The sequence below is a fragment of the Colius striatus genome, chromosome 4 (assembly GCF_028858725.1).
Source record: "Colius striatus isolate bColStr4 chromosome 4, bColStr4.1.hap1, whole genome shotgun sequence".
NCBI classification, from domain to species: domain Eukaryota; kingdom Metazoa; phylum Chordata; class Aves; order Coliiformes; family Coliidae; genus Colius; species Colius striatus.
In genome coordinates, this window is record NC_084762.1 from 46,016,300 (window position 1) to 46,157,274 (window position 140,975).

Consider the following 140,975-nt stretch of genomic DNA (forward strand, 5'->3'; position numbering starts at 1 on the left):
CAGCCTAGAACATTAGATATGAATTCTAAAAAAAATTACATCTTTAAAAGGCCACTCCAGACAATCAGGCACATAAGCAATTAGGACAGGAAAAGTATGGTTCATGCTGTTAAAGAGTTTAAAGCTTAAAGTTCAGTATGGATTGAAACCTGGAAGTTTTCAGTTCCATCACAAAACCTGTGTATCTGTGTTTACAGGACATTGGTAGATGGTAAAGCCATTTGTTACCTTAGTTATCTCATGTTCTCAAAAACAGAAGTTCCTTTCAAGCTTTCCTTTAGGATGGAAACAGATCTTTACTTGTTAAAAGTGAGTTGCAAGCAGGGAGACAGAATTTTCCTGTCAAACTTGTATAAGTACTGGATTTAATTGTATGGATGTAGACTAGGATTTGGCCAATACCACTCGTCCTGGTCCCAGGTGTTTTAAATGGCAATAACATGCTACACTCTGGATAGCCATTAGTGCAAGGATTGGAGGTGTCTTGGCAGTAAGGGCAATACAATGCAGTTGGACTCAGTTCCTAGCCTTATAAAACCAGTCTTGCTGAGGCTTAAGCACTGCTTTCACCTATGTGATTCATGCTTTCGTAGCCACCTGCAGCTATAATTACCCGGGTTGTGTGAGGCTCTCTGGGAACCTCTCTGATGGCTCTTAGCAGCTCACTAATTTGTGCTGCTCTAGGAATTGATTCAGACCTCATTTCCTTTTCGTGAAAGGTCTTAGCCTGCTGACATATTTAACTCGGTCACCTCCAGCTATGCGCATGCATTGGTTCTGTCCGTTCAAGCATGGTGCCAAAATAAGACTCCCACATAGGATGGATTTCATTTGCAAAACATAATAAAAGCTGTATGAGATAAAATGAACTCATTCAAGCCACAGTTTCAGACATACAAGTTCTCTGAGAGGGCATTAGAGCTGCAGATACACCAGGATGCAGACCTGTAGGCCAATAGAGCACACCTGATGTTAAACGGCTAGATCACTCACTCATCTGAGCCTGAAAGGGTCAGCAGAAACTTCAGCACTTTCACAAGGGAAAAAAATCCTTCTGGTGCTTTATGAGAGGCTTTCCCCTTTTGTCTTCATCACCCACCAATGTGGAAGCCTTCCTGCTGCTAAAGCAGGTAGCTACTGAAGCTGGAAGCTAGCATTCTCACCTGCCTGCTTGGAGGGCTGTGGCTCAGCTATAGCCAGAAGCACGCAGACCATATGGTGTCTAGATGACATATAATAGCATTTATTTAGTGGCCTGGAGAGCTGATGTTCCACTGGCTGGCAAAAGGAACAACTTCCTTCTAAACAACAGTTATCAACAGGTGCCAAGGCTTGCATTTGCTCTTTTGTGATTCCATGCCCACTTAAGGCAGCCAAGAGCTGCATAAAGTTGCTCCACAGACATTGTCACAGAATGATTAGCATCTTGATGACAACATAAGCCAAAATGCAAGATAAAGCACAGCATGTAGTTAGCAAACAAGGTACAATTGGCTCCTTTTGTCATTAGGCTGTGGGAGAAGAATGAATGAGGCAGCCTTGAAATATTTTGTTTGCCAGTTGTTATCTAGAACACCCGAGTATGGTGTAGCAAGCTACTAAATCAGCCTAGCCAAAGGTGGAAATGATGTTCTGACGAACCCAGAGGCTTTTCAAACACAGCTTTTGTCACCTCTACTGAAAAAGTGGCTTTTTACTTTTTTTTTTTTTTTTTAAATGCCTCAAGACACTATATTTTCATGCCATGCAGCCTCCCCTCTGTTTTGCTAGACGCTGAACAAACACAGAGAGAGACCTACTCACCTGTCTGGAGCCCTGAGAGCATTGTGAGCATTGGCACAGAAGTTGCTCTTCAGACAGCTTTTTTTTTTTTTTTTTTTTTTTTTTTAGCATAGTAAGAGGAAATATGCTCAGCCTAACAGCAAAATATCTACCAAAGGAGTCTGTCTGTCTCTCTCCCAATAAATACGTATCTTATTTCAGGAGTGCAAACCACTTCTGTTTATGGATTACAGCGCAGACTGGCTTTGCCCAAAGTTTCTGTCTTAACTCTGCTCTTATTTATTACTTGGTTACAGTAATAGCATATTGTATAACTTTATATAAAACAAGAGTGTACTGCGCAAAGGGCCCAAATCAATATGTCTCATGGTGTTCAGATGATTACATACAAAATGCCAGGGGCAAAGAAGCAATAAAAGCAACAAGACACTAGAAGTATTGTTCAGATAGCTGTGTCACAATCTTAAGCAATTTTTCTGTGTTGAAAGTTACTTACTTAAGGAAAGACCAATTTAATGTCTTGAGTCGACTAAGTGGTTAAGATTCATTAAAAGAAACCCATATTACAAATGCCTTTATGCCACACTGCTTTTATTTCCAGGGATAAAACTTCTCCCTCCCTACTCCAGACCAACTTTTGTTCTAAATAGGTTTTGTACAGTCCTTTTCTCCATAGCTTCTGGGAACAAAAGCTTGAAACAAACTTTTGTGGACTGTGTAAGAACATGCCCAGATATCACAGGTGTCTGACGTCAGCTGCATATAGCAGACAAATGCAAGGAGATTCACCAAATGAAAATTTCCCCTGCCATGGAGATAAAATGGGGCAAAATGTGTCGGAAAGTCATTCATGCAATATTGATTGTAGACTGAAACTGAAGCAAAATGTACCTTTTAAAATAAAAGTGAAAAAAAACCCATCTCAAACTAAGAACAGCAGAGTCAGGAAGTGAGCCAGAATTACGTATTGGTATGTAAGGGTAAATACTGGAAACTCACATAATGTTGCTGAAATGGCCTTTTTAGTTGAGCCTCAGTGAATTCAGTACAATTTCCATGTAGAAGGAAAGCTCATGAATAGGCTTAAGAGAGGCTTGGAGGGATTGGAAGGAAAGGAAATAACAAAAATGAACACACCCTAACCTGTTTGTAATAACAGCATCACCCAAAATGCTTTCCTTGCTTTTATAGTAACTTTAAAAACCACCAGTAGGTAACAAAAACATTCCTGCAAAAGGTGTGTGTAAGTACTAAATCTGTCATAGGTAAGAATAATCCAGAATCAGTTACATAGGTGTGAAGTATCCTGGGAAGTGTTTTGAAAGTGACTTGAAAGTGGAGTCTGCAAAGTGATTGTGAAAATAAGCAGCCAGCACCCATTTGTTTGATATTTTCCCTTTCATAGTAATAATTGAGATTAGTGGTGGAAGAGAAATAATTACCAGCCATGAAAATGTGGTATAGGGTAAGATCTTCAAGGCATCACTAGTGAGAACATCAGTCTCCTGTTTTCCTAGCATACTTACCTACTGCCCTCAGATGACAGATTTGTGCTGTGTTGCCCCAGTGCTGTGCATCTGGAGGTGTGCAAAAGAATCTGATTTGCTTTCAGGCATGAGCCTGAAATGTCTGAGGTACTGACATCCGAGTTAGATACTGACAGATTTTTAAAGCTGCCACTGAATTACTCTCTAATCCTGGAGGTCCCTGCATTTTTACTCCCCAAAATTTGCAAAGCCTGCATTGCAGTTTACCACTGATTTGAATCTTATCTGAAGGTGAGGCCCAAGGTGTGTTACACAAAGTAGGGAAGATAATGCCTTTCTTGTTTGAGGGCCTCAACTCTTAGGCATGTGTAAAGCTTATAATAGAAGGGGTAGATGTAGGCCCCTGACATGTGGAAGGCATTTAAGTGCTTGCACAAAGGACAGGAAAGGATGGGGGCGGGGCGGGAAGAGAGAGAGTGTGAAACATCAAATAGGAAACAGAACACTGGAAGAGTTGCTGTGGAATACAAGCAAAGAGCTGCCAAAGTAAGGAGCTACCTCAAGAGCTATGCATTGGTGCCCAGCTGCTGTAGAAGGGTGACCACTGGGATCTCAACTAGAGAGACATCTCTCTGATCGAGTGCATCAGGGAATAAACTTGAGTGCTTCAGTCCCTGTCTTTGATATTTTAGTTTTCATTACTTTAGATAACTACTCACTAAATCAAATCCTAGGTCCACAACTTGGAGGCAGAAAATTTCAGGAGCACCAGACTGCTTGCATTGCAACAGGAAAAGACTAAAGATCAAGTATATACAGCAAGCCTCATCACTCAATCTTCTGATTATTGTCCATTCTACATTACATGTTGCCTCCCAGTTCACCTGTAGCTGCTACCAGGTGGGGTTTCTGCTAATCCTGCAGTTATAATTGCATTTTATGGCAACAGTTTATCCTCCTCTTTGGGGGTTCAGGTAGCCCATAGTCAAGTTCTGGTAAAGTGAGTCAGAGTTCTGCATTTTTGCAGTGTATTCCTTACTCATCCTTTTGCACAAGTTTGATGACTCTATCCACTTAAGTCCCCATGTGGTAGGACATCATCAAATACAGTTGTAACAGTGCTGCTGTTCCCTGCGTCACCTAGGAAAAGAGGCCATGGAACAGATGGATGTGCTAATAAGCACCAAAAACAGACACCAGCAAGACAGGTGCAGTTTGCATACCTACAGTCATTACAGCAGAGAAACTAGTTATTGTTAGTTAAATTCTAAGATAGTGTTCATTTAAAAAAAAAAATCTAAAATAAATACTGGCTGCTGACCATTGAACGTTGCATTGATACTTTTTAGGTTTTTTTTTTTAATTAGCAGAAGAGGGCAGGCGAAGTAGAAGGGTTGAGATTCATGGCCAAGTTCCCCTGTTTGCCAACAGGATAGCAATAACTGTCTTTATAACTTGTGCTTTGCCCACTGTATATCTCAGGTTCTAATAAATATACCTTATCCCCCGAATCAGTAAAAGTAACAGGCATGCACTAGCTACAAGTAATTTTTTCCCATCTAGTTCTCTTCCAAAAATGTATCACAAAGTTCATGTGCTTATCTTGCTAACATGAATCTTGTCAACTCTTCTTTTAACTGACTCCAGCCCTACAGCTTTGAAGCTTTCTAGGGCTGTGGGGCATAGAGCTGAGCAGATTTCTCAGGAAATCTTGTGAATGTGTGTGGGGGCAGCGCACAAGGACTGAGGTTTCACTGTAGCTTTTTGCAACCATTTTCAATGTCACAGTGACCTGCAGTTATTTGAAAAGGAACTTTCCAGATGCATGTATCTTTAGTTTGCAGCACTGAAAGAAGCCTTCTGGGACTGGTATTCATCCCTATTAAAGTTGTGTGAATGCTTTTTTATATTTTTAAATATATATGTACACTTGTATTTTTAAACACTTCTGATCTCATGGTGATTACAGAACTCTAGTTCAGTTTGCCTTTCACAGCTAATGAGTGCTACTAAAACAATTTTTATGCTTAAGCAAAAGGATAGGTAGTGTGGAAACAGAGATGAGTCAGCAGTTGGCTAAGGTTATTTGAATAGCAATATGAACCGTGCCTGCTGCTAGGGAACAGTCCACAAAGGTCATACCAAGTGCCTAGTTTTTAGGCAATACCACCCTGGTGACATGAATTCTTTTAAGACTCCCACATTTTTTAGACCAAGCTTCGTTCTATGTGACATTTAGATGTTACCCACTGCTCGGTATCTGGATGACAGGGGAGAATGTTTGACATCATTGGTACTATTCACAGTGAGGCATGCCTGACAGATTGACAGATGCTGCTCTCTCTCTCCCCATCTAAGGGAGTTCAACACTAAAATTAGTAACTATTAAGACAGGTGTACTGAGTAAGGATCTACTGAATTGCTGCTGAATCTCATCAAGAAGAAATACTGCAGAGAAGGTAAGGAGTCACCACTCCTCTTTCTACAGGAGTAAGGGCTGTAACTCACTAGTAGGGACAGCACAGCTTTCAAAGTGCCTGCCCATGGTACAGAGATCGTTGAGTTGCTGTAGGACTGTCGGGTGCTAAGCCACAGCTGCTTACAGCCACATGACATTCAAGCAGAGTAAGGGCAGTCACAACCTTTGCAAGTCTTTACCTACACTGACAGGGAGCGGGGGGGAGTTAGGCCAGGTACAGCATGTGTGAGACTGCCCTGGTAAGACACTGTTCCTCACAAACAGTCCTGGAGAGGAAAATGTTTACAAACAGAGAGGAAACGGTTTATGAGATAAAACTCATTTAGGGTTCAGCTCTTTTGCCTCTGCAACCACAGGAAATGAGCACACCAACCCCACTTGTGCATCATAGCTTTTGAGAACTTCACCTTGAAGAGCAGGAAAGAGTCTTTCTTCAGGTAGAATTGATCTCTTTTAATCCCTTCTGCTGGGATCATTGCCTAGCTCCTTCATGTGCCAAAAAACAAAACAAAACAAATCATCACAATAAGAAACACAGCTGCTTGTGATGGTTCCACCCTGCCTTATTCCATTGTTCGGTGGTTTAACAGCCTGAATGTTGCAGACCTACTTTTAATTCTCTCTTCTGGCTGAAAGGATTCAAGGCTGCATTGTTCCAGCTCCCCACTCAAGTGACCTAACTACAAAACATCTGAATTAATAATAAAATTTTAAAAAAGGAGAAAGACAGGCCACTATAAATGCCTTCATGTTCTGCTAACCCATGTCAGTGAGAACGCTTGGAGATTCTGCATGGTTCTTGCCAAGCCTGATTTTGCCAGAACTGAGAACTGCAATTAGTCTATAAAACCAGTGTTACTGGTTGCAAACAGATACAGACTTTAGGGCACCTTCTGCATCAGAGGTGAGCATAGGGGTTTAAAATTTCTTTGCAAGAGAAATCCCAGACCTCTGAATTACCCACCAACAGTCCATTTTATCAGTCGCTGACATGGTTTTATGAGAGCATTACATGCCATTAAACTTGAGAGAGTAAAACAAAGATTCTCCCAAGGGCACGGCTAAGAACAATAGCATTCGTGGATTACAGTGCGTCATCACAAGACTGAATGGCACACAGGCGTTGCTGTACAGCAACCCAGCCCTGGCCTGTCAGTGAGAACTGGGGCTAACAACCAGCATTTATTGCTACAGATAAATACCAGCTGCCTCACTCCAGGCCTCGGCAGTTTAGTTTATGTCACAGGTTTTAGTCTTTCATATGTGAACAAAGTTACACAAACATCTAAATGTGAATTTGGGGTAGTTTTAAAAAACTAATATTACAAACCAATGAGAGCACTTGCTGAGAAACAGGATGCGTGAGCAGTGTATCTGCTTTGAGTTACAGGGAAGGCTTTAAGTCCTTTAGAAACCCAATCCTTTTCAAACACACAGCACATCTGTGTTATTATGTACATGACTGTAACAACGGCGTTTGCAGACGCCTCGTTTTGCTCTCTTCTGTAACGAATTCATTTGATTAAAGAGACAAAATTCAGTGCATGCAAGACCTGCAGTTTGAAAACTCGCGGCAGCGTTGGTCCCGGCTGTGGTAGGCAGGCGCAGGGCTGCTCCGGGCGCTGCACCGCAGGGGCTGGGCTCCTCGGGACTCAGCGGTCGTCCGGAGCTCTGTGCCCCGCGCGGCCGCGCTCGGAGCTGCACCGCCACCTACCGATGGCTCGGAGCGCGACCCCAGCTCCCTGCCCGCGATCCGCGTCTGCAGGGAGGCAGGCCGCCGGCGGCTCCGGGGGGCCTGGCCGGCCTCGCCTCCTTCGGGCACAGCAACATTGGTTTCACTGACCGTTTACAAAAGAGTCTTTTGGAGTTTGTTATCTCTGCCCCCTCTAAAAGTAAATGTTTGCAGAAAATAAAAAGAAGCAACTGAGAAAAAAAATGGTTTTGAAGCATCTGGATTTCTTCTGTTCTCTCTGAAAGTGTTTTGAAACCTTCCTCCCTTCAGCATCTTCTCCACTCCCACTGTTAGCATCCTGCGGTCCTTTAAGTGTCCAGACTGCCCCTGTTCTTTTGCAAAGCTAATGGAGACTGAAGCACAGCAGAAGCTTCAGAGCTTTTTCTTACAGGTACCAGTGAACGATTTTTATGGCATTGTCCTTCTCAAAACATGGCAGTTATGCCTGGTAGTTTATTTATGAAAGAACAGTGTATTTCTAAAACAAATAATCACTGTCCTCTAACTAAATTTATTAAAAGTTTGGTTGGCAGCAGCATCCTACCAAGAAACAGCAAAATGTTTTCAGCTAAATGACATTTCTTAATTTTGTAACATAAATTCTTAAGGGATAACAATATAATTCCTAGAAGTGACAGAAGCAGCTCTGATCATCCTTCCTTTCAAGACAAAAACCCCCAGAACCACAAGTATTCAGATTATGTCAAAGTTGCTTCAGAGAACTGTAACAAATCTGCTATGCAATCCACACCACAAGAACTAGAGGATATGAGAAATGGAACAAAAACAAATCCTTCCTTCTCACACACTCGAAACACCACTCTCAGTGGAATCTCTTAAAAATATATTGTGTATTGTTTCATTTGGAAAGCAAAAATAATGTTTTCAGATAAAAAACAAAAAGGTCAGAGAAAGAAAACCTCCCTTCTTCATCCAACCCCATTCTCACCATGCTTTGAAAAAATAAAGATGGGAAGAGGAAAAAAAAAGGGAAAAAAATGGTGGCAAGGAAATGTAAATTCTATGTTGTCAGTCTTGTGGATCTGGGTAAGAAGCATTGCTCAAGCATTCTACTCACACACAGCATCATTCTGTAACAAAACCCTAGGATTTACCATGTAAGTTTTAAAAAAGCAGTATTGATATTGTACTCACTATCAAGAACTGGAGACGCTAAGGTGATAAAATACCCCCTCAATTACTTCTGTAAGAGCCACAATGTTTAATGTGCAAGTCTTGGACAGAAATCATTAATTTACAATGTACTAAATTCAGAGGATGGCAATTTCTTCATTGGATAGGCTTACAATAGTAAGTGAAGTGCTCAGTTGCAGAAGTACAAACCTCAGGATGCTAAAGTGACTTATCCTTCATTTTTAAGGCAAAAACAGGTAACACCACCACTGCATACAGTTACAAAAATATTTACAGTTATGATTAGATAAACAGTGCACTCCTAGCATGAAAATTTTAATGATGTACCTAATTTAGCAGTGTTTTATTTGAAAAGTTACCATCAAAAACGGAAAATTTATCTAGCTAGGATGTGTAGCACTGACATTTTTGCCTGGACCTCCACACTCCCTGATCTTTATCCCTAAATGTCTCTCCCTGTAAGCTGTCCTCTCCCCCTGCCCATTTCCAATCTTTCTACAAAGGTGCAGGTGTGCCTAAGCAGCCCCAGAGTCCACAGACGATAAAAGCTGGAATGCTAGAAATGTATGCAAGAGGTCCCAACAAGAAAAAAGAATAGATCAGGAGAAACAAAACTGGGGGGAGGGTGGCAATGAGGGGAAGTTATCTGCAGGTGTCCGTGGATACGCTCAGTCATCCTTGTCTTTGGCTCCGTGTTTCAGGATGCGCGTGAACTCGATGTAGTTGAAATTGCCCTTTTTGTCGATGGGCGCCTCTCTGTACAGCTCATCCACCTCTTCATCTGTGAATCTGTCACCCATGGTGGTCAGCAGCTCCCGCAGGTAGTCCTCCTGAATGAACCCTGGCACCAGAGGAGTAGAGAGAAACGCAAAAGGGAAGGCATGCACTAGCTGAGTTGTCAAAAGCAGTAAGGCAGACGTACCAAAATGTGCAATTAGCTAATTCAGTGTATAATAAGTGTGTTTGCACGAAGTGCCCAAAATGCTTCCTTAAATGAATTAGAAAGAATGTAAAGGGGAAAGAGAGGGAAGTTTGATGCATTTTATACAGATTTTTGAAAAGAAGGCCTGATTTGCTGTAATCTAGTAACACCTATTTCCATCTACTGATCCTCAATAGCTCAAAGTGAAAAAACAAGTTCTTGCCACTGATAGTCTTCATTGCGCAAGCTGTTCTCTTAATCTAATTACACTTTTCTTGACTTAATTTGATATATTTACATGTCCTCTATAAACCAGTTTCCTCTGGGAACTAAGTAACCACTGGTTGGCTCCTCACTGCTGCACAATACTATTGCTGGAGGTGGTTTACAGGTAGGGTGAGCTGCTGGCTAACATCCAAGGAAGGAATTTGTAACAGAAAAGACTTCTAGACAGGACTGAGCAGGTTAAGGCAGGAGGGAGGAAAAATAGTTACACTGGAGAAGTAGAGGTTGAGAAGATAGTAAAAAAAAGGTAGGATATATTAAATTACTTGGTTCATGCTAAAATATTAGTAGAATGTTTTGGAGGAAGTTAACAAAGATATAAAAATGAGCCATCGCTAAATGTGTTCTGAGTTCAGTTTCAATTGATGGGCAGAGCCACCAGTTGCCATTATAGATGAAAAAAGGAATGTGCATAACAAATGGTAGAGAGAATAATGCAGAAACTGCTTAATGTTGAAATAAGGCATACCTGTGCCTTTAAATGCACAATAGTTGCTTCACTCAAGAAAGTGATTATTGAACTTTATTTGCAGAAGTATCAATAACATAATAGAGGAGGTAGAAGTATGTCCCAAAAAAAAAAGATGTGTAAATGTGCTGAACAGCTGGAAATCACATGTAGACACCCACATCTACTGATGTAGAATCAATTAGAATGTGGTTAAAAAAAAGTTCTGCCTTGGAAGGAGAGTGGAATAACTTCAGGAACAGAGCTCATGAAAGACACAAAACCAAACAGGGAACTGGGGGACCAAAAGGAAGTCAATGAGCATGACAAATTATCATGGAGTTGGTTTATGCTGCAGGGAAGGGAAAAAGTCCTTTTTTCAACAGAAGCTAATTAAACCAGCATCATGTCCCAGTGTAGACAAGCCCTTGCGTACTGGCTCCAAATGAAGAAGGCTAACAGCGATGTTTTTATTCAAAACCGATGGGAATATTCAGTTAGCCAGGCCTGTCTTAAACAGGTCAAATTTTTTAGTTGTCTCTTTGCAGATTTGAAGGAGAAAAACAGCTAACAAGATTAGGCTATTTCTGCAGTCCTACCGTCACAAAGCAGTGATGAGAGATGACAGAAGGATTAGTATTCAAAGAATGCAAGGGCTTTGGTGCTGCAAGTTTAGCCTCAAGGACTTAATTGCTCTGTCTGAACAGCTAGGTGTTTAAACACTGAACTAAGTTGCCAGACTAGGAATACACTAAAACTTTTAGCAGCACTTAATTGTAAGGCAAACAGTGCTTCCACTCTCCCTCATACACAGCTTCAGTGTAAATGGGGAGTAACAAATTCATGAAGCACAGTTTAAAGTTTATCCTGTGGCAGAGTTCACAAACCATATGACAATGCAGGATCAAAGAGCAGACAAAAGATATACCAAGCACAGACAGAAAAAACTTTTGTACTAATTTCATAGTACTACATACAATAGAAATGCCAACTAGATAACCAACTAGATTGGCAATATAGGAAATATAAGTAAAAACCAAGTACAACTACCCTTATTCTCACCAAGAGGATCTAATTTGTAGTAGTCTCTCTTATAAGAACTACACTGATGTACAGTTTGAATGTCAGGCCCATAACACACATGCATGTGGAGATGATGAAGTGAAAAAAAAAACGGTTGATAGAGCTGGAAATGGTTTTGGATTTTTTTTTGGATTGGCTTGGTTTTGGTTGGCTTTTTTTTTAAGTTTTATAAGGAACAAAGCCATCAGAGGCCATCTCTGAGAACAGAATTAATACAGGGCAAACACAGCATGGGTTCTACAAGTATATCACACGTTATTTTGAAGATCAATAAACCAGCATAACTATCTGTTTCCTGGTTAAAATTTAAGGATGGTATAAGACACATATGAGACTAAGGAACAATTATCCTCAAATCATCCTAGGACTAGATTAAAACATTTACCACACAGAGCTGAAAGACAACAAAATCAATCTTATCAGTACATGGGGGCCTGAACTAGTAACTTATTGTTTACGTAGACATAGAAGATAACTGTTCAAAAGAACTGCTAAGACAATCATTTTCTTTATATCCTAATTCGAAGGCTCTTGTTTTGGTGCACACAAGAGGCAAAAAAAAAACCAAACCCACAACTGTAGCACAGTGAGTCAGACTACCTGTGGAGAGAAAATAATTAACCTACTAACAAAACATCCTTTTCTAGGAGATGGTAAAGAGATTTCCCTTGAGAGGGAGGAAGTCAATTAACATTTGAAAAGGCCTTATCAACAGAAAGCCTGTTTACCTACACCTCAGCAGGAAGAGGATGCTCTTTGAAAAGGAAAAGGTGCTAAAAATACACAGACTGAAAATAGCTGTTTGAAACGGAATAATATCCTTTGAAAAGTTGGGAGCACATATCTACCCGTTAGATGAAGTAACTGTGGTGGACAGTATTTGCGAGGAAAGTTATAGGTGCAGTGACAGCGCTAGTACAGAGGCTACATAGCAGGCTGAAAAGCAGGCGCTAGTAAGACTTGTTCATAACATGTCAAGGAACTGATATTCTGTAATTCCACAGAACTGCTCTGAGGATTCATCCCTGGTTGCTACACACTTCTCCAGATTCTTAGCCTACTTGAATAAATAATTAAAAGCATAAACTCAAGATTACAGGAGCAACCCTGAAAGTCTGACACAGTAAAACTGAGTCCTGCATTTTCCTTTGTCCCCATCTTGCTATGCAAGTCAGTCCAGTCTGTCATTTCTGCCTCCTAGACCTCACCCAGATCTTATCTTTAGATCATTAAGGCTACAACTTTTCCTGCAACCAGAAAACAAACTGAGCTGTGGGTGAGGGCATGACACATGGTATTTGTCATCAGAGCCATAACATACAGCTAGCTAAGAAGGTGAAAAAGAGTTTATCTAGTCTGCCTCTATATATTACAAACATCAAAGAATTCAGAAGCAGCCCAGACCTCCTGCAGGAGGAGGACAAACATATTTCACATCCATTACCTTTTCAATGCCATAGAAAGTCACATATTACCAATCTTCTAACAGCAAATGCATGTTATTTTGCATTTGAGGCTGGGTATATGTTTTTTTCAAAGCCTCACAGAAGAACATTACTACCAGTCTTCAGTACTCATAGAGAACAGCTCACTTCTATTCTTAGTAACAAATGAGATTCTCATCACTAGGTGATAATGACAATTGCTGAGATAATATGACAATTACTGTGTCATATTTCATTTATAAAGCTGCAAAAAAAATCAGCATCCTACTTAGAAACCCAAATAAACAACACAGAAGTACTTCCCTCTGCCAAGCGGCTGACTTTTACCCACATACCTGTGGCTTCCTCATCAAAGCAAGCAAAAGCGTTCCTGATGACATCTTCCGGATCGGTGCCGTTTAACTTCTCACCAAACATGGTCAGGAACATTGTGAAGTTTATGGGGCCTGGAGCTTCATTCATCATGGCATCCAGGTATTCATCTGTGGGATTCTTTCCTGCAAATAAAGGGACTCATTTGGTTTAGCATTCAAACGAAACCAAAAAAGTAGTCTGATCAGAGTCACGCAAACTGAGGCACCCCTCAGAAGCTGTCGCAAACTGAGCATCGTCATTTTAACAGCAGATTTGCTTGCCAACTCTCAACAGAAGAGTGACCTTACCAAGGGAGGCGAGCATGTCATGCAAGTCCTCCTTGTCAATGAAGCCGTCCCTGTTCTGGTCGATCATGTTGAAGGCCTCCTTGAATTCTTGAATCTGCGACTGATCAAACATTGCAAAGACATTGGAAGTGGCACGCTGAGGGCGCTTCTTGGTGGTCTTCGTCTTTGCCTTTTTGCTGGACATGTTGATTTTTGGACTCTAGGGAGAGAAATAAATATGGAAAAATACAAGAAAATCAGAGCTAGGACTAGAAAAAATTGTACTAAGGTTTAACGTTAAAGTTCATGGATAGAAAACATCTCTAACACACTTCCATGTTCTCCCATCAGAAAATACTTCCCTAATGAAGACGAGAAAAACAAGCTGAAAATATGAGCAAATGAAAGACCAAAACAACTCACTAAAGGAAATTTTAAGTTAAACTTGAATTTCAGTCTTCAAAGTCTTCAGTCTTCCAGCTTTTTTCTGGAATCCCTTCTTGATATACCCAATTGCAAGAAGCGAACTTGCCCCAGTCTCCAAGAGCAAAGCAAGGTTTTGAGAGCTGTCATTAAGCCTGTGAAAGAACTCTGCATGGATATGGATATATGGTAATTGTGTGCAACATTAGATGGTAGGGGAAGGAGAAACACGACCTAGTTGATCTGAACAAACTCTGAAGTGTCTGTGGTTGTCAGCTGACAGTTAAGTAGTTATTATTTTGTATAATGATGGGTCTCTAGCCTTGCCTTGCCTTCCGTTATTTAAAACACACTAAAACTAGGAGAAAACCGTACAAGTTACGATTCTTCTCATACTAATACGTCCTGCCTGACCTCTATTGACTTTTACGCGTTTGATTTCGCCGGAAATACACGACAGGTCCGCCACGCCTGAAAGCAGATTTCTGCCACAAAGCAAACGCGACAGCAGCCACCCCGCTCTGCTTTGGTGCGGGCCGTTTCCATTGGGCTCTGAAACAAGTGTTTCTTTAACGAAGTGAACTGGTGAGGGGCAAGAACCAATCTCAGCTCGATCTCGCCGACGGTTAAGGCTGAGGCTCCGAGCCTCAGCCTCCAGCGTCGGCTAGTGCGGCGGGGCCGGCGCCATCGCTACCCTTCAGCAGCAGCCGCGCCAACGGTCGCTGGTTCGAACGCGTTTCTCCCAGCGTATTCCCGCCCTCAAACACCTCCCCGTCGGCAGCACCCAGACCCCCCCCTTCCCCCACCCCGCCGCCTCACCCCAACGGTTGCTGCGAGGACCAGGTACAAGACAGACGCGGAAAGCAGGAAGCGGCGGCCCTAAGTCCCGGTGCTTCCCGGAGAAACCATCGCAGGGGTGGAAGAGAGAGGCGGGGCCGACACCGGGTAACGGAGCGAAAAGCGGCGAAAGGCATCGAAACGGCAGCGGGGCTTTTTCTCTAACGATGGGAAACACTTCTTTTGCTCAGGACAACTGGATCAGGAGGTCCCGGCTACCGCTTTCCTCCCCGCGCCCCCCCCCCAGTCCAGCAGCGTTGGCGCAGCCCGGGGGAAGTCACCGCCGCTGCCGGGCCCTGGGCGCCGCCTGCAGGTGCTGGGCAGCGGGGAAGCGGCGGAAGGAGCCCCACAGGGCTGCGGCGGGAGCCCAGGAAGCCACTGGGGGAAAATAAATCTGAGCTTCCTTAAAAACGTGTCTATGAGATACACATCGAAGATGGAGCTTCGGCCCGTGCTTCTGAAGCCTCAGCCGACGGCCGCGGCGGTAACAGGTTGGTGGTGCTGTAGTAGTTAGGTGACTGGAGCCTGGGCGTTTGGTAGCAAACTACCCAAGTGTCAGGTGTTATCCTGGCATTCGCTTTTCCTCATGTTTCGCTGGAGGGATTGGGAAAACAAACCACAGTTTTTGTCTTTGAGTCTGCTAAATTAGTACTCCCGTGTGAGAAGGACTTAATACTTCCCACAAGTAAGATCCTAGGGAGGATTTATTCTTGCTTGTATTTTCTTCATTAAAGCAGTGCAAAGGATAGCACTATTTTTATCGTTCTTCCTCCTCTCCTCTCCTCTCCTCTCCTCTCCTCTCCTCTCCTCTCCTCTCCTCTCCTCTCCTCTCCTCTCCTCTCCTCTCCTTCTGTAATGTGGGACTTTTAAGAAGCTGAGGTACGAAATCTTTTTGGTTCTTCCCTGAGCATGGGTTACGAAATGGCTTGAGATACAATTTGCTTTTTAGCCCGTGCGTGACCCCGGCGCATTTGCATTTTTGAAGGTGTTCTGAACGGAATGCTTATTTAGATTTTGCATCTTGAAGTCCCCATACGAATCATCTGGGCTTTAAGAAGCTGTTGTGTAGTACACAAAAAGATTCCAAAATGTTGTCAGATGGGAAAGCTACACTGTCAGTTCACCACTCTTTTAACAACTTTCCTACCTGTTATCAGTTTCGTTGTTATACAGTGGTACCTTGTTAAGTAATAACTCTAAATGAGAAAAGGGGAAAAAAGAGATGAACGGGCTTTTGCTGAAATAACCAATTATACTTACAAATGTAAATTAATTATGTTTAGGCGTTGAAGTTAATGTATACACTAGAAGTTGCAGTCTCAAATTTGGAGGAAGACATTTTAATTGCTGAAAGGCATAACTTTCTTTCCCCACCCTCTCCTCAAACCAGAGGAGTTATTTTATGAGGTCCGAGAATTTGGCCTAATTAGCTTAGCAGAATACTTCCCCAGTATATTCTAATATTGCTTTTCTAAAACTTCCCTAAAATGCAGTAGAAAAAAATACTGACTTCTGATGAATCCAGCGCATGCTCATGGAAGAGATACTGAGGAAGAATCCTCTGTACTTACTAGACATGGCTCATAGTTTTAAGATAATTATGTGCAAAATGTGAGTGGGCAGAAAAGCAGTAGAAACACCAAGATAGTAATAGAGTTATTAAGACACTCAGTGATAGTCTTCAACAACTGAATTGTATGTTGAAATTTAATTATGAACATGGTTATTTGATATGTTAATTTAAAATATTTTCATCAGTTACTTTAAATTGAACCACTCCTGCAAACATGCTATTCTATATTGTATTGCTTTTAATTCCATTAAAAAGGTGTTATATGAAACTTGTCACTGGGTATGTTGCTCCCAGTGTTTAACTTTCAAAGATGGGAGAGTAGGTACAGTAATATTACTCACTCAGTATGAGATCATTTCTTAATAAAAAAATTGTCTGTCTGTCTTAAAGCTTTTGTCTCCAAATTCTCACATCATAATGGAATGAGAAGCAGTTGTTAAATGTCAGTCATTTTCTGTGCAATGCAAATCTATATCATACTTTTACAAATGGTTCAATTACTTGATTCCAGCATTCATGACACCATTAAAGAAATATAAGTAGGAAAAGAGGGATTTCATTTGCCTATTAAAATATTTGGAGAATATTCTTTTACTCTTTGACAGAAATAATAAAAATAAAAGAAAAAAATAAATGTCTTTTTTGGTGAATGTATTGGCTTGTGCTTCAGCTCTTAATTAAGAAGATGTTATGATGATCTCTCAGATGAACAGGACTTTGTTTCTGCTGTTTAAACCTCCCTCTGGACAGGATTCTGCTTGAAGATGGTACCTGTGAGCTGCCCACAGCCTTGACCAGTGCTTAGTTCCCTGGGACTCTGCATCCCTGGCTGATTCTGGAGAAGCGCATGGCTATAATCCCATTTTCTGGGGCCTTGCAGACAGTTTCTGAGAGTGCAGTGATGCCATAGGCTGTTTCTAGAGTATGGAAGCTCCTCTGTGCTTTGATGGCTTCACAGAGAGCTGTGCTTGCTGATCACAATCTGATGGGACAGCAGGCCTGGTCTTGAAGATAGGCTGGGGGCTTTTCTAAATAAACACAAAACACCTCACTCCAGACACACCCTGGGGAGACCATGTTCTAGGAAGCCGGAGGCTGAAATGGGTAGCTCTGCTGCTGAGCCTTTTATCCAGCCTTTTTCTACCACACAGTGGAAAGCAGAACTGTTTTAGTCTGGACACACAGCTGCTCTGCAGAGAGAGCGTGAACACACAGCAGCTTTGCAGAGGGCTTGTGGCCTGCCAGCTGTCCCTTCAATGTGCAGGCCGGGCACTGCAGTGCCCGTGGCCAGGGGACCATGGGACTGTGGGTGTGGGATGGGTGCTGGGGGAGCAGGTGGCACTGTGCCACTGTATGCATGCTGCGTAGCCAGGACCTTCAGCTCTATGCAGCGTTTGTGTTGTGGGCTGGGGAAAATACTTGCTTGCACTGCCATGTCCAAGTATGTATGCCAAAAATTCATTTCTTTCTCAGTACTGTGTAATTGGCTGCACAAGCCATACACAATAAGAATTAATTAATCCATTATGAGAAAGGATTTTGTTTGGTTGGGTTTTTTTTAGAGTTGAGCTCTTAACTCCTTCAGTTTTCTTTGTACTACTTTTCCTTTCATTACTTTCACCTTATTTCTCATTTATATCAGCCTTATTTAAACAAAAAGCATGCTAAGAAAAGCCTATAAAATTTTTATATCTTTTCCATCTAGAACACTCAAATACTTTGGTGCAGTTAACATGTTTTCCTAGGCTTGTTTACTTTGGATTCTCTAAAGGCATTAATATTGATCCGATTCATACTTAAATTCTAAGGCTGCTACAGACAGCAAGCTATTTGCAGTAAACCTTTTCCCTCCTTTCATTTCGTTCTCTCTGTTCCCACACCTCAGCTGAGTAATAATGACTGTAAATATCTGTGATTAAATTGCTTGACGAGACAGCATCAGTCTATGTCATACATTTCTTTCTGTATCAAGTCTTAAAGGAGCAGCTGCAGTGCCTCACAGTAAAAGCGTTCCTCGTACAATGTGCTTCTGGACATGAAAAACAGGGAGCAAAGTCCTCGCTATACTTTGGTGAGCTGCCTTTCCCACTGACTGTGTCTGCACTGGCTGCTCAACAAAGCCAACTGCACTTCTTCCCAGCGGTTTTCTTTTTTGTTAAGAAGCCACCCCTGTAGCACCCTGCTACTAAAACCTGGCCACGCAAACCCACTACAATCCTCTTCCTGCTGCTTGCGTTTCTAGGCGGAGCACCACCGGGATGTCTTCAAAACATCATAGATCCTGGGAGGTCTCCTCTAGCAGGTCCATGGAGGGTTTTGCTGTTTAGTAGGGGCATTTTTTGGTGTTGAGACGGGGCACTTTTTTCTTTTTTTTTTTTTGAAACTTGGAATAATCTGGTATTTTTTGTGAAAAAAACCTTTTTCTCTCTACTTCCTTTGTTTTTTGGAGGAGTGAGCACACTGAGTGCATTGAGTATATTGTTAAGGAGAGAGCAGCAGCAGGGGCCGTACGTGGGTGCTGAGAGAAGAGCAAGAGTCAGGGCAGCCTGCGATATCCTCCCAGAATCCTCTCCCAGCCTCGACTATGTTCAGGTCATGGAGATCAGATGTAAGCCACCCTTAGCCACTCGTCATATTTAGTAACCCGTGATGAGCTTCTTTCACGAGCTTGCCAAATAGGTAAACCTTGAATTGATATAAATAGAGCATCCGCGATATTCTTTGCAGGTCTTTTGGGATTCCCTTGCAAAGTTTCCGTTTGTTACGTGGAGAACTTCACCTTACTTTTTTTGAACCTGCCTTTTCGTGTTTTTATTCAATGCTCTGGACTTCATGTTGGAAGAAACGCTAAGGCTGAATAGTGTGTCTACCTTTCCGTGTAACTTCTTCTTTTGTCACTTTTGCTCTTAACTGGCAAATCGGCTGCATCAGAGAGTCCTGCCTAGGTAATTTTGCTCGTACAAAAGCTATTCCACACCCTTGGTCACCATACAAGTGAGAGTCAGGGTATGTATCAACAAACAAAAAAGGAGACGAGATGAAAAAACGTGTCTGTGATTTTCACCTTGAATTAAGAATTAAAAACGTGCAAAAGTTGGACAGTTTTGCCAGCTGAGAGATTCTCCTGAGCGTATTATCACTGTTCAACAAAAGTAGCAAATGGTATTGCAGAGATTTAAGTATTGACAGGACAATCCGATATTTCCAAATTTTGATCTAACTCATCTCTAGGTCAAAACAGACATTTGACAAAAGCATTTTGACTGCCAGTTGCCGTTGCCTCACCTAGTACTTTGGCTCATTCCTCTGCCTTTCCATCCTTTCTTCCCTGATCCCAGCTGACATCTTTTGTCTCTGTCACTCTCCCGAGTGCAGCGTCCTGTCAGAGCTGCCATTCCCACAGACTGTGTCTGCACTGGCTGCTTCACAAGGCAACTGCACTGAGCGGGTGGAATCACAGGACCGATCTACTGGTTCATGGTCATTGTGTCCTGAGCCTCCTCCTCTTCTGCCCCTGCCATCCCATAGCAGTGGAGCCAAGACCCGTCTGGGGGTGATAGCTCCTGTGGAAGGAGCCACGTTCATCACCGGCACACCTCGGAAGCAGCAAAAGAAATCTTCCCACACAGCTTGCAACACAGCTAGCTGTTGGCATGCCCCCGTCACTCTGGGGAAGCAAATGCTTTCTATTGCTTTGGAGCTTTATGGCATTTGAGTACACTGTGCACCGGTGTCCACAGAGCCCCGTACTCCCGTGGCTCTAAAGCGCCAGGCCATCGTATCCACGCAGTCCAAGAAACCCAGCTGTCCCTCTCTCCCACCTCACTGGAGGCAGGGCCCTCTGGTGCTGGTTATTACCTTTCCTTCACACCTGACAGATGTCACCTGCAACGGCTGAGGACTTGTGTCCTTTTTCCAGTTGCCTTGTCAACGCCCCATTCCCTAGAAAGGGATTCCAGCTGCTTGGCTTCCCTACCCTCTCATTCCAGGCTACTGGCCCCATTATCCCAGCAGCCAGGTGACAATGTGCTCTCGTGCATGAGAGCCAAAAGCCTTTTGCATATCTCACCTCTTACTCGGGGATAGTGGCAACCATCTCATTCATGAATTCTGCCTCTTCCTCCTCCTCTTCTCCTGATGGTCCTACTTCTTCAGCTGCTTCTTCCACATCTTCCTCCTTGCCGTTCTTAGTAGGAGTTTCTTCCCTCCCTAAATGAGCTGACTTTCATGTCCAATGTTGCTTCTTGGGTATGGGGAGACTAATCCTGGCACAGGTTGGTCCTCAGGTTCAGCTGCAGTGCCTGTTGCTGGATTCTGAGCGGCCACAGTGCCTGTGGCAGGGGTGGGAGTGTCTGCAGCGCCCGTCAGTCTGTTTCCTTCCCCTGCCCTCTGAAGGTGTTGCCTAGTGTTGAGCAGCGTTCGATAGGTACTGGCAAAGACCCAGCAGAGTGTGGCAAGTTGTGTGTCTTTGGAATAGCCACAGCATTTTCCTTTGCAATACTCTGTCACTCTCTCAAGGTCCCGCAGTTGGTCAGGAGTGAAGTTCCAAAGCACTGGAGGTGAGGTGAGAAGTTCCCTAGACATCTGCCCATTTTCTCCCACGTGCCATTCCACCCATAACTATCCAGCCTTGGGGTGGATCTTTGAGTGACACACACAACAAATTGTATCACCCTAAGCAAGACATGGAACACCTTCAGGAGACACAGCAGCAGAAGCAGGAGGACTGGAACATCCCGTGGTTATACAAAATCCTCAAAGGCTGCTGTAGTTAGCCAGAAGGAGAAAGGGGAGGTGAAAGAGTGGGAGAAAGTTTGGCTCTCTGCCTTCACCATGGATTGGGTGAGATTACTGATGAATTCTGAGAGAAAAAGCCCGAGGTACAGGAGTGACAATAATGTCACACACCAATAGCAGCTGAACCCCGTGACCAATGATATAATCACATCGCAGATTGACCGTACCCAGGAAAACACAATACTGATTGTCATCGCTCTCCCGTAGGTGGTAAACAGCACCACAGGGAACACGGAGCGTGTAAGAGTTTGCATAAGACCACCACGTAAAGAAACGAGCCAGCACTGTAACCAGCCTGCCTCGTTGAACTAATAGAATAAGTCTGTACAAACCATTGGCTTTAGTGCACTCTGTTCAGATTTGTCCTTACTGCAATCCTTCAAGCTCGCACTGCTCTAGAATGTCAGGGGCAAAAGAGGAATCTCTGTCAAACCCAGGAAACTGCAGAGAAACCCCGGTTTTTACCAAGGGAAGAACTCTTTTGCCTTCACAGCTGGTGAGGACTGGAGAGGAGGGGAAAATGAAGCACAACTCTCTTGCACACAATGATGCCCAGAATTTTTAATGGGAAAATCAAAGAGTAGCAAGAGCATGAGCAATGCAATTGGGACGCTGAGTGCAGCTGAGAGAAGTGCCTGCTCTCACAAAAGCCTCCAGTCCAGCCATGCTTCTTTTGCAACCGCCCTCCAAGGCTCTGGCAATCCTGCATCAGCAGGAGCCGATGCGGCAGAAGGGAGCGGCAGGTCTTTGTCGGGGAGCAGCAGGTAAGGGTGGGAGCAGAGCAAGAGGGGCACGGACAGAGGTTTCCTCGGGAGGAGGCGGAAGGGCAGCGCGGGCCCCTTCCCGCAGGCGGGGTGGGGGCAGCTGGGCTGCGCTGCAGACCATGGCCACGCTCTCAGGGCTGGCTCCAGGCCGCTGGGCCACGGGCAGCCCGTCGGCGGGCTTCAGTACCAGAGATTGCCCCGTCCCAGAGGCCCGCAGAAGCCCCGGCCCAGCCCGGCCCAGCCAAAGCCCCCGTGCCCCAGGGAGCCTCCGGAAGCGATGGGCACGCTGGCAGCGTTGAGAGAGCTGCCCACGGCAGCCGAGGCGCTGGACCCCACGTTGGTGCTCTGAGGGAAGGAGCTGAGGATTGGGCCCGGCAGCGTCACCAGCACTGGCGAGGGCTGGATGGTAACGCTGGAGTCGGCACAGCGCAGGACGCACGGCTCGTTGCAGCTGTTGGCAAGCGGGGCTGGGCCGCAGGCAGCCGGCGCGCACGGGCTGTAGCACGACATGTCTGGCGGAGGGAGGCGGCCCTGCAGCAACGGGAGGGAGCAGAGGGCATCAGCTGTGGGGACCCGTCAGACCCCCAGCTTGGCTCCACTCAGAGCAGGCACAACTGCCTGGAAAGTTCCCTGCCGTGCCAAGAGAGACCAAGGCCGGCTGCTGCACTAATCAGCGGGGAGGAAGCACCCAGCAAGTGCTTAGACGAGACGGGTCGTCCAGCCTCAGCCCTCAGCAGAGACCTTGCTACAAAAGAGCCCCACCTGCCTCCCTCTCGGAAGGGAACAAAGCCTTCCATCTTCACTCACCAGCTCACCTCCCAAAGAGGGAAGCAGAATGTATTTTCAGGCTGGACAGTCTATCAGAAGGACCCCATGCAGAAGGGAAGCAGAAATTTCCCTGACAGAAATCCTCCCAGCAGCGAGAGGAGGAGGGAGCTCAAGCTTACCGAGTTCACTGTGGAGAGCAAGGGAAGAGACGTGGATGGAAGGGGATGGAGTGGCACAGGCTTTTTATATGGTGAGCCAGCGCCTCAGGAGGCCTGGAACACACCTTCTTTGTGAAGCATGTTGACAAACAGCAATTTGAGGCTTGCAGGGCATGGCCAAGAGATGAAGCACTTGTCTCTTTCATCTGGAAGCTCTGGCTTGCGTTTCCCTGTTGGGTGGGAGCACCGTGATGCATCGGATGTCGGCTCCTCGAAGCAACGGCCATTTGCGGTCCCACGGCACTTCACCCAAAAGGGTTCCAGGAGCTGCAGGCCCTGTGTGTGGGCTGTGCACATGTGTGCTGGGGAACGTGACTGGCCCTCTCAGTCGGGCCTGCAGCTGGGGAGCACTCAGCAAGAACAGGACTCCGACCGCCAGAGATGTTCTGGCGGAGGGCCAAAAAGGGACTCTCAGTGACATTAGGAGAAGCATCACTGTGAGAAAGGGTGGAGGCACTGTTCCTAAAGGTGGCCAGATAGCTCTGTATTGGGTTCAAGATCAAGGAAGAGCAGGAAAGGGAAGACAGAGAAAGGTCTTGTTCCACGGAAATGTATTGATTCTACTTTTCAGAATTCTCCTTCTCAAAGTGAACAGTCTGCCCCAAGAGTGCGAGCTCACAGGGACAGCAGAGAGGAAGGAGCAGCAGGGCTGTACTCAACTCCTCTCCCTCCCCACTGCGGCCTTTGGCCTTTGCTGGTGCAACTGTGCTCAAGTTGCTCTGTGCTCCAGGAGCATCCAGGAGTGGGAAGGTCCGGGCACGTCCATGCTGTGCTCCTTTGGCTGCTGTTCCACCCAGGAGCATGACAGGATTGCAAGGAGTCAGCAAGTGGTTGGGCAAGACGCAAACCACCGTGACAGCAGCGCACAAAAAGCTGCATTTCTGCAGGAATGCGGACACGAGGTTGTGCCAAGGATCCTCTGCACGGCTGAATCCATTTCCCACAGAGCCCCCGTGCCAGGCCGTGGATGGTTCTCACTGAGCTGCAGCTGAGGCCTGTCCTTGTGCTTCAGCACTTTTTGGTGATTCACAGGTGACTCCACGGTGGTCTGCCGGTGCCACCTGGCAGTCAAAGGGCCCCGAGTGTGCCAATCCATCCCTGAGCCAGGGAAAACAAGCCAGACCCTCTGGGTCAGTGGCCTGAACAAGCCACCCAGTAATGATGCAAGGGTGTGCGTTGGTTGGGAAGGCTGCACCAAAGCAAACAGATCCACTGGGTGATGGCTGACTTTCAGCTGTGAGTCAGCAGGCTCCTTTGTTCCTCTCCAGGCCCCTCTCCAGAGCCCTTGCTTCTCCTCAGGAGAGTCGTGAGTAAAATACTGGCAGGTCAGACAAGGACAGTGCTGTTACTGAAGAAAACGCTCTGGGCTTCCCTGACTGCCGACAACAGATCGACTCGGGTGTGCTCCATGGGCAAAATCCCATGGAACTGGTGGCCACCTTCCCCGGGAAGGGCAGGTTATGCACAACATGGCCTCATGGCCTGAATCTGCTGCAAGGCTTAAGCAGCAACTGGAATGAGGCCTCAGACGAGCGCTGGTCTGTGTGAGAAACGTAATTGCTATCAACAGAATCATCGCAGTGCTACCCAGGATGAAAAGGGAGCCAAGCATTTCAGGCAAAACAGGCATGTCTTTCATCTACCTGCAGAGCTTGGAGAAGCCAAAATTGCTGTTTCTCAACACGCTTCATGTTTGTGTCATTTTTCAGCTCCCCTGGGGCTCTGGGCCGCAGTATAAAAGGGAGTCCAACTCCCAGCTCCTCTATCGTCTCCTCAGCCTTCCTCTGCTCTGTCATCTCGGTAAGTCTCAGTTCATTTCACCTCTTTTCTGCTCGCTTGGCAGGACGGTTGTCGTGGAAAGGGCTGTGGGCATTTGCATCCATTTTCCTCGGGAATGGTCCAAGATATGAAATAGGGCATTGTTTGGCTCTTTTGCCAGCCACAGATCTTTGCAAGGCTCAGGACATACGGCCAACACTCTCTAACCAATGTCTGGGCCGTTCCTCCACCATTCCCTGTTCCTCCGGGATGCTCCTTTGGCTTTATTGGCGTGAGAAGGAGCTTCCTCAGAAGAGCCAGTCCCCCCATAGAGGTCTTCCTTCGTGGTGGGAAGGAAGGAGGCTCACTGAGGAGAGTTTCTGCAGAAGGTGTGTGGGGGGCCTCCTGAGGCCACAGCTGATGCCCTCTGCTCCCTCTCGTTGCTGCAGGGCCGCCTCCCTCCGCCAGACATGTCGTGCTACAGCCCGTGCGCGCCGGCTGCCTGCGGCCCAGCCCCGCTTGCCAACAGCTGCAACGAGCCGTGCGTCCTGCGCTGTGCCGACTCCAGCGTTACCATCCAGCCCTCGCCAGTGCTGGTGACGCTGCCGGGCCCGATCCTCAGCTCCTTCCCTCAGAGCACCAACGTGGGGTCCAGCGCCTCGGCTGCCGTGGGCAGCTCTCTCAACGCTGCCAGCGTGCCCATCGCTTCCGGAGGCTCCCTGGGGCACGGGGGCTTTGGCTGGGCCGGGCTGGGCCGGGGCTTCTGCGGGCCTCTGGGACGGGGCAATCGCTGGTACTGAAGCCCGCCGACGGGCTGCCCGTGGCCCAACGGCCTGGAGCATGGCTGGACTGGAGGCTTTCCTCACCACTTCTCTCAACTTCACTCAGCCTTCCAGCTGCGTTGCTCATGCTCTCGTTACTCTTTGATTTTCCCATTAAACATTTTGGGCATCATGTGTGCAAGAGGGTTGTGTTTCATTTTTCCTTCCAGCCCTCGGCAGCTGTGAAGGCAAAAAGGTTCTTCCCTTGGTAAATCCAGGAGTTTCCCTGCCGTTCCTGGGTTTGGCAGAGCTTCCTCTTAGTTTTTTCTGACATCTCATAGCAGTGGGGACGAGACCCATCTCGGGTGACAGCTCTTGCGCAACGAGCCCCATTCATCAGTGGCGCACCTTGGAAATCACCAAACAAAGTAGTCGGATGGGTAGTTTGTGTTTTCTGTTCAAGTCCCCGTGCTGTACTGATTACAGGCAGGGACTGAAGAGGCTGCTGTGTGGGTACGTGTTGTAGTTGAGAAAGGATACGCTTTGGAGCAGCTAGATATTCCCTTAGTTTGAATAAAGATGGCAGGGACAAGTTGGTGCAGCTGGCAAGCTGCTTCCAGTTATTAGGAACAAGTGCTGCGTGCTAATCAGCTGAGCCCTGTGTGATCACATGGGCGGAAGCAGCATATCTAAGGAAGTAGGCAGCAAAAGAAGGTTGGCTTTGAGTCAACCCTGTTGGTTGCGCTACATTGCCCCTGTGCATTCTTGCACCAACTTCTCTACGTCCTTGTAGGAGCATCACTCGCTTCCTCACAACCCTGCTGGGTCAATAACAGACCCGGACGGGCCTGGCTGCTTTTTGTGCCACTGCCGTGGTGGCCGTCCTGAATCTGCCAGTCCTCTCCCCATTCACACGTCTCTGCTATTTCATGGGTCACTCTCTTCCTTCCCAGCTGTTTGCTGTACTGGGAGAGATGCAGCCTGTGCTGAGATCCTGGGTGACTGCCCAGAGATCAGCTCCATGATGCCATGGCCAGACTAGCGGCACATGCTCGGTCCTGGTGAAAATCCACCAGTCAGGTGTGGGTCACTCCTGTCCACGTGAGCTGGTGGTATCACTCCAGAATGGACGGGGAACGTGGATGGCGACAGGTTAATCTCAGCATAAGACTTTTTGGTCTGTAATAGAATAAGTGGACATGAAACCACCGAGAGCAAATACAATTCCTGAAGGAAACGTTTTAGCTGTGCTAATTTTACTTTAACTGGAGGCGCCTGCAGAACCGATCTCTGCATCACCCTGCCCTCTGGGTTACTGCCTGTGCACGTGTGTGAATTGGTTTAGTCCCTCTTGTAGTTTTACACGTGTGAGGAAACCCGTGTCCAGGTTCAGGGAAATGTGGGTTGGTGTGTGTCCTTATTTTCTAATATTTGTTCAAGATACAGTGCATCTCAGGTCTCTGTTATCCTGTCTTCTGCTGCCGCCACTTAGCAACTGGGCAGGAACTTCTTCTCAAATACGTTAGTCACGGAGGCATTGCTTCCATCACTAATTGGCTTGGCCTTGGCCAGTGGCAGGTCCATCTTAAGAGCTGTCTGGCACTGGCCCTGTCAGATACAGTGGAAGCTTCTAGCAGCCGTTTTCTTTTTTGTTAAGAAGCCACCCCTGTAGCACCCTGCTACTAAAACCTGGCCACGCAAACCCACTACAGTCCTCTTCCTGCTGCTTGCGTTTCTAGGCGGAGCACCACCGGGATGTCTTCAAAACATCATAGATCCTGGGAGGTCTCCTCTAGCAGGTCCATGGAGGGTTTTGCTGTTTAGTAGGGGCATTTTTTGGTGTTGAGACGGGGCACTTTTTTCTTTTTTTTTTTTTGAAACTTGGAATAATCTGGTATTTTTTGTGAAAAAAACCTTTTTCTCTCTACTTCCTTTGTTTTTTGGAGGAGTGAGCACACTGAGTGCATTGAGTATATTGTTAAGGAGAGAGCAGCAGCAGGAGCCGTACGTGGGTGCTGAGAGAAGAGCAAGAGTCAGGGCAGCCTGCGATATCCTCCCAGAATCCTCTCCCAGCCTCGACTATGTTCAGGTCATGGAGATCAGATGTAAGCCACCCTTAGCCACTCGTCATATTTAGTAACCCGTGATGAGCTTCTTTCACGAGCTTGCCAAATAGGTAAACCTTGAATTGATATAAATAGAGCATCCGCGATATTCTTGGCGGGTCTTTTGGGATTCCCTTGCAAAGTTTCCGTTTGTTACGTGGAGAACTTCACCTTACTTTTTTTGAACCTGCCTTTTCGTGTTTTTATTCAATGCTCTGGACTTCATGTTGGAAGAAACGCTAAGGCTGAATAGTGTGTCTACCTTTCCGTGTAACTTCTTCTTTTGTCACTTTTGCTCTTAACTGGCAAATCGGCTGCATCAGAGAGTCCTGCCTAGGTAATTTTGCTCGTACAGAGGCTATTCCACACCCTTGGTCACCATACAAGTGAGAGTCAGGGTATGTATCAACAAACAAAAAAGGAGACGAGATGAAAAAACGTGTCTGTGATTTTCACCTTGAATTAAGAATTAAAAACGTGCAAAAGTTGGACAGTTTTGCCAGCTGAGAGATTCTCCTGAGCGTATTATCACTGTTCAACAAAAGTAGCAAATGGTATTGCAGAGATTTAAGTATTGACAGGACAATCCGATATTTCCAAATTTTGATCTAACTCATCTCTAGGTCAAAACAGACATTTGACAAAAGCATTTTGACTGCCAGTTGCCGTTGCCTCACCTAGTACTTTGGCTCATTCCTCTGCCTTTCCATCCTTTCTTCCCTGATCCCAGCTGACATCTTTTGTCTCTGTCACTCTCCCGAGTGCAGCGTCCTGTCAGAGCTGCCATTCCCACAGACTGTGTCTGCACTGGCTGCTTCACAAGGCAACTGCACTGAGCGGGTGGAATCACAGGACCGATCTACTGGTTCATGGTCATTGTGTCCTGAGCCTCCTCCTCTTCTGCCCCTGCCATCCCATAGCAGTGGAGCCAAGACCTGTCTGGGGGTGATAGCTCCTGTGGAAGGAGCCACGTTCATCACCGGCACACCTCGGAAGCAGCAAAAGAAATCTTCCCACACAGCTTGCAACACAGCTAGCTGTTGGCATGCCCCCGTCACTCTGGGGAAGCAAATGCTTTCTATTGCTTTGGAGCTTTATGGCATTTGAGTACACTGTGCACCGGTGTCCACAGAGCCCCGTACTCCCGTGGCTCTAAAGCGCCAGGCCATCGTATCCACGCAGTCCAAGAAACCCAGCTGTCCCTCTCTCCCACCTCACTGGAGGCAGGGCCCTCTGGTGCTGGTTATTACCTTTCCTTCACACCTGACAGATGTCACCTGCAACGGCTGAGGACTTGTGTCCTTTTTCCAGTTGCCTTGTCAACGCCCCATTCCCTAGAAAGGGATTCCAGCTGCTTGGCTTCCCTACCCTCTCATTCCAGGCTACTGGCCCCATTATCCCAGCAGCCAGGTGACAATGTGCTCTCGTGCATGAGAGCCAAAAGCCTTTTGCATATCTCACCTCTTACTCGGGGATAGTGGCAACCATCTCATTCATGAATTCTGCCTCTTCCTCCTCCTCTTCTCCTGATGGTCCTACTTCTTCAGCTGCTTCTTCCACATCTTCCTCCTTGCCGTTCTTAGTAGGAGTTTCTTCCCTCCCTAAATGAGCTGACTTTCATGTCCAATGTTGCTTCTTGGGTATGGGGAGACTAATCCTGGCACAGGTTGGTCCTCAGGTTCAGCTGCAGTGCCTGTTGCTGGATTCTGAGCGGCCACAGTGCCTGTGGCAGGGGTGGGAGTGTCTGCAGCGCCCGTCAGTCTGTTTCCTTCCCCTGCCCTCTGAAGGTGTTGCCTAGTGTTGAGCAGCGTTCGATAGGTACTGGCAAAGACCCAGCAGAGTGTGGCAAGTTGTGTGTCTTTGGAATAGCCACAGCATTTTCCTTTGCAATACTCTGTCACTCTCTCAAGGTCCCGCAGTTGGTCAGGAGTGAAGTTCCAAAGCACTGGAGGTGAGGTGAGAAGTTCCCTAGACATCTGCCCATTTTCTCCCACGTGCCATTCCACCCATAACTATCCAGCCTTGGGGTGGATCTTTGAGTGACACACACAACAAATTGTATCACCCTAAGCAAGACATGGAACACCTTCAGGAGACACAGCAGCAGAAGCAGGAGGACTGGAACATCCCGTGGTTATACAAAATCCTCAAAGGCTGCTGTAGTTAGCCAGAAGGAGAAAGGGGAGGTGAAAGAGTGGGAGAAAGTTTGGCTCTCTGCCTTCACCATGGATTGGGTGAGATTACTGATGAATTCTGAGAGAAAAAGCCCGAGGTACAGGAGTGACAATAATGTCACACACCAATAGCAGCTGAACCCCGTGACCAATGATATAATCACATCGCAGATTGACCGTACCCAGGAAAACACAATACTGATTGTCATCGCTCTCCCGTAGGTGGTAAACAGCACCACAGGGAACACGGAGCGTGTAAGAGTTTGCATAAGACCACCACGTAAAGAAACGAGCCAGCACTGTAACCAGCCTGCCTCGTTGAACTAATAGAATAAGTCTGTACAAACCATTGGCTTTAGTGCACTCTGTTCAGATTTGTCCTTACTGCAATCCTTCAAGCTCGCACTGCTCTAGAATGTCAGGGGCAAAAGAGGAGTCTCTGTCAAACCCAGGAAACTGCAGAGAAACCCCGGTTTTTACCAAGGGAAGAACTCTTTTGCCTTCACAGCTGGTGAGGACTGGAGAGGAGGGGAAAATGAAGCACAACTCTCTTGCACACAATGATGCCCAGAATTTTTAATGGGAAAATCAAAGAGTAGCAAGAGCATGAGCAATGCAATTGGGACGCTGAGTGCAGCTGAGAGAAGTGCCTGCTCTCACAAAAGCCTCCAGTCCAGCCATGCTTCTTTTGCAACCGCCCTCCAAGGCTCTGGCAATCCTGCATCAGCAGGAGCCGATGCGGCAGAAGGGAGCGGCAGGTCTTTGTCGGGGAGCAGCAGGTAAGGGTGGGAGCAGAGCAAGAGGGGCACGGACAGAGGTTTCCTCGGGAGGAGGCGGAAGGGCAGCGCGGGCCCCTTCCCGCAGGCGGGGCGGGGGCAGCTGGGCTGCGCTGCAGACCATGGCCACGCTCTCAGGGCTGGCTCCAGGCCGCTGGGCCACGGGCAGCCCGTCGGCGGGCTTCAGTACCAGAGATTGCCCCGTCCCAGAGGCCCGCAGAAGCCCCGGCCCAGCCCGGCCCAGCCAAAGCCCCCGTGCCCCAAGGAGCCTCCGGAAGCGATGGGCACGCTGGCAGCGTTGAGAGAGCTGCCCACGGCAGCCGAGGCGCTGGACCCCACGTTGGTGCTCTGAGGGAAGGAGCTGAGGATCGGGCCCGGCAGCGTCACCAGCACTGGCGAGGGCTGGATGGTAACGCTGGAGTCGGCACAGCGCAGGACGCACGGCTCGTTGCAGCTGTTGGCAAGCGGGGCTGGGCCGCAGGCAGCCGGCGCGCACGGGCTGTAGCACGACATGTCTGGCGGAGGGAGGCGGCCCTGCAGCAACGGGAGGGAGCAGAGGGCATCAGCTGTGGGGACCCGTCAGACCCCCAGCTTGGCTCCACTCAGAGCAGGCACAACTGCCTGGAAAGTTCCCTGCCGTGCCAAGAGAGACCAAGGCCGGCTGCTGCACTAATCAGCGGGGAGGAAGCACCCAGCAAGTGCTTAGACGAGACGGGTCGTCCAGCCTCAGCCCTCAGCAGAGACCTTGCTACAAAAGAGCCCCACCTGCCTCCCTCTCGGAAGGGAACAAAGCCTTCCATCTTCACTCACCAGCTCACCTCCCAAAGAGGGAAGCAGAATGTATTTTCAGGCTGGACAGTCTATCAGAAGGACCCCATGCAGAAGGGAAGCAGAAATTTCCCTGACAGAAATCCTCCCAGCAGCGAGAGGAGGAGGGAGCTCAAGCTTACCGAGTTCACTGTGGAGAGCAAGGGAAGAGACGTGGATGGAAGGGGATGGAGTGGCACAGGCTTTTTATATGGTGAGCCAGCGCCTCAGGAGGCCTGGAACACACCTTCTTTGTGAAGCATGTTGACAAACAGCAATTTGAGGCTTGCAGGGCATGGCCAAGAGATGAAGCACTTGTCTCTTTCATCTGGAAGCTCTGGCTTGCGTTTCCCTGTTGGGTGGGAGCACCGTGATGCATCGGATGTCGGCTCCTCGAAGCAACGGCCATTTGCGGTCCCACGGCACTTCACCCAAAAGGGTTCCAGGAGCTGCAGGCCCTGTGTGTGGGCTGTGCACATGTGTGCTGGGGAACGTGACTGGCCCTCTCAGTCGGGCCTGCAGCTGGGGAGCACTCAGCAAGAACAGGACTCCGACCGCCAGAGATGTTCTGGCGGAGGGCCAAAAAGGGACTCTCAGTGACATTAGGAGAAGCATCACTGTGAGAAAGGGTGGAGGCACTGTTCCTAAAGGTGGCCAGATAGCTCTGTATTGGGTTCAAGATCAAGGAAGAGCAGGAAAGGGAAGACAGAGAAAGGTCTTGTTCCACGGAAATGTATTGATTCTACTTTTCAGAATTCTCCTTCTCAAAGTGAACAGTCTGCCCCAAGAGTGCGAGCTCACAGGGACAGCAGAGAGGAAGGAGCAGCAGGGCTGTACTCAACTCCTCTCCCTCCCCACTGCGGCCTTTGGCCTTTGCTGGTGCAACTGTGCTCAAGTTGCTCTGTGCTCCAGGAGCATCCAGGAGTGGGAAGGTCCGGGCACGTCCATGCTGTGCTCCTTTGGCTGCTGTTCCACCCAGGAGCATGACAGGATTGCAAGGAGTCAGCAAGTGGTTGGGCAAGACGCAAACCACCGTGACAGCAGCGCACAAAAAGCTGCATTTCTGCAGGAATGCGGACACGAGGTTGTGCCAAGGATCCTCTGCACGGCTGAATCCATTTCCCACAGAGCCCCCGTGCCAGGCCGTGGATGGTTCTCACTGAGCTGCAGCTGAGGCCTGTCCTTGTGCTTCAGCACTTTTTGGTGATTCACAGGTGACTCCACGGTGGTCTGCCGGTGCCACCTGGCAGTCAAAGGGCCCCGAGTGTGCCAATCCATCCCTGAGCCAGGGAAAACAAGCCAGACCCTCTGGGTCAGTGGCCTGAACAAGCCACCCAGTAATGATGCAAGGGTGTGCGTTGGTTGGGAAGGCTGCACCAAAGCAAACAGATCCACTGGGTGATGGCTGACTTTCAGCTGTGAGTCAGCAGGCTCCTTTGTTCCTCTCCAGGCCCCTCTCCAGAGCCCTTGCTTCTCCTCAGGAGAGTCGTGAGTAAAATACTGGCAGGTCAGACAAGGACAGTGCTGTTACTGAAGAAAACGCTCTGGGCTTCCCTGACTGCCAACAACAGATCGACTCGGGTGTGCTCCATGGGCAAAATCCCATGGAACTGGTGGCCACCTTCCCCGGGAAGGGCAGGTTATGCACAACATGGCCTCATGGCCTGAATCTGCTGCAAGGCTTAAGCAGCAACTGGAATGAGGCCTCAGACGAGCGCTGGTCTGTGTGAGAAACGTAATTGCTATCAACAGAATCATCGCAGTGCTACCCAGGATGAAAAGGGAGCCAAGCATTTCAGGCAAAACAGGCATGTCTTTCATCTACCTGCAGAGCTTGGAGAAGCCAAAATTGCTGTTTCTCAACACGCTTCATGTTTGTGTCATTTTTCAGCTCCCCTGGGGCTCTGGGCCGCAGTATAAAAGGGAGTCCAACTCCCAGCTCCTCTATCGTCTCCTCAGCCTTCCTCTGCTCTGTCATCTCGGTAAGTCTCAGTTCATTTCACCTCTTTTCTGCTCGCTTGGCAGGACGGTTGTCGTGGAAAGGGCTGTGGGCATTTGCATCCATTTTCCTTGGGAATGGTCCAAGATATGAAATAGGGCATTGTTTGGCTCTTTTACCAGCCACAGATCTTTGCAAGGCTCAGGACATACGGCCAACACTCTCTAACCAATGTCTGGGCCGTTCCTCCACCATTCCCTGTTCCTCCGGGATGCTCCTTTGGCTTTATTGGCGTGAGAAGGAGCTTCCTCAGAAGAGCCAGTCCCCCCATAGAGGTCTTCCTTCGTGGTGGGAAGGAAGGAGGCTCACTGAGGAGAGTTTCTGCAGAAGGTGTGTGGGGGGCCTCCTGAGGCCACAGCTGATGCCCTCTGCTCCCTCTCGTTGCTGCAGGGCCGCCTCCCTCCGCCAGACATGTCGTGCTACAGCCCGTGCGCGCCGGCTGCCTGCAGCCCAGCCCCGCTTGCCAACAGCTGCAACGAGCCGTGCGTCCTGCGCTGTGCCGACTCCAGCGTTACCATCCAGCCCTCGCCAGTGCTGGTGACGCTGCCGGGCCCGATCCTCAGCTCCTTCCCTCAGAGCACCAACGTGGGGTCCAGCGCCTCGGCTGCCGTGGGCAGCTCTCTCAACGCTGCCAGCGTGCCCATCGCTTCCGGAGGCTCCCTGGGGCACGGGGGCTTTGGCTGGGCCGGGCTGGGCCGGGGCTTCTGCGGGCCTCTGGGACGGGGCAATCTCTGGTACTGAAGCCCGCCGACGGGCTGCCCGTGGCCCAGCGGCCTGGAGCCAGCCCTGAGAGCGTGGCCATGGTCTGCAGCGCAGCCCAGCTGCCCCCGCCCCGCCTGCGGGAAGGGGCCCGCGCTGCCCTTCCGCCTCCTCCCGAGGAAACCTCTGTCCGTGCCCCTCTTGCTCTGCTCCCACCCTTACCTGCTGCTCCCCGACAAAGACCTGCCGCTCCCTTCTGCCGCATCGGCTCCTGCTGATGCAGGATTGCCAGAGCCTTGGAGGGCGGTTGCAAAAGAAGCATGGCTGGACTGGAGGCTTTTGTGAGAGCAGGCACTTCTCTCAGCTGCACTCAGCGTCCCAATTGCATTGCTCATGCTCTTGCTACTCTTTGATTTTCCCATTAAAAATTCTGGGCATCATTGTGTGCAAGAGAGTTGTGCTTCATTTTCCCCTCCTCTCCAGTCCTCACCAGCTGTGAAGGCAAAAGAGTTCTTCCCTTGGTAAAAACCGGGGTTTCTCTGCAGTTTCCTGGGTTTGACAGAGACTCCTCTTTTGCCCCTGACATTCTAGAGCAGTGCGAGCTTGAAGGATTGCAGTAAGGACAAATCTGAACAGAGTGCACTAAAGCCAATGGTTTGTACAGACTTATTCTATTAGTTCAACGAGGCAGGCTGGTTACAGTGCTGGCTCGTTTCTTTACGTGGTGGTCTTATGCAAACTCTTACACGCTCCGTGTTCCCTGTGGTGCTGTTTACCACCTACGGGAGAGCGATGACAATCAGTATTGTGTTTTCCTGGGTACGGTCAATCTGCGATGTGATTATATCATTGGTCACGGGGTTCAGCTGCTATTGGTGTGTGACATTATTGTCACTCCTGTACCTCGGGCTTTTTCTCTCAGAATTCATCAGTAATCTCACCCAATCCATGGTGAAGGCAGAGAGCCAAACTTTCTCCCACTCTTTCACCTCCCCTTTCTCCTTCTGGCTAACTACAGCAGCCTTTGAGGATTTTGTATAACCACGGGATGTTCCAGTCCTCCTGCTTCTGCTGCTGTGTCTCCTGAAGGTGTTCCATGTCTTGCTTAGGGTGATACAATTTGTTGTGTGTGTCACTCAAAGATCCACCCCAAGGCTGGATAGTTATGGGTGGAATGGCACGTGGGAGAAAATGGGCAGATGTCTAGGGAACTTCTCACCTCACCTCCAGTGCTTTGGAACTTCACTCCTGACCAACTGCGGGACCTTGAGAGAGTGACAGAGTATTGCAAAGGAAAATGCTGTGGCTATTCCAAAGACACACAACTTGCCACACTCTGCTGGGTCTTTGCCAGTACCTATCGAACGCTGCTCAACACTAGGCAACACCTTCAGAGGGCAGGGGAAGGAAACAGACTGACGGGCGCTGCAGACACTCCCACCCCTGCCACAGGCACTGTGGCCGCTCAGAATCCAGCAACAGGCACTGCAGCTGAACCTGAGGACCAACCTGTGCCAGGATTAGTCTCCCCATACCCAAGAAGCAACATTGGACATGAAAGTCAGCTCATTTAGGGAGGGAAGAAACTCCTACTAAGAACGGCAAGGAGGAAGATGTGGAAGAAGCAGCTGAAGAAGTAGGACCATCAGGAGAAGAGGAGGAGGAAGAGGCAGAATTCATGAATGAGATGGTTGCCACTATCCCCGAGTAAGCTGTGAGATATGCAAAAGGCTTTTGGCTCTCATGCACGAGAGCACATTGTCACCTGGCTGCCGGGATAATGGGGCCAGTAGCCTGGAATGAGAGGGTAGGGAAGCCAAGCAGCTGGAATCCCTTTCTAGGGAATGGGGCGTTGACAAGGCAACTGGAAAAAGGACACAAGTCCTCAGCCGTTGCAGGTGACATCTGTCAGGTGTGAAGGAAAGGTAATAACCAGCACCAGAGGGCCCTGCCTCCAGTGAGGTGGGAGAGAGGGACAGCTGGGTTTCTTGGACTGCGTGGATACGATGGCCTGGCGCTTTAGAGCCACGGGAGTACGGGGCTCTGTGGACACCGGTGCACAGTGTACTCAAATGCCATAAAGCTCCAAAGCAATAGAAAGCATTTGCTTCCCCAGAGTGACGGGGGCATGCCAACAGCTAGCTGTGTTGCAAGCTGTGTGGGAAGATTTCTTTTGCTGCTTCCGAGGTGTGCCGGTGATGAACGTGGCTCCTTCCACAGGAGCTATCACCCCCAGACGGGTCTTGGCTCCACTGCTATGGGATGGCAGGGGCAGAAGAGGAGGAGGCTCAGGACACAATGACCATGAACCAGTAGATCGGTCCTGTGATTCCACCCGCTCAGTGCAGTTGCCTTGTGAAGCAGCCAGTGCAGACACAGTCTGTGGGAATGGCAGCTCTGACAGGACGCTGCACTCGGGAGAGTGACAGAGACAAAAGATGTCAGCTGGGATCAGGGAAGAAAGGATGGAAAGGCAGAGGAATGAGCCAAAGTACTAGGTGAGGCAACGGCAACTGGCAGTCAAAATGCTTTTGTCAAATGTCTGTTTTGACCTAGAGATGAGTTAGATCAAAATTTGGAAATATCGGATTGTCCTGTCAATACTTAAATCTCTGCAATACCATTTGCTACTTTTGTTGAACAGTGATAATACGCTCAGGAGAATCTCTCAGCTGGCAAAACTGTCCAACTTTTGCACGTTTTTAATTCTTAATTCAAGGTGAAAATCACAGACACGTTTTTTCATCTCGTCTCCTTTTTTGTTTGTTGATACATACCCTGACTCTCACTTGTATGGTGACCAAGGGTGTGGAATAGCCTCTGTACGAGCAAAATTACCTAGGCAGGACTCTCTGATGCAGCCGATTTGCCAGTTAAGAGCAAAAGTGACAAAAGAAGAAGTTACACGGAAAGGTAGACACACTATTCAGCCTTAGCGTTTCTTCCAACATGAAGTCCAGAGCATTGAATAAAAACACGAAAAGGCAGGTTCAAAAAAAGTAAGGTGAAGTTCTCCACGTAACAAACGGAAACTTTGCAAGGGAATCCCAAAAGACCCGCCAAGAATATCGCGGATGCTCTATTTATATCAATTCAAGGTTTACCTATTTGGCAAGCTCGTGAAAGAAGCTCATCACGGGTTACTAAATATGACGAGTGGCTAAGGGTGGCTTACATCTGATCTCCATGACCTGAACATAGTCGAGGCTGGGAGAGGATTCTGGGAGGATATCGCAGGCTGCCCTGACTCTTGCTCTTCTCTCAGCACCCACGTACGGCCCCTGCTGCTGCTCTCTCCTTAACAATATACTCAATGCACTCAGTGTGCTCACTCCTCCAAAAAACAAAGGAAGTAGAGAGAAAAAGGTTTTTTTCACAAAAAATACCAGATTATTCCAAGTTTCAAAAAAAAAAAAGAAAAAAGTGCCCCGTCTCAACACCAAAAAATGCCCCTACTAAACAGCAAAACCCTCCATGGACCTGCTAGAGGAGACCTCCCAGGATCTATGATGTTTTGAAGACATCCCGGTGGTGCTCCGCCTAGAAACGCAAGCAGCAGGAAGAGGACTGTAGTGGGTTTGCGTGGCCAGGTTTTAGTAGCAGGGTGCTACAGGGGTGGCTTCTTAACAAAAAAGAAAACGGCTGCTAGAAGCTTCCACTGTATCTGACAGGGCCAGTGCCAGACAGCTCTTAAGATGGACCTGCCACTGGCCAAGGCCAAGCCAATTAGTGATGGAAGCAATGCCTCCGTGACTAACGTATTTGAGAAGAAGTTCCTGCCCAGTTGCTAAGTGGCGGCAGCAGAAGACAGGATAACAGAGACCTGAGATGCACTGTATCTTGAACAAATATTAGAAAATAAGGACACACACCAACCCACATTTCCCTGAACCTGGACACGGGTTTCCTCACACGTGTAAAACTAGAAGAGGGACTAAACCAATTCACACACGTGCACAGGCAGTAACCCAGAGGGCAGGGTGATGCAGAGATCAGTTCTGCAGGCGCCTCCAGTTAAAGTAAAATTAGCACAGCTAAACGTTTCCTTCAGGAATTGTATTTGCTCTCGGTGGTTTCATGTCCACTTATTCTATTACAGACCAAAAGGTCTTATGCTGAGATTAACCTGTCGCCATCCACGTTCCCCGTCCATTCTGGAGCGATACCACCAGCTCACGTGGACAGGAGTGACCCACACCTGACTGGTGGATTTTCACCAGGACCGAGCATGTGCCGCTAGTCTGGCCATGGCATCATGGAGCTGATCTCTGGGCAGTCACCCAGGATCTCAGCACAGGCTGCATCTCTCCCAGTACAGCAAACAGCTGGGAAGGAAGAGAGTGACCCATGAAATAGCAGAGACGTGTGAATGGGGAGAGGACTGGCAGATTCAGGACGGCCACCACGGCAGTGGCACAAAAAGCAGCCAGGCCCGTCCGGGTCTGTTATTGACCCAGCAGGGTTGTGAGGAAGCGAGTGATGCTCCTACAAGGACGTAGAGAAGTTGGTGCAAGAGTGCACAGGGGCAATGTAGCGCAACCAACAGGGTTGACTCAAAGCCAACCTTCTTTTGCTGCCTACTTCCTTAGATATGCTGCTTCCGCCCATGTGATCACACAGGGCTCAGCTGATTAGCACGCAGCACTTGTTCCTAATAACTGGAAGCAGCTTGCCAGCTGCACCAACTTGTCCCTGCCATCTTTATTCAAACTAAGGGAATATCTAGCTGCTCCAAAGCGTATCCTTTCTCAACTACAACACGTACCCACACAGCAGCCTCTTCAGTCCCTGCCTGTAATCAGTACAGCACGGGGACTTGAACAGAAAACACAAACTACCCATCCGACTACTTTGTTTGGTGATTTCCAAGGTGCGCCACTGATGAATGGGGCTCGTTGCGCAAGAGCTGTCACCCGAGATGGGTCTCGTCCCCACTGCTATGAGATGTCAGAAAAAACTAAGAGGAAGCTCTGCCAAACCCAGGAACGGCAGGGAAACTCCTGGATTTACCAAGGGAAGAACCTTTTTGCCTTCACAGCTGCCGAGGGCTGGAAGGAAAAATGAAACACAACCCTCTTGCACACATGATGCCCAAAATGTTTAATGGGAAAATCAAAGAGTAACGAGAGCATGAGCAACGCAGCTGGAAGGCTGAGTGAAGTTGAGAGAAGTGGTGAGGAAAGCCTCCAGTCCAGCCATGCTTCTTTTGCAACCGCCCTCCAAGGCTCTGGCACTCCTGCATCAGCAGGAGCCGATGCGGCAGAAGGGAGCAGCAGGTAAGGGTGGGAGCAGAGCAAGAGGGGCACAGACAGAGGTTTCCTCGGGAGGAGGAGGAAGGGCAGCGCAGGCCCCTACCCGCAGGCAGGCCATGGCCACGCTCCAGGCCGTTGGGCCACGGGCAGCCCGTCGGCGGGCTTCAGTACCAGCGATTGCCCCGTCCCAGAGGCCCGCAGAAGCCCCGGCCCAGCCCGGCCCAGCCAAAGCCCCCGTGCCCCAGGGAGCCTCCGGAAGCGATGGGCACGCTGGCAGCGTTGAGAGAGCTGCCCACGGCAGCCGAGGCGCTGGACCCCACGTTGGTGCTCTGAGGGAAGGAGCTGAGGATCGGGCCCGGCAGCGTCACCAGCACTGGCGAGGGCTGGATGGTAACGCTGGAGTCGGCACAGCGCAGGACGCACGGCTCGTTGCAGCTGTTGGCAAGCGGGGCTGGGCCGCAGGCAGCCGGCGCGCACGGGCTGTAGCACGACATGTCTGGCGGAGGGAGGCGGCCCTGCAGCAACGAGAGGGAGCAGAGGGCATCAGCTGTGGCCTCAGGAGGCCCCCCACACACCTTCTGCAGAAACTCTCCTCAGTGAGCCTCCTTCCTTCCCACCACGAAGGAAGACCTCTATGGGGGGACTGGCTCTTCTGAGGAAGCTCCTTCTCACGCCAATAAAGCCAAAGGAGCATCCCGGAGGAACAGGGAATGGTGGAGGAACGGCCCAGACATTGGTTAGAGAGTGTTGGCCGTATGTCCTGAGCCTTGCAAAGATCTGTGGCTGGTAAAAGAGCCAAACAATGCCCTATTTCATATCTTGGACCATTCCCAAGGAAAATGGATGCAAATGCCCACAGCCCTTTCCACGACAACCGTCCTGCCAAGCGAGCAGAAAAGAGGTGAAATGAACTGAGACTTACCGAGATGACAGAGCAGAGGAAGGCTGAGGAGACGATAGAGGAGCTGGGAGTTGGACTCCCTTTTATACTGCGGCCCAGAGCCCCAGGGGAGCTGAAAAATGACACAAACATGAAGCGTGTTGAGAAACAGCAATTTTGGCTTCTCCAAGCTCTGCAGGTAGATGAAAGACATGCCTGTTTTGCCTGAAATGCTTGGCTCCCTTTTCATCCTGGGTAGCACTGCGATGATTCTGTTGATAGCAATTACGTTTCTCACACAGACCAGCGCTCGTCTGAGGCCTCATTCCAGTTGCTGCTTAAGCCTTGCAGCAGATTCAGGCCATGAGGCCATGTTGTGCATAACCTGCCCTTCCCGGGGAAGGTGGCCACCAGTTCCATGGGATTTTGCCCATGGAGCACACCCGAGTCGATCTGTTGTCGGCAGTCAGGGAAGCCCAGAGCGTTTTCTTCAGTAACAGCACTGTCCTTGTCTGACCTGCCAGTATTTTACTCACGACTCTCCTGAGGAGAAGCAAGGGCTCTGGAGAGGGGCCTGGAGAGGAACAAAGGAGCCTGCTGACTCACAGCTGAAAGTCAGCCATCACCCAGTGGATCTGTTTGCTTTGGTGCAGCCTTCCCAACCAACGCACACCCTTGCATCATTACTGGGTGGCTTGTTCAGGCCACTGACCCAGAGGGTCTGGCTTGTTTTCCCTGGCTCAGGGATGGATTGGCACACTCGGGGCCCTTTGACTGCCAGGTGGCACCGGCAGACCACCGTGGAGTCACCTGTGAATCACCAAAAAGTGCTGAAGCACAAGGACAGGCCTCAACTGCAGCTCAGTGAGAACCATCCACGGCCTGGCACGGGGGCTCTGTGGGAAATGGATTCAGCCGTGCAGAGGATCCTTGGCACAACCTCGTGTCCGCATTCCTGCAGAAATGCAGCTTTTTGTGCGCTGCTGTCACGGTGGTTTGCGTCTTGCCCAACCACTTGCTGACTCCTTGCAATCCTGTCATGCTCCTGGGTGGAACAGCAGCCAAAGGAGCACAGCATGGACGTGCCCGGACCTTCCCACTCCTGGATGCTCCTGGAGCACAGAGCAACTTGAGCACAGTTGCACCAGCAAAGGCCAAAGGCCGCAGTGGGGAGGGAGAGGAGTTGAGTACAGCCCTGCTGCTCCTTCCTCTCTGCTGTCCCTGTGAGCTCGCACTCTTGGGGCAGACTGTTCACTTTGAGAAGGAGAATTCTGAAAAGTAGAATCAATACATTTCCGTGGAACAAGACCTTTCTCTGTCTTCCCTTTCCTGCTCTTCCTTGATCTTGAACCCAATACAGAGCTATCTGGCCACCTTTAGGAACAGTGCCTCCACCCTTTCTCACAGTGATGCTTCTCCTAATGTCACTGAGAGTCCCTTTTTGGCCCTCCGCCAGAACATCTCTGGCGGTCGGAGTCCTGTTCTTGCTGAGTGCTCCCCAGCTGCAGGCCCGACTGAGAGGGCCAGTCACGTTCCCCAGCACACATGTGCACAGCCCACACACAGGGCCTGCAGCTCCTGGAACCCTTTTGGGTGAAGTGCCGTGGGACCGCAAATGGCCGTTGCTTCGAGGAGCCGACATCCGATGCATCACGGTGCTCCCACCCAACAGGGAAACGCAAGCCAGAGCTTCCAGATGAAAGAGACAAGTGCTTCATCTCTTGGCCATGCCCTGCAAGCCTCAAATTGCTGTTTGTCAACATGCTTCACAAAGAAGGTGTGTTCCAGGCCTCCTGAGGCGCTGGCTCACCATATAAAAAGCCTGTGCCACTCCATCCCCTTCCATCCACGTCTCTTCCCTTGCTCTCCACAGTGAACTCGGTAAGCTTGAGCTCCCTCCTCCTCTCGCTGCTGGGAGGATTTCTGTCAGGGAAATTTCTGCTTCCCTTCTGCATGGGGTCCTTCTGATAGACTGTCCAGCCTGAAAATACATTCTGCTTCCCTCTTTGGGAGGTGAGCTGGTGAGTGAAGATGGAAGGCTTTGTTCCCTTCCGAGAGGGAGGCAGGTGGGGCTCTTTTGTAGCAAGGTCTCTGCTGAGGGCTGAGGCTGGACGACCCGTCTCGTCTAAGCACTTGCTGGGTGCTTCCTCCCCGCTGATTAGTGCAGCAGCCGGCCTTGGTCTCTCTTGGCACGGCAGGGAACTTTCCAGGCAGTTGTGCCTGCTCTGAGTGGAGCCAAGCTGGGGGTCTGACGGGTCCCCACAGCTGATGCCCTCTGCTCCCTCTCGTTGCTGCAGGGCCGCCTCCCTCCGCCAGACATGTCGTGCTACAGCCCGTGCGCGCCGGCTGCCTGCGGCCCAGCCCCGCTTGCCAACAGCTGCAACGAGCCGTGCGTCCTGCGCTGTGCCGACTCCAGCGTTACCATCCAGCCCTCGCCAGTGCTGGTGACGCTGCCGGGCCCGATCCTCAGCTCCTTCCCTCAGAGCACCAACGTGGGGTCCAGCGCCTCGGCTGCCGTGGGCAGCTCTCTCAACGCTGCCAGCGTGCCCATCGCTTCCGGAGGCTCCCTGGGGCACGGGGGCTTTGGCTGGGCCGGGCTGGGCCGGGGCTTCTGCGGGCCTCTGGGACGGGGCAATCGCTGGTACTGAAGCCCGCCGACGGGCTGCCCATGGCCCAACGGCCTGGAGCGTGGCCATGGCCTGCCTGTGGGAAGGGGCCTGCGCTGCCCTTCCTCCTCCTCCCGAGGAAACCTCTGTCTGTGCCCCTCTTGCTCTGCTCCCACCCTTACCTGCTGCTCCCTTCTGCCGCATCGGCTCCTGCTGATGCAGGAGTGCCAGAGCCTTGGAGGGCGGTTGCAAAAGAAGCATGGCTGGACTGGAGGCTTTCCTCACCACTTCTCTCAACTTCACTCAGCCTTCCAGCTGCGTTGCTCATGCTCTCGTTACTCTTTGATTTTCCCATTAAACATTTTGGGCATCATGTGTGCAAGAGGGTTGTGTTTCATTTTTCCTTCCAGCCCTCGGCAGCTGTGAAGGCAAAAAGGTTCTTCCCTTGGTAAATCCAGGAGTTTCCCTGCCGTTCCTGGGTTTGGCAGAGCTTCCTCTTAGTTTTTTCTGATATCTCATAGCAGTGGAGACGAGACCCATCTCGGGTGACAGCTCTTGCGCAACGAGCCCCATTCATCAGTGGCGCACCTTGGAAATCACCAAACAAAGTAGTCGGATGGGTAGTTTGTGTTTTCTGTTCAAGTCCCCGTGCTGTACTGATTACAGGCAGGGACTGAAGAGGCTGCTGTGTGGGTACGTGTTGTAGTTGAGAAAGGATACGCTTTGGAGCAGCTAGATATTCCCTTAGTTTGAATAAAGATGGCAGGGACAAGTTGGTGCAGCTGGCAAGCTGCTTCCAGTTATTAGGAACAAGTGCTGCGTGCTAATCAGCTGAGCCCTGTGTGATCACATGGGCGGAAGCAGCATATCTAAGGAAGTAGGCAGCAAAAGAAGGTTGGCTTTGAGTCAACCCTGTTGGTTGCGCTACATTGCCCCTGTGCACTCTTGCACCAACTTCTCTACGTCCTTGTAGGAGCATCACTCGCTTCCTCACAACCCTGCTGGGTCAATAACAGACCCGGACGGGCCTGGCTGCTTTTTGTGCCACTGCCGTGGTGGCCGTCCTGAATCTGCCAGTCCTCTCCCCATTCACACGTCTCTGCTATTTCACGGGTCACTCTCTTCCTTCCCAGCTGTTTGCTGTACTGGGAGAGATGCAGCCTGTGCTGAGATCCTGGGTGACTGCCCAGAGATCAGCTCCATGATGCCATGGCCAGACTAGCGGCACATGCTCGGTCCTGGTGAAAATCCACCAGTCAGGTGTGGGTCACTCCTGTCCACGTGAGCTGGTGGTATCGCTCCAGAATGGACGGGGAACGTGGATGGCGACAGGTTAATCTCAGCATAAGACTTTTTGGTCTGTAATAGAATAAGTGGACATGAAACCACCGAGAGCAAATACAATTCCTGAAGGAAACGTTTTAGCTGTGCTAATTTTACTTTAACTGGAGGCGCCTGCAGAACCGATCTCTGCATCACCCTGCCCTCTGGGTTACTGCCTGTGCACGTGTGTGAATTGGTTTAGTCCCTCTTGTAGTTTTACACGTGTGAGGAAACCCGTGTCCAGGTTCAGGGAAATGTGGGTTGGTGTGTGTCCTTATTTTCTAATATTTGTTCAAGATACAGTGCATCTCAGGTCTCTGTTATCCTGTCTTCTGCTGCCGCCACTTAGCAACTGGGCAGGAACTTCTTCTCAAATACGTTAGTCACGGAGGCATTGCTTCCATCACTAATTGGCTTGGCCTTGGCCAGTGGCAGGTCCATCTTAAGAGCTGTCTGGCACTGGCCCTGTCAGATACAGTGGAAGCTTCTAGCAGCCGTTTTCTTTTTTGTTAAGAAGCCACCCCTGTAGCACCCTGCTACTAAAACCTGGCCACGCAAACCCACTACAGTCCTCTTCCTGCTGCTTGCGTTTCTAGGTGGAGCACCACCGGGATGTCTTCAAAACATCATAGATCCTGGGAGGTCTCCTCTAGCAGGTCCATGGAGGGTTTTGCTGTTTAGTAGGGGCATTTTTTGGTGTTGAGACGGGGCACTTTTTTCTTTTTTTTTTTTTGAAACTTGGAATAATCTGGTATTTTTTGTGAAAAAAACCTTTTTCTCTCTACTTCCTTTGTTTTTTGGAGGAGTGAGCACACTGAGTGCATTGAGTATATTGTTAAGGAGAGAGCAGCAGCAGGGGCCGTACGTGGGTGCTGAGAGAAGAGCAAGAGTCAGGGCAGCCTGCGATATCCTCCCAGAATCCTCTCCCAGCCTCGACTATGTTCAGGTCATGGAGATCAGATGTAAGCCACCCTTAGCCACTCGTCATATTTAGTAACCCGTGATGAGCTTCTTTCACGAGCTTGCCAAATAGGTAAACCTTGAATTGATATAAATAGAGCATCCGCGATATTCTTGGCGGGTCTTTTGGGATTCCCTTGCAAAGTTTCCGTTTGTTACGTGGAGAACTTCACCTTACTTTTTTTGAACCTGCCTTTTCGTGTTTTTATTCAATGCTCTGGACTTCATGTTGGAAGAAACGCTAAGGCTGAATAGTGTGTCTACCTTTCCGTGTAACTTCTTCTTTTGTCACTTTTGCTCTTAACTGGCAAATCGGCTGCATCAGAGAGTCCTGCCTAGGTAATTTTGCTCGTACAGAGGCTATTCCACACCCTTGGTCACCATACAAGTGAGAGTCAGGGTATGTATCAACAAACAAAAAAGGAGACGAGATGAAAAAACGTGTCTGTGATTTTCACCTTGAATTAAGAATTAAAAACGTGCAAAAGTTGGACAGTTTTGCCAGCTGAGAGATTCTCCTGAGCGTATTATCACTGTTCAACAAAAGTAGCAAATGGTATTGCAGAGATTTAAGTATTGACAGGACAATCCGATATTTCCAAATTTTGATCTAACTCATCTCTAGGTCAAAACAGACATTTGACAAAAGCATTTTGACTGCCAGTTGCCGTTGCCTCACCTAGTACTTTGGCTCATTCCTCTGCCTTTCCATCCTTTCTTCCCTGATCCCAGCTGACATCTTTTGTCTCTGTCACTCTCCCGAGTGCAGCGTCCTGTCAGAGCTGCCATTCCCACAGACTGTGTCTGCACTGGCTGCTTCACAAGGCAACTGCACTGAGCGGGTGGAATCACAGGACCGATCTACTGGTTCATGGTCATTGTGTCCTGAGCCTCCTCCTCTTCTGCCCCTGCCATCCCATAGCAGTGGAGCCAAGACCCGTCTGGGGGTGATAGCTCCTGTGGAAGGAGCCACGTTCATCACCGGCACACCTCGGAAGCAGCAAAAGAAATCTTCCCACACAGCTTGCAACACAGCTAGCTGTTGGCATGCCCCCGTCACTCTGGGGAAGCAAATGCTTTCTATTGCTTTGGAGCTTTATGGCATTTGAGTACACTGTGCACCGGTGTCCACAGAGCCCCGTACTCCCGTGGCTCTAAAGCGCCAGGCCATCGTATCCACGCAGTCCAAGAAACCCAGCTGTCCCTCTCTCCCACCTCACTGGAGGCAGGGCCCTCTGGTGCTGGTTATTACCTTTCCTTCACACCTGACAGATGTCACCTGCAACGGCTGAGGACTTGTGTCCTTTTTCCAGTTGCCTTGTCAACGCCCCATTCCCTAGAAAGGGATTCCAGCTGCTTGGCTTCCCTACCCTCTCATTCCAGGCTACTGGCCCCATTATCCCAGCAGCCAGGTGACAATGTGCTCTCGTGCATGAGAGCCAAAAGCCTTTTGCATATCTCACCTCTTACTCGGGGATAGTGGCAACCATCTCATTCATGAATTCTGCCTCTTCCTCCTCCTCTTCTCCTGATGGTCCTACTTCTTCAGCTGCTTCTTCCACATCTTCCTCCTTGCCGTTCTTAGTAGGAGTTTCTTCCCTCCCTAAATGAGCTGACTTTCATGTCCAATGTTGCTTCTTGGGTATGGGGAGACTAATCCTGGCACAGGTTGGTCCTCAGGTTCAGCTGCAGTGCCTGTTGCTGGATTCTGAGCGGCCACAGTGCCTGTGGCAGGGGTGGGAGTGTCTGCAGCGCCCGTCAGTCTGTTTCCTTCCCCTGCCCTCTGAAGGTGTTGCCTAGTGTTGAGCAGCGTTCGATAGGTACTGGCAAAGACCCAGCAGAGTGTGGCAAGTTGTGTGTCTTTGGAATAGCCACAGCATTTTCCTTTGCAATACTCTGTCACTCTCTCAAGGTCCCGCAGTTGGTCAGGAGTGAAGTTCCAAAGCACTGGAGGTGAGGTGAGAAGTTCCCTAGACATCTGCCCATTTTCTCCCACGTGCCATTCCACCCATAACTATCCAGCCTTGGGGTGGATCTTTGAGTGACACACACAACAAATTGTATCACCCTAAGCAAGACATGGAACACCTTCAGGAGACACAGCAGCAGAAGCAGGAGGACTGGAACATCCCGTGGTTATACAAAATCCTCAAAGGCTGCTGTAGTTAGCCAGAAGGAGAAAGGGGAGGTGAAAGAGTGGGAGAAAGTTTGGCTCTCTGCCTTCACCATGGATTGGGTGAGATTACTGATGAATTCTGAGAGAAAAAGCCCGAGGTACAGGAGTGACAATAATGTCACACACCAATAGCAGCTGAACCCCGTGACCAATGATATAATCACATCGCAGATTGACCGTACCCAGGAAAACACAATACTGATTGTCATCGCTCTCCCGTAGGTGGTAAACAGCACCACAGGGAACACGGAGCGTGTAAGAGTTTGCATAAGACCACCACGTAAAGAAACGAGCCAGCACTGTAACCAGCCTGCCTCGTTGAACTAATAGAATAAGTCTGTACAAACCATTGGCTTTAGTGCACTCTGTTCAGATTTGTCCTTACTGCAATCCTTCAAGCTCGCACTGCTCTAGAATGTCAGGGGCAAAAGAGGAGTCTCTGTCAAACCCAGGAAACTGCAGAGAAACCCCGGTTTTTACCAAGGGAAGAACTCTTTTGCCTTCACAGCTGGTGAGGACTGGAGAGGAGGGGAAAATGAAGCACAACTCTCTTGCACACAATGATGCCCAGAATTTTTAATGGGAAAATCAAAGAGTAGCAAGAGCATGAGCAATGCAATTGGGACGCTGAGTGCAGCTGAGAGAAGTGCCTGCTCTCACAAAAGCCTCCAGTCCAGCCATGCTTCTTTTGCAACCGCCCTCCAAGGCTCTGGCAATCCTGCATCAGCAGGAGCCGATGCGGCAGAAGGGAGCGGCAGGTCTTTGTCGGGGAGCAGCAGGTAAGGGTGGGAGCAGAGCAAGAGGGGCACGGACAGAGGTTTCCTCGGGAGGAGGCGGAAGGGCAGCGCGGGCCCCTTCCCGCAGGCGGGGCGGGGGCAGCTGGGCTGCGCTGCAGACCATGGCCACGCTCTCAGGGCTGGCTCCAGGCCGCTGGGCCACGGGCAGCCCGTCGGCGGGCTTCAGTACCAGAGATTGCCCCGTCCCAGAGGCCCGCAGAAGCCCCGGCCCAGCCCGGCCCAGCCAAAGCCCCCGTGCCCCAAGGAGCCTCCGGAAGCGATGGGCACGCTGGCAGCGTTGAGAGAGCTGCCCACGGCAGCCGAGGCGCTGGACCCCACGTTGGTGCTCTGAGGGAAGGAGCTGAGGATCGGGCCCGGCAGCGTCACCAGCACTGGCGAGGGCTGGATGGTAACGCTGGAGTCGGCACAGCGCAGGACGCACGGCTCGTTGCAGCTGTTGGCAAGCGGGGCTGGGCCGCAGGCAGCCGGCGCGCACGGGCTGTAGCACGACATGTCTGGCGGAGGGAGGCGGCCCTGCAGCAACGGGAGGGAGCAGAGGGCATCAGCTGTGGGGACCCGTCAGACCCCCAGCTTGGCTCCACTCAGAGCAGGCACAACTGCCTGGAAAGTTCCCTGCCGTGCCAAGAGAGACCAAGGCCGGCTGCTGCACTAATCAGCGGGGAGGAAGCACCCAGCAAGTGCTTAGACGAGACGGGTCGTCCAGCCTCAGCCCTCAGCAGAGACCTTGCTACAAAAGAGCCCCACCTGCCTCCCTCTCGGAAGGGAACAAAGCCTTCCATCTTCACTCACCAGCTCACCTCCCAAAGAGGGAAGCAGAATGTATTTTCAGGCTGGACAGTCTATCAGAAGGACCCCATGCAGAAGGGAAGCAGAAATTTCCCTGACAGAAATCCTCCCAGCAGCGAGAGGAGGAGGGAGCTCAAGCTTACCGAGTTCACTGTGGAGAGCAAGGGAAGAGACGTGGATGGAAGGGGATGGAGTGGCACAGGCTTTTTATATGGTGAGCCAGCGCCTCAGGAGGCCTGGAACACACCTTCTTTGTGAAGCATGTTGACAAACAGCAATTTGAGGCTTGCAGGGCATGGCCAAGAGATGAAGCACTTGTCTCTTTCATCTGGAAGCTCTGGCTTGCGTTTCCCTGTTGGGTGGGAGCACCGTGATGCATCGGATGTCGGCTCCTCGAAGCAACGGCCATTTGCGGTCCCACGGCACTTCACCCAAAAGGGTTCCAGGAGCTGCAGGCCCTGTGTGTGGGCTGTGCACATGTGTGCTGGGGAACGTGACTGGCCCTCTCAGTCGGGCCTGCAGCTGGGGAGCACTCAGCAAGAACAGGACTCCGACCGCCAGAGATGTTCTGGCGGAGGGCCAAAAAGGGACTCTCAGTGACATTAGGAGAAGCATCACTGTGAGAAAGGGTGGAGGCACTGTTCCTAAAGGTGGCCAGATAGCTCTGTATTGGGTTCAAGATCAAGGAAGAGCAGGAAAGGGAAGACAGAGAAAGGTCTTGTTCCACGGAAATGTATTGATTCTACTTTTCAGAATTCTCCTTCTCAAAGTGAACAGTCTGCCCCAAGAGTGCGAGCTCACAGGGACAGCAGAGAGGAAGGAGCAGCAGGGCTGTACTCAACTCCTCTCCCTCCCCACTGCGGCCTTTGGCCTTTGCTGGTGCAACTGTGCTCAAGTTGCTCTGTGCTCCAGGAGCATCCAGGAGTGGGAAGGTCCGGGCACGTCCATGCTGTGCTCCTTTGGCTGCTGTTCCACCCAGGAGCATGACAGGATTGCAAGGAGTCAGCAAGTGGTTGGGCAAGACGCAAACCACCGTGACAGCAGCGCACAAAAAGCTGCATTTCTGCAGGAATGCGGACACGAGGTTGTGCCAAGGATCCTCTGCACGGCTGAATCCATTTCCCACAGAGCCCCCGTGCCAGGCCGTGGATGGTTCTCACTGAGCTGCAGCTGAGGCCTGTCCTTGTGCTTCAGCACTTTTTGGTGATTCACAGGTGACTCCACGGTGGTCTGCCGGTGCCACCTGGCAGTCAAAGGGCCCCGAGTGTGCCAATCCATCCCTGAGCCAGGGAAAACAAGCCAGACCCTCTGGGTCAGTGGCCTGAACAAGCCACCCAGTAATGATGCAAGGGTGTGCGTTGGTTGGGAAGGCTGCACCAAAGCAAACAGATCCACTGGGTGATGGCTGACTTTCAGCTGTGAGTCAGCAGGCTCCTTTGTTCCTCTCCAGGCCCCTCTCCAGAGCCCTTGCTTCTCCTCAGGAGAGTCGTGAGTAAAATACTGGCAGGTCAGACAAGGACAGTGCTGTTACTGAAGAAAACGCTCTGGGCTTCCCTGACTGCCGACAACAGATCGACTCGGGTGTGCTCCATGGGCAAAATCCCATGGAACTGGTGGCCACCTCCCCCGGGAAGGGCAGGTTATGCACAACATGGCCTCATGGCCTGAATCTGCTGCAAGGCTTAAGCAGCAACTGGAATGAGGCCTCAGACGAGCGCTGGTCTGTGTGAGAAACGTAATTGCTATCAACAGAATCATCGCAGTGCTACCCAGGATGAAAAGGGAGCCAAGCATTTCAGGCAAAACAGGCATGTCTTTCATCTACCTGCAGAGCTTGGAGAAGCCAAAATTGCTGTTTCTCAACACGCTTCATGTTTGTGTCATTTTTCAGCTCCCCTGGGGCTCTGGGCCGCAGTATAAAAGGGAGTCCAACTCCCAGCTCCTCTATCGTCTCCTCAGCCTTCCTCTGCTCTGTCATCTCGGTAAGTCTCAGTTCATTTCACCTCTTTTCTGCTCGCTTGGCAGGACGGTTGTCGTGGAAAGGGCTGTGGGCATTTGCATCCATTTTCCTCGGGAATGGTCCAAGATATGAAATAGGGCATTGTTTGGCTCTTTTGCCAGCCACAGATCTTTGCAAGGCTCAGGACATACGGCCAACACTCTCTAACCAATGTCTGGGCCGTTCCTCCACCATTCCCTGTTCCTCCGGGATGCTCCTTTGGCTTTATTGGCGTGAGAAGGAGCTTCCTCAGAAGAGCCAGTCCCCCCATAGAGGTCTTCCTTCGTGGTGGGAAGGAAGGAGGCTCACTGAGGAGAGTTTCTGCAGAAGGTGTGTGGGGGGCCTCCTGAGGCCACAGCTGATGCCCTCTGCTCCCTCCCGTTGCTGCAGGGCCGCCTCCCTCCGCCAGACATGTCGTGCTACAGCCCGTGCGCGCCGGCTGCCTGCGGCCCAGCCCCGCTTGCCAACAGCTGCAACGAGCCGTGCGTCCTGCGCTGTGCCGACTCCAGCGTTACCATCCAGCCCTCGCCAGTGCTGGTGACGCTGCCGGGCCCGATCCTCAGCTCCTTCCCTCAGAGCACCAACGTGGGGTCCAGCGCCTCGGCTGCCGTGGGCAGCTCTCTCAACGCTGCCAGCGTGCCCATCGCTTCCGGAGGCTCCCTGGGGCACGGGGGCTTTGGCTGGGCCGGGCTGGGCCGGGGCTTCTGCGGGCCTCTGGGACGGGGCAATCGCTGGTACTGAAGCCCGCCGACGGGCTGCCCGTGGCCCAACGGCCTGGAGCGTGGCCATGGCCTGCCTGCGGGTAGGGGCCTGCGCTGCCCTTCCTCCTCCTCCCGAGGAAACCTCTGTCTGTGCCCCTCTTGCTCTGCTCCCACCCTTACCTGCTGCTCCCTTCTGCCGCATCGGCTCCTGCTGATGCAGGAGTGCCAGAGCCTTGGAGGGCGGTTGCAAAAGAAGCATGGCTGGACTGGAGGCTTTCCTCACCACTTTTCTCAACTTCACTCAGCCTTCCAGCTGCGTTGCTCATGCTCTCGTTACTCTTTGATTTTCCCATTAAACATTTTGGGCATCATGTGTGCAAGAGGGTTGTGTTTCATTTTTCCTTCCAGCCCTCGGCAGCTGTGAAGGCAAAAAGGTTCTTCCCTTGGTAAATCCAGGAGTTTCCCTGCCGTTCCTGGGTTTGGCAGAGCTTCCTCTTAGTTTTTTCTGACATCTCATAGCAGTGGGGACGAGACCCATCTCGGGTGACAGCTCTTGCGCAACGAGCCCCATTCATCAGTGGCGCACCTTGGAAATCACCAAACAAAGTAGTCGGATGGGTAGTTTGTGTTTTCTGTTCAAGTCCCCGTGCTGTACTGATTACAGGCAGGGACTGAAGAGGCTGCTGTGTGGGTACGTGTTGTAGTTGAGAAAGGATACGCTTTGGAGCAGCTAGATATTCCCTTAGTTTGAATAAAGATGGCAGGGACAAGTTGGTGCAGCTGGCAAGCTGCTTCCAGTTATTAGGAACAAGTGCTGCGTGCTAATCAGCTGAGCCCTGTGTGATCACATGGGCGGAAGCAGCATATCTAAGGAAGTAGGCAGCAAAAGAAGGTTGGCTTTGAGTCAACCCTGTTGGTTGCGCTACATTGCCCCTGTGCACTCTTGCACCAACTTCTCTACGTCCTTGTAGGAGCATCACTCGCTTCCTCACAACCCTGCTGGGTCAATAACAGACCCGGACGGGCCTGGCTGCTTTTTGTGCCACTGCCGTGGTGGCCGTCCTGAATCTGCCAGTCCTCTCCCCATTCACACGTCTCTGCTATTTCACGGGTCACTCTCTTCCTTCCCAGCTGTTTGCTGTACTGGGAGAGATGCAGCCTGTGCTGAGATCCTGGGTGACTGCCCAGAGATCAGCTCCATGATGCCATGGCCAGACTAGCGGCACATGCTCGGTCCTGGTGAAAATCCACCAGTCAGGTGTGGGTCACTCCTGTCCACGTGAGCTGGTGGTATCGCTCCAGAATGGACGGGGAACGTGGATGGCGACAGGTTAATCTCAGCATAAGACTTTTTGGTCTGTAATAGAATAAGTGGACATGAAACCACCGAGAGCAAATACAATTCCTGAAGGAAACGTTTTAGCTGTGCTAATTTTACTTTAACTGGAGGCGCCTGCAGAACCGATCTCTGCATCACCCTGCCCTCTGGGTTACTGCCTGTGCACGTGTGTGAATTGGTTTAGTCCCTCTTGTAGTTTTACACGTGTGAGGAAACCCGTGTCCAGGTTCAGGGAAATGTGGGTTGGTGTGTGTCCTTATTTTCTAATATTTGTTCAAGATACAGTGCATCTCAGGTCTCTGTTATCCTGTCTTCTGCTGCCGCCACTTAGCAACTGGGCAGGAACTTCTTCTCAAATACGTTAGTCACGGAGGCATTGCTTCCATCACTAATTGGCTTGGCCTTGGCCAGTGGCAGGTCCATCTTAAGAGCTGTCTGGCACTGGCCCTGTCAGATACAGTGGAAGCTTCTAGCAGCCGTTTTCTTTTTTGTTAAGAAGCCACCCCTGTAGCACCCTGCTACTAAAACCTGGCCACGCAAACCCACTACAGTCCTCTTCCTGCTGCTTGCGTTTCTAGGCGGAGCACCACCGGGATGTCTTCAAAACATCATAGATCCTGGGAGGTCTCCTCTAGCAGGTCCATGGAGGGTTTTGCTGTTTAGTAGGGGCATTTTTTGGTGTTGAGACGGGGCACTTTTTTCTTTTTTTTTTTTTGAAACTTGGAATAATCTGGTATTTTTTGTGAAAAAAACCTTTTTCTCTCTACTTCCTTTGTTTTTAAGAAATAAAAACGTGTGAAAGTTTGACAGTTTTGCCAGCTGAGAAATTCTCCTGAGCGTATTATCACTGTTCAACAAAAGTAGCAAATGGTATTGCAGAGATTTAAGTATTGACAGGACAATCTGATATTTCCAAATTTTGATCTAACTCATCTCTAGGTCAAAACAGACATTTGGCAAAAGCATTTTGACTGCCAGTTGCCTCCACTAGTACTTTGGCTCATTCCTCTACCTTTCCATCCTTTCTTCCCCGATTCCAGCTGACATCTTTTGTCTCTGTCACTCTCCCAAGTGCAGTGCCCTATCAGAGTGACTGTCATTCTTTTTGTGATGCTGGGAGGTTGCCCAGAGATATTCTGGAATTTCTTTGAAAGGACCTCTAGTGTTGTCATCCAAAGGGGAAATATTTGAGAAGTCGTTAGTAAACAAGGGTATTCTGGATGTATGTTTTTGCTTTAGTCTCTCACAGGGCCTTTGAACAAGACTGCTTACTGCCTGCAGGGTACCTTCTCCTGTTACTCTGACACCTCATGAATAAAAACTGTTAAGTTACTAATTATCCCAGGTGGTTCCTGATACAATGCTGATGCTGAAGCACCAAAAATAGAGCCTCTCTGAGAATGTACTGGAGCCTATAGAAGAAAGATGGATACTTTCTCCATATTGAAAATGAGAAATAGCTCAGTTTTGAGTTTCTGGTGACGTCCAGCACAAATAACTGAGGAAGAAGTTGTTTAGAGCATTATATGACAATTATATGCCAGGGCCAATGACAAAGCAGAGAAATGTAATATAAATAAAGTCAGTTTTTGAAGTGTTTTTACATTCATTATAATTATTTAAATCTGCAGCCTGATCACTGTATAAGTGGACACTTCATTATTTTTGATGGAGTATCAAGAGACTGTACTCAGCAGACAAAGTGCTTTTGCTTTCCAAGTTTTTTATATACAACAATAAAATTTTTTTTAAAAAGAAGAAAAAGTTGAAAAGTATAGCTTGGGCTCTTGACTTCTGCTAGGTTTTTGTCCCTTGTTACCTGTTCTCTCTCTTAAGAAATCACTCTACTGCCATTTCCGCCGTTTGTCCATCACTTCTTTTTTATCCCAGCCGTTAATCATAGAATGGCAGGGGTTGGAAGGGACTTTTAGAGATCATCTAGTCCAATGCCCCTGCTGAAGCAGGTCCACCTACTTCAGGTCACACAAGAACACATCCAGGCAGGTTTTGATGGCCTCCAGAGAAGGAGACTCCACAGCCTCCCTTAAGTTGCAATAATTGTAGCCAATCTTTGTGGGTTTTTCTCCTCTTTTTAGACTAATTTTAAACAGAAATATTGACAGATACCATGATTCCGCAATGTTCTTAAGATAAATGCAAAAACAAAGGTTGATAAGGTATTCTCAGCAAGAAGAGAGTGAGGCTCCCAGCCCTTCAAACACATGTAATTATTTCTGCTAAACTGAAGGACATAAGTATGTGCCCCGTCGTTTGTGTCTGTCTGACAAAGTGTAGGTACAAATAAGGAAGGAAATGGAATGTACTCAGTGCTTGGCTGAAGGCCATGTTATAAGTCGTATTTTAAAACATACCTAGAAAACAAGGAGGTGTGTTTTTTGTCAGGTGTTTGACATAAGTAAGATGTTATCACTTTTCTTACTAGCTGATGCCTATACAAGTTTGGTTGGCTGGTGGAGCAACTCCAAAATCAAAATGCTTCTTGTGGAGTGTTAGTATCTTGCCAGTATAAAATCTGTTCTGTTAGAGATGGTTAATGCTCCACTAAGGGAGAATTTGATAGAGGGGAAAAATCCCAAGTGGCTATTAGATACAATGGAAAATCAAGGCTTCAGTTACTCGTGTTCAATGCCAATTCTGCTTTAGCAGAGTAGGACAGGGCTCATTTTACACCCACCCACTTGAATATGCTAGACAGAGGCAGGAAATTACTGTGAAATGCTGTCTTTTAACTCCCAAGGAGCCATGTCCATAACATTATTAAGGAAAAAAACAAACCAAAATGTAGTTAAATATTTAGTGATGTTGTACTCACCAATATCCTAAAATAGTCAAACAGAAAAAATTACAAATTAAGGATTAAATAAACCTTGCAAAACTGAACAGTTGATAAAATAATCCTAAAATGAATGCTGCTGTTACGCACCATCTGCTCCTTTAGGCACAGGTATTAAAAGTTAGTCTTGACCTGCCTAATTTTGTATTTTTAACTGACTTCCAAGCTTTATCAAAGTACAAATCTGCTTTGCTAAGGGAGTGAGCGCTGTGTGCACAGCCTCTAGGCTGTAGAGGAGCAGCCATGCACTGCCACTTTTTTTATTTTTTATTTAATAAGGGGAACGGTTTTTGTCTAATATATTAAAAGTTTGGGAAAATAGTGATCTCTATGGAGTCACTCCTCAGAGTGCAACAAAAATGAGCTGTGTGGAGATTGTTTTTTCCACAATATTGCTTTTCAAGATTTCTTGATAACTTAAGGCTACATTTTCAGAGCTATTTGCTTTTTCCTCTTTGCCTTTGTATTGTTCCTGGCTTCTGAAATACTGTTTCTGGGTTACTGTCATCCTAAATCCCTTTTCCAAAGGAGAAGGTTATCTGAAAAATTAAGTAAGCAAGACAAAATAGGAGCATGAGCACACAGGCCATACTGATGGCAGACTAACTACTCATATCTGAAATGTTCCTGATGCTGCTTTGATTGTTACTCACCTGTTACTTGGGACTTACGTTGCCTGAATGCCTTTAGTATAGTAAACCAGCTCGTCATTGCCATTTGAAACTCCCAGGAACATGCCAAATAATAGATTAGTAATGGTATGGACAAGTAAAAGGCCACAAGAAACATGTAATGATTGCAGATATGTTCCAGCTTTTGGAGCAAACACACTGGGCAGGACACAAGGGCATAGACTTACTGATGTCCTGTGCCAGGATAGGGCCGCTGCGTTACGTTTTGTTTCTCAACATGTGATAGCAATCCTAGAAACAAGCCATCTAAAGATAGTCCTTGGGTCAGTGGTGAAATGGATCTTTACTTCAGAGTGTATGAATAGTACCTCTGTGACATCAGTTAGTTGCCGAGCCAGTATATAAAACTCTGTTATGAAGTGCTTCAGTCATCTGGTTGCTGTGTGATAAAGGATGGGTTTATTTGCTTAAGTGTAGCATTAAGAGCAGAAACAAGTGTAGCCTGTGTGGTTAAAATGCTGCACATCACCAGTAATGGTCAGAGAAGGGGAAAAAAAAAAAAACCAAACACCACCAAAACCCCAGAACGCAGCAGGCAAGCACTGGCAGCACTTCACATAAATGTAGTTTTCTTTGGAGGTTTCTTATGCAGCTGCAATAGCTCTTGGTTTCAATTCAACCTTTGTGGGTGTAACCTTAGAACAGGGTAAATGGGTCACGTAAAATCAATCACTGCTTTTCAACAGTGCTTCACAGAGCATTATATATATATATATACACACACATATATCACTGTAGATATAAGACTATTAAACGTGTGCATCAGCCTATGAAAGCAATTTTTCTTCATAGGTTTATTCTGGCACAGAGCTTAGCGACAATTATATATGAGCCCCAAGGGAGAGATGGTAACGTTCCAAGATTTGTACTGCAAAATGCTGAGTCTAAGTCATCAGAATCTTAAGCTGAATGACAAATGTTATTTTTATTTTTGGAAGGGGATTATTGATGAGACATTCCTCCAGCCCTCAGCACACAACCTCAGCTGTCTGGCTCTTTCTCACTGCCTAGTAACAGAGAGCATCTGATGCTCTTATATGGTCTCTTGCCTAGGTCTGTCGGTCATGTAGCTTTGCAGTAGTTAAGGGGTTTGTGCCCACTTGCAGATTAACTGGTGTCTGCAGTGTAATGAAGGAGACTAGGAAAACCTGAACTTGGAAGATCGTCATTAGATACACTCAAACACCCTTAGCAATTACTCCTCATTAACATGTCTTCCTGAGTAAATATCTACATTAATGCAGCTTCCTGTCCCCATCCCCTAACTGGAGAGAAAAGCTGAGAGCAGCAAGGGCAGAGCACTCACACAGCATGACAAGGAACAATGCAGCCACATCCCACCTTTATTTGAATAACCACCGGTTATTCAAAATTTAAAAGTGGCACTATGAAAGATTTTGAAGTGGACAACTCCTTCAAGGACTATAAAAGATACTTTATGTAACTCTTGATTTAAAAATCACTAATTCAAAACTTATGTCCAGCAAGAAAAATCCAGCTGGCTTGATTGCTGATTACTCAAACATACCAGCATCTACTAAGGCAGCAGGATCTGGAAAAGAATGGTTTGGTGACCCAGCATTCATTATAGAAGAAAACCAGTCCTCTTGAGTCTTACACCATTTAGACATTCAAAGGGAAAGAATAATGCAGTCTCACATCGAGCCTTAGTGTAGGCTGCTTGCACATACTCAACCCAATACTGAATTGCACAGCTGTGACAAGATCCATAAAGTTACAGCATAACTTAACTGTTCTTCAGCTTAATGTTACATAGCAACATTCCAACAAGACAATGTTTCCTAGATAACTCCACTGTTGTCTTTGTCACATGGGCAGTCTAGGTGACAACTTCCATACATGGTTGCAAACTACCTCCCAAAACAAAAATTTAAATAAATCAGCTGTTGCTAGAACCTTGCAGGCATCCCATGGAGAAATAACCTCAGCCACCATACTGAAGAGCAACAATTGTTTAAAATCCAATTTCTGAGAAAAGGAGAAGTGGCAGTTTGAAGTAATACAGCAAAGAGCATAGTATGGGTAAGGGGAAACAGGAAAATTGAGGCTAAATTCCATAAGTAGATAAAAAAGGGAGAAAAAAAGGCTGAAATATCATTTTAACTAAGCCCAGAAGTGGCAGAAACCACCTAAGAATAATAAAAATAAAACCAACCAAACAAACAAAAAAAACCACCAACAACAACAAAAAAAACTCCACTCCAAGTATGCCTACCGAATATACTTCAGTAAGTTACCTTATTTACACAGCTCAAGCCAGGACATCTTCAAGAACTGTCATCCTGGGAACACAACCAAGGTTAAAGTAACCAAGCCTTTGTGATACCACATGGGACGCAAGATAAACCCTCCTTACAGTATGAGCTGTCCTAGACTTATACAAGCCCTTTAGCAGAAGTAAAACTCCTATTCCATGGGGTCTTAAGTCATGTCAAATAGGCAAGGGCATGGTTCTTGGAGGTCACCACTTTAATTGATAAATATATAGGTAAGAAAATCCCCTTATGCTATTCAGCTTGCAGTAGCTATGGAAGGGCACAAACTTGCTAAGAACCATGAGAACCACCTTTCTCATTTTTTTGGTACTTGAGACAACAGCATCAGCACAGCTCATTCTGAATGACTGACTTGTGCTTGCTTAAAAGCCATCTTACCAATACAGCTAAGGAAAACGGATGATCTTTTAAAAAGCAAGAGGACTTTAGCAGGCATAAAGTTTTACCAATTAATTCTTAGAACTACTTTGCTTACATTCTCACATGCTGCAGAGCAAAAAAAGCTTTAAATAGGTTTTCTAGGCATGTATTGCTGTAGCAGTTCAGATTCCCAAGGGAAGAAAAAAAAAAAAACAGCCACCAAACTGCCACTTATTGCCAACATAAAAACTTAGCAATCAGGAATGCAAACTTTGACAAGAAAATATTGCTAAAAACCTATCAATATTCAGAGGAAAATGCTGAGCATTATACCAGAGGTAAGAATTGTAGGAGTTCTTTGCTGGCCATTAGGTAACTGTAAACACTTCTTTGGAAACCCACTTAAACCAGTCAGATGGCAATTAAAAAGCCTGAGGTAAGAGATTTGCATGGCTACATTTTAAAAGGGATCAGCTGGAAGCATTTTCAGACCTGTGAGACACTGCACAAAAGATAAGAGTTTTCTGCCTTAAGCTGCAACTGCAAGTAAAGTCTAATTAAGATACCTACATTTCTAAATGCATAACAAAACTGCAATTCTTCACAAAAAAAAAAAATCGAGGTATTTTATCTATATAGCAATCTTTATTTCAAAACAGCATTTATTATAAAAAATGTAAAAATCCAGCTAAACCAGAAACACTGAGATTGTTTTCCTGAACTATCAAGAGTCCATGGATCATTGTGCCCCTATCCTTTCCCCTCACAATATCTTCCCCACTTCCAGTCTGATTACACAGGTGCAACTGTGCCTAAATGGCCTGGAATAGATAAATACATTGAGAAAGGCAAAATTTGTAAAGCTAAATGCATGCAACAAGTTCTATCAGGAAGAAACCCTCAAAAATAAACATAAATGTAAAGTAATCTGCAGGTATCCATGGATGCGCTCAGTCATCCTTGTCTTTGGCTCCGTGTTTCAGGATGCGCGTGAACTCGATGTAGTTGAAATTGCCCTTTTTGTCGATGGGCGCCTCTCTGTACAGCTCATCCACCTCTTCATCTGTGAATCTGTCACCCATGGTGGTCAGCAGCTCCCGCAGGTAGTCCTCCTGAATGAACCCTGGAATGCAATGCAGAAGGACAGTAAGAAAAAGGAGTTTCTACATATCTCTGGTAACGGATGATACTTTCTTTCTTTGAATCCTGTTTCAATGAGACCCCTACAGCCTTTGCTGCGAAATCAAAACAAAGCCATTAAAGCCTATTACTATAATTGCCAAATCATAGACTCATAGAATGGTAGGGTTGGAAGTGACCTTTAGAGATCATCTAGTCCAACCCCCTGCAGAAGCAGGTTCACCTTGATCAGGTCGCATAGGAACATGTCCAGGAGCGTGTTGAAGACCTCCAAGGAAGGAGACTCCTCAACCCCTCTGGGCAGCCTGTGCCAGGGCTCCCTCATCCTCACAGTGAAGTAGTTTTTTCTTAAATATAAGTGGAACTTTTTGTGTTCCAGCTTCATCCCATTACCCCTTGTCCTGTTGCTAGCTACTATAGAAAAAAGGATGTCCCAGCCTCCTGACACCCACCCTTTAGATATTTATAAATGTTAATAAGATTTCCCCTCAGTCTCCTCTTCTCCAGACTAAACAGCCCCAGTTCCTGCAGCCTTTCCTCGTATGAAAGATGTTCCAGTCCCCTGATCATCTTGGTGGCCCTGCGCTGGATTACAAATAATTACAAGTGTTCAGTCAAATCAATCCTCTGGGTTAATTTGCTTGGTCTCTCTCTACTACTTCAAATTAAAGCCTGTGTTGTTGCAAAGAAAATACAAGTTTGTCAGTAAACATATTGGACCTTCTTCCCAACAGCCGGGCTATACTCCCAGAGGCACCAAGTGGCTTCTCAACTGTGCATTTTACACAAAGGGGATTGGTTTGTCTAGAACATTCCTAAAGAAAAACACTAAAAATATACCAGAGGAACTGGACTAACAATGTTCAACAAGTGCATGAAACAAAGAAGTTTGAAACCTTCCAAAGATTTTAAATTGATCTTAAACCTGTGTCACAACTCAAGATTTACTAGCCTGGTTGCAAACAATACATTTTAAGTGTTGTTTATGAAACAAGTAACCTTAGGTAACTTGTAATTCTTTCCATCAACGCTCTTGTGAGTCACACAAGGTTTCCTTGTATTAATTTTATTCGCCTTTAAGTGCAGCTTAATAGAGAGGTTTTCTGTCAGCAACTAACATCTCCAAGTTCTTCATAAAAACACAAGATCTTTGAAGATAAGGGTTCCTCCTACAAAACTTGTTCTGAAGCTGAATTTTAAGTTAGGAAAAATTTCAGGCTCTGGTTCCCAATCAACATCTTTTTTTCCCCCCTTTCTCCTGTCTTGATAAACAGAACCAAAGTGCAGAAAGTTTGGGATTTTAAGTTTGATAGTGTTTGAAAAGGTAACTTCAGCTGCTGAGGATACACAGCATGACTTTCAGTTTGCAGAAGCCAGAACTTTCAGAGTTAAAAAATTCATCACACTTCTGAATCCAAGTATTTGTTGTTACAAAAGTAAGTAGAAATAATACATGCACACTTATTTTACCCACGTACCTGTGGCTTCCTCATCAAAGCAAGCAAAAGCGTTCCTGATGACATCTTCCGGATCGGTGCCGTTTAACTTCTCACCAAACATGGTCAGGAACATTGTGAAGTTTATGGGGCCTGGAGCTTCATTCATCATGGCATCCAGGTATTCATCTGTGGGATTCTTTCCTGCAAATAAAGGGACTCATTTGGTTTAGCATTCAAACGAAACCAAAAAAGTAGTCTGATCAGAGTCACATAAACTGAGGCACCCCTCAGAAGCTGTCGCAAACTGAGCATCGTCATTGTAACAGCAGATTTGCTTGCCAACTCTCAACAGAAGAGTGACCTTACCAAGCGAGGCAAGCATGTCATGCAAGTCCTCCTTGTCAATGAAGCCGTCCCTGTTCTGGTCGATCATGTTGAAGGCCTCCTTGAATTCTTGAATCTGCGACTGATCAAACATTGCAAAGACATTGGAAGTGGCACGCTGAGGGCGCTTCTTGGTGGTCTTCGTCTTTGCCCTTTTGCTAGACATGTTGGCTGTTGGTTCTAGGGAGACAGAAACATATCCAATGATTTAGCCTTATTAAATCAGACTATAAGTCCTTGGAGGAAAGATGAATAAAGGAATATCCTACTCCCATGTTATAAGCAAACACCCTAAAGTGCGCATTTATTTTAATATCATCTGCTCAATTTTCTTTCATTTGTTCTTCACTTGATATCAAGCATAATGTCTTTCAGGATCCAGGGACTGGCACTACAGGCCAGGCTCCATTAGAAATCAAATCAAACCATGGTTCTTGAAATGAAACTTAGACAGTGCTTGTAGTGCTGATTCAATACTCTCTCTGTATCTTCCATAAATTAAGGTTGTAACATACCTGTCAGTTTAAGAGGCAATGTCGACTTATCACACAGAAATATATAGGCTGCTAACCTAGCATACTACGTAGTGGTTAAATAAGTCAAGCAGTATGAGAAGCTAACACGGGGTGGAGGGGGATGCGGGAGGCAGAAGTGTTTGGGCTCCAAATAGCATTTTGTTAGAAGAGCTGCCATTTAAAATTGCAGTAGGTCTTAGCACATAGAACAGCCCTGACAAGAGCCTTGTTTTTGTGAAGGTCATTGGATGGTGCTGGGGCTGGAAGAGAAATCTGCCAAAGAACTCCCTACTAGCATTCCTTCAAAGTTAACAAGAGGATTGTGTGCGTTAGAAAAAGCACACTGACACAGTTCAAAAGCCCTACATAGCTATTCTCTTAACACAGTGGAACTATTACACAATACATGTGCAAATGTAAGCATATGTTTTTTTTAAAATGAATTGATGTCATAATAGTTTTAAAATTCTGAAGATCGTTTATCAACCTTTTAGAACTTTTAGATATTCTCACAGAACCTTTATATAGTTTCTTGGATCACAAATACTAACTTCATTTTTTCCCTTTAAATAAACGTGGTACTTTACACGTTACAAAACTAATATAATTGGGTATAAGTGAGGCTGTCAAGGTAAATGGCTTCTTTCTTTTTAGCTGGGAAGATATATCTGGTGTTCAACTACGGATGACGGTACAAACACAAAAAGCCGAGTCATTCACTGAAATGCAAACACGAAGAAAGATCTAACATTCCTATTGGCTCAAAGCAAGATAGATGCTGTTTAATATTGTTTCTAAAACTGAAGCATAGAGGTGTGTGAGGCTTTTATGTAACACAAGCAAGCCATGCTGCTATAATACTTTATTATGCACTAACCAAATGTTATGCAAATTAGATTCCTTCCAGCCTTGATTTTCAATTTTACAGGAAGCACCTGCAGCAATTTGTCCCAAGAGAGGAGAAATTTAAGCTTCACCTAGTCACAAGAGTGCCAACACCTTGAAATTTACACTATTAACTTTATAGCTCAAGAGATAATCTGCTCAGAAATGCAATTCTAATCAGAGTCAGCACAGTTCTAACGGTTTCTCAAATTTTTTGCTCAAAGTTACAAGACTGTCTGTTAGATCCCTGAACAGCAAGACTGAAGTCACTAAAAAAAAAAATTAAAAAAAAAAAAGAGTAAAATTAAGCAGAGTAACTAACTCCCTATATGATCAATCAGTCCAAATGTTCAGGCAAAAAGCAGTTAGGTTTTTTGTTTTTAATTGAAAGACATTTTACCTTGCTTTGTATCAGATCCATGACATGCTGCACCAAGCATCTGGATCATAAAAGGATATTCCATGGTTAGGTCCTTCTCAGTCTGTCTAGAAAGAACATTCCCGATTTCCCCTGCTAACTCCACGCTTTTAAACCATACATGCATCTTCTGACGTATAAAACAAACCATTACATCCTGAACTAAAAATAGCCCATGAAATGCAACTGGCGCATCATTCAGCCACACTGAAGTTCTCTTCATTGCATTCACTAACCACAAGCTATCTGAGATGTTTGGCCTCCAACAACACTTCAATAAACAAACATGAACTCCTGACATCTAGATATTTAACTAAGACAGCTGACAATAAAGGTGGGCTGCTTTCAAGTCGCAGTCCAGGGTTGCACGTAACTTCAGTTCTTTTCTTACCTCAGCAAAAACACTCCTGAAAGTTGCTGTTAAATTCAAAATTTTACATTGAAGAGTTCCACTACCCAAAAGATAGTCAAACAGTATCTGTTAATTCACAATATTCAAGATATGGCCTATTTGAACTAAAAAGTTTACTGTGCATACGCTGCAAGGCAGTGCTCCCAGTGAGCCACTACCTTCAGTTCTCTCACAATTCAATCCTAATCGAGAGGAGTTAACAAAAGCAGACTAGTGACAACTGTAGTTACATGTGGTGGCAAGAGTCTCTTTCTTTCTAACTGTTCAGCAGTTTGCCATACCAGCATGTCATATTAGAGAAAATGAAAGACCAGTGCTTGCATTACTATTTTCTAAGTTTCTTGCACTCAGGCTGGGGAAGCAGCCATACAGGATCAAGAATACATAATTCTGCTTTGAGGAGACCTGTCAAACATGAGGTCTCAGAAGACTGGAGTGCCTTTCAGCCCAAAGTTGATGCCACTATCCCTGAAATGTTGCACTCACCTCTGGGAAACTGTATTAGAAAGAGATTGACAAATTGGAACGTGTTCAGAAAGACAAGGACATCAATCCAAGTTAACCAATGAGATCAATTTAGGATCAAAATTTTCCACATGCTTACACTTCCTGTTATCTCTGTGTACAGCAGTGAATGATGTAATGGCAATAACTAATTTCATCTTAGTCACGCACTGGACCCACTGATTTTAAAGAAAAGGGGATTTAACCAGATAAATTCACTAGGTGTGGGTTGTTTTTTTTTAAGTCATGCTTTTATAATTGAAATAGTGTAAGTATAGACTGAAAATAGTACAACTTGTGAAGACAGAGAGCAGAAATACTTCACATTTGATAGTACAAGTCATGATAGACAGGTTTAGTCTCTGTTTAATACTATGATGCACTGAATGCTCTGAGCCTTGTTTTAGAAGCTGTTCAACAAACTTCTGATATAAGATCTTGACTGAAAGACTTACCGTAAGATATTTCTTACCTTTAAACATTACCTGTATCTAGGAAGATTTTTCACATTAAAAAAAATTATTAAATTGCACTCATTAGACTAGAGAGATAGTAACAGCACTGTGCCACTCTGTGCTGCTTGTACATATATACTCATTTGCTTAGTCAAGCAATAACAACGGATATCACACTACAGAGGCACAGCTCAAGAGGGACAGGGAAGTGCCAGAGAGAGTCCAGCACAGGGTCACCAAGATGATCAGGGGCATGGAGCATTTTCCTTATGAGGATTCTATGAAAATCCTCTTATGCTCCTTACCTCTGGAAAAAAGGATAAAATCCAAAAGACAAAACCAAGCAACCAGAGAGCTTGCACCAGGCAAGAAGATGTGAAACTTTACAACCCACTAACAGTGATACAAGTTGCATATGTTTAGAGGCAGTGACCACAAGTTAGGCTTCAGAGAACAGTCTTGTGTTCAACAGTGATTTTATAATGACTGTGACTGTCTCACTACTCAAAAAAAACCACCAAACAAAATCACAACTTGAAAATCACACCCAAAATAGTCTCTATATAAAACTTGATACTGAATATTTTATCACTCACAAATATTTGGAAACTTTATTACACTAAGATAAACAGTCACCTTCTCTTACATCACTGAATTCAAAAGTCAACCTCAAAGCGAAAGCCCAAGTTGTCCATGCAATCAGTAACAGCATTCGGTACCACCACTCATCCATCACAATCTGAGTGGAAACAGGAAGAGATGTCAAAACCAAGACACTCTAGCAGATTTATGGCAAAGCTCGACGAAGATCAGCTGACACTTGGAGAAAAACCCCAAACCGATGCAGGCTTACCTAGTCTCGAAGGCCCTTTTAATACACTCATCATTATTAAGCTTTTCTAAACCCTTGTGCAAGAGTCTAGCCTGTCTCAAAATCTAGTTTAGGTGACTCAACAACGCCTCCCTCTGCAAGTTACGAGCGTGCAAACCCCTAAGAGCTATCTCTAACTTACTCTTTGTTATTTCAAAACGTAAGCAGCGATGGACACACTCGGGACCTCTCCGGCCACCTCGGCCTCTCCCAGCCGCCAGGAGCTTTCAAATCAGCCCCTTCCCCGCTCCAACAATAGCGATGGAAATGCTGGGGAGGGTCGAAAGAGCCGGAAGGTGGCTGGTTCATTCGACAGGGCACTTGGGCGAACCGGCGCCGGCCCCCACCCAGTTCACGGGGCGGGCCGCGGGCCTCCACGCCGGGGTCGCCCCCTGGCCCCAGACCCTGACGGAAGGGGCGGCTGCCCGCTGAGGGAGTGCCACAGGGCCCGCGCCCCGCACGGCTCTGGCTGGGTCGAGCCCAGCAGCACCGGGGCGAGGGCCGCGGGGAGCTGTCCCTGAGGCGGGTGACTCGGCAAGCCACCCCCAGCCCAGCGCCGCCGCAGCTCCCTGGCCGGGCCACCCTGCCCTCTGTTCCCGGCCCGCCGCAGCTCTAACGCCCTCCCGGTCCCAGACCCGATGAGCGGCCGCTGGAGCCCCCTGAGCGGGCTGGCACTGCACTGCCAGCGGCCCCGCCTCACCTGGCGGTTGCGGGAGAGCGTCCTCGTCCAGGCGCGGCGGGGAGCGGCTGCGGCGGCAACGGCACTTCCGGAGAGCGAGCTGCCACCGCCCCGCCGGCGCAGAGGAAGGAAGACGTGGGCGACACCATCAGCGCCGACATGGTGGGGGAGACAAGGCGAAGAGGCTCGTCACTTCAGCGGGAGGGTGCCACAATGCGCGCCAAGGAGGGGTTCCGGCGGTGACTGAGTGTCTCGTGCTTCCTCTCAGGCGTCTCTGCCTTCTCCGGGGGTAAGGTCGAGGCCCAGGGCTCGGCCGGTGTCCCATCTGACTCCCCCCGGCGGGGCGAAGTGTTGGTGCAGCGCTCTGCGCTCACCGCATTCCAGGGGCGGAGAGAGCGTCGCGTCTGCCCTTGTAAGGCAACGGCGGGAGTTCCCTGCTCGCGGCCACGGCCGGAAGGCCCCGCCCCGCCCGCGGCCACGCCGGGCTCGCGCGTCCGGCCCGCCCGCCCGGCCCACCCCCCGCAGAACAGCGGTGCGCCCGCGGAGAAGTATTGGCCGCTGCGCCGCCTGAGCTGCCTTTCCAAGGGCTTCCTCGTGATTACAGCCGTAACTGCCTCGTGGGGCGTTACAGGCCCCCGCCGTTCCCCTCTTCTGACTGAAAGATGGGCATCAATGACGTGCCCAGCTGTTTCTGGCTGCCCAGGGCAGGTCGCGGCGCGGCCGGGGGGCAGCCCAATAAAACGCGCCTCTCGTGCCGTTGTCCTGCGCTCTGCGGCGTGCTGCACCTGGAAAATTGTCCTTAACGAGTTAATCACTACTCCGTCTTGGGTTCAGAGACAACGACTGTAGCTGCATCGGTCCTGGTTTCCTAAGAAAAGGGGCTTTATGCCCGTGTGTGTGTCATCGCACCTTGGGATAATATTTATCCCCGTTGGCCAGTACCAGCAGGTCACAGGTCTGGGTGTATTCAGTTCTCATATAGTTTGGGATAAACGGTAAGAGATTACTGTGTGCTTCTGACTTTTTTGCGGGAAATAAACGGAGTGGAGTGACTGGGAGTTGCAGCAACCCAGCCCTGACCACGGTAGAGAGCATGGCTCAGAGGAGACATCTGCTCCCCTCCGCCACGGAGAGCCTGCTGAGCCAGAAAACATCACTTACACGGTTTTGCATGTTGCTGGTGCTGCCGAGGATATTTCCTATTCACAGGGAGGCATGGTGGCCTCTGTCACATCCTCCATGTGTCTTTGTCGGGATGCTGTGGGCCACCTTCTGCATTGTAACGGGCAAAACCTGTCCCTGAGCACATGTGTTACTGTCACAGAGTCTGTGACATGGAAGCTGAGACAATCTTTCCTGTCGTGATCCAGAAACCTGTCACTCATGAAACTCCCGCCTGTTCTGTACCACTTGTTTAGTCTTTGTTTCTTACATGTCTGGAGTCCAGTGCTTCTACTGCAAGAGTCAGTAACAAAATTGATGTGTACTTTAGCAGAGTGGGCCTTGATAAAGCAAGAATGGGAATTTTTATCTGTGTTAGAGGTTCTGTTTTTAATCCAACACTTAAATAAATACTATTCAATACAAAACATTTATCTTTTTTATTTAAATAAAAAGGATGCAATATTAACTCAATTATTTATTTTTACGACCTATTCTAAACCAATTTTTAGCTTACCCAAAACTGGAGTAATAAAAAATGTTGGAATGAAAAAGGCTAAAATGTGAATAATTAATATGTAGGAAGACCTGTCAGAATAAGCCTTCATGCCTGAGATCTGTACATGCGTTGTTTGATTGTGACAAGCTGCCAGGTTTAATATTCAACACAATGAGTTATACTTAATATATTGACTAACCACAGAGGATCTGAATCTATAAATTACTGTAGCTGAGTATACATTATTATTGCCCATTGCCCTTTCACAAGATTTTTTGGTGAGTTATTTCTTAATGGGAAAAGGTGTGCAAGCTTTTGTTTTACGAAGCGGAGAAATTTAGAGACTTGTTAGATTTCAGGCATCTTGAAGAAATACAGACAGCAGTAATACTGATTTATGAAAACTAATCCCATTTCCAAAAAAAATTAAAAATACATGATGTGTTTGTTACTGTCTTCTTCATTAGTGCTCTTTATCATTGTATCAGTGTTGTTTTCTGTTGGTTATGTTTTTGGGTTTTATGTTTTTAGTTGTTGATAGATTAATTTCTGTTTTCTTCCCTGAGTTGAGTCTTCTTGTCTGTTTTGCCCAGGACCATAAGTGGCAATTGAGCCCTCCCTGTCCTTAGGGGGTTCCGAAGGCCCTTTGTACTTATGGCTGATAATGGATACCAGGATGCCTTCTTAAAGGAAATGTCACTTTAAAAACCAAGATATTAAGTCTCAGGCTATTGAGATCAGAAACTTGATGATAATGTGAAATGACGTGTAATTTGACTCATCTTCTCCAGCTGAAAGTGGGGATAAGGGAAAGCATAGCAATTTTCTAAATGCTCTATCCAAAACTGTAATTTGACCCAGTGGTATCTGGAGTGATAATAGTGAACAGGAACATGGTAAGGGGAATTGAAAAAACTGCTCTGCAGCCTCTCTAGGTATTCATATTTTAAAGTCAGTCTTGTGTATGTCTCATATTGCAGAATAGCTGCTGACAGACCATGCTCTCCCAAGACTAAACCCCAGAAAGTCCTCCTTGGGGTATCTGAGAGATGTAATAAAATGCTTTTTTTTGCATTTCCTCTCTTTGTACTGATTTCAAGGAAAAGGAAAAGCTCCCACTTTTCCAAATGGAAATTTTGAAACTCTTGTCCAGCCCATTTCCCACAAGACCTTGCTTGTCCAGCTTTTAGTGCTTTCTCTGGAGTAGCTGCAGGGGAGATGGAGACATCAAACTAAACATGATCCAGCAATGTGCCCTCATGGCCAGGAAGGCCAATGGCATCCTGGGATGCATCAAGAAGAGTGTGGCCAGTAAGTCAAGGGAGGTTCTCTTCAGTCTACCCTGGTGAGGCCTCATCTGGAGTACTGTGTCCAGTTCTGGGCTCTCCCGTTCAAAAGAAACAGGGAACTTCTGGACAGTCCAGTGATGATTAGGAACTGGATCATCTCTCTTATGAGGAAAGGCTGCGAGGCCTGGAGCTGTTTAATCTGGATAAGACTGAGGGAAGACCTAAGGGCAGATGTTGAGAGGATGGGCCATCTTTTTTCTGTAGCACCTAGTAACAGGACAAGGGGTAATGGGCACAAGCTGGAACACAGGAAGTTCCCCATGAACACAAGGAAAAACTTCTTTGCTGTGAGGGAACCCTGGAACAGGCTGCCCAAGGGAGGTTGTGGAGTCTCCTTGGAGGTTTTCAAAACCCACCTGGAGATATGTGCTTGCAACCTGATCAAGGTGAAACTGCTTTAGAAAGGGTTTGGACTGGAAGATCTCTAGAGATCCCTTCCAATTCCTACCACTCTGTGATTCTGTGAGAACATAGGACTTTGGCTTCCTTGCTGCAGGTTGGATTTCCCACTGCTCTCACACCCTCTTGGGGAGGTACTGCCTGCTAGAGCAGGCAGCATATGCACAAGTACCAACATTACTCACTTGAGATTTGCTGGCAGGCAGACTTATCCCCATCTTCATTAGTAACCTGACAGCAAACAGTTTAATTGCTTCACCAGGAATTTCTGGAGCTCATCAGCAGCCGTTATTAATCCTGTAGGAGTCATTACACAGCTGTGCGGAGCTTGGTTGTGAGTCCCTGCTGGTGGTAGCAGAAGGAAGGGATATATTCCCTTGGTATCTACTTTACCAGCTAGTGTAAAAGTCCCTAGATATGTGGGAGGGTAAGCAAAATACCAGCACTGCATCAGGAAGCCACTAATACATCTTGCAGGGCTGTTCTCAGACCTGCCTTGCACTTACAGCAGGGGGCTGAGGTACACACCCTTTCACTCTGAAACCCCAAACATAGGACTTCTTTGTGAATGGGAAATGTAAAGTACTGTGTTATGCTTAATAAGGTAATGTTTTTTCTTTTTTTTCTGTAGGTAAAATGGGAGAAATCTGATATGGGCTTAAAAGTGTTCATTGTGTATATTATTGTAATGCCACTTTCAAACCAGCAGAAGTAATGATATATAAATGTATAGAAAATTTCAAAGTGTCTCTGAATGGCTTGATGAAAACTGTATCTTCAGCATATATATAAATACTGGAAAAATACTCACAAAAATCTTTAGGAATAATATGGTTTTGGTCCCATGTGGATTAATTACATGGATTTTTCCCCAAATCCCACCAGAATCTGAAACTTTCATGAAGTTCAGCCTCTGCAAGTTAAGTAATCTAAAACATTAATTCATAAAACCACAGAATGTGAAAATAGGCTTGAACTATTCAATTCAATCTCTCCCTCATAGCTAACTTTAATTTTGTTTGGCCTTTGTCCAGAGCTAAAGCAATGTTTAAATAAGTCTTTTTTTTGCATGAGCAAATACAGTTACAGTGGCTAAACTTCAAAGCAGCACTTGGATATGATAAATTGTCAATAGATGGACTCAAATTTGGACTACCTCACAGAAAATTAGACATATCTAGTGAATTCCTTGCAGTATTTTGAGATTCTGAAGAGGTGTCTTTCCTAGGTAATTGCTTCTCCTAAGTAAATTTATTTGAATTCCAAAATCAATTTGACATTACAAGCTTGTTTTAAGAACATGTCTTAAGAAGAGACTGAAACTAAAGGGCTTTGTGAATTGTGTGGTTGGATAAGGCATCGCTGTGTTTGCTAGAGATTGTGAATATCAATATAGCTTTCAACAGTTTTCTCTGATCTATGCAAATAGCCATTGACTATCTAGTCCGAGTTTACGTTCAGAATACTGATTTACTAGTTATACACAAAATTAAAGAAAAGCTTTGCATCCACCAATTGCATCTCCATTGCTGTGAGTTTTCAAGATCTGACTCAACAAAGCCATGGACAATCTCATGACTGAACCTCACAGCTGACCCTGCTTTGGGCCAGAAGCTTGACAAGACACCTCTTGTCTCTTCCAACTGGAATTATTTTGTGATCTTGTGATTCTCCCTGTGGAACCAAATTGCCATTCAGATGTGCTTTACTGTATGTTGGTAATAATCTTATTAACAGAAATTATTAGCTAGACAAGCAGTATGTACCCTGAGATGGCAAAGATTATGCAAAGATTTCTACAAATGAAAGTTTAATTAAAAGTAATGGTCAATAGAGAGATCACAATAAAATTATGGGACACTTGTCCCCTGTCTAGCATCAGAAATCTTATAAAAATATATGACTAATTTCTGAAGTCTTTCATGTATATATAAGCTTATTTTTTTTTCCAAGAGATGTTTTAAGATCAGTAATAACTTTCTCAGCAATTGAATATTGTTCCAAGTGCATAAATGCAATCCGACAAAAGTAATAATGACTCTTTTGCTTCAGATAGGCAAATGTCAGAGTAGTTTAAAAGGTTAGTCTGTACTGATGCACACATTTCAAGCTCATTAGAGAGGTATGATTGAAAACCACAACTGAGGTAGAGAAAGATTTAGAAATTCTGCTAGTGGTGCATGGTTGTAAATAGTAATTCACTCTGGTATAAAAAAACTGTAGAAATCAATGTTTTGTGCAGTCAGGCAATGCTAAGACCCTGTGAAGAGCAAAACAGAGGAACAAGGAAAAAGGGAAGAAAAGAACAACAGAGAAATGCATAGAATAACAAGAGAAAAAGTTATATAAAAAAGAAGAAATATGAAACAAAATCTTCTGTTTCTTACGCCATGGGTAGCATGCAATGGTGTTCGTTACAGGGTGTGACAATTTCCCAGATTCTTATGGTTTGGCAAAGGGAGTGGTACTAAATTACCAAGTTGGCCAGCAAGATAGAGGTGTTTTGACACAATCATTGTGCGAGTTTGCTCTCCTGGACTTAAGAACAGTAAGTTAATCATATTCTCAAAAGTTCGGGGGTTTTTTATCTGATACTGAGAACATTTTTGTCTTAGCCTACTAGCAACACTTTACAGTTACTGACCTGTGAGAACGTCCAGCGGGGTTTCTTCAGCTCCTGTTTACATAGTACTGTAGTAAAGCCAGTGACTGCAAGAACAGGACCAACAGGCATGGAGAAAAGCAATTTCTTCCCTTTGCAAACTATTATATTGTAGCTGGGTTTTCTTTCAAAGTCCACGTGGGGTTTTTTTTGCCCGTTAGACTGATGGTTTTGAGTAAAAGACTTTTAAAAACAAAAATTATTTTAAATAACTTTCATTTTATTTACAATCTTCCTGCCTGTTTTCAAATATGTCAAGAATATAATACTTTCTGGCCCAACATTTAGAAATTATTTATTTAAAAATTGATAAAATGGGTTAAAAAAGCCCCAGCTATTCTTTCAAATCAAAAGAGGTCCAATTTAAAACATATAGGGAATTCCAGTTTATCTGAGATGGCCATGACAGGTACATGGAAAACTTTTGACATGAAAAAGTAAGAATTCATGAAAAATCCAGGCTCATAAATAAAAGTAAAATCAAGCAATATTTAAAATATAAAACATCTGAGAAATATCTTGAATCTAAAACCTTGATTTTTTTGAAAGCACATCAGCATGCAGAAGGTTTTTGACAAATTACTTCACAGGGGAAGATTGAATCTTTTATCTCTCCAGGTCCCACAGCTCTGCTGTGATTTGTGCAAAGCAACAGTAATCATTATCAGAGTAAGGAAAAAAATAGTGAATGAGAGAATGTTTCTCCTTAATGATTTGCATATTCTGAATAAATTTGTATTATACATGCCTGTCAAATTTACAAGCACATATAAAATCTTTGAACAGTTTCCAATCAGAGATTGAACAATGACAAAGTGTGGAGGAGATTCAAAGTAGCTGGTGTGCGACAGTACAAAGATCTTTAATAGAAAGGCTTTTAGGTCAATTGAAGAATGATTTGTTTTCAGCATCCATTTAAAATGACTGAAGCACAAAATGAGAAATACTGTAGGTGAGAAGCTGAATATGCAGAATGGGCCAGGCTATACACTCAACAGTGCTACAGCCTGTGCTTTGCACAACAAAAATCGTCCATATGTCACTTGTTTCTGCCGAACTATGTAATATCTCAGCCTTTTAAAGCTTTATTTAAGGTTTTAGAAATTGGGCTCCTGGTGTACCGTTTACCTGTTCAACAGCACATAGAAATGGTAACTTTATATATTTCTAAAACCAAATAAGGCATGCCAGGTATCATGGTTTGACATTTTGTCTCAAATCATGATGAGCAACATCAGCATGCAAAATGGTGTTTCAGAGTGAAAGTTTGTAGATGAAAAGTTAACAGGAGTAGGGATTTTAAGAACAGCAAAAAAAGAAGAGCAAGGAAGCAGGTGATCAGCATGCATCCACATCCAAGTAATGGACACATGCTATGGACTGGGAGAAGTGGTGGCAGGTACAAACATAGTCAGACATAGGGACGGAATTAAGGCTGTACAAGCACAGCCTTGACTTAATAGGTGAGTGTGCTAGGTGACTAATTTTCATTTTCTTGTTTTCGTTAGGAGACAGAGCTTTTTCATTATGTGTGGTTGTGATATGCTTCATTGTTTATCATCCCCTGGGTTTTAACAGAGACTTGATGACCTCAAGTTCTTGAGCTGAAAAAATAATTAATGATTTGTCCACACAGCCATCATCTTGAAATATATCTGAGAAAGCTTTAAACTGACTACTCCATTTGAGCTACCTGTACACCTTCAGCAATGCTGGAATCAGGGCTGAATGAAAAGCTCACCCCAAACTAATTAGCACAGCAAACAGCTGGTGAAAAGGTCCTATATTGAGCTTTGTGTTGCCAGAGCTGGATGCTGAATCATTGATGTTGGATTTAGCTAGTTAAATTTCACATGGATAAACCTGTACTTTGTGATAGCTGTTGTCAGGAAAAAAAAGAGTTCTGCTTTCAAACCCATTGCTTGTGTAGGCAGAGGAAGGGATTTTGATAGCTGAAACCCACTCTTTGCTTGGTTGTCCCCAGCCCTGTAAGTTGGTTTTGGTACCTTCTCTTAGTTCCCTCACTTGCAGTCACAGAGATATCTTCCTCTGGCGGTGAACCTGCAATCCCTTTTCCTTGGGAGCCAGGGCACCCCATGGAGTTTCGGCACATCTGTTACCCATATAGTATGTCTCCCACTCAGCATTGCTGCAGCTTACATGGTAGAAATATTGAAAAATGTGTAAATGACAGATTCAGAAGCCGTGATTTTTCCCTGGGGACATACACAAGCATGGGATTTTGGAGGGTCACTTCTGAAATGTAGTGTGGCTAATGACTTTGAGGAGATGGGTTTGCTAGATTAGAATTCACGTTTTGCCATTGCTGATGTCTAATCTTGCAGTGAATTGTGAGGCTTTGTTTGGGTATAAAGATGCTGGATTGTGAGTCATTAGAAATGAGACAGTGGTTCTCTGCTCCTTTCCAGTTGCTGTGGGGGAAGACTGTTACCACCTTCCTGGAATGTCCTGCTGAAGGAGATTTCAGAGGAAGAGACACAAACATGCTAACATGACATTGTCAGCTTCTGGTGGAAAGCCAGGAACAAACTATAGTGAGAAAAAGACAGATGGGAACCAGTAACTTTCGACAGCTTAAAAAGTAACCAAATCCAAATTCATTTTCAAATAGTAAAGGTTGAGCTCTTATCTATGTGACTTATCCTTATATTGAATTCCGAAGTTTTACTATAAATAGCTATTCCAAATCTCTTTTTTTCTTTTATTTTTTTCTTAAATAAAATATTTTGTTAAGCCACCACAGCTTCTCTTGTAAGTCACGTCAATTATAAGATCATACAAAACATGATAAGCCACAAATGTTAAGGTGAAACAATTCCTTGGAAAGGATATTGTAAGTCTATCACTGTGTGATTTGTTGCACCTTTTCCTGAACCATCTCGTACTGACCACTGTCAGTCAGGATACTGGACTGACCTTGTCCTGCAAACTCATACATTCTCCAGTCTGTGAAGAAATTAATTTTAGCTAATGCTGGTCCCTTTTGTTGAGTCTCTGTGTGAGCTGACACAGGCAGGATGCAGGAACAGCCACAGAATCACAGATAAAATGCTAAGAGCAAATTTATTCTCATACCTCAGGATCCAGGGACTCTCCAAAACAGCACCTGGGCAGAGGCACACAAGCAGGGATGGAGCATTGAGGAGCTTAGTCCTGCCAGCAGCAGAGCAAAAAGACAAAGACTTAGAACCTTCTGCTTTTCATCTATAAATCAGGTATTGATTTTTAGGTGTAATTTTCCACTGTGCTTTGATCTTTCCCACAGCAAGGCAGGAATCCCAAGAATGTCTGATGGGTGCCTCTGAGTCCTTTGAAGGCCTGTATTATCTAAACAAGGATGTTCTACTTGCTAAGCACACAGGGGGCTAAGCAACAATTATCATCGTTGAGATATGTGGTTTTCGATAGTCCAGCTGCAGGTCACTTGAGCATATTTGCAATCCTCTTCGCCCATCTTCCATTATGTTCCCACAGTCTCCAAACTTAAACTTGCTCAGAAACCTAGAAAACTTATCCTACAGCATGGATGGAGAAACAAGGGTATCAACCCGTCACGTAAGAATCAGAATTGATCTGTGTCAAAGATAAATACACTGCTGCCCTTGTGGAATAAGACTGCACTGCAGCCTGAAGCCATCAACAATAGCAGATGTTTGAAGTGACTGGAAAAACAAAATTCGATTAACTGTATACATATGTATAAAAAGTCCTGGTGGGTCTGATAGTTATCTCGAAATCACTTGCTGCTGCAAGTTATGCTGTTGATATTTCAACTACTTCATTTAAAGCTAATTCACACATGGCAAATAGTCACCAGAATTATTTCTGACTTGTGGTTTCACCCATCAGATTCTTCTAGTCTCAGTTTCTTCTTTTCTTCAATGTATTTCCTTCTTCAAATGTTAAAGTCGGTCATTTTTTTTCCTCTTTGTTTCCACTAGGCCTTTTTGCACTATGTCTTGAACTTCTGGAAGAGTTTTTCATTCATAATTGATGTTTTAAATTTGATGGCTCTGCTGTGCAGGGAGTAATGAATAAAACAACCAATTTGTAAATTTCTGATGCAAGTTTTCCTCAAACCTTCTTCAGCTTAAATATTATATTACAAATAATTTCCAAGTGTGATAGTTAAACACTTTTTTTTTCTCTTAACAGTTTGCCATTCTCCTTTCCTTTAATGGAAACTTTTGATTGATTCAAAAGTATTAATCAATCAGTATGAGAATAAGGACAATGAAAGTGGTTTCTGTGTACTGAGTGGTAAACTTGTGTTAGCTATGCTTGAATGATTGTGGTAATGACTATCGTAATACCTGAGGCAATTACTTCATATTATTGCATTAGTGGGTTTCAATAGTGAGATGATACCTGCAGTTTGTTTTCTTTGTAATGAAATAGTGCAGTTAATATCAGGAGAAGGGAAGATCATCAATACAAAGTCACTGTTGATAAGTGTGTAGGCTCCCTGGAAGCCGTGAGGGCTGCCCATGGGGTCTATCCAAGCAAGTCCTGGCAGACAGCTGTACCACCAATCCAGCCAGGAGCCCAGCAGCCAGTGGACATCTGGCTGGGCAGACGCAGCCATGGGCATCGGACACCTCCATTTGGCCAATGTTCTGGCCAAGCTACTTAATTCATATTTTTATGTGTATTAACTGCTTCTAAAAGCCACATAACTAAATGACAATGGCTCAAATATTGTACCTCAGCCAAGTTATCTGGCTTTGGAGTATCTGCAGTTGAGGTGACTCTCTGGTCCGTCAGCAGTCATGTGTCAAGGTGTTTTGACCAGTCTTTCCAAAATGCAAAACTGAATAGAGAGGAGGTAACAGAAACTATCCACCTTTATTGGAATAAAGGTATTGAAGGATCTGTGGTGGTTAGGAAAGATTGACAGATACAGTGTGGGACAACATTTAACAACCATCTGTTCCTATATGTAATTTAAAATTACAGGAGACTATGATTTGAAAAACCATCTAAGTGCCAAATGCAGGTAAATAATTCTGTTGGAATATTCTATTGGAATAACTCTAGGAGTCTACTATATGCTCTCAAGGTGAAGTTTTGATACAAACAGAAACCTTTTAAATGTTACAAAGGAAAATGAATGCTTCCAGCAATGAACTTGTTATGGGACACTCCTAGCTCCAGAGAGACACTGAGAAATAAATGTTACTAGTAATGGGCAAATATTTCTGTATGATGGAAAATTGATCTAGCCATTAACAGTCAATAACTTGAAAGGCTTTTGGAAAAAAGTGTTTTGAAACCATTTTTGAAGAGACATTATCAAAGATTTGGAGAGAAACAGAAATCTGGATGCAATGTGCTCAGTAAGAATAAATCATGTAACCTATCTTGGCCAAGAAGAACAAAATCAGGAAGAAGAGGTCAAGCAACTTTTTTTTTTTTTTAATCACATGATAAATCATTTTCCAAAAAATAGAAGTGCAACTGATTGAGTCTATCTGAATTTGATATCCTACCAACTGGAAAGTTAACTGTTAGTTAAAATGGAGAATTTACACAAGAGGTGTAGGGCATCCAAGTCCTACACTAGCCCAATGGCCAGACAAGCAATACCAGATTTTGTTAAGGAGAGTTGGAGGAGATTTTAATAGCAAAGGAACAGACTTGGGAACAATATTTAGTGTCTTGGCTGGTGATAGTATTAGGAAATGTTAGGAAGGTACTAAAGTAATTTGCTGACTACAGAACACTGAGGGGCATCCGCCTTGCAAAAAAGGGTTAGAATATTGTATAGAAGTAAGACTTAGGGTAACAGAGATGAAACTCAGTAGTACAAAGCATAAGATCCAGCGATGTAAGATGGCAGTAGCTTGTCTCAGCTGGGAATGACAGAGAACTAAAGAGATTTGAAGATATTCATTGGTCAGGTTGACTGTAAGCTGCCAATGTAAGCTGCCAATGTAACATGTGAAAGGCCAATACAATTCTAAAGTTCATCAGTTGAGGAATTTGCTGGCAGAGACAGAAATGTGCCATAGTATGAGGGTAAAAGTCTCTGATGAAACTTCCTTTGAGTACTCTGTATGATTCAGGCCACCCATGGTGAGGAAAGATAAACTCAAGCAGGATCAAATACAGGTGGGGTTTGCTAAATATATGAAAAAATTATTTTCCATCATTGCTTGTCAGCAGGCAGAAGAAGGAATGCAGAGTGTGTGTGCCAGCAGTGAGGAAGCTGGGACCAGAGGTGGAGCAACTGTGTGCATGACAGAGCCAGTGATCCACAGAGCAGTTAACCTGAGCATGCCCAGGCTGGTGCTGCAGGTACAGCATGGCCTTCAGGCTTTGCTGTGCTGCACGCATCCCTTGGCTGAGGGTTTAATGGGATCAGCTAATTGTACAGAGAGGTCTGCAGGCAGCTCCCACTCAGTATACTCCCACTCAGCATGGACTTGCCTGTATCAAATGGTGAGGTGAGAAGTTGTCTTGTGTACATCCTTTCTGCTTTAAGTAGAAATGATAGAGTTGGGTTTTTTGGTAAGAAAATCCTATAATAGGTCAAATGACTGAAAGGGGGAATCCTCTTCTCCTGAGAGGGTCTGCATGGTGGCTTACATATTGGTTAAAGTCTATGCTACATTCTTCTTTTAGTGTTAGCACAAATACATCACATTTTGACTAATATCTTGCAGAGTCTCAGTGCACTAAATACATTTCTTGCTGGCATAATGAAAGACTAGGACTAGGTGCAAACCAAGCAGAAACATTTGGTATTCATAATGAAAAAATTGCACCAGTGTTGGTTCATTTCATACCTAATTTATTTCTCTCTACTTTTAAATATGAAATAAAATCCAAGAAACACCTTTCTTACTTAATCTTTGTTTTCATGTAGACCAACAACAGCAGGGCTAGAATCACAGACTGGCAGAGGAAGAAATGACCAACCAAGCCTTGACATAGTGAGGAGAAACTCTTTGACAGAGTTACAGAAACATGCAGTGTGATTTCCATCTATATCAAGGAGAAAGTAGTCTAGCATTTGATTTTGCAGGTGTACAGTCAGACTTTCAAGCTGCAGTACACTGCTCATAGTCCCTTCTGTTTCAAGTCTGACTCCATGTGAAATACATGAACTGAGAGTGATGGAGAGAATAAAAAAATAGAAGCAGAAACTGACTTTACCTTGAAATTAAGACCTTTCATGGCTGAAGGTAAATGAACACAGATTTCCCTTGTCTTCAGTGGATTATGAAGACAGCTAGTTAGGGTATAATGAAGAATAGCATGTCTTCCCAAAGTTTAGGTTTTTGGGTTTTTTTTTTTGAGAAATTAACATTAACTGTGAATATTATCTCATTTTAAAACCAGATAAAAGCATGTAAATTTACATGCTGAAAAAATGAAAGAACTCAAAAGATTTTTCTGTCACACTCTCATCTCAATTTTATTTTTGCAATAAACATGTTTTGAAAACTGTATTGGACTTGGTAGCACCAATACATATGAAAACACACGGAAAATATTGTTTAGATTTTATATTTCACCTGATAGCTACACAAATTGTATTGTAGAGAGCAGAGAAACAAGATGTTTAATCATTTTCACTTCTCTATATCTGCCCAAAAAAATTGCCTTAAAAAGCAATTTGTGGGTCATTAAGTCTTTTAAGATGTCAGTGCAAATAACCCATGGGGAAGGAGTGGATCTGGAGTCTGTAATAGAATTCAGGAATCCATTCACTGAAGCTCTTACCTTCTTTCATTTAAAATTTATCATATAGCCCAGATTTTATAGCTCAGCGTCAGTCGTTGGCACACAATTCTGGGGGTAAGAGAAAGCCAGGCCATTTCTCCTTCTATTCCATTGCACGTTTGGCCAGTTTCCTGAGCCAAGGTACAGTTTCTGTGACTCTATGTTTTTTCTATCTGTACTTTCTATGCTTGGGAGCAAAGACCAAAAGCTAATGTACAGTCAATGTGTCTGAGCAGCTCTCAGTGTCAGAAATGAAGAGGCATGTGAACTTACTCCATGGTGTAGCATTAGGCAGGAGGCAGTGGCAGGAAACAAGTAGCTGTTGAGGAAAACAAAGCGATTTCAGGTGGAATTGAGGCAGTGAAGTGAAGAAGGCAATATTGATGAACTGTTGTACAGAAAAGCCTCAGACCTGATGGCCTCATCCAGGGGATCCTGCTGGTTCCACTCACAGGGAGAAGGCCTCAGCAGCAGAATCTGGAAAGTTCTCAGTTGCATTGCATGGTGGGTGTGGTGAAAAGTGGCTATAGCAGAATTGAGAGTATTACTATTTCTGTCAATGCAAATGCACAAAATAGACTAATCACTTGTACTGAAAGTTAAATGTACAACACAGAGCAAAATCTGTGTTTACAATGATCACATGCATTCCAGGTATTATACCCTAGATGACAGGAATTGTTCTGATGTAATATTTAGCAACACTGATTGTGCTTTTTTGTGCCAAAATACTGTGACCAAAACAAAAGAAGAAAAGCCTACTTAATTACTGCTAGAGGTAATATCGTTTAATTTATAAACAAAAAGTTATGTCCTAGAGCTGCATTGTTTATGTGTACTTATGTGTACAATGCCTCATGAGGTCATGTTCTTAGTTTAGTGTTTTATCTTAAATGAGATGCTAAAAAAGGAACACTTTGTCAACAGAACAAAGAAAGTAGCTTTTTATTGCATTGTAACACATTGTATGGCTTTGTAGACTTTTGCTGCTAACTACTTCTCTAGATTGTCTGTCATTAAGCTGAAATAGTGACATAGCTGGCACTGTGGCTTGGCATTAAAAAAAAAAGAAAGGAATCCATAAATATTCATATTGTATCATAGCAAAGGTACAGGGACTGGTATTTCTTAGTTTCTGGTGCATGACACAGTTTTGGTGTTTTTTTTGCTCATTTTTTTGGATATAGCTAGGGAAAAAATCCTAGAAATAATTTGGAATTGGAATGCTGATCTTATACAGAATTCAGTGAATATACTTAAAAGGGAGAACTCACAGAAGTTGCTGTCATCACGTCTTTGCACAGAGATAGCACAGGGTATCAGTGTCTCTCTCTCTACTCGATGCTATATTTATCACACCCCTGTCCATAAAAGGTCTGGACTGGGGCTCTGACATTCCACTGACAGCACGCATTATTTTTGTTCTGGACCTTGAAGTCCAATTCTTACCCCTCGTCCTGACTGCCTCTTCCTTTACTGGCTTCATCCTTGCTATATTTTTCTACTATTCATCCACCTGAGAGCTATTCCTTTTGCTGCCATTCATTTGGGCCTTGGTAAGTGTTCCCTTATGACAGATGATTTTACATGTTTGGTTATTTTTAATCTGAATCTGTAATACAGAGTTTATAGTCACTCCCTTTATTCTTCTCGAGGGACTTGAGGGACTTATGGGTACAAATTGAAGACATCTGAGGGTTCATTTGTGAAAGTGAAGTAGTGCAACTGTTCACTTATCAACTTAATTACTCTTGCATGTTTACACAGTACTCTTAAATTAAGCATAGGCTACTGAGGTACAAGACAACTTTATCATGTATGGGTTTAGGGACTGTGTAAATAATCTAAATATTTTCTAGTTGCACAGAATGTCTTGTGATTTGTAAATCCATTGGCTGAGGTGAAGGAAATCTTATCATTTTTTTTTCCTGCTTACAGGCGTTTCTGTTTCTTATCTGTTTCATTATTTCCACTGACTAGATCTTTAAAGAATTACATAGACTGGTAAACAGGGCAAGAGGTAACGCCTATAAAAATACTTTCTTGACTTGTAGCTATGACCTATGAACAAGTACAGAACAATCTGTCTGCTCAGTAGTGATTTTGAAAATTCAGTTCAATAGCTACTAAATTATAGCTCCAAACCCAACATATTCATTTAACTATGGCCACTAATATTTTTAGGCCAAACTCTGCAGTTACAAAATGCTACACAGATCTTGAGGGGTAATGTTTGGCTCACACTAAAGGGAACCGATTAGTGGACACAAACCAAATAGGTGCAGGTAGCACAGATTTGATGGGATGTCAATCAGATAATAAGATAGTGCATCAAAAAGGAGCAAAATCCCTACAAGATTCAGAATTTCTCATCATCTCTGATAGCGTCAGGCTGCTATATCTGACTGGACTGATGTAACTAACTGATCCTGACCTGTGAGCAATTCTTGATGTTTCAGAGGAAATGCAAAATGTGACTCATAGTGTGATAAAATAGATATAAAAGGAATTTCCTCTTAGATGATGTGAGTCAGAGTTGGCCTTTGATTTGAGGCAGTAGAGCTGGCTTTGTGCTCAGTTCCTGTCTTATTGCCTTCGTTCTTACTTATATCATAGACTTCTCTTACTCCTTAGGACAGTGAGGTCCAGACCTTTTATGTTTGGAAGAAAAAGGTTGCCTTTGTACATTTTAAATGTACTGACTTTAAGTCTGCAGCTGTCAGCACCAAATACTAAAGAAAAAGGCAAGGATTGAAATTTAGCAAGCACAAAGACCAGAGGGAAAAAAAATCTTTATTTTAATGAAATCATGATTACACTCCAACTCTATTAAGTGTATTTTATGTCAAAACATCAGTTCATTGTTCATTAACATATCATAGAAGTAGAACAAGTCTTCCATTGTTGTGATTGATATTAGAGAAAAACTCAGTAACAGGTACCTCTTACTATTGTTTCTGGATCTTCTTTCAATTCTTCTAAATAGTTTTCCATTGTAGCTCATTTCTCTTCATAATCATGTACCTGTTCAGGTACAATCTAGCCGTGTTGTAAGCCTAATCACCAGTGATAAGCAAAAGAAAGGTTGTCATAGGGATTAGCAGAGGCAAGCTTGCATGTCACGGAAAAAGTCAGTTTTAACAACAGAAAAATAAATCAGTAACAAAATAAAGACTAAATTATCAGCTTAAAAAACAAACAAACAAACAAACAGGGGAAATCCTTTCGGCACCCACCCTTCTTCCCATTTTGAGAGGGGAACTACCTCTCACCTGATCAAATTTCCTACTATGAGGAACTGCTAGACAATCTACCAATGACTACACAAAGTAAAACTTAGATGGGGCTATTGTCTTAGGGAAGTTTTTTGACAATCTTGAACATGACATTCTATGTTAATGAAAGAGTCATTGAACTGAGAAGTATGATATCATTTTATTCATTGCATACAGATTGTATCCCAGATTAAGCTGTAAAAGTATGATAAGCCATTGTAAATGGATCTCTAGAATCATACAAATTAATCAATGTAACACATGCTTACAGAAAAGAGTGACAACCTTCTCAATTGTAATGTTTTAATTCACTGTTGATATTAAATAGAATATTAAATTCAATCTGAAAACTGGATTACAAAAAATAATAAAATGTTCATATATTTTATTTCAGCTTGTGTAGAGTTGTTATAATTGCTCACAGTTTTAAAAGTAATTTATTACATTATTCTACTTTTGTAATTTAACAAAAATATTTACACTGTCTCTGAAGTAGCTTAGCACATAAAATTTCATTTGTTTTCCATGATGAGTGGAGAAGTTGGATAGGTAAAAAAAGGAATAGTTTGCAGTAACAGGGAGACCAACTAAAAACGAACAGACACAATAGTGCATGGTTTTCTAGTCCTACTGAATGGCATCAACATCTTGAAACCTAAATACGAAGCTATCTTAAAGTCTCAAGCACATAAAAAAATAAGATAACCCTATATTCACTGCATTTAATTTTTGAAATTTTAAGTTCTGTGTTGATTTGTATTCAGTTGTGTATTATTTGTATGCTAATTCAGAAGTTTCTTTGACAATAGTCCTTATATTGGATCTGTTCTTTTACAGACACTGTGCTGTTTATTTACATTCAGAAACGTGTGGTAAAAAAAGAAAAATTAGAAGACACCCATGATGTCTTTGCCTTTCTACCAAAGACACCATGAGCACTATGACCGTGCATATCGCCATAAAGCACTGCAGTCCACTGTGAGCCAGTACCAAAAGGAAACAAAACGGAAATCTGCTGTGTATGCTCAAGGATCTACAGCTTACGCTAGGGGCTCTTCAGCCTATCGTCATGCATCTGCATCAGACTTCAGCCTTGACTCTTCAGCAGCATATAGTCATGGCTCTTCAGCCTATGACCTTGAGTCGGCAGCCTACAGCTATGGATCTACAGCCTATGATCACTCTGCTGCACAAAGTAAAAGATCTGCTGCCTACAGTCTTGAGTCCGAATCCCTCAGCAAGAGCTCAGCTGCCTACAGCCATGCATCTGATTCCATCAACAAGTTGGCTGCAGCTTACAGGCTGGGATCTGAAACCTACAGTCTTGGGTAAGTATGTCTGTCTTTGAAACAATATTCTGAAACAGGAATGTCCAGCCACTTCCCATTGAAATCAATGGCAAAGTTCTCCTTCTCTTCCACAGAAATTGTCCCTGTAACTAGGTGTTAATGCATTTTTGAGACTTCATGATTTCCTTTGGTTTTGGCTATGGGAAGGATTTGGTTTGTTGGACTAAAGCGTGTGCGATCGTTGGTCTGGCATAAGAAGAGCACTGACAGTGCTGATGTGGCTGAATGACAACATACTAACACTCTACACTGGTTAGATATGAGCTACCTCTCCTTCCAAGTTGTTTAGCCATATTAGTATAGCTGAATTTAACAAGCAAAGTTAAAATAGGTTTTGATTTGAGACCAGTTCTAATCTGGCCAGGCTGGAGCAGGAGAACTTAGGGCTGTGGACCTACTTGAGCAGGGAGGTTAGACTAGATGATCTCTAAAGGTCTCTTCCAACTCCTACCATTCTATGATTCTATGACATTTCAGCTGACATGTTCATATATCATTAAAAAATTCTTCTTTGCTCTTGTAGTTTCACTTTCATGCTGACTGATTGAAGAAATTGAAAACTTCATGCTGTGTATTGGTTGAGGCACACTATTTTCAAAGTAGGAATACCCTCAAGTGTTCATCTTGCGCTAGAAGAGCAGCTACGCTTAGCTGCCATGTTTTTGTTTTATTAAGATAACAAATATTGCTCAAGCAATTACATTAGCAGATTTTTTTTATATATTTGATATAATATTTGTGTGTAGCTCAGAGATTTACAGAAATTAGGGATGTATTAAAGTAAGATTAGAGCAGCTGTGAGCGAGTGAGGAAAAGATCAACAAATTATGATCTGAAACATATGCTGACTGTTTTATTAATATAAAATGTAGAGAATTATTAACATAACTGATCAGGACTTGTCCATCAGAAAATTTAAAATTTAAAAACAGCATATCCTCCAAGGATTGTGAATAAAGATGGAATTTTGTCAAAAAACTCTGAGGGAAAGAGTACCTGTACCACAGTAAGTAATAACTTGTGACTACAGCATTCACTTGGCTTTCAGGAAGTTCAGGATCAAGTCTCTGTTTGCCAGGGTCTGTTCAGGAATCTGAACTGCAGGCTGTCAGATCTCAGATGAATGACTTGACTACTTCACTGTCTTGGGCTGGGTAATATGCAGTCTTTGCTGTTGAAACAATGTCACTTGGAGCAGCAAGAAGCTCATTTACAATCTGCTGATGAAGGGAAGCAAACTGGGGATGCTGGGACTGAGAGTTGTTTCCAGAGAGAGTTGGATAGGGGAAGAAATCCCAAATTTCTGCAGTGATACAGCTGTGCCTACATGCTCTTGCCGAACCTAACCCAGATCTTCTCTCTTCTCATCAAAAATGCTCCCATAAGAAAATGGACCAATACTTGCAGTTGCAAAAAATTATTTTAAGAAAACTCACTTCCAAGTCCCAGTTATAAACACTTTGGTGATTCTGGTTTGTCAGATGAGTTTCTTCTGAAATCTGTATATTCTTGTAAATAACTCTAACATCATCAAAGTAATATTAAAGGAAATTGAATTGTTTAATTGGGAGAAAATGGAAAACTTTTCCATGTTTTTTCAGCTTTTGTTTTAAACTAGTTTATTTGTTGATACTTCCACAATGCTCTGTAGTACAGCAGTTGCCAACAGATTGATATACTATCCTGGTAACCAGATATAAGAATATTTAAGCTTCTGTTTTTCCTGTCATCCTGATTATGTTGGAGGTTTGAAAGACTCAGTTCTGCTTGTCGTGGTTTGGCCCAGCTAGCACAGCAGCACCACGACAGTCTCTTGCTTGGTGCCCATTTACGCCCACCCTCATTAGGATGGCAGTGGCCCCAGCGAAATGGCAGTAAAAAGATAAACAAGGCTGTTGTAGACTGAGACAAGAGCAGGGAGGGCTCACTGCCAATTACAGTTCTGGGCAAAACAGACTCCAGTACTCAACTTAGAGAGCAAAGTATGAAAGTTTATTCTACCTACAAGAAACAGAACAGAACAAAAAGCAAAAAGGGAGTAGGATGATGAGAAAGTTACAGCCAGTACTTTAAGATCTTCCTCCCCCATCCCTCCTTTCTTCCCAGGCCCAACTCCTGATATCTCTATCTCTACCTCCTCCTCCCTCAACGGCTCAGAGAGGCAGGGAATGGGGGATGTGGTCAGTCTACCACAGATGGGCTCTGCCACTTCTCTTTTCTCAGATGAAGATGACTCCTGACATTATTCCCCTGCTCCAATACGAAGTCCTTCCCCTGGGACACAGTCCTTAACGAACTTCTCTGGTGTGGGCTCTTCCCAGCAACTGCGCTTTGGCTGATACAGGGTCCCTCATACGGGACACAGTCCTTAGTGAATATCTCTGGTGTGGGTTCTTCGCCACGGTTGCAGTTTCTGCAGATATAGGGTCCCTCCCTCTGGACAAGGCCTCTTCTGGGCGTAAGTTTAATGAACTGCTTTGTTGTGGGTTCCTTCCCACAGTTCCAACTATGAACCTGGGATCCCTTCCATGGGACACGACCTTCTCCAGCCATAGTTTTAATGAAGAAAATCACTTCCCCTGGCTTGGGGTCTGTAGTGAAGTGATTGAGTCCCTCCCATGGGATACGGCCTCCTCTGGCCATAGTTACTGCTCCTGGCTCAGGGTTCTTAGCAAAATGAGTCTCTGGCCCTGATTCAGGGTTTCTAGCAAAATGAGTCACTGCCCTGACAATGGGGTCATTATCAAAATAAGTCTCTACCGCTGATGCAGGGTCTTTAAAGACATGCAAACAAATTACTGCTTCACCAGTCCTTTCCACAGAATGCTGGGGAGTCTCTGCTCCAGCACACCTCTGCCTGTCTTTCCTCACTGACCTTGGAGTCCGCATGGTTGTTTCTTCCTACTCCTTTCACCACCACCAGCTGGAGAAGAAGAGACAGAAGAAGGAAGAAACAGGAAGAAGAGGAAAAAGCCTCCTCTTCCGGCTTCTTCTTAAAAAGTGATCGTGGAAGTGTCTAGTTGGCTCAGCCCCAGAAGTGGGTCTGGCTCATAGATGGGGAGTTTTGAGAAACTACTTACAGGAGCCATCTTTACAACCCCTTCCCCCTTAACAGAAAAGGCTGTCATGTCAAACCATGACACCACTATGTAAGACTAGGACTTCAAGAGATTAGAAACACAGAATTTAAATCTCTCTTGCAGCAAACTTAATAATACATGAGAGAATATGTTCTGAATCGTAGTCTTTATATTTCACCTCATTTTATGGTTAATATGGCCTCTGTGGTGGCATTCATTTGGAGTTTTTGGAGCTTTTTTTGCTGGAATCTGCAAGAGATAAAGTACAACAAATAATGTGACTATATGCTTAAATGCAGTGACAATATGAAGTAATTCTTTCCAAATTTGTACTGTCTTCCCCACATAGCTGAGAACACTTCAGGGGATGATGTGGAGACAGAGAGTGTTACTATAATAAACAAAGCAAATCAAACACTTTCTGTTTTCATTTGTGTGAAAGGAATAGTGTAGTAAAAAAAAAAAAAAGAAAACAAGTCTTCAACTCTTTCGATTTTCAAAACGTAGAAAGTCCCTTGAATTGAAATGCTGTATCTAAATTATCTACGACAGTGGTGGTTGCTTGAAACCTGAATGGACACATGACTCCAAATCCAGATAAAATTATTTGACTAACAATTGATTATTGCATATCTTTGGATTTTAACATCAAATACACATTCGTGTAAAATGGATATAGTTTTGTGTATAAACTCCATTAAGCCCAACATGAAAATTATACCATTCAAACACTAAGTTTTTATTCCCTTAACTCCTTATTTTTACCTAAAGTAGTTTCTACTAAACTTTACAATACTTACAAAATTCAACTCTCATCTCCTTCTGTAGCCCCAGTACAGAAGAGAGTCTTCATAAACCAGCAGTGTTGACAAGCAGTTAGTGCTATGTAAGGAGTTTATCACAGTAAAACCATGGAGAAGGACTGAGGACTAAGTAACCTACAGGACTTTGACCTGAACACACTTCCCTGATGTTGAAGCCTCACTTGAGTGGAAAATATGCCCAGAGCATGGACTTAAACAGCTTGAAGGAGCTGCAGCTTGTGTTTTTATAAAGACAAAAAAGTCTCCCTTTGCAACTAGGCTGCCCCTTCTGCACCTTTAAGTCTTCTTCAAACCATGACAGCTTGAAGAGGTAAAAAGAGAGAAATGAAAACTGGCAATACCAAGACCAAGCACGGAAGCTTGCAGCTTTGCTGGTTACGGTTTACCAAAGCTGCAAAACCCTGGGCTCCTAAACAAAAGTGAGTTGCACCATGTAAAGATTGCCACTTCACACCTAGCCCTCCCTAGCAGCTCATGGGGCTATTTCTAACTATATCATAGAATGATAGAATGATAGGGGTTTGGAAGAGACCTTTAGTCCAACCCCCCTGCTGAGGCAGGTCCACCTAGATCAGGTCACATAAGAACACATCCAGGGAGATCTTGAGGACGTCCATGAAAGGAGACTCCACACCCTCCCTGGGCAGCCTGTGCCAGGTCTCCATCACCCTCACCTAAAATAGTTTTTTCTTATATTTAAGTGGAACTTTTTGTGTTCCAGCTTCATCTCATTATCCCTCATCTTGTCACTAGATACTATAGAAAAAAGGGATGTCCCAGCCTCCTGACAGCCACCATTTTAGATATTTGTAAATATTAATGAGATCCCCTTCAATCTCCTCCAGACTAAACAGCCCCAGTTCCTGCAGCCTTTCCTCATATGAAAAATGCTCCAGTCCCCTGATCATCTTTGTGGTCCTGCGCTGGAATCTCTCCAGAAGTTCTCTGTCCCTCTTCAGCTGGGGAGCCCAGAACTGGACACAGTACTCCAGATGAGGCCTCACCAGGGCAGAGTAGAGAGGGAGAAGAACCTCCCTTGACCTGCTGGCCACACTCTTCTTGATGCATCCCAGGATGCCATTGGCCTTCTTGGCCACGAGGGCACATTGCTGGCTCATGGTTAGTTTATTATCAATCAAGAATCCCAGATCTCTCTCTGCAGAGCTGCTCTCCAGCAGGTCAACCCCTAGCCTGTACTGGTGCATGGGGTTGTTCCTCCCGAGGTGCAGGACTCTGCACTTGTCCTTGTTGAACCTCATGAAGTTGCTCTCTGTCCAACTCTCAAGCCAGTTGAGATCCCACTGAATGGCAGCACATCCTTCTAGGGAATCAGCCAGTCCTCCCAGTTTGGTGTCATCAGCCAACTTGCTGAGGGTACACTCTGTCCCCTCATCCAGGTCGTCGATGAATATGTTGAACAAGACTGGCCCCAGAACCGATCCCTGTGGAACTCCACTGGCCACAGGCCTCGAACTCAATTCTGTGCCATTGGTAACCACCCTCTAGGTTGTGTCATTCAGACAGTTCTTGATCCACCTCATCATCCACTCATCCAAGCCACACTGTCTGAGCTTTCTTTTGGGAGACAGCATCAAAAGCCTTGCTGAAGTCAAGGTAAATGACACCCACTGCTCTCCCCTCATCTAGCCAGTCAGTTATGCCCTCATAGAAGGCCATCAGGTTAGTCAAGCAGGATTTCCCCTTGGTGAATCCATGTTGATTCCCCCGATAACCACCTTTTCCTTCATACATTCAGTGATAACATTCAGGATGAGTTGTTCCGTCACCTTTCCAGGGATGGAGGTGAGGCTGACCGGCCTGTAGTTTCCTGAGTCGTCCTTCCTGCCCTTTTTGAAGACTGGAGTGACACTGGCCTTTCTCCAGTCCTCAGGCACCTCACCTGTCCTCCATGATTGTTCAAAAATGATGGAGAGAGCTAAGCAACCACATCAGCCAGCTTCCTCAGCACTCCTGGTTGCAGAGTGCTGCTGCTTTGACCTTTGCAGAGGCAGAAGTAGCAGGGTGGGCTGCTTTCCCTGAGGAACAGGCAGGGTCTGTAGAGACGAGAGTGGCAACCATTGTTACAGCCACCTGTCATCTTCCTTGTCCCATCCTCAGGGGTTGCCAATGTGGGCAGTTTGGTTCCTGTAGGAGGACCTCTGTGTGCTCCTGAGAAGCTTTGAGCCAGGTCTACCAAAGCTACTTATAGCACTACAGGCCTGCCAGAGCAGGACCTCCTAGAGTAGGTCACAGAGGAACTTGTCCAGGTGGGTTTAGAAAGTCTCCAGGGAAGAAGACTCCACAACCCATGAACCAATGACTTGCTTAGAGAGAAAACAGAAGTTATTGGTGTGGTTCAGGCATTTGCATAGATTTTCAGGTCAGGTGAAATAGCAAAGACATTGCATAATTCAAGCAAACAAAGGAGAGATACTTTACTAACTTGCAATTAAATAGGTCAACAGAGAGGAAGTGTGAATGCTCTTCTGAGCAATATTGTAAACAGGACCGAGACAGGGCTGAGTAAATAATACACTTTGAGAAACATGAGAAGACCATGATCTGGACACTACTCATCCTTTGGTTTATTATAGGTAAGGGTTAAGAAAGTGGCTTCAAAATCGTAGCCAAGCATGGCTATCATTTTAATAACACCTACTATATGGAAACAATTTCCCCTTAAAAAAAAATTGTTGAGGAAGCTGTGTTAGAGAACAACATGATTATTACCAGCAATATTGCCTTGGCCTGTGACAAATCTGCCAGCAATTTAAAATTAATATGGTGACCAGAGAGTGCCTCTTATCTTTAGAGGGTGGCTTTAAAGAGCTCTCTTCTGAAAATCCTTTTTTCCCAGAACTCATTTTGCCAATCTATTATCCTCTTTAAGGTGAGTAAATTTAAATGTTGCATGTTAGGAAAGAAGCTGCTGCTGGAAAGAGCCTGGAAAATGCTCTTGGCTAATGGAGTTTCTCCAGCAGGTGCAGCTGGTACAGCCATTGTGTATATCAAATTGATCTCTTTGCTGTTGGAATAAAGTGAGGGAGAGATGTAACAAAAGCATGCTAAGGACGGGTGTCTTTTCAAGCAGTGGTGGAATAAAAAAAGGAATAGGGTATTGTGGTCCACTCGTAGAACAAATTTCTAAGTCCGATGGAAGCAGAACTTCTTTCTGCAAGATGGGAAGCCTGTCCATTCAGGCACAGAAACAAGGACAGTGCCAACATATTGAAATATATTTTTAGTTGAGAATAAGATATCAAAATAAAACTTCTGTTTAGGAGCTTTAGAGGACCTGCACAGTGTAGTTGTCTTTAGTTTCTCTGTTGTGCTAGAGGGAGTGTCTATCTGTTTTTTACATCCTCACATGACAGTGTCTGCATCTCTGGCACTTAGACAGCTCCCAGTTCACTGACTCTACTGCAAAACTAGGAAAATACTGTTTTGGATATTTTAACATGCTGAAAAACATCAAGTAATCAGGACAGTTGCCTTGGGTCAGCGACCTTGATAAGGCAGGACAGATAGTATCTGACCTGGAAATAAACATACATCCAGTAACTGGGCATATCAAATGGGGCTGAAAGCTGTTAAAAGGTCATGGTACTGTTCCTCTCTGTGAAACTAGAGAGCACTGATACCCTGCTCCTTCTCCTCTGGGGAGATTCTGTTCCACGTATCAGGTAAAAGGTTGAAACATTTTTAAATAAAGGGCAAGATCTTAGAATCTGATTCAAGAAAGCAGACTCCTCCTTTGGGATTCCTACGTGATGGCTGTAGGCAGGATTTGAATTTTGTGTTGCACGGGAAGAAATAGTAATAGTAAAAAAGAAGAACAGTGAAATAAACCTGGTGATAGAAATAGCAATCCATTTGTTTTCCCATGCAAAGAGCTCCATTTGAGTATGCATTTCTACTAGCCTCCATATATCTCGGTCTAAATGGAAACAAATGATAAGAGGATTTGGAAGCATCTTCTTGTGCTTCAAATTTATTCGTCTCAGCTCTTGCTTCATACAGTACAAAACTAAAAAATACTCTGGGTACCTCTCTGGAAACACTAGCTGGATGCTCCAATGTGGTCATTAAGCAATTAGAAATTTACAAACATATGTAAGAGAAAGTGAAAATAAAAGAGAAAGCATATTGTGTCAGTGTCTTAATCCCAGGTATGAAATAACATGGTAGTTGAAATACTAGGTCAGAATCACAAAATCATTTAGTTTGAAAAAGACTTTCAAGATCACTAAATCAAATTGCTGAGCCAGCACTGCCACATCCAACACTAAACCACATTTTCCAGGTGCAATTCTGATCATCTCATCTTAAAAAGTACAATCTGAAACTAATAAAGAATCAGATATCAGCAAGGAGAGTAGTGCGAGGCGTGGAACACCTTCTGTCAGGGTAAGACACAGGGCTCTTTGGGAAGGAAGCAAATGTAGGCATGTGATATTAATGTAAAAAGTAGTGAAAGATGTGCAGAGAGTGAACACGGAACAATTTTTCACCCAAAGCAGCATGTAAGCACAAAACAGATTATAAAGTGTCAGACTAAAAGAGGTTCAAAAGAATGTGCCATTTTAACATATATAGATAAATTGGAAGCTCATTTCTAGAGCCAGGATGCAACCTCTGGCTCAGGATGTCCCAACAGCTTTGCTTGAAACAAAAAGGATTTATCAAGGAAGGCATTTCTTTACACAAACTTTAATTTTATTTACTCTTGCCCACTGCTGGAACAGGAAAAAGCATCTTTTAGACCTGCTTTTAGCACGTCTAAAAGCATCACTGGCATTACTCAATGAAACGCTTCTCACTGGGGCCTTGTTTAGTCCAGGTCAAGTTTCTGGGAGAGCAAATAACTGAAGTAAATTGGTCAGAGTGTTGTGTCAGCAATCTGAGAACAGCAGACAATTACAGGATCCACATGGATCCATTATTCAGCTCACAGTTACTCTCTGTGCTTTTAATAGCTGAGTGCTCCTTCCTCTGTACCACTACAAAGTATCAGGACCTAACCCTTGCTCTTAGAAGACAGCACAAAAACTTGCACTGCAGCTGCCTCTTCCAGAGAAAGAATAATAAAAGAGGGAAAGGTATTTAGAAAGGTTCTTTTCTGGTCCTGAGCACATACACACAAGGAACAACTGAAGGATGCAATAACATGAATGATCCAGGAGTAACAATCCAGAAAATAATCAGGCTACTGCAGTAAAAGGGGCCTCAATCAAGAGGTGTGTGGTTTAGAAAACTTGGAAGAGAGTAATAATCAGCTGTGCATGTACAGTGCTTTTATCCCAGTCATCATATCTCAATCTAATTCCCAGTTCTATCCCTGTTTCTCAGGCTCCATTGTGATGGAGATCTCTAGCATTAATCTGAAGGATTTGGCGAATATTTTTGAAAAGCAAGCTGTGGAAGGTAGAAAAAATGAAACTGAGATATTCATCTTCAAACACTTGGGAATGTTAAGCAAAGAGAACCTATAGCTATTTATTCTTTCCTTTAAAAATAATTTAGAGAGTTTTAAGTGAAAGATAGGAAACACTCTGACACATAGGAAAGATGTCAATGAAAGGCCTAGCAGAGAGTGTTGGGACTCCTATTCACAATCCCCATTAATATCCCCTATATGTGTGTGTAACCTGGACCTTAACAGAACACTAAACTGACAAGACAGCCAAATTCTCCTTTAAAAACAAAGAGCTAATCTGGATTCAACAGTGCTGAATGATGATTTGGAGGGTTGGACTAGATGATCTCTAAAGGTCCCTTCGAGCCCCTACCATTCTATGATTCTATGATCCTATGAGCCTTCTTGATCTACAAGCAACTGGGAATCAAGTGGTCTCCTAAAGGGTTCAGCATAAAGCCCCTAGGAAATCTGATGGCCGTCAAAGTTAAAATTCCAGTTTTGTCCCATTTTAATATAGGACAGGAATAAAATTCATCTGCTAAGTAAAGAACTAAAGCTCCTTACAGATTATAGTTCAATTATGAAAAATTATGAAAATACTTTACCTTTGCCGTTTCTCACCTATGTGTTTGTGGTTGGCCATAGTGATTGTACCACATGATTGCTTCACACACTTTGGAGTCGATGGTGGGGAGAGGAAACTTTCCCTTTGGTTTGCTCTTCATTCTTATCTGTGCTATGAATGGTGTTACTTCACTCAGCTCTCCACTTTCAACGGACTAGAGAGCAGTGGAAGTGGCAATGCTGGTTGCTGAGCAATACACCTACCTACAATTTGTGTAGACAGACTTAAATGCATTATTACTTTGAGGTGTTTTCAAACCAACATTTTGGTTGAGGACAAGAAAATTTCAGGACTGTACATTTTGGAAAAGCAGAAGTTATTAGTTCAGATATGATCTTCAGAATTACTCAGTGCTCTCAGTGACTTCAGGATCTGCCAAAACTGAGCTATTAAATATGCATTGCAACAAGTATATTGTTTATTCTCTCTATTTAGATTTCATATCAAGGGGCATTGGTGTTAATATTTGTAATGACGAGTTTGTCAAAAGTGCATTTAGTTATGTGTTTAATAACTCTGAAACCATGGATATTAAAAATTGTATTTTCTTGCTTATCAATCAAGAGAGTAAAAATGTTTAGTTCTGTAATCTTATTTTGGAGTGTTTCTTAACAGCTTTTAAAAAACATAACAACAATATTTTTGTTTCAGACTGAAAGATTCCAATTTAATGATTGAAGATCAATCCTATAAGATGAGTCCCAAAGCAAAGAGAGCAAAACAGAATTTGGTATCTGAGGATAAGGAGAACAAAGCCATAGATTACTCAGTGCCCATATTCACGGGACGGTATGTTCATTTTCCGTTTGTTTGTATCTTATTTCTGCCATTTTATTAACAAATTATAAAATAACAAATCCATTAATCTTTTTATACACACAGAGATCTCAAGGTGACTTTTTGCGCTTCACATCAGTGATAAAAAGACACAGAGAAGTCAAATGACTAGCAGAAAATCAGACACTGATCATCCAGAGCCAGGACAAATGAGCTTAGGTGTCTGGACTTTGTTTTGAGCACATCAGGGCTACTTTCTATTAAATTAAGATATAATTATAACTATGCTTATTTGAAACCTGACAAGCATATTGTGCACATTGTTTTGCTTATTCTTTTGATTTGAAGACTTGTTCTGTACTTCAACATCTCTTACCAAGCATTGCACATAGAAACAATGAAACAATATGCTAATGTTTTGTTCTAGCACAGTGAAAAGTCTGGAATGAAACCAAATGCTTTCTCATATCCATCATAATGATTCATACTGAGCTCAGGTGTTGGTGATATTTATTGCAAGGTTACTACTGATGTGACATATCTTACTGCAGTATTGTCGTCAGTAAAGCTGAATGTGAACTTGATGTGGAAGCCAGAAACAACATGAGCAAGGACGCTTCCCTGCCCTTTCTGGGGCATGACATACCGATTTTGTCAGGAGTCTCCAGCAGTTTGAATATAGTCACTTGTTTAGATTAATACACAGTGGGATGTGGTGTAGAAAACTAGTACCGCATTGGAGGCCAGGAGAAAAATTTCTTGCTCACCTGCAGCTGAATAGAAACATTCTCTTAACTTGTCTTACTTCTGCAGCACAACGTTTTCCATGGGATGCTTCCAAGCTGTTTCCAGGAGCCAGTGCTTTCTCTTTACTGCTTAATTAACATCTAATGTCACTTCTGCCTTATGTCCAAACTTATTCTTTCATGTGAAACTAAGTTCCACCTTTTCAGTGGAATATGTTATTGCTTTGGCAATTTGAGTATTTGCACTTTTGTGATGAGACCAGCAGTTTTGGTTTTTTTTCTTTCCCACTGTCCCCGAGTAATTTTTTTCCTCACTGCTTGTACATTTCTGTGTCAGATTCACTGTTCTTTGATCCAATCAACATTCAGAAGCAGATAGTGATGCCTTTTTAAACCGTTGCTTTGTAGTTTCAGCTATATCTTCTGTGATAGAAATACATAAATATGTCTCACACAAGACTTGCAGTAACATATTTTCAAGGCTTCTCATTACTTTTGCATCTCACAAAGTGTTTCTGCTTATGCAGCAGTAGATTTGCAGCTCACTGTCATCTGTCTTCCATGCCTTCAAGCAGAAATATGTCTTCGTTATTTTTTTTATCTATGCTATACTTTGCATAGAGACCCTACATTAAAAGATATTGTTGGATTCTTACATCATTTTTAACAATCCTTCTTCTACTTGCTGTTGTTGGTATCAATGTTATTTTTTGCGCATGGCAACTCAGGAAGTTGTGTGTGCTTTTGTGACACTAAAATGACACAAATGGGAGGTTTTTTTATTAGTTAAAAATATTAAAAGAGTATATGATTATTAGGATGCTCAACTCAACAGGACGTGAAATGGTTGGAGTATCTGTTTTAGGGTTTTTTTTCTGCTGGTATCATGTTCACGGCTGCATGCCAAGACTGCAGAAGTTGCATGCCACCTTCTTGTCAGATATTTATTTTTATTTGAAAGATAACAGCTGAGGCCCATTGAGCCATATGTATGTCATACGTCATTCCCAAATTCCCCTGTGAAACTGACGTGTTGTTTCTCATGGGCAGATAGCTTTTTCAAGGAATAGTTATTTATAAAGGTCAGGTTTTCATGGGTTCATCAGAGCTGTTGCCCATGCTGCTGGATGACCTTCAGTGCCATGTCACCATTTCCATTGTTTGGTTCTATTTTGGAGCCTTCAGGCTCTGCTGTAAAAATCTCCATTGCCCAGATTATTCACATCACAACTGCTCTTCTTAAACACCTAGCTTAATCCTTGCGAGATAAAATTAAGGACAGACAGCATTCTAGACAATAAAACACCCAGAGCATGATTTAATGCCATAGATGCTAATGATACTGGATGTGGCTCATGGAACTATTTGCAGCCACTAATAAGCCTATGATGAGGGATTGAAAATAGCAGATACACTATAAATAATATTATGTGTGTGCCATTTGGGGTTTCATCCCATTGTACCTGTTTGAAAACTATTTTCTACTGAAACTCCTGGGACTTGACAGCTGAATCAATTCTTAAATAGTACTGTGTGCTGTTTCTTATGCACTCATCATTTCAGGGAACACATTTCTCTTTGATCTGGGAAGATTATAACAGAAAAAAGTGATTAGCAAATCTAAATATTTAAAACTGTTGATCAAAAGCATCTGGGGACTACTACTGCAGATGACTAGGCTGAGTCCTATATTATTCTGAGGACATTCATCAGCTCCCAGAAGATGCTTTATGCCCCAAGGAGAGGGTCTGTACTGTTAAGTGTCTGAGATCTTAACTGCTGTAATTAAGGAAGAAACAATGTCAACTTGTTTTTGAAGGAAAATGACACTGATTCATTTAAATGTAGACAGCTACATTCATATTAATTAAACTGAGTTTTAAAAATTGTCATTAGAAACTTCTGCAATAAATCTGCGGTTTTACATTACATTTGTGGGGGGAACTTATGTCCCTAAATTAAGGGAATCAATCATCCCACTGATACTTTTAAGGATCATAATGTTAAAGCAACCTGAAACACAGAATGTTCAAGGCAGAGTTTAAACATATAAGGAAGGTCAAGGCTCTATGCTAAGTAAGTATTTTAGTCTTTTGAGAAATTTTTATGCATAATTAAGTTTACAGCACATTCCACTGCTCAGCTGTCTTGCATCTCACTGAACTGGCTTCATAGCCCAAAGAGAAGGGGCTGGACAGTTAATTATGGGCTTGAATCATAATTTTCTTCAGTGTTGAGGTATGCTGTCAAATGTATAATATTAGCAATCTTAAAGAAAGCAGAAAATTTTTTTTTTCATTTTTTATGCTTTTTAGCATTAGTAAGAGTTTTACGGTAAAATAGTGAGGCTATGCTTGAGTGCATTCTGGAAATTAACAGAGGCTGCTTTCTCCATTGTGTTTGCAAGATGGCACTAAACGAGAACTTAAATAGAATCTCTTTTCCATGTGCCTTTTAATGTTACCCTAAAGTAACTAAACTCTACTGAAGGATATTAATCCTCTCCTTCAGTCAAGGAACTCTCGTTTAAGCACTACTATAGCAGCTATAATGTCCTGACAGTGTCAAAATAAACTGCAATGGTTCTTCCACATGTGCATATGGAAAAAGGATTGTACACACTGAATGTAACTGTTCTTAGCATCTCACCTCTGCAGAAAGCCTGAGGAGGATGCTTCAAGAAAATCCTTAATCATCTTGAAAACATTTGAAAGAGCAGTTGTCCTACAAAGGATTGAGTTTTCTGTGACTAAAAGTAACTTTTTATGATTTACAGTAATATTGTTTTCTCTTTAAATCACAAATGAGAACATTGTTATACAGCTACAATCATGTCCTGTCCCTTTAGTAGTGTACTTGTGAATGCTGCAGCCTTAAGTTAATAGCAGATCTGTGAGTATGCCTTACACTAATCTTTATAGTGTGGAGATACAAAACTACAGCAGAATAATAGTAAACTGAAAATATGTATGGCATCGTTATACAAAGAGGCATTGAAAATAACTAAGACTTTAGACTGTGAAATAGTCATTCTGCTTTACCTTTCCATGTTTCTTCTTTGAATACCCATGAGACAGTACTAGGATAAATATGTTATGAAATAGTGTTGACCACTGCAGTTGGCTAATTTGACAGAAAGTTAAGTGGAATATGTTCTCAGCACTTTCCAATGAGTTCTGCTTTTAAAAAAAAATTTCAGAGAAGTGAGCATCAGTGGGATCACGGACACGGAAGAGGAAAGAATTAAAGAAAGTGCTGCATATGTTGCCAAGAGGAACCTTTTTGCCACAGGTGAAGGTGTTAGTGTCAGCAAGGTGGCCAAGTCAACTTCTGAAGAGGAACATCATGAAAAAAAATCGAGGAAAGTAGCGATTCGGGAGTCTGCTGAACGGGTGGCCCTGCAGAAAACGGTAAAAGAGTAGAAAGGAACACCTAGGCTGTATACAGCATGAGGCTTCTTTGACTGGTGTTTATGAAATGCCTAGCACAACAGGGCCCTGATTTACACCATGGACAATCACAATAGTGTTAGTGGAATACTAAAGTGTTTTCAATGACTTATAAGTCTTGTTGTCTTGGTGTTAGGTACATAAGAGGCACTATACCTGAGGAAGGCACCAGGAATGTTTCTGTTGTGCTGGGAGAAAAGGAGGGAGAATGAGGCCAAGGAAAGCTTTTTAGTCATGACAATACCTAGTTAAATGACACAGCATCTTTCACTTGGACTATGAGGGAGTTTCTGGCCAGAGAAGAAAGGTGTCAATATACCTTTTGGGGCCTGGGAACAATCTTGTCCAAAGTGTTTACCCCAGAGTTTTAATCACAGGGTGTAAATTAGAGAGGGAATTGCCAAAGACATCTGGAACTGAATCTCTAATTGTGGGTTGCTTTGATATTATTGTGCAACTTCTTAAAACATAATACTGAGAGTGTAATTAAAAACAGGACTGGTAGAATATATTGAGTGCAAATAAATATGTTTCATTTAGAACATGTTTTGCGCAAAAGAATTGGTGATGTAAAATATCCTCACGACTTGAGGTTGGAAAGGGTGTAAACACTTTGAAGGACAAGGTAAAAATTCAAACTAACCTAAAAAACCTGAGAAATAGTAAAGATGAAGAACCAATGGAAATTACTTCACACAAAAAGGAGAAAGTAAATGGCAAGTGCCTGGCTAGGTAGAAGTACCTGAGGAAATTATACCTGAGGAATTATAACAGGTCACAAATTTAATGTCAGTCACTGTTGTATAAAAAAAAAAAAAAAAAAAAGCCACTCTAGAGTGTGTAAGCAAAAAATATTGTGACTAAAACACGGGTAGCAATTATTTGTGCTTGAGACTATTGGACGTCTGATAATGAGTAGTTACTCCTTTATGAACATTGAGGACAAGTAAAATCTATCAAGAACTGAAAAACCATAATTGTAAGGAAAATTTGTGTTGCATAGGTTATAAAAGACTAAGAGGATTATGAAAGCTGTCTTCTTTTAAGAATCTTAATACAGGGACCTGTAATTCTCCATACATGTGAGAGTAAGGGCAGGAAATAGTTTCGTTCACGGAAGGCAAGATTTATAGTATATTAGGAATTTTTTTTCCATCTCTATAGATAGCCAAGAAGTTGTAACAGTTCCCTTGAGAGGATGAAAATCCCATCAGCAGGAAAGGTTTGAGAGCAGGTCTGTTAGGTGATCTAGGTGTATATGATCTTGCATTAGAGCAAAAGTACAGAAGACATCTGAGATTCAGATTTATTTCACTTTTCACTCTATACTAAAAAAACATAAAACTTAAATGTGAAGAATTATTTTACTTAGAGTAGTTTACAACAAAAAAAAAAAGCTCAGTAAAATGAAATCTAGCTACTTTGGAAGCAGAACTTCTTGAAAATGAAAACTGTGTTTTCTATGTGCAGCTGAGATAAACACATTAAGTATGTCTGTCTGGATTTTTAAATAAAAATTACATTATTTTAAACTGCTTTTTAAAAAATATGCTTTTTACATATTACTAATTTCCATTTAGAACTACTGGAGTTTATAATAAAATGTTTCTTTTTCAGATAGAAGAGACTCAGGCATTCCATAAAAAGTTGAATCAAGATAAACTTTTACACGCTCCTGAGTTTATTATTGAGCCTCGTTCCCACACTATCTGGGAAAAGCAAAATGTCAAATTTCATTGTTCTGTGGCTGGCTGGCCAGCACCCCGCGTTACGTGGTAAGTTTGTATCTTTGAAATCCACTACATAATCAATATCTGAAGTTAACTGCAGTGAGTGTGGGGTTTTTTTTTTGGAAAGATAAAAGTTCAATTAAAAAAATCAGACATAGAGGCCTGTCAAACACCTTTTAAGTCACTTTTACAAAAAGAAAGCAAAATATTAGAAGGGAAGATAATAATTTGTGTAACAACAGTCGGAATACTAAGATTTTTTTTTTCATAGAGGCATCTAACATTTTTTTCTATATGCTGGTGAAGGAAAAATAGCAGTTTAATTTATCATCAGTATTATCCTTAAAATAAAGTTTTCCAGATACTTCTGTTTAGTCCACAAATGCCATCAATGTCTTTGAAGTATTAGAGCATGCTTGGTTTAAGAACTTGGCTGCTGAGCAGTTATAGTACAGAATCTCCATGAAACTGATATCTCATGATGTAGGGTGTTCTTAGCAGACACATCGCAATTATTTGCAGTCAAAGACTGTAGATTGAACCAGGACAATCCAAATTTTCTGAAAGCTTTGTAGTCTATTGGAAACTTTCTATTCACTTGAATGATCTTTGGACTCAATTTTTACTGTAAGAACTTCAAAATATACTCTTGGACATAGCTGAAAGTCTAATTTGACTCTTGGATTAAAGTTTACCCTAACTGGAATCTAATTTACCTTAATTAATAGTGATTGGTGAAACTTTACTGTCTCACCATCTACTTAGCTGATTTTTTTAATCTATTTCATGCTACATAGATCCCATCAAGTTGTTAAAGTAACGCGTAAAAACTTTTTCCCAAGCATAAAATGAGATTTGATACTCATTTAATTTAAAAGATTCTTCCAGAATCTGTATATAAAACATACATATGTGTTTAAAAAGAAATAATAAGCCTGTGTTCAGCATTAAGCATTCATTAGGAACAAGTCCTATGGAGATTCTGTTTGTGGAGACAGCAGAAAACATCTTCTATATCACGATATTAAGTGATACTCGTATTTTGCAATTTACTACTTGAATTGCTTAGTGGACTCTGTTTATTCAAGTCTTAAAAACCTTAGGCTCTGGGCTTGGTAAAAAGTGCTACTAAGAGGTACATTAATAGACTAGAGCTGATGTCCATGAAATCACTTGATGTCTCTCCTTAGACTATAACAACCAATAGACAAGCTCTGCACAAATACATTTTTCCTGTCACGTAAGAGTTGTGAGTGCCCTTTGTTGACATTCCTCCTAGAGAGTATTCCAGACAAACACTTCAGGTCTGGTCTCAGCTGGATGTGCGGAACGGTCAGCTATGCTCATGGCTGTAATCCAGCTCTGTATCCTGAATCCTAACCAAGAAAGTGAGAGCTGGGCCATTTTCACTTTGATTGAGATTCACCTTAGCCCAAAAACCTGAAGTAGTTAAATCAAGCCTTCAGCTCTCTTTCTTTTCTCTCACTATGAACCAGCCTTTCATCTAAGTGCTAAATGTAGATGGTGGAAATTAACAGGTCATTTTGCCATACATCTGAATTCCAAAGGGATTTCAGTTTGCAAAAGGCTACTGATGGAAAAAAGAGCTCACAGCCATTTCAGCAGGTATCTTTGCTCTGAGATACAGAACAGTGCTGACCTGGATCTGTCAGCTTTCATTCAGCATTTCTTACATGATGTCAATCAAGTGTTCCAAACAGTTGTTCTCTGTACAAGCAATGAAGATCTTTTCACACTCTGCCTGAAAAATGATAAGAATTCATGGACTTTCCCTAAAGAAAAACTTACTGTCTGATGCAGCTGTTCTGACTCCCTTGGATAAAGCACATGGAAAACCCAGGACATCTGAAACCAGTAGCAGAAAGCATAAACTATCAGCGCATAATGACAGTGGGAGGTTGCGGTCCAACATTAGCTAATGACTTGGCTGTTCTGGAATCTGTGTTCCCAGAAATAACAAGTGGTCCTAACACATGAGCCCTATTCTCTCCATAGAGGAACGTAAATAAGTGACAATTGAATCAGTTATTTTTTACTAACCTGATAATGGAGATAAAAGAAGCTCAAGTCTTCTTCCTACTGGCATGACAAAGTTTGTGTCTGCACAACACCCCATGCTACCAGTGTCTTCACTGCCAACAGGATCCAAGGGCTGCCGAACCCTTTGGAGAAAAATTAAACAAATTATGTCATCAAGTTCTGTTTCACAGGATCTCATACTCCCTGAAAAACTATTAGGAACTGATGGCATTATTCTGTTTTCAAAACTATTTGACTCGGTACATGCAATATAAAGCTGCCAATATTCCCAGGCAGATCAGCCTGGGGGACACCATCACACAGGTGAGCTGAAGAGTGATGGTGATAGATTACTTTTACTGGACCCGTCTCTTACTTTTTGCTATAAGTCAGGATAATGCATTCTTTCTTTATAGACCTCAAATCAGTCCCAAATATACTGAATACAATTTAGTGTGTAATTTTATTTGAGTCTCATCACTATTTTGTTCTGTATTAATAGTGCTTACTTAAGACAAGAGTTCACTCAAACTTTTACTTGGTTACATGTTGTGTTGTCCAGTATGAGTGACTTTTAATGCAATGATTGGTGGTGAAGAATTTACTATGAACTACTGAACTCTCCCTTTGTGAGAGATCATATCATATCATATCATATCATATCATATCATATCACGGTTAATGTAACTGTTAATATAACTGTTAATATAAACCCTGAACTTAACAGTGCCAGCTCACTACTGACCCATACTACTTCATTCCTTCAAATTACTTACTGGGAATTTTAACAGTAAGCTTTTTCTACCTGAAGATATACCTGTACCAGAAAATATTCACAATGTATACCTGTAAGGCCAGAGAAGTTTTTGGTAGCACAACTTTTCCAAATCCCTCGCTGCAATGGACTTTATCAGCAAGACAATTTTTCTTTACCAGTCTAACCCTTTTGTAGCTTCTGTCAACTTAGGTATGCAAGTGAGCAAAAAATTAACTTTCTACCTGACATTTTTGTGAGTATGCAGGTTTTAAAAGTAGCTTGACTATGTAAACAAACAAATAAACAAAAAGTGTATGATACCTAGTAGGTAAGGATACCACAGAATTTTCACTGTTTGCAATTCACAAAACCGAGATGTTGCTTATGTGACTCCTCCATTCCTTTACAAGTAGTTACATGAAGTTCCTGGTAATATAAACTGAATCTCATTGCATTCAAGACTATTTTTTTCCTTCTACTTAGAAAGTAAAATGCACCTGAGGCAAGTCAAAGAGAGAGATTTTAAACTTACAAAGATATGTAATGTCTTCCAAGGAAATTAGACTACAGTTTACCTAGGAGAAACATGCAGAAACTGATATTCTATTTCAAACATCAAATATTTCAAAGTATATAATTATACACTTCTGTTTGTGGCATACTGTTTCTTTGATTTTCTACAGGTACAAAAACAATGTGCCCATTGATGTTCAGGCTCACCCTGGCAAGTATATCATTGAAAGTCGATACGGGCTGCACTCACTGGAGATTAGCACGTAAGGGTATACTAGATAATTTACTAAATAGCTTAAGATGAAATGTTGCTATAGGTTGAGACCTGAAAAATGTAAACATATGTGCTGGGAAGGTAAGAGGTATTGAGTTTGTACATCTGAGGTGAATACTGTCTACAAAATATTGAAGTGGTTATGGTTTTCCTCAGTAAAGGATATGCAATTTACCTGAGTAATTTATCTGGATTATTATTCTACTTATGGATGAGTTGGAAACATCTGGGACATTTGTGATCACTTTTTCAATTTGTCTGCTGCATGAGTACAGTTAAACACAAGAAAAATCTAGTTCAGAGCAAAAAGATGTGAGTTTACTGTTTTTCAATACAGAAAAATTCCTGTTTCTTACTGAAATAAGGAACATAACTGAGGTGTCCTTACTTATAAACAAAAGACCTTTAACAGTACTTATCCTCCAAATGGAAAATTTTGCAGCCACTTTCCATTAAAAAAATATCGAAAACATGAGATCTGATCACCTACTTTGACAAAGGGCAACAACCTAGGTTTGACAATTTAGATACTGGTAGGTGCCCTTTGAAAATATTTTATGATACCTACCATTCCTACAGCTTCCACATTAGGCATCTCTCCACAGGAGACCATAAATTAGAGATAATGTAGAGCTTAACTTAGATAAAGATTACCAGACAGTTTTTTCTTCCTTCTGCTCTACTGTTAATTTCAAATCTGTAAATGATAATTGAAAAGAGACATTTATTACAAACACTGAATTTTTAACATTGAGAAAAACTGAATGGTTACAGTAAGTCAATCAGTGTGTCCCTCTCCCAGGCTTTTACCTCTTTATAGTTTTTACTCAGATTTATGAGGGTTCCTTTAATCTAAAACGTAAGAGAGTCTATGTCAAGGAGTAAATAGGTGCCCTGACTAATAATTTCTGTCATTTTAGATGTGATTTTGACGACATTGCTCAGTATCGGGCCTCTGCTATGAATGTTAAAGGAGAAATCTCTGCTTATGCTTCCCTCGTGGTAAAGAGTAAGTTGCAAAACTTTTCCTTTGGGGTTTTTTTTGTTAAGATGCACATTACGGGCATTGGTTTTGTGGCTCAGAGAGACTTTACCTCTTGGTGATAGTGATTCCAAGTTGTTTTTTTTTTTTTCTTTAGGGTACAAAGGAGAACTCGATGCAAGTCTTTTGCATGCTGGAACTGTTTCCATGCCTCTGGGCCGTAAGTTGCAATATATGTTTGTTTGACATGTCCATTTACAGTTCTGACATCACAATGATTGTTTAAGCAGAATATATTGTCACATTACTTGAAAAGGAAGCAGGCCTGATTTACAAAGGTACTGAGCTCTACAGCTTCATATGGTGTTAGCCTCACCTACAGTGGAAAATGGCATTGCCATCTAGGTCTGTGGCTGTTCGCTTATGTAAGAACCATCATTTAAAAATTACACTTCACCGTGGAATAAAATCTGTCAAAGGGAGAAACATTTCATCTTTTGCAATATGCAAAATATGGCCTAGGGAAAAAACCAGCGGCTGCATGTGTGTAAGTAGAGTAGTTGACTTAATTGTTCTTGTCTGCTGCAATATGATTCTAGGCATTACAAAAGTGTGTAGAGAAGATCAAATACATCAGGGTAAAAACTGTAGTCTGTTTTACATAAAAATCACATATCTTGAAGTGATTTGCAGTATTGCATAGATACTTCCATGATTTTAAGATAATCTACTCTCATATGCCATGTGGGTGAAGTTCCCTAGGGGTCCTGTGCATGAGATGCTTGACAGATGAGACTTAGAGACACTTCTTTTATTGTGGCAGCCTAAAAAGAATCAGAGATATTGCTGCAAAGGCATACTAGCTGTCATTTATATACCAAAGCTCTGAAAGAACAGAAAAAAAGGTTATGTACCACATTACAGAATGCAAGGGCACACACTTCCAATATAATTTGGGGTTTACCACTTGGTTATGGGAAAGGAAGACAATGATCAGCATACATTCATTGATCACAGGAAGACTGAGAACTGCCAGCACAGGGTAGTTGTGGAAAACAGAAAAGTGACTCTAGGTTTTATCAGCTGAGCTATTTTCAAAAGAAACATGAAAGCCCCTGTGCCGTGTATATGCAGCATGAGTCTAAGTTACTTAGGATATTCTGTCTGGAATACAGCATACCTTGGGTCATACAGCTTCAGAAAAGATAAATTCAGGAGCAAGAACAGAAACAGGTTACCTGAATGCCTATGGGAATGGAGAGCTCATTTTATATTGAGGCCTCTCAAAAGGCTCATTTAGGTCACAAAAATGAAGGCTGAGCAGACAAACGACGTCCCTGAGATGAAGCAAGGGCTTAAAACAGGGAAAGAGGAGAACTATATGAGCCAAAGATCATCTATATCTGAACAAATCATTAATCACCAATAGAAGTCTTTTAAAGTTAAAAAACAAACCTTACGATAAAATGCTGGATCTGAAATCTAGAGTTGTATGAATAAAGAAATAGTTGACTCTCTGTGATATTAAGGTCTTGGATTATTTAACACTGCAATTACCCCTGAAGATGATGACTGAATATCTATTGTACCTATTTATACCTTAAACTCTATCTGAGATTGGGTTCATAATCATTGGTACTTTTGCTTCCTACTCTTGTCATATAAGGAAAGAAGAAGTGAACAGATCTCTTTTTCTCCCCTTACACAGTTGGCATTACCCCTCATGGCTATGCTTCCAGGTTTGAAATCAGCTTTGTTGACAAGTTTGATGTATCCTTTGGGAGAGAAGGCGAGACAATAAGTCTGGGCTGCACAGTTGTCATCAGTCCTGATATCAAGCGTTTCAAACCAGACATTGAATGGTACAGAAATGGTGAGAATGTTTGACAAGAAGAAATGTGAACTTCTTTCATGTAAATGCTTACTTTAGTGTATGTGAATGTTATGATTTGATCATCACTTTCGCAGATTTCCAAACAGTGCTATTTTCTCTTTTTCAATTTGTTGTCTTCTGAAGTTAGACTTTGAAAATGAAGACAAAATTGACGAGAGCAGAATTAGCTGTAATTTGTGATTGCATTCAAAGACAGAAAGTTGCATAATAAGAATACTCTCTTGTGTACTTCCATTCTATTCCAATTTATTCTCCATATTCAGAATCTACTCCTCAATAAATCAAGCTAGTTCTGATCATGAAATTCTCTATTTTCTAGGTGTTCTTATTACGCCATCCAAATGGGTCCAGATGCATTGGAGTGGTGAGAGAGCTTCATTAACACTGACTCACGCAAACAAGGAAGATGAAGGTCTTTACACTCTACGAGTGGTGATGGGAGACTACTATGAAGAGTATAGTAGTTATGTCTTTGTTCGAGGTAAGAGGCTGCCCTGTGAATGAAACTCATGCTGGCAAAATCAGATTCAGATATTTGAGGTGCTTTTTATCCCAATAAAAAGATTTTTTTAATTATTATTATTTATAGATTCTAGCAATACAGCTTCCAATTGTATAGCTCTGAAAAAAATGAATGCATATCTCATGCTTTGTTGTTATGTGCCAGAAGACTTCTAAAATCCCATTGGCATTCTGAGGAGGAAAATTAGAGTATTAATGTAACTTCACTACTCGTTCTCTATTTCAGCCCATAAATAGTACTGAACATAAGCAATAAGATGAAAAATCTACATAATCACTTAAAAACAAATTTAAAAAAAAAGCCTACTAGCTAACTGCACTGCTTTGATCAAGATTTTGTGTACCATTTGAGGTATTCTCTGTAATGCACAATGCAGGAGAAAAATACAGTGGATGGAAAATACAAAGATCTGCACCTGGGGAAGAATAATCTCATGCATCTGGGCTCCTCAGCTCAAGAGGGACAGAGAACTTCTGCAGAGAGTCCAGCGCAGGGCCACCAAGATGATCAGGGGACTGGATCTTTCATATGAGGAAAGGCTGAGGGAACTGGGGCTGTTTAGTCTCGAGAAGAGGAGACTGAGGGGGGATCTTATTAACATTTACAAATATCTAAAGGGTGGGTATCAGAAGGTTGGGGCAACCCTTTGTTCTATAGTAGCTAGCAAGAGGACAAGGAATAATGAGATGAAGCTGGAACACAAAAAGTTCTACTTAAACATAAGAAAAAACTACTTCACTGTGAGGGTGATGGAGCCCTGGCACAGGCTGCCTAGGGGGGTTATGGAGTCTCCTTCCTTGGAGGCCTTCAAGACCTGCCTGGACATGTTCCTATGCGATCTGATCTAAGTGAACCTGCATCTGCAGGGTGGTTGGGCTAGATGATCTCTAAAAGTCCCTTCCAACCCCTACCATTCTATGACTCTATGATTCTATGACTCTATGATTCTATGATGCTATGATTCTATGATGCTATGATTCTGTGATTCTATGATTCTATGATCAGAATAGGCTAGAGACTGACTGACTGTAAAGCCACTTTTCAGAAAAGGCCCTAGGAATCCAAGGTGAACATGAGTGTTTTGTTGCAAAGGATGACAGCAGCATCCTGGGCTGCATTAGGAAGAGCATTGCCAGCAGCTTGAGAAGGTGGTCCTTTCCCTCTACTCACAAAATCACAGAATCACAGAATCTCAAGGGCTGGATGGGACCTTGAAATATCATCTAGTCCAACCCCTGTGCCAGAGCAGGACCACCTAGAGTAGGTCACACAGGAACTCATCCAGGTGGGTTTTGAACATCTACGGAGAAGAAGACTCCACAACCCACCTGGGCAGCCCATTCCAGTGCTCTGTCACCCTCATAGTGAAGAAGTTTTTCCTTGTGTTTCTTTGGAACCTCTTATGTTCCAGCTTGTATCTGTTGCCCCTTGTCCTACTATAGGTCATCATTGAGAACAGCCTGGCTCCATCCTGACACCTGCCCTTTACTTATTTGTAAACATTAATGAGATCGCTCAGCACTGGTGAGAGTAAATTAAAGTGCTGGACTCAGTTCTGGTCTCCTCAGTACAAGAGAGACATGGACTCACTGGAGTGAATCCAGATAAGGTCTTTGAAGGTGATTAAGGGCTTGGAGCATCTCTCATATGAGGAAAGGTTAAGAGACCTAGAGCTGCTCAGCCTGGAGAAGAGAAGGCTTAGGGATTCATGTGTGTAGATACCTGGTGAAGGGGAGTAAAGAAGGCAGAGCCATACTCTTTTCAGTGGTACCCAGTGCCAGGACAAAAGGCAATGGACACAAATTAAAATACAGAAAAGCTCATTGAAATGTAAGAAAACACTTTTTTTTTTCTTTTTTTTTACTGCAAGAGTGGTTGAACACTGGAATGGGTTACCCAGACAGGCTGCCGTAGTCTCCATTCTTGGAGATATCCAAAACCTCATTTGTCACAACCCTGAGCAATCAGCTATAGTTGACCCTGCAATTGACTAGGTAATCTCTGGAGCTCACTGCCAATCTTAACCATTCTATCATTCCCTAAAGTAAAGCGGCAGAGTGTAGAACAAAATTGTGATTTTTCTAGGTGTTATTTGTTTGTACCATGAAAAGCTTCCTTGAATTTCTATTACAGAAAAATTCTTTAAAAGGAGCCATGGCTATCAGTTTGCATGCTGATTCTATATCTGTCCCAGCTGCTAAAAGCAGCTGAAGCGTGTAATGCTAATTCAAAAGGCTTGGCTCTGAATTCATGCCCAGAATGGCTGAGTGTTGCCAAGTCCACCAATGCTGTGTGAGATAGCAACCCGCTCAGAAAATATGACTGAAGCACATTTTCATCACCTGAAGAAAGAGTCTACTGAAATGAGCATCTGTGACAAGAAGTAGTACTTGTCTTTCTTGCTTTGTTTTAAATTGTGCTGCCATATATATAAATGATCACCCTTGTTCCTGTTTTCTCTTCTAGCATTGCAAGTATGACCTGACCATAAATCCTTTCACCAGACTATGTCACTTCCCAAATTCTAATTAGATAAATTAAATTCTCCTACTTAAATGGTTCCTTTAAGTCTCAGCTAGGAATACCCCTCACCGTTGCTTCAAAATCGTAGACAAATTTGCTATAAATGGCTAGCTCTGTTATTTAAGCACAAGCAGTTGTCTCGTGTCACACACAGAAATCCATGTGCATCAATGAAAGCGAGCATTGCACTATTCAGGCTCATAACGTTAGGTCTTTAGACAAGCTTAGAGAGCACGTGTCACCCTTCTGCCATGGCTACAGATCAGCATTTGTCAGCAAGCCATCAGGGGTGAAATCCTAGCCTCCCAGAGGCTGGTCAGAAATGCTGGTTGTCCCAGCTATTTTCCCCTTCTGTCTTGGAAAGAAAGTGTGGTGTCTTATGTTTCATCAAGAGGTAAATACAGGCAATTAAAACCTTTCAGGTGGACATCACTGAAGACGTATTATTACACTTAATGTTCTTATTGTTTTGTTATTCTAATTGGATTTCTTACTCTATACATTATCATTTTTAAAAGTGAATTGAGATAGCTGTAATTACAATGTCAGTGCAGCTTCAAAAGCTTCATGTAATGCTACTCAGCCTGCAGGAGAAAAAACAGTGCAAAGTGTTGGTTCGGGGGTTTTTGTTTTGTTTATTTTTGTTTTCATTTTTTTTTAAAGTAAAAAATATGAAAAATAGAGATTACTGTATATTGTAATACAAAATCATGCAAGGTCTTGAATAATCAAACCTTTTTAAGAAGTCTAGGTTTTAGATGGAATATATGAATAAAATTTATTAGCATAACATTTTTTCATCAGATATATACACCTTTCTTGTCTAAGTCAGCTCTTCTTTTGAAGTAGCTCAGAACAGGGCTTGAAAAATGTAACATGTAATTTTAGAAACTGATGTTGTTACTCAGAGAAACAACCTCTCTTCTTTGAAAGTCTTTTGTACAATCTTCCTGCAAAGATTATTTTTCTCTACATGAAAATTACCCCATCTCACCAATCAGACTGATTATGTGACCAGTAAAATCCCCCAGCGCCTAGCATTTTGCTCTGGTTTTTATAGCTTGAGATATGTCCATAAACTGATGGCTGGAGACGAGGCCCTTTGACACCAGCAGCCTCAGATTTGTGATGAACACTTGAAAAGAACAATATGCTCATCCTTACGAAGCTTATATTCCACAATGATAATGTGTGTATAATATAATTGAACTTCAAAAGGTTTTGATACCTTTGCAGTTCATAGCGAAGCAAAAACAAATAATAAAGGACTATGTATGAAGATATTTAATTAAATGCTGCATATCCATCCGGTGAGTGAACACTTTTGATTGAGCTATTGCCTGGCTGCAAGGCAAGATATCAGCCTCTTCTTCTAAGCAGAATAGCAGATAAATATGCAGCCTTCCAAGTTTTTAGACTAGCTATGTCTCTGGCAGGTACCTAATCAGACAGCACGTTACTAATTTTAAAATGCCTAGGCGAATTACATTTACAGTATGCTGTAACTTATTAAGCATTTGTAAATGTGGCAAAGAGAAAACAAAAACCTAAAGAACACTGGCAACATAAAAATTAACACTTTTTGAAGCTGTCATAGAACTTATTTTTTTGGCTCAATGGGGATAGAGTTCAGTCCTTGAAGGTTAGTAATTGTGAAAGAACTGTGGTTCACAGTTGCAAAAGTATGTTTCCATCCTCATAGATGCTGATGCTGAAATCCCTGGAGCCCCCGGTGCACCACTAGATGTGCAGTGCTTAGATGCCAACAAAGATTATGTCATTGTCTCCTGGAAGCAGCCTGCTGTTGATGGAGGAAACCCCATCCTTGGATATTTCATTGACAGGTCAGTGTGCACTCCAGATTGGAGAATTCATGTTGCTGCTTGTTCTGATTAAAAAAAACCTAAAAGTACACTTGAAAAGTGTGAGATAAAATGTTTGTTTGTTAATTTCATTCTTGTTACTGTCCATAAGAAAATTACTTATTTTAGTTTGTCTGGGCCTGACCTAATTTTCATGGAAATAATTTAAGACATTTATTTAAGAAATTCAGCCAGTATTTTGAGACTGGCAGTGATTGACAGAGCTGGTAATACTTGAATTTCAGTAACAGAATATATTGTCTTTTATATGGAGTTACTGTGGGCTTACTCAGATGCATGTTAAAAAAGTCATTTAAAATATGGCAGAGTATCATTGCAGATACCTAAATTATATATGTGTAAAACTGGGACATTGAATTGTGAAACAAATCTAACATCAGTACATTCAATTCAAATATAATTCAACTGTTTTGATAATTTATGAGTGTCAGAGGCTGCTGTAACTATGCCGTGCTAGGTCTAAGCTACGTCTCTTTAACATTCACTGAAAAATCCGGAACAAAATGCAGGACCAGACTCTGAAAACTAATCTCATTTTAATGGCTACTGAAGGATGTTAGCACTGAGAGTACCTGCAAGACAAATAGCATTTCGCTTTTTCTCATATGTTCACCTCTATTCTACATTTGCTCCTAAATTCAAAGCTGTATTACAGCTCTCCATTATTCTATACCACCAAAGGGATTTATGTACCCAAATTCAAGCTAAAGTAGCCCCTAACTGCCTTCGAGAGTGAGCAGATCACCTGAGGCAGCATGAGGTCTGTTCTAATGTTAGAAGTGAAGCTTGGGCATCCTTCATCCCAAGCAGAAACCAGAACTACAAAACTGCTCTGAGTCAGCTGGTAACAATTCCCAGAAAAGATGTGACCTGAGTAGGCACTGTAACATTCATTTTCCAGATATCTTATCAGCAAAAAAAAAGTCTTTCCCAAGCTACCAGTTCACATTTCTGTTGACCATGTTGCTAGATACTGGGAAGTCATATCCATAGGCACCTCCCAGCTCCCTAAACCGAGATTGCCGGGATCCCTCCCTGATGCTGTTTCTCTTTTCCTTCTGCCAGGAATCAGCCCACTGCCAGGTGTGAGGCTTCACAGCAGTGGGACCAACACCACCCTGACAGGTCTTGTCATTCCAGTGGCTGCTGCCTTGGCAGCCCCAGTGGTGGAAACAGGATCTGAGTGCTTGACATTAACCCCATTCACAGCTGTCTATGTGCTGGGCTGGTCACAAAACTCACAGCAAATGTCTCCACACCCCATGAAGCCCATCATTTTGTGGGATGTACAGTGTAGATTTGTGTGTGAAAGATGAACTGGTTACCTTCTGGCAACTGCAAAAGATGTGTGTATCTCATATCGCTTCGAGTATGTTAAAGCTGACACTCCCTAAGCATACTTCAGAGGGTTTGAACAGCGAAATGAGTTCTGATTGCATCCCTTCCTCAGCTCGGGAAAGATGGAGTGCAGCTGTGAGGGATTTAACATGTACTCAGACAGTACTTCAGCCCTGACCTATTGGTGTGGCTGCTTTGATATCACCAATATGTAATGCTTCTGAGGAAACTGGTGTGGAGCAGCCAATGAACATGAACAGACAGTGAAGATGTAAAGGAGAGGTGGGTGCCAGAGTCTGTGATTTTCCCTTCCCAGCACTGTTTTCTGTTCGTGTTTTTCAGGTGTGAGGTTGGCACCACCCACTGGACCCAGTGCAATGAGACTCCTGTGAAGTTTGCTCGTTTTCCTGTCACTGGTCTGATTGAAGGCCGCTCCTACATTTTCCGAGTCCGAGCTGTGAACAAAGCTGGTGTCAGCCTACCGTCCCGAGTGTCAGAGCCTGTAGCTGCTCTGGATCCTGCTGACAGAGCCAGGCTGAGAAGTAAGACTTGCTTTTTGCAGGTGGCCTGAGAGGTGTAAGAAGTCACAATTCATTAAGAAAAAAAATGTATGACTATCTACTTATAAGCCTTCAAAATCCCACTAGAGGGAGCAATGCAAAAACAAAATATTACTTGGAGATATCTTTGCAAAGAAGAAATTATTTCAGTGCTTTTAACACAAGGTGCTCTGTCTGCTGAACTGGCTTTGACTGGCTGCAGTGCTACACTCTGAACTTCCAGGAAGGGCAGAAAAGGAATAGGAGAGCTAATTGCATAGACTCACTTTTGTTCAGTCAACAAAATAGCTGAATAGGTCAGGTGAATAGTCTCTTTCTGAGCCACAGACAAGGGTGGCTGATTCTGTGCTCACGTGACAATCAAAGTCTTACTGTAATTTCAGCACAGCACCAGGGTAGCCCAACAGCTATCTGCCAGCCCCAAGCTCTCTGCTTTAAAGTTAACATTTTACAAGTCAAGGGTCTTCCTCCTGTGGCCTGGCAATGTCCCAGAAGCTTTGCTTCCAAATCCACCTCTCTATCCCTATCAAAAAGTTATATACCTAAAATCCAGTTATTTCTATTAATTTCTGAATTTTTATGATTCAAAATGATCCAACGTGAAGGCGTATTGTATGCAAAGTTATAGGGCTCTCGTGGTCCCAGCTTGTATGACTTACTGTATGTAATGCTGCAAGCTACAGACTACAGTCAGATGATCAAGGCTCCCATTCAAAATAAAAACAAAAGGTCAGAGGAGGGAGGTTTGACACTGCTAGGAAACACTCTGCTCAGATAGACATGTGAAACCACAAGTTTGAGGAAGGCCTCCTCTTCTGAACAAGATGCTCTTTCAGGAGATGGACTCTGGTCTTGGTGGCCTATTACCATTATATCTCCCACTCTTGTCTCTCATGATCCTCTTTACTCTCCACCTCCACCCTCTCAGCTTGTATCTTTGAAATAGATTAGCCAATGTAAGGTGAAGCACATGGAAGTGGAGAACAGCGTTTGCAAAAATTATCTCTGAAAGTACATTGACCTTGTTGATAGCTGAATGCGTAATTGCAATAATGTTGTACTGCAGAGGCATTGAGAGTGCCACCCAAATCATATCAAGTGGATGTGTTGAGTCAGGCTGAGGCATTTCTGGGAAAGCAGTTAAAAAGAGACAAAGAGCAGCCTGCAGGAATTTGGCTGTTCCTTTAATAAGTGAGCTGTTAAACCAAATGAATAGAGTACCAAGAATAAAGTTGAAGTTAATTCTCTGTAAACAATGAGCTGAATGAGCCAAATACCTCTGCTTGTCACCTAGGTGACTTCAGTGAAATTTCAGGAGGGAAGAGATGTTTCAGTGGATTACATTGTCTAACTATAGCGATTGCTGAACTGCCTCAATATTCATGCTGGTAAGCGTACAACTAGCTGGTGTAACTAGATTCTACATGAGCCACAGTCACAGCGGTAACCAAAAATGGAGCTGACTTGAATCTTGCAAATGTTAGTTTTGAGCCACAAAAGAGTTGGTTTTCTAGTTATTTAAAAAATTCCTGAAGTCTCAATTTCCATGATACCTCTGACATTTGTTTCAGGTCACCCTTCTGCTCCCTGGACTGGACAGATTATTGTCACTGAGGAAGAACCTGCAGGTAAACACAGCTTTTATGCCTACAAAAGTCTAATGTGAAGCTGTTTGAGAACACTTCCAGTTCTTTGGCATGGATCCAAAATTTGTTGTTCTGAGAATCACTCGACCATGAGTAACTCCCAACTTGGTTGTGGAGCTGAGGTTTCATTATTCAGGACCTAAGAAACAAACACGCTTATAGTTAAGGACATTTTTAACCCTTTTTAACCCCGATTTAAGGAAGATTTTTAACCCTACATTAAAAAAAAAAAAAATCAAGTGCTGAGGTTTATTAATACTCCTTCTATATTTTAATTCCGATACAAATTTGAAGGAATTAAATCCCAATTCCCTTTCCTATCCTTCTCCTCTGTTCTCCAGAGGGTGTTGTTCCTGGTCCACCTACAGACCTCCAAGTTATTGAAGCCACCAAAAACTATGTTGTGCTTAGCTGGAAACCTCCTGGACAGCGAGGCCATGAGGGCATCATGTACTTTGTGGAAAAGGTAAAATTGGACAAAATCCAGAATAATGTGTCGATCTTTTATGTTTGTTTTGCCACTTCTTATGGACTTTTAGTTAACTTTCATTTCCATCTGAGACTTTGAAACTAGGGCCAGGACTAATTTCATCAAGATAACTGTTACTGTAGATTAAGTTAAACTAAGAAGAAACACAAAAAGATGAATAGGAAAGGAGATGCAAAATGTGTCACACACTGTAATATCCTTTTATGGATTGTGTAATGGATTGATATTGTAGTAGACAGTCTGACAAACACCTTCTATAATGAGGAAGCACAGAGCAAAGTCATGTGTTTATATATACACAGTATATATATATATTGTATATATTTAATATATACACATTAAAAAAAGAAAATTTGTAGAAACAAAGCTGTTCTGGTGGGACATATTGTTAACATTTTGGATGGAAGCATTCCACAAGAGTTTCTTGGCATCAGCATTTTCTCCTCCAGCTGTCTTTTCATACTTATCCTCTACATTAACTTTCCATATCTTCGTCAGCTCAGACAAATTTTTTTTTTCTAGAACAGAGTCAGTTTAAATTTCAGTGTTCTGCTTTACTGAGATGTTTTAGCATGGCTCCTAGCCTAGAAAATTCTTCACACCATCACCCTTTTTGCTTGTACTTCATGGTTCATAAACTTTTTTATCAGTTTTCCCCTATCAGTCTAGAGGTGTCATCAGGGGAAGCATAAATATCTTCCCATTATGTATTTTTCATCTGTCTTACAAAATCTGATCTAAATAAATGAGTTTCACTTAGCAACAGAATTAGAGAGGCTGAATACATGAATTTTGAGTTTCCACATAAGAAAGTTTTTTAATAGCCTATTTCATGCTTAGTACTGAGCAGTAATGTCACATAGTCAGATAACATTCTCCTGAGAATTTGAAATCCCTCAGAAACTAGAATAATTACTTGGAATTATCCTTAATGAAAATCACAGTGAAAAGTTAATCACTAATTTTAATGGTCTAGTTGATCATGATATGTAGAGCTTCTAGTCACAGAAATAAAAACAATTCACAAATTAATTGCACATATTAATTTTTCCTGGAAAATTAAGGTCAGATCCTGATTAATTTTGGAAGGCACCCAAAAACCACTAAAAGTGATGCAAAAGCATCTAGAAGCAATGTGCTAAACTTAGAGTTTTGTTCTTTGGATGGTGCTAAACGTCTCCAGAACTTATTTTTAAAGTGGCTCAGAGCTGGATGCAGTTAACAGTAACTTCACTTCCTTGTGGTAGAGAGGAGTTTAGCTTTAATATAGTAAAACCAGTACCCTTTTATGTACATTTTCTGGAGTAGGTGGACACCTGGCACCCTTTGAAATATGCTCACTGTGTGGAAAGGCCCAAAAAAGGAACATGACTCTGATCTCCATAGCAAACATGCATTTGGTGGTCTGGGTAGGAAGCCTTGTTGGGTTAGATGCTCGGCTTTCAGAGACTTTTGCTCCAAAGGTGGTTTCTGGGTTTGACTGCAGTGCGTTGCTGGCACAGAGGACTGGCAAAGGGTGAACACCGAGATCCCTGTGAAGTCTCCTCGCTTTGCAGTTTTTGATTTGTCTGAAGGCAAATCCTACTGCTTTAGAGTTCGCTGTTGCAATTCAGCTGGAATTGGTGAACCTTCAGAAGCAACTGAAGCCACTGTTGTGGATGACAAACTCGGTAAGTGTGTGGTTGAATGTATTAAATTACCTTCATGGTATCTTTTCTGTTTAGAATGTGATTATTTTCTCTGAAGACAGATAGCTGCCCAGTAAACATGAAAAGTAGCCTGGGTTTTATTCCCTTTAGCCAAAATAATTTTGGTTTGTGTTGTTGAACCTTTAATGTATAGTCAAATGATGGCCACGAATCAAGAGAATTAAGCTGCAAATAACGATGCCAAGAACTGCAAAGACTGCATAGTGAAAGAAAATAAAATTCAGTGAAGTACAAAAATGTTTTGCTTTACTTAGAGCCTTTATTGAGAACAAGCCCAGACATCAGCAGAGTTTTAACCTTCCTTGTTTGCCAAATTAAACAAAAGTGAAGAATTTCTTACATGAATACAGCGACAATTTCCACTGGAAGAGAAGCCAAGATGTTCACCACAGTAAAGCATCAGTAGCTACACCTACATTAGCAATTTGTTTCTAAACAGCAGTGCAGACTTCAATCCAGCTCCCAGATTGTCTCTGTTTACTTCATATAGGTTGAGTTCTCAGAGGAATTTAATGCACATGAACTACATTCTTTAATAAGTTTAAAACAGCTCTTCTCGGAAATGTTTTAGATGCATTTTTCTACTTAGGAGGGGCATTGGATTCTGACTTATTCTGTGGGCTGCACAAAATCTTCAGTGTGCACCTAACTTATTTTCCCTTTTAGAAAATTCCAGATCACATCTTTGGTGTAGATATTCAGCACAAGGGAACAAACTAAATCTAATTGGAAGGAAATGCCCTTCATCATAGGCAATGGACAAATGAGGAACCTCACCACCAAAGACTGGAACCTACTGATTCTGTCCTGTTGTGCCAAATTGCTTAATTTAAATCAGAGGAGTTTTTTTCAGGCTTAATTTGTATTGGTTGTGCTAATACAATTAAGAACAGAATCCTTATTTTATTTGTAAATTTTGACTGGCTGGTCACTAATTTATTTCTGTTCGTCTCCGTAGATATTCCCAAAGCTCCTGGCCGTGTTATGCCAACTAGGAATACAGATACCTCAGTAGTTGTCACTTGGACAGAGCCTCCAGATGCCAAGGAGCTGGTTGGGTACTACATTGAGTCAAGTGTAGTTGGATCTGGTCGTTGGGAGCCATGCAACAATAATCCAGTGAAAGGCACAAGGTAAGGGATTTCAAAGCATGGAAATTACAGTCATCAGTTTTTGATTTACTGCATGCATATGTTTTCCAGACATTACTAGTAGCAGAGTTAATGGCTCTGTGGTAGCCAGCAGGCTAGAGTCACTCTTGCAAGTGAAGTTCATAAGAAGTTATAAAAACATATTTCAAACTGTGAGTCTTGTCCAAAAGGAATTTATAATCAACCTTGTATTAGAAACAATAAGTCAAGGAGGAGGAAACGTGGACATTGTTAGTGAAGAAAAGAGAAGCAGATTTCTGGTTCTACCTAGCATCAGTTTGATGAAAAACAGTACATTGTGGAATGACTGAAGTTACAAATGTGGAAAACTAAACTGCATAATGTTTGGAAGCAAAGTCCTTTGTTTTGGAAGACTGCTGTAAACATTTCTGAACTGTATATCTAGAATGTCAGGAGGACACATGGACACTAATGATATTACTTTCTAACTGCTCTTTCACTTGAAATTATCAAGATATTAATGAGTATTGAGTATAAAATCACATTTCTTACCAACATAAAGCTCAGTCTTTAGTCGGAAAAAGTAAGCAAAATTTAAAACTTTGCCCACTAAATCAGATATGGTTTTGTTTGAATAAGGATGTAATCTTCAGAGTCTAAATGAGTAACTGCAGAACTTGATCTCAAGTGGATTGATGTCAATCCAGAAGCAGTCTCTGCTTAGTATGACTTACTATGCTTGTTTTTATTTGCTATACATGACAACCCTCATTACAATAAATAAGGCTCCGCTAAATACTTTTGGACCAACTTTGTTGTTTAGAAGGGCATTGTAAATGCTTAGTATGTCAAAAGTACCCAATACCCACTTGACTGAACACAAGAACAACAATTTCAAGTACTTTTTGTGCATTTATTTTGCAGCAGCTGTATTTGCCAGTATTATATAATTTCATGTATATTTCTATGATTTATATTGTGGTTACATCAAGTGTTGGTGGTCTCATGCTCTTGGCTTATTTTAAAATATGAAATGTGATCTTTATTCACTGCAGGAATAAAAATATTGTTCTGAGTTACTATATACTGTGATGTAATCACACTGCTTAGGTTTCTATCACTGCATCTTTAGTCAATGTGATATAATGTATGATGTGGCCAGGTACAGGCTGTCTATTAACTCTTGGCTTTTCTGACTGAGTCAATCTCAAAGCATTAGCTCTAGCTCATAGTGCATTATGGAGTATGTTTTGGTAATTTAAAATTTGTTTTCTGCACACATCTTGGTGAAAGCAAATTATTTGGAAAGGTCTGGCAGAATGGGTAGGGAAAATTCTGCTTTGAAAATTTTCATCCAAGTTTTAATTTTTTCCCCCAAATAAATTTTGATTTTGAAATACATTTTGTTTAAAGAAAATGATTCAATTTCCAACATAAAATTTTTATGAAATAAATTATTTCTGTCTTGGGAAATTTTGTGTTTTCAGGGTGGACACCAGAAAAAATTTATGAGGTTTTTTTTATGTGATCATTAGGTAATCCCGTAGGAAAAAAGTATGCTAATAAAACAGTTTGTCTGGCTTAAGGTTATCATGTCATGTATAAAAGCAATAAAATGAAATAAAAAATGTGACACTTTTTTTGTTAGCTCTTCTACAATGCCCTGTAACTTTATTGAACACTGCAATTTTTCATTTATGATTGGAAGTGAATTATAGTAACTTCTGCTACAGATGATATCCCACAAACAAGTATAGACTTTATTTCTGCAGATTTTCACATTGTTTCCATCAGGAAGTATAGATTTTATATACTAGTAGAGGTAAGGTAAGATCCTCTGATAACACATAAACTGGTGTAGTCTTAAGAAAGAAAGACCATTGGTAAATGGTATGTCTAAAAAGACATGGGTTTAGACATCTTCATTACCTGAATGAAGTGCTTAGATATAATATGCTTTCTCTTACTTCCATTTAGAGACTGAGGTAATCATTTTTTTTTCTTCATAATGCTTTCTAAGTATTCCTTCACTGATTTCTTTCAGGTTCATTTGCCACGGGCTCATCAATGGTGAGACGTACATTTTCAGAGTCAGAGCTGTTAATGCAGCGGGACTCAGTGAATTTTCACAGGATTCAGAGCCTATAGAAGTGCAAGCAGCCATTGGTAAGCTGTTTTACATGGCCCTTTTTCATGGTAAATATGGCAGGTTTTAATTAAGTAAAGGTGTTTGCAGCAACTAAGTGTAACTAATTGTTTTGGTTTACAATACTGTCTAAAAATAATAATTTATCCATAGATCCTTTGGTCTCACAGCCACAGTTTCACAATCACTGCACCCTTGTAGACTGTTCACCCTCACCATCCAGTCTTCTTCAGGTGTTTCTTGTGAACCACTGTAAGAAAGCACTGCCAAGTTCACTTCATAGTTATCCTGGAAAATGGAATGGCATTCTGATTCCATAATGTGGTATTTATCACTTCTAATACACAACATCCTGTATATAGTCAATTCCTATGAAACTTATTTCCACACCTAAACCTAATAATCAGTGTGATGTGTCTTTTGTAAACCTATAACCTTGTGTGTTCTCACTTTTCTGATGAATTGTTTCTGTTTGCCACTGCCTGAACTAATCCAATAAGATTAATGAGATCGCTGGGCTAGAATAAATTGTGTGTCTGCAACATCCTTGCTCTCATTTGTATCAAAACTGCGTACCTCACAACCTTTGAGCAGAGAGATGTGGGTGAGGGCAATTTTGTGAGAGCATCATGAAAGGACCAGAAATATGGCTTTGGAACATCTAATACTAAAGTGACAAATTGTTACAAATGCAAATTACTTTTAACTTTCCTTATTTCTTTTGTTCTGAAAACTAGTCATTATGAAAAGAGCATTACTTGTGAGTGGGTTGAGAGGTATTCTATGCATTTCAAATTTTTGTGAATTCAGGCTTAACAATTTCTGTGTCAAATCTGTGATTTGTCATACTTTGGCTGTATTGTTCACTGTGTGCATTTCTTCATTCTGATGACTAAATGAAGAAAAAAGAATGTATTCTAATTCAAGATGTCTTTGCTGTTTTCTGGCAATTATAGGGGGAGGATTGCTTCATGGTGTGTGTCCTGAACTGAGTGGTAAAGCTGGTGGACTAACAGACTGCACTACCAGCTGGGAAGGCATGCATGAGTCCTCCCAGCCTATCTTTGACACAGATGCTTTGCTAAAATGCAATGCTAAATTTAATACAGACACACTACCCAGTAGCTCTGACAGACTGGGGAGTACTGGACACAGTAACATGAGAGAAATGGTTAAGGATGCTGTCACATCTGCACCACAAACAGTTGCTGCTAAGCAGGCAAGTAAGTCTCAACCCGGGGATCTTTTGACACTGGAAAAAGTGACAAAGAAGAAAGATACAGGTGAGAGCTATTAAAATAAATACATTTCACTGCTTGGTACATCCACTTCAGACAGCTATAACCTCTGCTCATCAGTGCCACAGGTGAACGTGCTCGCCAGTGATGCATCTTCCATCAGATTCATTCATTCAGACCAACTCTCCATTAAGATCATTATCCATGCAATGGCATCAAAGACCACTTTACAAAATTAGTGGCTACTGAAAGTGAAAAATAAATCTGTTTACTAATTTAATAGTTTGTTTTGCTACATATCAATGTATCCAAGATATTGTATTCTTTCTAAACCAGTTCAGTAATTTGTTAGGACTCTCATTACCTAGACTCTGGGTTATATATGTGTAAAGGAAACAAAATCTGATTATTATGGTAAGCATGAAAAATCTGTGTTGTGTTAAGATATATGAAGATTCTTTGTGGATTTATGCCTTAGCCACAGTTTATCCTCTGAGACGCTATGCTAAAGAATGTTGTGTTGTAACTCTGACTGATAGCAATATGTAAATGAGGAAAACCTCTCAAGTTGAAGACACCTGCACAAAATCAACACATAAACACTCATTGTGCCTGAGAAATGTGGGGCTTGAATTTCATTTAAGTCCTGGTACCTGGCCAGTGAACTCAATTCCTCCCCAGGCTTCTGAAGTGAGATTCAAAAGGCTTGTGCAAAGAGATGAACAGAAAACAAAGTAGAAGAACCTGGGGCTAGCTGACATTAATATAAAACATTGAAGAGAAAAGGAAACAGATATGACCTAGTATTTCTATCAAAAGTAGGACTTCAGGGCTCTTCATTGGTGCATGACACTGGGTACGGGCAAGCATTTCTTCAGTAGGTACCAAAAAAGTTTTATAAGAAAATGGGTTGGGATGAAGTTAATGATTTCTGTACTGTAAAAAGAAAAAAAAAAGAAAAAAGAGGATTATGCTACAAATTTTTAAATGTAAGTTCCAGTAACAGACATGTTCCGTTTGTAGTCAGTCAGTCTGCAGTGCCTATGATCACACTTCCTTCCATTAAGGTAAGATCATGTTATGGGTGCAATGATGAAATTGACACAGTGTATAAATTTATTTAAACAAGAACAACAAAAAGAACTGATATAGCCCATTGTCAGAATGGAAGAATGTGGGCCAATTTAAAAAAAGGAATTGCAATGAATGTTGTATGTATGGAAAAGGGTTAGCTTTGAGCAAAAGAAAACAAATCATTGCATCTCCATTTTTTTTGTTTTTCCTCTAATGTTAGTTTTAGTTCCTTGTTTTTCACAGTTTTAAAGTGAGTCCTGATCACTTACATCAGAGCTGCAATTGCAACACATTCTTTCACTGTGTATCAGCGTGCTTCTCAAAAACCAAATGATCCTGAAAACTAGTTCCTGTGCAGTTCAGACTTCTACATTTTTTTAATAGAAGCTTTTAACCTGCATTTCTTATTCCAATGTCAGAAATTTCCCTTGACCTGCAAAAACATTGTCCTAATTCGGAAATGCAGGAGGGGAGACACCTGAACATGGTCATTGAATGCCAGTTTAACTATTTAAATATTACTTCCTACTTATGTATTATTCACATTGAAACAGCTGCACCATCTCCACCTTATGACATCACCGTCCTTGAGAGTGTTCGTGACTCGATGGTATTAGGATGGAAACAACCTAAAGTCATTGGTGGAACTGAAATTACTGGCTACTACGTGAACTATCGTGAAGTGGTTGATGGAGTTCCTGGGAAATGGATGGAGGCCAACGTTAAGGCCATTACTGAGAGGGCATACAGGGTAAGAGGTTAACTTCTGTTATTGCTGTGGTTGCAGAAAGTATTTCCAAAACAGATCTCAAAGACAGATTGGAATGAATTATGATTCAGGGTACAGATTGCTGTTCAGATGGTTTTGTAGCCATGATGATAAAGTTATTTAGCTTGGTTAAAATCCTCTGCAAAATTATTTGTACACTTATCTATTAGTCTGGCACCAACTGTCATGTCTGAATTCACTGGTCTAGACATAGCCTGATTTTTTGTAAGTCAGGCCCTCACAACAAATAGCATTCCCTCGGGGCTTGGTGGACCTACAACCATTGCTTGCTGGTGCTGTAAGCAGCTCTGTGCCAGCTGCGTTTTGTGATCAGTAATTGACCCAATTTAGAGATAGTACTAAGCTACAATCTCATTGAGTTGCTTTACAGATGAAAACCAATGCCAGAACTGAGTTTCAGCCTACTGCAAGGACAACTCTTGCCTTGAGTGAACTTGCTTTGTATCATGATACAGATTAATACGATTGTTGATCAATTGCTAGTCTATCAACAGGAATAAGGGTTTAGACTTTGAGCATGCCAAGACCACTCGTGTATGTCACACCACTGGTTAGATAGTTATTGCCTTATGTATGATGTCAATAATGCTTTCATCTCTGAAGGCAGTTAAAAGCATGCTCATGTTCAATAATGTGTTCATTGTGATTTTCTTCTAAAGCCTTAATCCAAAGTTAATAAGTACCATCTTATGGATTTTGCAGATTGAAAACCTGAAGGAAAACATGGTCTACCAGTTCCAGGTGGCTGCTGCTAACCTGGCTGGGGTTGGGACACCCTCACTACCCAGCCAGCCCTTCAAATGTGAAGAATGGACCATTGCTGTACCTGGTAGGATCCTGAATGGGAGACAGAGGTTACTCACAGCCCAAGGGTCCTCTGAGGCCAGTTACCTAAGTTCTCAATGCCTTTAGTTTCCAGGGGAGTCAACAGGCTTCTGGGAGTTCATACTCAAACTTGAAACTCTACCACTTATTTAGTACATTTACAGTAATGTATTAAGCAGTCCCCATTTAATCAGTAGTATTTTACAAGCAACTTGTTTTTTCTTTATCTTTGCTGCTTTCTTCCTGTGCTGTGTCTGCCACTTTGCTTCCTAGTTTAAATGGTAGACATAAATATCTGTCTAAGGTACAAGGCAGAGAAGAATGAGGTCCTGTAACCTTGTTTAAAAGTATCACTTCAAGGCCAGATAGTTGGCCTTTTAGCACTCATTGAAATGAATGAAAACAACCTCTATTGACTTCAATGGACTTTAGAGCAGTCCTTGAAGCAGTACGTTAGCTTAATAATTAACTTATTTCCCTGAATTAGGAGTTTATTTGCCATTTTTGTTTGTTCCTGAGTATTTGATCAAGATACCAATCTCAACATGTTGGATTTCGCTTGGGGCTAGTCTTTTTAATACGCATGGGTTGTATTTATATTGGGTCTGGATATGATACAGAGGAATTGCACTTTATAGCATCTCTGGGTGCACAACATCGTGTCTCATTTTGGTTCCTGAAATCTTCTGCATTGATCCCCTTGCGATTAATTTGGATACCACAACTCTAACTTTTACCTTTCAGGGCCACCCCATGATGTCACATGCACAGAAGTTAGGAAGGACTCTTTGGTTTTACTGTGGAAGGAACCAGTTTATACTGGCCGTAGTCCCATAGCTGGTTATTATATTGATATGAAGGAAACTGAAGCAAAGGAGGAACACTGGAAAAGTGTCAATGAGAAGCCACTTCAAAAGAAATTCTTGAAGGTAAATAGCTTAAGATTCAAATGCTACTGTAACAGTATAACCCTGGGAAGTCAGCCTTCCACAGCAGTGTCCTGTGCCAATCCATAGTTCCCTTTAACGAAACATTTAGTAGGCTGTGTTGTGCTAAGGATAGACACGTGTAGTTCCTGTGTGTACTCAGACAGTAACTCAGAAGACAATTTTCTATGACAAGCTTGAAAATAAAGCAAAAATAAAATTTCTGTAACACAGGAGGCATTCCTAGCATTTTCTGGCTCAAATAGCAAAACAGGTATCACTACACAAAAACAGACGGCACAAACCCAGATGTTGTGGTAATGTGATAGGTGAATTTACTTTCAGTAACAGTCTATGATGTTTCAGAGGTCATTTTACATGAGTCAAAAACATCCTGTTCCAATAACAACGCTCCTTTAGCAAAGAAATCAATGACAGTAATAATGCTGTCTGAATGTTAGCTATGCATACAAGGAAGGAGCGAGACATACAGATTAGTCATGTCACTGTGGGGAAAAAAAAAAGGAAAAAATATTTGTCAACTGGAAAAGAAGCAAAAAAAACCCAAACCAAAACAAAAAGGAAATATAGTTGTCAGATATCCAGACTGATCTGTAATAAGCATGAAATTAAAATCAGTGTTTTGTAACACATTGTGTGTGTATATTTGCTTCCTCCAGATAGGTGACCTAAAACAAGGTGTGAGCTATGTGTTTCGTGTGCGGGCAACAAACCAGGCAGGTGTTGGGAAACCATCAAATGTCACAGATCCCGTCGTAGCTGAAACACGACCAGGTTTGTTAGAAATATTTTGTCTTTTTAATCATATTTAAACAGGTTCCTGTTTGTACCATGTGTTTACATAAAGGTTGCATGTGCACAGTCAGACCTCTCTCAAATCAAACTTTTTTACTAAGCAGGAAATGATTTGAGGGTCATATCTTACTTTCTTGTCTGGTATATTTCAAGGTCAGAACAGATTTCTTTACTATAACTAGATGTCCAGGAATATAAAAATACAATAAAGTTGTAAGATTTGCATATGTATATAGATGCATAAGTAGAGGACCCCCTAAGATCAGCTCAGCCAAAAAATGCTACAGATGTAGATTTTGCCCTTCCTACAATAAATCAGTTGTTTATGCTTTCTCATTCTCCTTTCTTTAACTTAAATAATATGCCTGAGGAAAGGACAAAAGAAATTACTTTTTTTCGCTTGGCCTTTAAAGTACAGACTTTAAACATAATGAAGTCAGTTTGGAGATCACTTTCAGTAGGAATTAAAGTGCAATCGTTTGCTGGAATCATCCTATAAGGCTGGCTCCAGCATGTCTGTAATGCCAACAAGAAACATTCTAAGCAGTGCAGAGGCAGAATGTCCACACCTGGAACTTCAGAAAACCCCTGAGTTTTATTTAGCTATACAGGTAACATAAGTGAGTTTGATCAGAGTCCACAGCTTTTTGTCACTAAGTTTCTAACAGAAAACACAAGCATGGGCTGTTGCCTTACTCATAGATAGACTATTTTAGAAGCAGAGGGTCCTACAAGGTGGGAAACCAAACCCAGATATTTTAACCAAATCTAGAATTAAGTTATCACGATGCAAGAAGGTACAGGGGTACAATCCAGCCTGCATCCACCATATATGCTCTTTTCCTCTGACAAATTCCCTTCCTCCATCTGCTGACTCTCATTTCTGATCCCCCTCAGGAAGGTTTCTAAGAGCCCTAAAAGAACAGGAAGGAAGGCAGGGAGTAGGCAGGCAGCTGGCACTGTCCTGTAGCAGCCAGGCACAGGAAGCACAAGTAGCGGTGCAAGGGCACAGGGAAAGGAGGAGACAACCTGAGCAAACAGATGCCTACCCTGCTTACAGACTCAGGTTGATGGCTGCTCCTGCCTGGAGAAACAAGAGTTTCTTTGGGATGGTATTGACCATTAGGTGTCGAGCAGACTTCATCAGCTATCCTCAGTTGCCATTTGCACTTCAGCTGCCTCAGGAGCATTTCCCTGGGATACTTTCACTGTTTCAGACTCCCAGGTCCATTTTTACATTTATTCTTGCAGCAACACTGGCCCAGCTCTCATAAATGCCTCATGCTTATGACCAGAGCAACGAAAATCCTAAGAAGCCTTGAATTGGCTCTCAGCAAGGCTGAAAGTCTGTAAAGTCTGAAAAAGGAGGTCTGAGGCTGTAGGTGCAGAAGAACTGGAAAACACAGAATGGGGAGACTGGGGCAATTGCTAGTGGGGCTGAGCTAGGAAGAAGGTGCTGGAAGGAGTAGAGGGTAAATTGCAAGAGCGTGAGATTGGGATATGAGCACAAGAAGGATGTGTGAGAGTAAGAAGAGCTTAGGATAGGATCTTTCAAAAATACAGTAGATATAATTACAGATCTACAAGCTGCTGGAGCAGTAGGGCTATTTCCATCACCTGCAAGTGGAGTAAGGTAAAACTTGGACTATTAAGTCTTTAAAAGAGCTTGTATCCAGTAACCACTTCTAAAAAGAGAATCAAACCAACATTAGAACTAAACTTTTGACTTCACAAATTCCTTTTATTTGAGGGATAATATCTATCTGTCAGACTTTTGATATAAACTTGTTATGATAATAATCTTCAATTGTACTAAATAAAGGATTGGTCATGTCATTGCCATTTTAAAAAAAAGTATGAACGTAAACCCTTGTGAAGATGGTCATCATGACAAAAAACTCTTTGTACAGCATTTTGAATGTTCACTCATATGAGGTGCACGCCCACCTGGCACTATGAACTTGAGCAGAGCCTTTGGTTTACAGCCTTCACTATTAGACAAGAAGATACATCTTAGGATCATGGCCTTTTTCCAAGAGAGGCTAGGGTTCATAGGTGTAATGTCTCTGGGACCACAGCAAAGTCAGGGTTTGGCACAGTGAAATCTCAGGGAAGCTGAAAATTATTTACTTGTGTAAATCTGGTTGACTCATATTTTTATCTGGGATCTGCAGTTATGGCATCGACCAAACTAAGCTTCTTAAAAGTATTAAGAAAGGACAAAAGGCTTATTAAAAACAATTATTTCAGAAAGCAGTGTCTTGGGCAGGCTTCCACCTTTCTCTCTCAAACCACACAGATCTCAAGAACAGTCATACCATTTTTTGTAAATTTGCAAGATGACTGAGCTTTCTCATCAAAGAACATAAGTAAATAGTATCTTGAATGAAAAAACTTGCTTTATGCAAATAAGTGTTTTTATTCAGTGAAATGTGCAAATATAATGATGCAATACTTTGCACCCCGCTTCTCTTGTTTGAAAACATTTAATTTTTACAGTTACCTTCTAAATTTAAATGGAAAAACTTACCCACATAAACAAATACCAATCTGGCCTGCTTTTGGGCTGAAACTTTGTCATTAGACAAAAGCACTTTGGTGTATGTGGATCTCACGTGAGGCAGGGGAAATCCAAGAGCAGACTGCAGCTCTTCCCCATTGCTGCCCTCAGCCCTCATGCATCTTGGTGCAAAGAAAAATTAGAGTCTGATCCTGCATCAATCACTTAAGAAGGGCTTGAACCTCAGAAATTAATGAAACCACATCCCATTCAACTTTTCTGACTAGCTCTATTCCAAACGGTGCTCTTAATTCTAGTATTTTGAAGCTATCTGCTTTATATTCATGTTATTTCAATGCAGTAACATGCTCAAATAAGTGGTGAGTTGATACGACATCTCAGGGTTTTATTTCTTATGATGACTTTAAGAGAAGCTCTGTATGATACGTTGAAACCACCAAGCTACCTAGAGGAGGGAAATTAAGACTGCAACTGCTATGGCAGCCTCTCTAAATTTGTAGGATGGGTGGAGACCCCGGTCCATAATTTGAAAAAAATGGGTTTTTTAAAACTCATATAAATATTAGAGGTAAACACCATCATCATTTCTGGAAATAAATGCTATGCATTGTTATCGTAATAAGAATACTTTAAAACAAACATAAAAGGTTTTGTCCTTCCAATGAACCTTCTGGTTATAATTGTTGGCACATCACATAAATTGCCATCAAAAGATTAATGTGCTAATGATCTACAGGAAACTAGACACTAATGAAATTTCAAGTGATGAACTTGCATATAATAAATTCAATTATAAAAACATTGCAAATATGCTGCTCCTAATACAATATTTGTAGATTTTGGACTTCATTCATCATATTTTTGTACTTAATGTGCTTCATTGTTGCGAGGGCTGGTAAATAACAGCACCAAAATGGGGTTATTAATCTCATCTTTCAGTCAATGGTTATGGCAAGATACAAAGACTAAGCAAGCTGCATGTACACAAACTGTCATTATAGGAGCTACTCAAAGTGCTGGAAAGGACGTGTATAGTATTAAGATGATGAAACACAGAAATCTCCTGGTATGCTTGAGGCTCATTAAGAATTATCCTGAAAATAAAGCATTTAATCTCAATGTCAGGACTAAAGCTCTTGTCTTCAAGGTACAATACTTTGTGCAGAAAGTGTCATTAGCATTCTGGGCAGCCCAGAACTGTCTTAGGCTAAGTAATATAACATGAGTGCCCTATTCAGATGCGAGATCGAGCTCAGAGCTGTTGGGAAAAGGAGGCTGGATGTCCTCCAGCACCCCTCCGTGCACATGCTCTCCCTGACATTCTCAGACAAGTTGTTGAAATGAAAGTTAACGCCACAGATGACAAGCTTACCGAGCCACCTGAATCCCAGATGAAATCCCTCAGCTTCACTGGGATTCAAAGGCACAGGAAAGAGGTGCCTTTGGGTTTCTGATCTAGGATTCACCCTCAGGGCCTTTTAAAGGACAAACTAGGTCACCTTATCCAGCTCAAGGACTGTAGGAACTGGCAAAACAGGGTGGGCCACTTAAGCAGCTATCGTGAATGTTCACTCCCTTTGTGGGAACAGGATTAGTGCTGCAGAAGGCAGCAGGGCTGGATGCCAAATGCAGCAATTAAATCAGAATCCCAGGGTGACGCTAGTGTCACTGAAAATGCGCCTCAGTTGCACAAATGTGCACCACTGGGGCAACTCAGTTGTTTCTTCTTCTGCCTCCTGCACCGCTTCAAACAGCCACGTTTGCACACAGTATTTCCTTTAGCACTTTTATTAGGGAATAAAAAATTTATGTTGCATAATAAAAACTCTAACTACCCCTTACCTTGGAAAAATATAGCAATTTAATAATCCAAACATTTAGTGAATTTACAAGCTTGCTTTTTTTTTTCCCTTCAGATTTTTCCAGAGCAAATATCCTAACTTTCATGTGTGCTTAGACTTGCTTAAATAAATCAATTGATTTATCATGCTCTTTAATCTGTGGATTAGAATAAGAACTGTTCTTGCAAATCAAAGATCGAGGATGTCAATGTTTGCAGAAATTTATGTGCCATCTGAGAAAATGACACAGATCTGCTTAATCTACCTTATGAAAGAGATCTATATAGATTTGTTGCTGGCTTCTCTGGGAAAGTGGAATTGCCTTATTCTGCTCTTTCAGGAACCAAGGAAGTGGTGGTTGATGTAGATGACAATGGAGTCATTTCCTTGAACTTTGAATGTGATCAGATGTCTCCAAACTCTAAGTTCATTTGGTCCAAGAATTATGAACCGATTGAGGATGACTCTCGACTGAACATTGATACAAAAGGCGGAAAGTAAGATACAAAAGGGGCTGCAATAATCTCATGTTTGAGAGGTCTACACTGGTCAAAGAAAACTATCCTTCTGGATGTATGACTCCAGCAAGAGCTATATCTGCCTTTCTTACTGGAAGGCTACTTCATACACTGACCATTTGGAAACTTGTAGCTTGCACAGAATGAGTCAGACCTCCTGTTTAGACAATTTAGTTATGTTTAGGCAGGAGAAAATTTGTGCTTTGTCATCCTATAACTTGTCAATCAAGGCAAATTATTATTATTATTATTCCTATTGTTATTATTTTAAATCTCCAAAGGATAAAATTATCTGTCTGATTGCAAAATGCTTTTGCCATGTAAGACTGTTGCAATCTTTGGAGGTGCTGGAATAAGCACAATTTTTCTGACAACGTCACAATAGAATGCTCTACAAAACTCAACTGTTACTTCAGGATTTTAACAGAGAGGAAGAAATGGCAAATGCACAGGTTCAGCCTATGAAGTGCCTATATGCTCTTCTAGTTATAGAAATCATACAGAAATGGTGTCTTGCCACACTCATGATATTGCATATGAAAACTGAATCAGCCTGTACTTACAGTGTCCTTCTATGCTCATCAAAGACTCAACAGCATGTTTTTCAGCATGCTTGAGCTACATTAAATGAGATATCTCCAGTGCTTTTGGCACTGAGAGTTGTGCCATCTCCATTTGTACCACACAGGGTAGGATCTACCCTGGTTTATACTGTCCAGAGCCCAGCACTTGCCTGTTCACTCAAAGCAAAGGCTAATAAGAGACTTTTTATCTGGTGTTATAGACATAAAGGAGGTGTTTAGTTCAGACTGAGCTCATCTTTTTACCAAAATACCTTTTTTTTTTCCCTAAAGGTCAAAAGCTGCCTTTAAGGATCTTGGAGAAGATGATTTGGGAATTTACTCTTGTATTGTTACAGATACTGATGGAGTTTCATCAAGCCACACGATTGATGAAGAAGGTAGACACAATGTCTATTCAGCATGCCTGGTTTGCTTTCACATCTATTTTTCCCTACTGGTACGTCTGTCAGATCCATAAGGCATGCACACCTCATTTCTTTTATGTCTTTTGCAGAAATGAAACGCTTGCTTGCTCTGAGCCACGAACGCAAATTCCCAAGTAAGTGAATCATATATGTCTGTAGGAAAGACTTTTGCGTACAGTGGGGTATGTATCACAATGCATCAGGGAGGAAAGACACTATAGTAATTTCAAGTGAATGTGGTTTTGTACTGGAAAAATTCCTTTTTTATTTTTCTCTTTCAGTACGTGTGTGTATTACTGATGTTCTTCCTGATCTGTTGCAGCTACTAGTCTAGGCATATAATAAGTCTGTATAACAGTTGGAAAAGAAGTATCCCATTGGCTTTGATTACTCTGCAGAACTGAATTTTATGCTTACTCAGCATTCTTAACCTGATTTTAAAGTCAGGGTTTTTGAAAAATTCTCCAACTTTACTCTGACTGAAGTTAACATAAATTAAATTGGAGGTTAACAAAGCAGGCAACTGTATTAAATTGAACTGTAATGATATATATAGAGAGAAATTTTCTACTGAAATTCATCCCTCGGGATTTGTCTGGGAGGAGGTGTGTCTTTACCACCAGACTATATAGTCAAGCATTTTGCAATGTGTTTGTACGTTTTCTTCATCTGTTCCATGTTACACCCTAGCAATGCAGACTTTACACTGCTGTGAAAGTGGAGACTGGGAGAAGAGTTCACATACAGCATATGTACTCCCCAGAATATGATTTTCGTTGAGACTCTGAGGATCCACTAAGATAGCTACATATTATGGAAGCCAATAAATGAGCAATATATCCCAATATCTGAATCTCCATGCTCATGTTTAATGTTACTGATTAAGGTATCTTAACAAAAAGGGAAAGCAAGCTCAGAACTTCTGCTAAGAAGAACAAAGAAATATGAAAAAAAAAAAGACTAATATTATTTATGGTGTTGTACCCTTTACATGCTGCTTTCCCCTGTTAACACAAGGAATTGGTCTATGTGCAGGGGATTTCCATTATTCATAGGTAAAGAAAATGTACCAGGGAGATTGAGGGTGTGTTGTGATATTTAGTGAATTCTGGAGATGAAAGTTCTACTCAGCAAGAGCTCTCACTGATCTGGCTTTGCACTTGGGGTTTTTTTTGTGGGTTTTTTTTCTGCTGGGTCAGTTTACTGTAGTAATATAGTTAGGCAACTCATTAATCGTAGGTCTGTGCCATACAGACTCACATTGTGCTGCAAAGATACTTGCAGCTTCCCTTTTAACTAGCCCTATATTAGAATGGAACAAAACTCAAATCCTGAACACTTCAAGTTTGTACAGACCTAGTGACTGAAAGATCAAAAGATTAAATCTTGTCTATCATCCTATGTATATGTGGATGGAGAGGCATTCTGTCTATATGAAGAGCTATCATAAGCTAACTAGCTTGTAAGCCTTGCTTACAGTATCAGAGAATGAAAGGGAGAAGTGGCTTTCTGATTACAGAAGAAAATGGTTGTCAGGGCACAGGCAAAGTATATGCTTCATTCCTTTCTTTCTTCATTGTAGCCATCCCCCTTGCCTCTGAGTTGGCAGTGGAAATTTTGGAAAAAGGAGAAGTGAGATTCTGGTTGCAAGCTGAAAACCTGTCTGGCAATGCAAAGGCCAACTTTGTGTTTAACGACAAGGAGATTTTCAATGGAGAGGTAAGCCTTTCCTTAGCTTATGTGCATTTGCACTGTTATGAGTATCAGTGCATATTAATGTGTCTGTCTCCAATAGACTTCAAACCAGTGTTCCACAATAATGCTTTTTCATGAGAAATGTATGTAACGTATGTAACTTATGTAATTGAAAGCCTCATTAGAAAGATTTTATCTATTATTCTGAGCTCCGGATGAATTCTACTGAATGCAGATCATAAAGTGGAGTTTAATGACTTCCTGACACCTCCATGAGTACCATGTGTTCTCTTAACTAGTGGGGACCATATGAGTTCCTGCAATAAGGTGGTCCTAGCTACCAGTAGGTAAGTAGCTACTGTTGTCTTCAAGGAGTCACTGCAGTAGCACAGATTCATCCTATCTCCTTTCATCTATGGTTCTAACATACCCTTGTGCTTAGTTCTCACCTCTCTTTGTTGTTTGGAGGAATTTATTCACCAAGGGAAAATCACCAAGTGGTTGTTTCCAGCAGCAGAATGTGTTACTCCCAAAAATATGACCTGGCATGCTTTTGTTGCAATGCTGATACCAGGAAGAAGGTAGAGATGGACCATTCTCCACAAAATACAGTTATCCTCAAAAAAAAGGGTTATTGAAGAGAAATACAAATCTAAACCTCTCTAATGAAAAAGAACACAGTATTCATCATACAACAGGCTTGGCACATTCTTGTATAGCATCAGTAGAGACTTCACTTTTTATAGATTTCTTATTTATACTGTTCTATGTTTTGAACTGGAGCTAGAGATAGTGGACACCTGAATAAGTAGGAATCTGAATAAAGAAAGCAGTATTTCAACTTAAGATACCATATAACATTTGACAAATATTTTATGACTCTTATATCCATTAATTGTTGCTTTACTTTCCATTCCTGAAGAAATATAAAATGAAAGTGGACCAGAAAACTGGCCTTGTTGAAATGATTATGGATAAACTTGAGGATAAGGATGAAGGGACTTACACTTTTCAACTGCAGGATGGAAAAGCAACTAATCAATCCAGCCTTGTCCTCATTGGTGATGGTAAGCTAATCTATATTACTCAGTAGGCTGAGTAATGTATCATAAAAAAATCATACTGACATTACCTCATTTGTCATCTTCACTTTCCACTGTTTTCAATACCATTAGATAGATGTTCCAGCGGTTTTTCATGTCACAGTGCCTCATATATGACAGGGCATGTGTGTGAACTGAAATTTTAAAGTACTGGGAAGAAGGGGAATTATTACAGAAATGTAAAACATTGCAGCTTGTCATGGTTTGCTTTTCTATGGGTGGAATGAATATTTCCCATGTAAGGCCCTTAAGAGCAACCTTCTAGTACCTGAAAGAGGCCTACAAGAAAGCTGGAGAGGGACTTTCTACAAGATCCTATTGTGACTGGACAAGGGGTAATAGCTTCAAACTGAAAGAGGGTAGATTTAGATATAAGGAAGAAATTCTTCACTGTGAGGATGGTGAGACATTAGAACAGGTTGCCCAGGGAGGCTGTAGATGCCCTGTCCCTGGAAGGGCTTAGGCCAGGTTGGATGAGGCTTTGAGCAACCTGGTCTCATGGAAGGTGTCCCTGTCTATGGCAAGGAAGTTGGAACTAGATGACCTTTAAGGTTCCTTCCAACCCAAACCACTCTATGGTTCTATGAAAAAGCCCATCCAGTGGGGAACAAAAAGCTACACCTTAGAGTCTGAGTGGCTTGATGACTCTGCTGGAGCAGAACGTAGCTGTATGGTTGGGGATTATGCTTCATTAGAAAAACCATGTTAAACTCCTCATGACTGCAAGCAGGTAGGAAAGTTGGGCTGGCTGTGATCAGCTTTTGACACTTTGAAATGTTCAGTGAAATCCTGACCCTATAGCAGGATTCTCATTGACCTCCAAGGGACAGAGTTGCACGTAACTGTTACAGTGACTTTCAGTACTGCACAAATGGCACATAATGATTAACCCTATATTTCTTGCTGCTTTTAATTCCTAGTATTCAAGAAGCTGCAGGATGAAGCAGATTTCCAGAGAAAAGAGTGGCACAGGAAACAAGGTGATAAAATGGGTGTTTATAAGAATCACATATGTGTTAGTCTGTTAAGAGTTTGTTTATATTTCTATATGTTAATTTGAAATAGATGGGTTTATTTTGTTATATGGTTGCTTACCTTCTGAAAGAGAAATAGGAAAAATAAAACCACATTAAAATATAATAGCATCCTTGTCAAGAAAAACACATTTGTCTCTGTTTTAGTATCATGAATACCATTGATCTTACCTTTACAAGTGTAATTCTGTAATTTTAAACAGGTCCTCATTTTGTGGATAAACTGGGATGGGAAGTTACCGATGACTGTAATGTGATGTTGAAATGTAAGGTAAGGGGCAAGGAAAATGCTGAGTACGGTGTTCAAAGCACTTTGACCTACCATTACTTAGATGGCGAAGGTGGGAAGGGACTAAAGACATGCCCTTTGCTTTTGCACTGCCAACTGCCTATTGGATAGTGACAGAGCCTTTGAAGGATAATCATGCTGGGGTGACTGCTCATCGTATGTAAGAAAATATCTTGGAAAATATCTTGAACTTTTTTCCTCAGGTCTGTCAGCCACTCCTCCAGGAAAATGCGCCTGAATAGGAATCAAGTCTCTGTAAATCTTGAGACTTTCTTATTTCTGGCCAGTTTATGTGTGTAGAAATTCCCTGGGCAGGATCCACAAGTTCCCTGGGCTCCTTTAAGCTGTCAGCAGTCTTTTTCTTTATTTTCTTTCCTACTGTTTTCCCTCTTGCATCCCTTATTTTAAAATGAAGGCCTGCCGTAACTCACCATGACCAGCTGTAAAGCTTGCTGTTCTTTTATGAAACACTTGAACAGGCTAACCCATGTGACACTAAGTTCCCTCACTCAAATGAAGAAAACAATTACAATGTGGTTTTCATCCATCTTAGGTGGCTAACATTAAGAAGGAAACACATATTGTATGGTACAAAGATGACAGGGAGATAATGGTAGATGAAGAACATGACTTTAAAGACGGTGTGTGTACTCTGCTGATATCAGAGGTGAGTGACTGTCGTTAGCCCTCAGCTGAAGTTAGTGTTATGAATTCAGATACAATCTGATATTTCAGCAGAACAATCAAAAAAAAGGAAGTGGGTTTTAAAAATGGAAAAAGTCATGCAGTGTCTGTGTTTCAGCAAAAGCAAGTCTTATCTACAACTGCTCGTTGAGATTTTCAGGAAATGATGACAGAAGAGATAAGAAGCTTGTCACTTCCTTTGCATGTCAGTTTAAAAACAGAATGAGACCACACTTACATTTCAAATGTCATTTGGAAAGCAAATTAACAAAATTTGTCACTCAGGGTTTCAGAGGACCACCCTCTGAATCACCAGGGAGGTCTGGTCCATACCCAGCCTTGCTATACGCTCAGAGGGGGGTGACCTGCATTCACGACTTCATCTCTTTGCTCTTAGTTCTTTGGCCAAGGATGAGAAGAAGTCTCACACTTGTGGGGCTGTACACCAGGACCCTCGGCCAAGGCCTGTTCCACCACCTCAGCCAGTTACAGAACACTGCAGGACACTGGGGCAGCCCCAGCCCTGAGCAGTGGGCATCTCCCTGGGGATGGGAAATCAGCTGAGTTCAGGAGTAAGGTCTAGATTTTTTCTGCGGTAGCTGTTCTGAAAACTGGTTTACTGTTACAATATTGCAGTTTTCTAAGAAAGATGCTGGCGTTTATGAAGTCATACTGAAGGACGACAGAGGAAAGGACACCAGTGAGCTAACGCTTAAGGACACAGGTCAGAGCCACCTTCTGTATGCTGTTAGCTGCACCAGCTGACAGCATCACTGCTCTCCTGCCAGTGAGGGCAGGGTAGTGCAGGAAACACGTGTCACCTTCCTGTGGCTTTATTTCTCCTGTATACAAGATAATCTCATTACAAAAACTGAGATTTTATCATTCAATTAATGTTTGAATATAGCTATTTGCATCGGGATTCTGTATCATTCTAGGAGAATATGATGACTAATGCTAAGAAAAATTATGACAATTTTCCTCAGGGGGCCATCAGCAATATAAGTCTAAAAGTACAGAATGAAATAATAGAACTAGATAAGTTTAAAAGATTTCACATTTTTAATATGTTTTACCATTCATTTATTTAGGGGCCTTTCCACTCATTGTGGAGAAACCCCCTATCCATTGGAAAGTATATCTGTACTTTGGCATTCCAAACAAATAGTGTCATCCACAGGGGAAAAAAAAAAAAAAAAAAGAAGAACCATTCTGTTCAGCTGCAGTAGTTTTTGTCAAGGCTGCAGTTAAATGAAGTCTGGAAATCACGGAACAACAGGCTGTATTTCTGTATTACTTAGATATCGAATATGCTTTATAAGATAGGCCCTATTTCTTTTTCAAACTTTCTGGGGAGAATATTTCAGAGCCAGTGCTTGTCCTATTATTGACTGTGCTTGAGCTGCAGACACAGAGTCTTAGTCTCTGGGTTTTATTTCCACAGCTTTTGCAGAGCTAATGAATGAAGTATGCAGAAGGATTGGTAAGCACTTAATTCTCTTTTCGAATGAATGACTCATTGTGACACTCAACGAATGGCTGCATAAAACCATGTGTTCCTCTTTCAGCTTTATCTGCAACAGACCTGAAAATCCAGAGCACAGCTGAGGGTATCAGACTGTACTCCTATGTTACTTATTATGTGGAAGATCTGAGAGTAGGTTGGGTGCACAAGTAAGTATGCAAAAGCTTTGCAGAAGTCAATGTAATTTTGTTTTTATAGACTCAGAAATTACCTGCCCATATGAGTGAGACGAGGCTCAGATTTATTCTCGTCTCTCTTGAGTCCTTCTCTTATATGTGTTAGTTTCAGTGAACTACATCCATGTGAAACCATCCTCCTGGATCTTTCCCTGCATCAGTGTTAAGGAGTACTGCAAATATAACCTGACGGACTGACAAGCTTTAAAAGAGGACAGCACCATGGGTTCAGAGATATCTAGCCTGAAGGTCTGCTTGTCTAGAAGCCACAATTCAAGAGAACTGGGACAAGCAGGAATGTCCTCTTAACACGTGCTTTCATGTTTAGGAGGCAAAGCAATTTCCAGCGTGTGCCTGGGGCAGTAAAATCCAGACAGCCCCTCCTTTGTGTGCTATGAACCTAACCAAAACAGACAGAAGAACTAAGATTTTTAAAAAGAGTTTGAATGTCCAGCTCCCCATAAAATTAATGGCAGTTGCATATCCAAATCCACAAGACAGCTTTGAATTCTCAGCCAGTACAAGCAGCATATGGTGGAAAACACAAAGAAGTAAACAACTTAGATCACTTTGAATCTATTATTACTATTTTTGCTGTTTCACTTCCTGTGGACCTGGTAGCAGTTAGTCTTTAGGGTGGAATCTGAATTACTGACTTCTCAATAAAACTCATGTAAATGAGGCACAGAATACTCAGGATGTGCTGTCGCAGGCTGTCTGTAATTATTGCCATTGATGCTAACCAGCAACTCTGTCAGAGACAGCAATTTGAGGTTTTCCTGGTTTTTGGCACCTGTTTTGACCTGG

General features: G+C 43.2%; 10 protein-coding genes across 13 annotated transcripts in view; 5 read left to right on the forward strand and 5 right to left on the reverse strand.

The window, feature by feature from the left end:
* Positions 1–7,896: 7,896 nt before the first annotated feature.
* Positions 7,897–14,807, reverse strand: LOC104551472 (myosin regulatory light chain 2, smooth muscle minor isoform). The gene is made up of 4 exons (XM_061994864.1): positions 14,702–14,807; positions 13,481–13,679; positions 13,154–13,315; positions 7,897–9,476 (listed from the first exon to the last, which is right to left on the reverse strand). Exons 2-4 carry the CDS (start codon positions 13,662–13,664, stop codon positions 9,304–9,306), a joined length of 519 nt encoding a protein of 172 aa, XP_061850848.1. The 5' UTR covers positions 13,665–13,679; positions 14,702–14,807; the 3' UTR covers positions 7,897–9,303.
* Positions 14,808–15,042: 235 nt separating this feature from the next.
* Positions 15,043–25,496, forward strand: LOC133625352 (beta-keratin-related protein-like). 2 transcript variants are annotated; one of them, XR_009818677.1, is made up of 2 exons: positions 15,043–15,210; positions 24,549–24,620. XR_009818677.1 is itself a non-coding variant. In XM_061995734.1 (2 exons), exon 2 carries the CDS (start codon positions 25,068–25,070, stop codon positions 25,395–25,397), a length of 330 nt encoding a protein of 109 aa, XP_061851718.1. In that variant the 5' UTR covers positions 15,043–15,210; positions 25,047–25,067; the 3' UTR covers positions 25,398–25,496. The 2 variants fall into 2 exon arrangements, 1 of the variants encoding a protein (XP_061851718.1); XM_061995734.1 differs by lacking the exon at positions 24,549–24,620 and adding an exon at positions 25,047–25,496.
* On the reverse strand, positions 22,034–22,363 carry LOC133625363 (beta-keratin-related protein-like). Its single transcript, XM_061995868.1, has one exon. It carries the CDS (start codon positions 22,361–22,363, stop codon positions 22,034–22,036), a length of 330 nt encoding a protein of 109 aa, XP_061851852.1.
* LOC133625364 (beta-keratin-related protein-like) lies at positions 24,619–33,960 on the forward strand. The gene is made up of 3 exons (XM_061995869.1): positions 24,619–24,639; positions 33,112–33,202; positions 33,610–33,960. The coding sequence occupies exon 3, from the start codon at positions 33,631–33,633 to the stop codon at positions 33,958–33,960; it is 330 nt and encodes a 109-aa protein (XP_061851853.1). The 5' UTR covers positions 24,619–24,639; positions 33,112–33,202; positions 33,610–33,630.
* Positions 33,961–39,334: 5,374 nt separating this feature from the next.
* On the reverse strand, positions 39,335–40,169 carry LOC133625365 (beta-keratin-related protein-like). Its single transcript, XM_061995870.1, has 2 exons — positions 40,093–40,169; positions 39,335–39,685 (listed from the first exon to the last, which is right to left on the reverse strand). Exon 2 carries the CDS (start codon positions 39,662–39,664, stop codon positions 39,335–39,337), a length of 330 nt encoding a protein of 109 aa, XP_061851854.1. The 5' UTR covers positions 39,665–39,685; positions 40,093–40,169.
* Positions 40,170–42,368: 2,199 nt separating this feature from the next.
* On the forward strand, positions 42,369–42,698 carry LOC133625366 (beta-keratin-related protein-like). Its single transcript, XM_061995871.1, has one exon. The coding sequence runs from the start codon at positions 42,369–42,371 to the stop codon at positions 42,696–42,698; it is 330 nt and encodes a 109-aa protein (XP_061851855.1).
* A 5,376-nt stretch (positions 42,699–48,074) lies between these two features.
* Positions 48,075–48,404, reverse strand: LOC133625367 (beta-keratin-related protein-like). The gene has a single exon (XM_061995872.1). The coding sequence runs from the start codon at positions 48,402–48,404 to the stop codon at positions 48,075–48,077; it is 330 nt and encodes a 109-aa protein (XP_061851856.1).
* A 2,199-nt stretch (positions 48,405–50,603) lies between these two features.
* On the forward strand, positions 50,604–51,438 carry LOC133625368 (beta-keratin-related protein-like). Its single transcript, XM_061995873.1, has 2 exons — positions 50,604–50,680; positions 51,088–51,438. Exon 2 carries the CDS (start codon positions 51,109–51,111, stop codon positions 51,436–51,438), a length of 330 nt encoding a protein of 109 aa, XP_061851857.1. The 5' UTR covers positions 50,604–50,680; positions 51,088–51,108.
* An 8,127-nt stretch (positions 51,439–59,565) lies between these two features.
* Positions 59,566–66,772, reverse strand: LOC104552236 (myosin regulatory light chain 2, smooth muscle minor isoform). Of its 2 annotated transcripts, none has more exons than XM_061994807.1 (4): positions 66,664–66,772; positions 61,886–62,083; positions 61,559–61,720; positions 59,566–60,063 (listed from the first exon to the last, which is right to left on the reverse strand). In XM_061994807.1, the coding sequence occupies exons 2-4, from the start codon at positions 62,067–62,069 to the stop codon at positions 59,891–59,893; spliced, it is 519 nt and encodes a 172-aa protein (XP_061850791.1). In that variant the 5' UTR covers positions 62,070–62,083; positions 66,664–66,772; the 3' UTR covers positions 59,566–59,890. The 2 variants fall into 2 exon arrangements, with proteins under 2 accessions (XP_061850791.1, XP_010193969.2); XM_010195667.2 differs by lacking the exon at positions 66,664–66,772 and adding an exon at positions 63,704–63,959.
* Positions 66,773–84,636: 17,864 nt separating this feature from the next.
* The window catches only part of MYOM1 (myomesin 1), a 71,199-nt gene continuing 14,860 nt past the window's right edge, over positions 84,637–140,975 (forward strand). The window contains exons 1-32 of one of the 2 annotated variants that reach the window (XM_061995230.1): positions 84,637–85,064; positions 95,685–95,822; positions 99,756–99,966; positions 101,623–101,780; positions 105,216–105,308; positions 106,240–106,328; positions 106,459–106,521; positions 108,010–108,174; positions 108,515–108,676; positions 112,944–113,085; positions 114,805–115,004; positions 116,594–116,650; positions 117,010–117,134; positions 118,645–118,828; positions 119,826–120,000; positions 122,024–122,145; positions 123,082–123,099; positions 124,992–125,188; positions 125,930–126,056; positions 126,797–126,981; positions 127,659–127,773; positions 132,497–132,653; positions 133,529–133,635; positions 133,752–133,796; positions 135,245–135,381; positions 136,280–136,424; positions 137,381–137,440; positions 137,698–137,765; positions 138,337–138,450; positions 139,104–139,191; positions 139,912–139,950; positions 140,036–140,141. In XM_061995230.1, the coding sequence (XP_061851214.1) occupies positions 84,637–85,064; positions 95,685–95,822; positions 99,756–99,966; positions 101,623–101,780; positions 105,216–105,308; positions 106,240–106,328; positions 106,459–106,521; positions 108,010–108,174; positions 108,515–108,676; positions 112,944–113,085; positions 114,805–115,004; positions 116,594–116,650; positions 117,010–117,134; positions 118,645–118,828; positions 119,826–120,000; positions 122,024–122,145; positions 123,082–123,099; positions 124,992–125,188; positions 125,930–126,056; positions 126,797–126,981; positions 127,659–127,773; positions 132,497–132,653; positions 133,529–133,635; positions 133,752–133,796; positions 135,245–135,381; positions 136,280–136,424; positions 137,381–137,440; positions 137,698–137,765; positions 138,337–138,450; positions 139,104–139,191; positions 139,912–139,950; positions 140,036–140,141 (4,220 nt within the window). Of the gene's footprint in view, positions 85,065–95,681; positions 95,823–99,755; positions 99,967–101,622; positions 101,781–105,215; positions 105,309–106,239; positions 106,329–106,458; positions 106,522–108,009; positions 108,175–108,514; positions 108,677–112,943; positions 113,086–114,804; positions 115,005–116,593; positions 116,651–117,009; positions 117,135–118,644; positions 118,829–119,825; positions 120,001–122,023; positions 122,146–123,081; positions 123,100–124,991; positions 125,189–125,929; positions 126,057–126,796; positions 126,982–127,658; positions 127,774–132,496; positions 132,654–133,528; positions 133,636–133,751; positions 133,797–135,244; positions 135,382–136,279; positions 136,425–137,380; positions 137,441–137,697; positions 137,766–138,336; positions 138,451–139,103; positions 139,192–139,911; positions 139,951–140,035; positions 140,142–140,975 lie in introns of both variants that reach the window. The other variant, XM_061995231.1, reaches the window with a different exon arrangement.

What these genes read in the sequence shown, in the direction of transcription:
- LOC133625368 (XM_061995873.1), top strand. Translation starts at nt 51,109, where the DNA reads ATGTCGTGCTACAGCCCGTGCGCGCCGGCTGCCTGCGGCCCAGCCCCG.
- LOC104551472 (XM_061994864.1), bottom strand. Translation starts at nt 13,664, where the DNA reads ATGTCCAGCAAAAAGGCAAAGACGAAGACCACCAAGAAGCGCCCTCAG. An exon ending in TGACATGCTCGCCTCCCTTG is followed by an intron (nt 13,316 to 13,480) that starts GTAAGGTCACTC and finishes CTTTATTTGCAG; the next exon opens with GAAAGAATCCCACAGATGAA. An exon ending in CTTTGATGAGGAAGCCACAG is followed by an intron (nt 9,477 to 13,153) that starts GTATGTGGGTAA and finishes CTCTGGTGCCAG; the next exon opens with GGTTCATTCAGGAGGACTAC.
- LOC104552236 (XM_010195667.2), bottom strand. Translation starts at nt 63,944, where the DNA reads ATGAAGAGAACTTCAGTGTGGCTGAATGATGCGCCAGTTGCATTTCAT. An exon ending in TGGATCTGATACAAAGCAAG is followed by an intron (nt 62,084 to 63,703) that starts GTAAAATGTCTT and finishes CTGTCTCCCTAG; the next exon opens with AACCAACAGCCAACATGTCT. An exon ending in TGACATGCTTGCCTCGCTTG is followed by an intron (nt 61,721 to 61,885) that starts GTAAGGTCACTC and finishes CTTTATTTGCAG; the next exon opens with GAAAGAATCCCACAGATGAA.
- LOC133625365 (XM_061995870.1), bottom strand. Translation starts at nt 39,664, where the DNA reads ATGTCGTGCTACAGCCCGTGCGCGCCGGCTGCCTGCGGCCCAGCCCCG.
- LOC133625366 (XM_061995871.1), top strand. Translation starts at nt 42,369, where the DNA reads ATGTCGTGCTACAGCCCGTGCGCGCCGGCTGCCTGCGGCCCAGCCCCG.
- LOC133625367 (XM_061995872.1), bottom strand. Translation starts at nt 48,404, where the DNA reads ATGTCGTGCTACAGCCCGTGCGCGCCGGCTGCCTGCGGCCCAGCCCCG.
- LOC133625363 (XM_061995868.1), bottom strand. Translation starts at nt 22,363, where the DNA reads ATGTCGTGCTACAGCCCGTGCGCGCCGGCTGCCTGCGGCCCAGCCCCG.
- LOC133625364 (XM_061995869.1), top strand. Translation starts at nt 33,631, where the DNA reads ATGTCGTGCTACAGCCCGTGCGCGCCGGCTGCCTGCAGCCCAGCCCCG.
- LOC133625352 (XM_061995734.1), top strand. Translation starts at nt 25,068, where the DNA reads ATGTCGTGCTACAGCCCGTGCGCGCCGGCTGCCTGCGGCCCAGCCCCG.